Source organism: Equus caballus, chromosome 20 (genome assembly GCF_041296265.1).
Source record: "Equus caballus isolate H_3958 breed thoroughbred chromosome 20, TB-T2T, whole genome shotgun sequence".
NCBI classification, from domain to species: domain Eukaryota; kingdom Metazoa; phylum Chordata; class Mammalia; order Perissodactyla; family Equidae; genus Equus; species Equus caballus.
Window position 1 is genome coordinate 52,338,630 of NC_091703.1, and position 144,179 is coordinate 52,482,808.

The following is a 144,179-nucleotide window of genomic DNA, read 5'->3' on the forward strand; positions in this document are numbered from 1 at the left end:
AAAATGAAAGTGCCCTCTGAAATGTGCAAAACAGTGGCTGTGCAAAAATAAGCAATGATATTAATGTTAGTTATTATTATTAAGGTGAACATCAATTTAGCTATATTTTAAACCTCACTCTGGTCTTAGTCTTGCTTTTCTTCTCTTCTTGTTTCCTTTTTTCCTTTTGTCCGTCAATCTTCCTTAGAATCCTTTCCCAAGTGGTCTTCCAAGGGTCCATGTCTGGTGTATTCCTATTCTATGATATCCTTATTCATGTGTCACTCATTGTGCACATTGTCACCTTATTCCCTAATTATACCTCCATAGTGGCAATAGTCTTCTTCTTGGCAATATAAAGCAATGGTATTGTTGTTCTTATTGATTTTCCAGAATGGTATACGTGTGTATGTGTGATGAGTTAATTAGAACGAGGGCAAACTCCAAGCAATAAGGTACTTATGGGATTTGTCATTTGTGTTTTTCCAATTCCTTTTAGATTTATATTTTTCTTAAATGAGGACATAGCCAATCAAGCTGGCTGTTATATGAAAATTCTGATTAGCCAACTCAATTTCTCTTCTTACTTTGTACATGCATCCTCCCCAGATATATTTATAGACATATCTCTAGCCTCATCTTGGCACTGGCCAGGTGTCTGACTCCTTTAACAACCAAAAGTTATATCTCAAGTACCGTATTCCTCTATCAGAGAAGTAGCCTGGGGCCTGACTGTGGAGGCTTCATTTGTCATTTTGAGTTTTGTTGATTTTAGCGATTGAGAGAGTGATTCCTGAGGCATAAACCTGACTGTAGGTCAGAGCATATAACTTTCTCCAATTCTAGCATTGGCTCTGGTTCTTTAATGTGCAGGTCATCATTACGCACCTCCACATTGAAAATCTCAGGCAAGTAGTTGATCTTTTCCTGATCTCAAGGATGTCCCAGAATCATTGTCTCTTTGGCTCATGAGCTAACCCTTTTGGCTCATAATAGGCTATTGGCTTCTGTGCCCAAGAGAGCACCAATCGAATATGAAGTCTAGATGTTCTCCCTAACATGTATCATGATTTTATCAAGAAGGGTGCATTGCTTGAAAGGAAGAAATACTGGATGCCAAGCAGTGGCTGTATAGTTGGAAATGCATTTTTCTTTGTTGTAACATAAACATTGAAGATATTCAGAAAGAGATAGGTGGCTAATAGGCAGTTGTAATTAATGTATTTAAAATGGCTGCATTTGTGTAGTGCTGTGCGTTTGATTCACACATTATCTCAACTGACTTTTGCTACAACCATGAAATGAAGCATCAAGGATTGTTATTCCTATGGCATGTTTTATCTGGGTTCATGTAGCTGTCTTTTGACTCCTGGTTTAATGGTTTTATATTTCCCACATCTACACAAATAACATTGCTACCAACTCCTTTTCTACTACTCTAGCTTTTTGGGAAGAATATATTCCTGGTGTCACAATGTTTGGTCTAGACACCTCCATGCTCCATGAATAAAAGATAACTTTTTTCTCTGAAATAATTTAAAGAATGTTTAAATAATACTAACTAATCAAATTTATAAATTTTCTTCTGGAAGAAATGACAAATCAAGAAAAGAAGGATATCCTCAAGGGATACCAGGAAAGAAGAAATAGAGAGATGTGGCTTCAGTTAGAAGGAAAAAGCTTTGCTCTTCCCTGGGGTCTTCATTGACATCATCCGTCATATCCAAGCACCTAAAGGAGGTTGGAAAATATTACTGCGTTCTTGAGTCCCCCTCTCCCACCAGGCCCAAGTTTGCCTTGCATAAGACGTTTTTCTAGAAATGAATTCTGCCACATATTATCTCAAACTTGACCTTACGAGTTATTCTTCAAAGGAAGGAAGTTGTCTTCAGATTGAAGATCATAGATTTATTTTGGTAAAATAAAGCTTCAACGAAATACTATGATTCTTCAAACTAATATTCATTCTTCAAGAATTTGGATTTTTCTACATATTTCCAAAAATGTATCTTATGCATTTGAATGACTTTGGTTCACACTTTGCCTCCCAAACACACCTCTATTTATGAGTTTTAAAAATAAGCCAGTTTAAAAAATAGACAAAAGATCTGAACAGAGATTTCTCCAAAGAAGATATATGGATGGCCAACAGTCACATAAAAGATGCTCAACATCATTAGCTATCAGGGAAATGCAAATCAAAACTACAATGAGGTATCACCTCACTCCAGTCAGAATGGCTATAATTAACAAGACAGGAAACAACAAATGTTGGAAAGAATGTGGAGAGAAGGGAACCCTTATACATTGCTGGTGGGAGTGCAAACTGGTGCAGCCACTATGGAAAGCAGTATGGAGTATCCTCAGAAAATTAAGAATAGATCTACCATATGATGCAGCTATCCCACTGCTGGGTATTTATCCAAAGAACTTGAAAACGCAAAGACATAAAGATACATGCTCCCCTATGTTCATTGCAGCATATACGCAACAGCCAAGACTTAGAAGCAACCTGGGTGCCCATCGAGGGATGAATGGAAAAGGAAGATGTGGTATATATACACAATGGAATACTACTCAGCCATAAGAAATGATGAAATCTGGCCATTTGTGACAACATGGATGGACCTTGAGGGTATTATGCCGAGTGAAATTAGTCAGAGGGAGAAAGTCAAATACCGTATGATCTCACTCATAAGTAGAAGATAAAAACAACAACAAATAAACACATAGCAATGGGAGATTGGATTGGTGGTTACCATAGGGGAAGGGGGGGAAGGGCAAAGGGATGATTAGGTTCACATGTGAGGGGATGGACTATAATTAGTTTTTGGGTGGTAAACATGATGTAATCTACACAAAATTTAAAATATATTACGATGTACTTCCGAAAGCTATATAATGTTACAATCCAATCTCACTGCAATTAAAAAAATTAAAAATGAATAAAAAGCAAATACATATGATAAAAAAAATAAGCCAGAATTGGTGGGAGGACGACTGGTATTCAACACCAAATCACTTTAACGCATATCGTTTAGTGATTGCTGGTTATTGACTTGTGTATTACTTTACATAAAGTTTTCAGGTTTAAGATGATATGGGGAGGTATACATACTTGTGCATATGAAACATGAACTTTTGCAGAATTCCAAATTGGGGAAGAATACAAAACCTTGTGTCTCCTAATGAGGCTGGTGAAATTATGCTCTATTTTACCCTTCTCCTCAACCAAGTGAATCTTACTCTGATTTTTCTTATTGAAACACTTGGACATTCAAATGCACTATAATCCAACGTAAGAGCCATCCTTTGACAAGATTGTTACATACATCATCCCCAGATACACAGGACATTCAGAAGGGTGGATTTTTCTACAATGTAAATTTGGCTGTTGAAGTCAAACTGAATCAGCAAAAATTAAGTATAGAGTGGAAAAATTAATGGATGAGCAAAGAAATGGGAGATAGTTGCTATGTACTAGTTGCTAATACTAGTTGCTGTATATTTTCTTAGAGATTTTTTTAAGGCCTATCAATAAGTATTTTTGAGTATGCATTCAGAACCTGGGACTGTGCCAGGTATAGTTAGTGCTATGCAGAGGAAGTCCTCTCCTCTTACTCTTGGGGAGCTTCAAAACTGGCCGGAGTTAATATTTCTATCAGATCTAGTTTGATATCTTAGCTCATGCATCACTGTCCCATCTACAGCTGGTTCTACCCAATTCCCTATCCATATGCTCCTCCTTATCCTGTTCCTCAGAATACCTTCCCTAGAATACCTTTCTTTCTTTAAGGCAGGAAATTCTTAAGTGTGCCTAGCTCCACTTTCTACGGTTCAACACCTTTCATACTTGCTGGTAGACTTGGGCCTCATCTTATGCCCCAGTATTGATACACAGGTTTCTGCCTTAACTTCTATTCTCTAATTCCTGACCCAATAAGTTGAAGAATACCCCAGTCTTCTCCCAAAGAGAGAATCTAACTTCCCTTTTCTAGTTCTGCTTCTAGAGAATGGAGGCCTGATCTTGAATCCTACTTCTGTGACTGGGAAACTTGCTGTTTGGTCTCCATTTCTTTGCCTGACCATCCTCATCTCAGAGCTCTATTTCTAACTGCTGGCCTGGATGGAGACTATGGTTCCTGTAAACCTCGGGTACTGTGCTTTCTGCAATAGGCAGACCCTTCTTTATTCACAGACATCTTCCTTCTCAGCACCTTCTAGATCATTCTGAATCAGCTCCAAGGCCCTGCCTGCTTTAAATAACTAGGCCAGATTAGGCCAGGTTTCAGGTTGTGACATATTACAACAATTATAGGATAATACGTCATTGAATATTAGCCTGTGTATTGTGGTTCTGTTTGTGTATATATGGTTCTGAAGAGATAATTTGGATCAAAATTCTTCGATTCGATCATTCATTATTTATTGGAAAGTGCTTTGGAAGATACACAGAAAATAGAAAGCAGCATAGCGTAGTGGACAGGAATTGGGTTCTAGGGTTAAGCAAATTTGGGCTCAATCCTGGCATTGTCATTTAGTAGGCTATTTGCTTAACTTCTTTGTGCCTCTTTGTGCCTCAGTCTTCTTATCTGAAGAATTAAAATGATGAAGCACCTAGCTCTCAAAGTTGTTCTGAGAATTAAATGAATTAGTGCATGTAAAGAATTTAGTGTTGTGTCTAGCACAAACGAGTGTTCAAAAGGTATTGGCTGTGATTTTTTAAAGTTAACAAAACATATTACTTGCCCTCATTGAAATCATGATCTAATAGTAGAGAAGTAATTTCAGCTCAAAGCATTAGCATGAATCAGAGGTTGGCGAACCTGTGGGCCAAATCCTGTTATCTGCTTGTTTTTTAAAATAAAGTTTTATTGGAACAGAGCTAGACCCGTTTTTACATGTTGTCTATGACTGCTATTGCGCTAAAATGGCAGAGTCGAGTAGTTGCAACAGATACCCTATGACCTGGAAAATCTAAAATATTCACTATCTGACGCTTTATAGAAAAAGGTTGTCAAACCCTATTATAAATAATAAGAGATGGAAAAAGTACTATGTAAGAGTTCAAAGGGGGGAGATCATTTTTAACTGTGAGACCAGGATTTGGTTTCCATTAAGTAACTCTCAGAGATGAAATTTACGACTGAGCAGAGGGAGATAATTATTCCAAAGATGTCTTTCAGAAGGTAAATTGGAGACAAGAGGTCTGTTTTCGTAAATAATACAGAAAATAATATTTTAGGCTGAAAATTAATTTTGGTTCAGGAGGAAGCTACTTCAGAATGTTATAGTACGTGACTGTTCTGCAATGCGGAAGTAGAGATCACCTTAGTATATTCTTGGCTCTGTAGCGCTTACATTATATCATCTGGGTATAAATAGGATTTGTTTAAAGATGAGCTGCGAGTAGTCCATAAAAATCAAATTTTAAAAAGTGACAAATTATACTGCTTCAACTACTTTAATCATTGTTGTACTATTTTAGGATTTTTTTTATTTCTTAAGTCACTTTTGTTCAAATATATTTTCTAGGAATCTGTCTTTTGAGTTTAAATTTTCAGAATTATTGGCATAAAGTGTTTATACTATGCTTGTATTAAGTTTTTAAAGTCTGGGTTTTTACCATATCTCACTTTTAAATCTTGATGTTGATTATTTGTGACTTCTTTCTGTTTTTCTCATTGAGTCTTGCCAGAGGTGTGGGAATTTTTATTAATTAGACTTTTGAAAAACCAGTTTTTGGCTTTATTGTTAATCTCTGTTGAATGCTTTTCATTCCTATTTCCTTAATTTGTTTTTATCTTTTATTATTTCTTCTACTTTCTTTCTTGCCTGTTTTTTTCTTGTACCTAGCGGATATTATTAGCTCATTAATTTTCAGACTTTCTTCTTTTCTAATATGTGCATTAAATGCTGTAATTTTCTCTTTAATTTCACCTTAGCTGAATCTCACAAGTTCGGATATGTGGTAATTTCATTATCATTCATTTCAAAATATATTCTAATTTACATTATGATTTCTTCTTTGATCTATGAGTTATTTAGAAGTGTTTACTAATTTCCAAATATATGAGGATTTCTTAGTTATTATTCATTATTAATTTGTAATTTAATTGAACTTTGATTAAAGATCATGCACTGTATGATTTCAATCCTTTGAAATTTTCTGTTTTGCTTAATGGCCCAGGATAGTCCAATAATTGGAAATGTTTCGTATATACTAGAAAAGAGCATGTTTTCTCCAGTTTTGGTGGCAGCATTTTATGTATGTTCATAGTTCATATTTGTTCTTTGCAATGTTCTTATCTTCTAGATCTCTACCTACTTGTTTGTCACTTGGTCTATTGATTAATGAGAGTTATTTAAAAATCTTCCACATGAAAGTTTCCTATGTCAACTTATAATCATAATAATTTTTACTTTATGTATCTTGCGGTCATGTTATTATATGCAACCAAGTTAAAAATTGTTATACATTCCTAATGAATTGAACATTTTTTTGGTATGTTGTGATTGATCTTTCTCTCTCTAATAATGCAAGGTATATTTTGCTTATTACTAATATGGTTATAGTGGCTTTCTTATGGGTACTAGTTACATGGTTTACCTTTAAAAATTTCTGTATAGATATGTATTAGATGTGTGAATATACCTGTGTGTAAAGTGAGCCCTATGCTTTTTGTCTTTAACTAGAGCATTTAGTCTACTTTATTTAATGCTATTACTAATACATTTAATATAATTTGGGTTTATATCTATAATTTATCTGTGTTATCTCTCCTGCCTGTTCTATATTTTTCTTTTCTTCCTTTCTTTGTGTTAATTCCATTTACTCTTTCTGCTGGCTTATAGTTTATACTTCTGTTAGTGCTTATTGTGGAAATGACAACATACATTCTTAACTCGTCAAAGTCAAGAGTTAATCATTGCCTTTGCCTTCTATCCTGACAGCGTAAGGTCCTTAGAACATTTAACTTCATTTATGCCTCTCTGACTTAGGTGATTATTGTTATGTGTTTTACTTCTGTGTTTGCGTTTTTAAACTGACATTATTATTGTTTTATTTAGTAAGTATTTATTTAGAATTACCCCCACATGTTTTTCCATCTTTGCTATTTGTTTATTATCACATCTCATTCTTTCTAAGATTACTTTTCTTCTGTCATTTTCTTCTGTCCATTAGATTTTCCTTTAATTGGGGTTGCTGGTGCTGAACTCTGTCATTTTTTTGGAGTTAGGAGATGTCTGAAAATATGTTTAAGTCTCTTCCATTCTTAAAAGATACTTTTGGTAGGCACAGGATTCAGTGTTGTCAATTATTTCTTTAAGCGCATTAAAAGTGTCATTCCACTGGCTTATATAAGCTTTTGTTACTTTAAAGATAATTCTCAGTCTGGCACTCCTTTTTTTTTCATTGAGGTAACAATAGTTTATAACATTATATAAATTTGAGGTGTACATCATTATATTTTGATTTCTGTGTAGACTACATCATGTTCAATCCCCAAAGACTAATTACCATCAGTCACCGTACACGTGTATCCTGTCAAACCTTTCACCCTCCTCCCTCCACCCTTACCCTCTAGTAACCACCAACCTAATCTCTGTATCTATGTCTTTGTTTGTTGTTGTTGTTTTTATCTTTCACTTTTGAGTGAAATCGTACAGTATTTGACTTTCTCTGTCTGACTTATTTTGCTTAGCATAATACCTTCAAAGTCTATCCCTGTTGTTGCAAATGGCAAGATTTCATCCTTTTTATGGCTGAGTAGTATTCCATTGTGTATATATAAACATCTTCTTTGTCCATGTATACATTGATGGGCACTTAGCTTGTTTACAAATCTTGCCTATTGTGAATAATGCTGCAATGAACATGGGGTTCATATATCTTTAGACATTCATGTTTTCATATTTTTGGGATAAATGCCCAGCAGTGGAATAGCTGGATTGTATGGTATTTCTATTCTTAATTTTTTGAGGAATCTCCATACTGTTTTCCATAGTGGTTGAACCAGTTTACATTCCCACCAGCAGGGTATGAGAGTTCCCTTTTGTCCACATCCTCTCCAACACTTGTTATTTCTTATCTTGGTAATTATAGCTATTCTGATAGGCATGAGGTGATATTTCATTCTAATTTTGATTTGCATTTCCCTAATAATTAGTGATGTTGAACATCTTTTTAGTGTCTCTTGGCCATCTCTATGTCTTCTTTGGAAAAATGTCTGTTCAGATCTTTTTCCCATCTTTAAATTGGGTTGTTTTTTGTTGTTGTTGAGTTGTATGAGTTCTTTATATATTTTGGATATTAACCCCCTTATCATATATATGTTTTGTAAATATCTTCTCTCAATTGTTAGATTGTCTTTTAGTTTTGTTGATGGTCTCCTTTGCTGTGCAGAAGTTTTTAGTTTGATGCAGTCCCATTTGTTAATTTTTGTTTCCCTTGCCTGGTGAGACATGATATTCAAAAGGGATGCTGCTAAAACTGATGTTGAAGAGCATATTGCCTATGTTTTCTTCTAGAAGTTTTATGGTTTCAGGTCTTACATTCAAGTCTTTGGTCCATTTTGAGTTAATTGTTGTGTATGGTGTAAGATCGTGGTCTACTTTCATTCTTTTGTATGTGGCTGTCAAGTTTTCCCAACACCATGTATTGAAGAGACTTTCCTTTCTCCATTGTATGTTCTTGGCTCCCTTGTCGAATATTAGCTATCTATAGACGTGTGGACTTTTATTTCTGGGCTCTCCATTCTTGATCTGTGTGTCTATTTTTGTGTCACTCCTTTTAAGGCAACCTATCTATTTTTTTTGGTTGTCGTCAATTGATTTTAGTACTTTTTATCTTTTTTGTGTTTTTCAGTTTTACAAAGTGTCTAGGTGTGGATTTATTTAATTAATTTATTTATTTATTTTAGGAAGATTAGCCCTGAGCTAACTGCTGCCAAATCCTCCACTTTTTGCTGAGGAAGACTGACCCTGAGCTAACATCCATGCCCATCTTCCTCTACTTTATATGTGAGGTGCCTACTACAGCATGGCTTGCCAAGCAATGCCATGTCTGCACCTGGGATCCGAAACGGTGCACCCTGGGCCGCTGAAGCAGAACTTGCAAACTTAACTGCTGTGCCACTGGGCCAGCCCCGAGATTTATTTTATTTAGCCTGCTTCAGATACCCTGTGCTTCCTGAATCTGTGGATTAGTGTCTGTCATTATATCTGGGAAATTCTCTGGCATCGTTTCTTTGGACATTGCCTCTGCCATTTGTTCACTCTCATGTATTTCTGAGATTCCAATTAAATGTATGTCAGATCTTTTCATTCTTTATATTCTCCATATCTTTTCACTTCTTTTTCATTTTTTTCCCTCTCTCCCACATTCTGGATAATTGCTTTTGACCTATCCTCTAGTTCCTTAATTCTCTCTTCAGTTATGTCTAATCTGTGATTATACTCATTTTTCAGTTTTAAATTTTAGTTATTCTACTTTTCTTTTCTTGATTTCGTTCTTTTCCACATGTGCTGTATACTTTTAAAAATAGATATTTGTTCCCAGCAGATAATTTAAGCTTATCTTTTATTTCTTTAAACATAATAAACACAGTTGTTTATAATCTTTGTCTGATAATCCTAGTGTCTCATTTCAATAATTCCAATATCGAATGTTTTTATGGGCCTGTTTCTGTTTTCTCTCATTACTACTATTTCTTGCTTATGCCACTTATTGCTATGCTTTTTTATTTCTATTACATGTGTCATATTTTTCTTATAATATTATTCATGAGAATTTTTCCCACACTAAAATTAATAGTTATATTCAACCAGGGAGGGTTTCCATTATCATCTATCAGATACATAATAAATTAATTTAATTTAATGGCATAAGGCTTTCCTTTTTTAAAAAAAATTTTTTTGAGAGGGTGTGTGTGCATAAAATTTTTGTATGGCAACTCCTACTGATGGCAGGTTTGTGGTTACTCACAACCATGACTGCTCTCTTCCGAATAGAGCTAAGCTAACTTTAACAAGGGGTGGAGAATTGAGATAGCTTTATTTTTGGTTCATCTGTATCCTAAGGGTGTAGCTCTGTGAAGTCCTAGCTCCATGAGTGGGAGAGTTTCCTATTAGCCTATTAGATTGTGGCTTTTGACCATCTTGTGAACCAGACAGACTAGAAAGCCAGAGTTTGTCAAATCCTGCAAATGCCTTAAGGCAAGAGTGGCTTCCCTTAATTCTCTGAGAAAGAGGTTTGAGTTAGATTTTGGCTTGCTAATTTTCTATAACTCACCCATTCTTTGGAATTTTAAGATGACTAAAAAGAATATTATCCCTTTTTACCATTTTATTTAGGGGGGTGCAAAGGATGCTTTTAACAACTTAGCTCACCATATTCCGGAAACTGCTCTCTTCTGATTGTTTTATATTCATATTTTATTTATATATAACCTGCTTTATTCTAAAATGCATTTAAGATAGTTTTAGTTAGTTTTATTTTTGTGCAGAAAAAGCATTTCACAAAACCCAATATCCTTCCATGATAAAACTCTCAACAAAGTGGGTATAGAGAGATTGTACTTCAACATAATAAAGGCCGTATATGACGTTTCCACAACTAACATCATACTCAACAGTGAAAAGCTAAAACCTTTTCCTCTAACACCAGGAACAAGACAAGGAGACCCCCTCTCACCACTTTTATTCAATATGGTCCTAACCAGAGCATCTGGCAAGAAAAAAGAATGAGAAGGCACCCAGATCAGAAAGGAAGAAGTAAAACTGTTCTTATCTGCAGATGATATGATATTATATACAGAAAACTCTAAAGACCCCACCAAAACACTGTTAGAACAAATAAACGAATTCAGTAAAGTTGCAGGATACAAAATCAATATACAGAAATCAGTTGTGTTTCTATATACTAACAATGGACTGATAGAAAAAGAAATTGAGAAGATAATCCCATTACAATCGCATCAAAGAGAATAAAATACTTAAGGATAGGTTTTTGTGCATCTTCTCTGATTTATTTTATTAACAGGCTTGCATTTATTTTTAAATAGCTTTTAAAAATTCCCTAGTTTTTTAGCAGATTTTGTTTTCTGGTCTTTATTATTTGAAAATCCTAAGGGTTAAACCTGTACACCTTTGTTGTTTTTCTACCATAATGAGTTTCCTACCATAGGAAAAGCATCAAAAGGGAGGTTGTAACAGGTCCTTCCAGGGTTTGAGTTATCTCACAATCATGGGTGGAAATTTGATATCAAAGCAAATGAAAGGAAACTCATGGAAAAGTATTGAAGAACCTGGCTGAATAATCTCTATAGTGTCAGCCATGGGATAACAGCTCAGAGAGACTCAGGGGTCCTTGCACAGAGGGCGGGTGAAGACATCTTCCTAAACCCATTTCCCCAACCCTTTTAATGGCAGTATTCTCCCAGTTAGTGTTCATGGGTTCTGTTAAAAAAAAACCTTATATCTTTCTGTGGGTTTTAATGATCCAAGATGACATTTCGAAACTGCACAATCAAAGACAACAGTGGAAGTGTGAGAGTCTCTCTCTTCTGTAGCTTTAGAGGTAAGAACACGGGCTGTCAAATCAGAATGCCTGGGTTCACCTTAGCAGAGTCACCCATCCACTGTATAACTCAATTTCCTCATTTGTAAAATAGGAGTAATAAGGGTATTTGTCTCAGAGTTGATGTGAATATTAAATGAGTTCATACATGGAATGTGATTAGAACTACGTCTGACACTTATTGAGTGCTGTCTGAATGTTTAAAGGGAATGGAGCTTTTCATGCAAATGGAGACTGAGTGAAAATACAAATACCAGTTTTAGGGAATGAGGTGGAACAGGGATGGAGGGCATTGGATGCCTAAGGGATGGGAATGAGGAAAGAGTTTAGGGCAAATGTACTGAGGTGCTGTTCTTAGGCTAATTCACATTTAGCCCAGGGCTAGTACTTTTTTTTTTCCATTGCCGTATCCCTCAGTCACATAGGCCTGGTTCTCTTCTAGAAACCAATGAGTATACAGACTGATTTTTCTGTTAACCAAGGAATATATTAAGTAAGGTTGAACACGAATTGTTATTGTGCCACAAGGGGAAAAAAAAACCTGATTCAATTTGATTCTCAAGTGTATTCCTACACTGAATAATAATGACATTATCATTTAATTATTTAGACATTAGCTTCATTCACATGTGTAGTTTGGGACAATGTAGAAAAAAGCCTAGAAAGAACAATCTTCTGTTTTTATTGTAGAACCCCACTGTTAAATATCTCACAGGCTAATGTTTAATCGCATTCTTAGGCTTGCACAGTTCTTGATAATAATTAACCTGAAATAACTACTTCCATACGTGAGTTGGGAACACATTTGCTGTTATTGTTTCAATTTCCTTTCTCAGGAAGTTAAATGGTTAAAACTTGCAGATCTAAATTGTCTGTGAATAGCCATAAGAGGAAAAAAGCCCATGAAATAAGCAGATTGGGAAGTTTGTATGTATTTGCTAATGTAAACCCAAGCATTTATTAAACATTTAAAGATGATATTTAAATGAATGTTTCTTTTCAATATCATGTGACTAGAATATTAGTAGGTTTGAAAGTCTTAGACTCCACTATGGAGAGCTTTTCTCTTGTTTCTGGTGAAAGTCCAGAGAATCTAATTATTAAGCCTCTCATTAAAGGTAACTTAGGGGTTACAGGTCTGCAGGGGTTATATATATGCCTTGTTTTCCCTCTATTTCTTTTCCTTTATTCCCTCTACCATACTTCAGACACACAGTCTATTCACTTATCTAAGAGGTGATCTACTAATTTTCTAATTAGCTGTGACAAAAACATCAATAATAACATGTTTTAGAATTTAAAAAAATTGATGAATCAGCAAATACATGCATTTATTGTGGTAGACTATATCATTTTTCAAACTTTTTGATCCCTTCGCAAAGTCCCTCCCTGTTTCCATCATCTTCTTATAGGCAGAGTTTGCTTCCCTACCTCATTATCAGTTGGCCACATAATTTGCTGGACCAATGCAATGTGAGAAGAAGTGACAGAGTGCCAGACCCAAGCAGAAGTTTTAAGAGGCGTCGCATGTTTCTGCCATCTCTCAGACTCTTCCTGCTGCCACAAGAAGGCATCTCCCAAATAAGAGCTAGCTCTTCAACCAGAATGAGAAAACGGGTGACATAGAGCCACCGCAGGTAAACTTAAGCCTCTGCCTCATAACAAAAACCAGACATAAATGTGTTTGTTCTAAACCACTGAGATTTGGAGTTGTTTCTTACTGCAGCAAAGCTGACTAACACATATGTTAAAATGACCTCCGGTGTTCATAATGAACTAGAAACCTGCTGAAGCTACACTGAGTGACGTTGTATACATGGCAGTGGCTCTCAGTGAGTCATATAGTTTTATTATTTAATTACTGGTCTTTGAAAGCAGACCACTAAAAATGAAGTCATATTCTTATTAATAGTTAGATAAAAATGGGAGTTCATGGTCCTAGGTACTTCAAGGCTGCAGATTTTACCAACTCACTATTTTAAACCCAAATTCTATAGACTATGCACAGAATGCAAATGTTTTCTTTTGTATGTGATTTAATAATTACATTTCAATTCTTACATTTGGGGAGAATGTCCCTATTTTTCTTGTGTACATTCTTCTCCTGTTTTCAGTTTGCTTTTTGGAATTTTTTTAAAGCACTTACAGAACTATCTATTTTTAAATAAAGACTTAAGTTAAAGGATAGAAAAGAGTATGTTGCCATGAAAGTAAAATACGTAAAAGCATGCAAAACGTCCTTTGCACATGAGAGTTTCTATTGTCAACAGAATTAAGTATTTCTCTTGAGTAATGTGAAATTACTTTTCAATTTTAGTTGTTTTCCCACACTTTTGAACCTGTCATTGGTTACTCTTTTTAGATTAGTATCTCAGAGAAGGCACATAGTGATGTCTTTATAAACACCTGTCGCTCATAGCAATATAGTAGCTGATTATTGAGTCATGAATAGAACCTCACCAGATTCTGCCCCGAAATACATTCCTGGAAGACAATATAAATGTTCCCTGTACTTCAGGTGCTATTCTAAGTCAACTGCACCACATCTTTGAAGCTGCCCTGATCACACCTGCCAGCACCAGTTTCTCCCACTGTATTACTTGTCCATATTGTACTCTGGTGTCATTACATTGGGAGTGCCTTGAGGGTGGGGAATGGCGCCTCAAGCACTTACATGTTCACAGAATACCTGAGTCTGTCAGAGAAGGAGCGTGATGAATAAACTTGATCGTGTGAAGTTTAGTATGTGGGTATCAGCTGGCTTTTATTAGGCTCTTATTAACTCTTTTCCCCTCATAGTAAACTCTTTGATGGCTGTCCTCATGTCACACCATTGTTGTTTCCCACAGCACTAGACAAACAGTCATGACTCAGCCAGTACTCACTGAATGTAATTGAAGTGAATTCAATGGATAGGAAAGAACAAAGACATGTCTGAGTCAGGCTTCATTCATTTGGAATTGAAACACAAATCTTTGGCCACTAATCTTGTCCTCCTCACCTCACTGTTTGGGACAACTTGCACTACAGAAATCCACCGTGAGCTGCTGAAACTATTTTTATTTTGCACACAAATTTTAAGCAGTGGAGAAAGAGAGGGATTTAGGCATTTTTGTTATTCATTCACACTAACAGCATGCATGGCTGGAGTTGCCCTGAGAGATTCTCCCATTATTATTGGGTATTGTGGCCATTATCACCCCATTCTGTAGCACAGATGTTTTCTGACTCCTATAATGGTACCTGGGTATGCAGGTGTTTTGATGTGTATTTCTAGCACGGACCCAGAACTAGAGAAGGCTGTTAGGGTCAGTGGAACAGAGCAGGGTATCTTCTACCAGAGAGAGATGAGTTTGAATCTCAGTTGTAGTGGTTATTCTTGTTAGCTTAGTGTCTTAGATAAATCGTGTAAGCTCTCTGAATTTCAGTTGCCTTGTTTATCAAATGGGAATAGATGTCTACTTCACACTCTTCTGGGAATGTTAGAGATGAGGTGATGAGGTGCCTGCCACGGTGACTGACACAGAGCTGGACTGTAATACATGTTAGCCTCTGTTATTATTTACATCTTCAGTTCCTAACACAATGTCTGGTATATAAGAAATGCTAAATCAAATTAAGTTCAGTAAATGAAATCTGTTGGACCATTAACCAATTTCTGTTGTGATGACAGGAAAAGGAAGCTTGGTAAAACCATAGAGAGGTTCATTAAATGTGAGTTTTTATGAATTAGAAGAGGTGGAGAAGACTTTGTCCTCATAGCTATGTATGGAACATTGTAGTACAACTTGTGTGTCAATAGTTTATTAAGTATCTACCATGTGATTAGCACTTTTTCATGTGCTAATCCAACCACGGAGGATTTAAAAACAGGAAATATAGAGCTGGTGTTGAGCATTGGTGAAGAATTTGCCACCTCTGTTGTGGAATTAGAGAGATGATGGACAAGCATCTGAACCAGAAGTACCTGCTGTCACCATGCTTGAAATTCCATTCTTAGAAACCCATCCCTTTGTTCTTAATTACTGCTTACCATGACAATGCCATGTATTTGTGTAGCACTTTAGAGTTTATGAAGCACTTTAGCAGGAACTACCTTATTTTATTATTTTTGTACCAAACCAATGAAGTAAGAGGAAATTATTGTCCCTATTTTGTAGATGATCATATAATTGGAAATTTATGAAGCCAGGAAACCTCGCTCCTGGTCCAGAGCTCTTTCCTCTATGGGCTTCCTAAGTCCTCTGCTAAAAAGAGAAATCTAGAGACGAAGATGTAACTTCTTATGGTGATAGCTGAGAGCCAAGTCCCCGAAGAATGTTAGGACAGTGACTTCATAATGTCAGGGGTTCTGGGAGGGGAGAGAGTACACTAAGGCATGTTCTTCAACCTTAGCACACTGACATTCTGCCTGGATAAGTTTTTGTTGTAAGGGCTGTCCTGTGAAGTGTAGGATACTTAGCAGCATTTTTGGCCTTTACCCATTAGATGCCAATAAGACCCTCTCAGTTGAGACAACAGAAAATGTCTCCAGACATTACCAAATGTTCCTTGGGCGGAGGGGTGGTATCACCCCAGTTGGGACCCAGTGCTCCAGAAAAGAGAGAAAAAATAAACACCTGTTTTAGTTTTCATCACAGCCAAATCTAAGTAGAAGTCATAGTCTCTGAACCAAAGCAGTTAACTATTTTTCACGGATATAGGTACAATTCTGCTTCTTTGAAACAGTTTAGTTGGTGCTGAAAGCTGGGAATACAGTGGGGATGGTGAGACATTTGTGCCCCAGGAGAAGATATGGCTGTTCTCGTAGGGAGAAATTTTCTGCTAGTATTCCAGGGCATAAGCCAAGTAAGACTATTCATTGAAACATAAAGAGGGAGAGGAGGGGAATGGTCCAGCTGAAATATTTCCAGGGTGTAACTAACGACACATTTTTCTCTTTTGTAGTATGCTATATAATAACCACGGGTGGCACTGCTGTTTCTGATTCTAAAACACCTTGGAAACTTTCTTGACATCTGCAGCACTCTGCTACTCAAAAGGGTGCATTGGGGGAGCATACAAGGTGATGAGTCTGGAGACCTAAGATTTCACGCTTTTTCAGGCATTAGTCACTATGGTGTAACCTTAGGCAAGGTACTTCACGTCCCTGGATCTACGTTTCTATATCTGAAAATGAGATTAACCTCAATATCTCCAAGCTTTAAAATTGTATGGTTTCCCTACTCTTACAACCACAACTAAATCACTATTATTACTGCCAGCAAGTAGGAATGTATGATTATACTGCCATGCACATCACCAGAAGTAATATGGTCATATTGGTGGTATCATTCTTGTAAAGTTAAAAAAAATGTTCTAATGAAGCAGATTAAGGCTACTTACAATATATGCATCCTTGGGCTCAGGAGGACTAGGGAGGAAATGATCTACTTGGATATGAGAAATGAAGTAGCCAGGGCATTGAAATCCATAACTCACCATGGTTAATGAATCTTCCTCTCCCTAACCCAACACCCCAGGCAAAAGATAGGCATTGGTACCTATTAAATAAGAGCTAGGAGAAAAGGAATTACAGTCAAAACCCTCTTAAGACATTTTCAAAGGAGCAGCCATTAAAACTTCTAAACCAGGAAATCATCCTTGGAGAGAAATGGAAAATCACAGGTACGGTGCCATGCAAATGTGGCCATTTAATAAATACTATTGGATGAGGAGGATGATAAGAGTAAATGCATGCTGGAGGGAAAAGTGGGAAGCAGGAACCTTTTAAGAGGTAGTTAATTTTTTTTTTACTAACTGCAAGTTTGTACTAGTGGAAATGTCATGTGACCTGAAGATGGAGATTCTTAATGGACTGATTTCTCTCACCCCAGATTTGGGCTTCGGCGGTCATTGTAGACACAGAGACGTAAAGGGCACATTTTTTGTTTTGGTGAGGGTAGGGAGGTGAGGGGGGACAATCACTTTCTTAGTCGGATGCAGTCTTTGAAATGGAAAAGTCTGGGTTTCCCTTTCCTCATCTATCACTATTCCCCAATGGATACCAGCCCCTCTACTTCCCTCTGCAACAGCAACAATGAAGACATACAGACATGCAACAATTAAATTACTGATTTATTGATTAAGGAATCAATGATTGATGGTGCTACAAGAGAAAAGTTAGCTTTTAAAGTAATTATTGTAGTTACATCTAAGCCATCCCTCAGGAGAATCTGGAATGGGTGGAATTGGTTTGGGGACCCTTGTTACCCTCTCAGTAGAAGCATAGATATGGACAAACACTGGCATTCTCTGCCACATCTTACCCTTCCGTTCATGAGGTCTCCATTTGCTTCCTCCAGCCTAAAGCCCCATCAGTCACTGCATCCATCTTCACATCCAGGACCTCCAGGTGATGCTCAGACATCCAGTCAGGATATGGTGATCGAAGAACAATAAAGGCAAATTATCTACACCCCATCTCCACTTAATAGAACATGGAGGAGCAAGGACAAGTTAATTGGAATATACTTTCTGTCATAGTCTGGCTCCCCAGGAAGCAGACTTTGAGACAGAATTTACCATGCAGGAGGTTTGTCAGGAAGGGCCCTTCCTGTGGAAGTAAAGGGAAGAAAGCAGTCTCAACACAGTCCTCAGCCAACGCCATGATGAAGCTGGGGAGCCTTTCAGAATTGCCCCAAGGTAGGGCGAGGAGGCTGGACCTTTATACCTGAGGTTGACCCGTTATTGAATTTGGATACTCTGGAAAGGGGCATGACCTTGGACAAAGTGTGAAGCAACTCTCTTGGGCTGAGACAGTTATTAAAAAGTATTGTCTGAAGCATTCAGCATTCCCAAGAGCTGGGGAATTAAATTCTTCAGTCCTGTAGTGGAATTCAGAAGGTGCATCACAGTGACTGCTACAAATTGCTGTTTAGGAAAGGGTGTGACACCACAGTAATTGGTCTGTAACAGCACTGGGAATTCTGGAAGTTTCTTTTCCCTATAGGAGGAGAAGTTATTTGATGAGGTCTCTTGGAGGAACTTCTTTCCATTTTTCTCCATGGTTCTGCCCTTTGGGGAAGTTTTCCTTGTTTATTATCTTCTATGTGTGTATCTGAAGTGGGTGGTGTGGAGACTTCCCTCCTTGGGGCTGTGTACGTTTTGAAGACATCTTCCTGTTCCTAAAATGTTGGGGGGACCAGAGGGGTTATTTTAAATCTTGAGCGGTCAGGTACTTTTAAAATCTAGGCGAACAGTTTCTTTGACAATGCAGTTCCTTAAAAATTTAATAAACCTCTGATCTATTTGTTTCCAATCGGTTCCATATGGCAGAAATCATATCCAAATTTCTTTTCTGGACATTATCCCCAAATATACTTTATTTATTTGCTTCTTTACTCCCATGCATCTATTTTCTCTCAGTCTAATGCTGGTTATCGTAAAGATAACTGGCTTTAGTGGAAAGGCCAATCCTTTGCCCAAGGCTGGCTTTTAAGGGGCCTTTGTCAAAAGCTTTATCAATCTTACTTTTCTACTTGTTGGAGTGTAGAAAAAGTGGGTTATTCTAAAGCTTTAAAATATCGAATTTTGTTCTGTATTTTGTTTCATTGTTGCTTACCAACCAAATTTCTCATGAGCTCATCTTTCTTCAAATGCCTTGCAAACGGAGCCATCAGTTGCCACCACACACTCTCACTGCCTTTCCTTCAACCGCTTCCCATAGAGTTGCCAATTCAGTAGGCACATGGTCTCCTTCTTACATTTTTCAAGTGACAGTTTTACCAAACACTTCACCACTGCATAATACAGATCAACAATCTGCCGTATCTGTTTCTTTGACATATAGTTTATATATTTGAGACATTTGTTTTCGCAGCATCTCACTTCAAGCTACCAATTTCTATGTTTGTTATAGTATGTTAACCGCTATTATAAACAACCCTCCAATCCCAGTGGCTTAACACTATGAAAGAGTCTTTCTCATTCATATTGCATCCGATGTATGTCAGCTAGTTCTCCTTCAAGCGCTGATTCAGATCTTTAGAATCAGCCTTCCATCTTTTGCTACCACCGTCTTCAATATATGGTACCTGAGATTCTCTAGGAGGAGAAAGAAAACAGGATGGAGCATAGGGGTTTGGGAAGGGCTGTTAAGCTTGTAAATGTCAGACATCACTTCTGCCCACATTCCATGTGCGACTCAGTCAAATGCTTCATTAACTCCAAGGAGGCCTGGAAGTATAGTTTAGTGTATGTCCAGGATAAAGAGCAGAAAGTGTTGATAGGCAGCCATACTTTGCTCCAGATAGGTTCAAGCAAGAATTAAGAACCAAACTATGAAAGGCCTCATAGTCTCCTGCTATGGAGACTGGGTAATAACATTGAAAAATAATTTAAGAGAAGTGACTGGAAGAAAGGGGAAAATAAAGATGAGTAGTGATGCACAAGAGAAGAGGATCTAAAAACTGACAGAAAATAGTCAGAATGGTACTGAAGAGTTTTATGAGAGAATGATGTTCTAGAAGCCAAGGGAGGAGAGTTTTTTCAGAAGTCTAGAATGTCAGATGCTACAGAGTGATCAAAATGGTGGGACAGTGAAAGGGTAGACAATACCAAGTTAGAAAGGTTGGGGTACAGCTAGAATTTTGATACACACACTTTGGAAAACTGTGTCCACTTGCCGGAGTCCAGCTCCAGCAGAGTCCAGGTTTCCTGAGGGATGGACGGTGTCGAAGAATGAGAGGTGGTGAGACTGGAAGTGAGGTTTCCAAGTCTGATTTATTCGAAGCATTCAAGCACTTATATAGGGTCCAAGTCACGTGTTTATGATTTCATGGAATTATCCCAGTACATAATTTGGGCAAACAAAATGGGTACATAAGCATATCTTGTTATAATATTAGCACAGTATGTCTAGGAGAAGCAAGCAACCTTTATTAAATATAGATATTGACCTTTTCTATATGTCTACTAGGCGTCTAGATGTCTAAGACTGATTGCAAAACAGGGTGCAACGTCTAGACTCAGTTCCCCATGGGTTGAATGGCCCTAAGCCTCTATCTTTATTCCTGTAATAATGAAAGCAGAGGAATTGCAAAGTATAAGGGGACCAAGTACACACAGGCCCCTAGCTCCATCTGATCAAAAGCCATACAGGCACAGTGCTTGGGGTTTCTCTTTTACCATTAACTATTTTGTAGGGTTCCCAATCCTCATCATAATCGCAGTTCCTCTGTGTCAATATATTATGATATTTTTCTGCAACTTTATCAGGATCATGAGTTGTCTTAGGAAGGGGTAGTTTTTGCGTGCCTTTGCTCCTGGGTGGGTGCCACCATTTACCTCCTGTCCTAACAGGCCTAGGATAATATCTACCTCCTAGAAGGACCTGAGGAGAGAATGTTCTCTTTTGAGGCTGATTATTAGAAGGCTTCCTCCTTGAGGGCTGTCCAAGCTCCCTTTTCCGCCTCTCTAGGAGGGGGTCAGAACGTGTTTTCCCTTCAGGCTGTTGTTTCCCTGAACCCTCCCTAGAAGACCAGGTTACACCAGCTTCTTTCCCCTGTGTGGAGAGATTTTCCCCAAAATAACCCCATGTACAGAAAAAGAACAGCAAGAGCAATATTGCTAAGATTAGCAGCATGAGTAGGATCAGGAACGGCCGATCGCCATCTTCTGTGGGTCCGCCGTGCGTTCCCTCATCTCTCTCCTTGGGTAGAGGCTTAGAGGACTGGTGGGCGGCTCCTGGCATCTACTAAAGATGAAAGAGAAATGTATTTATATGTGATCCAAAAGACATGTTTGGATGTTAATAGCAACACTATTTGCAATAGCCAAGAACTGGAAATGACTCAAATGTTTGTCAATAGTAGAATGGTTAATAAGTTGTGGTATATTCATATATTGAAATACCATATTGCAGTAGAAATAAACATTATGAATAAATGTCACAAACAATTTTGACCAAAAGAAGCCAGACACAAAAAGTGTCTCTCACATCATTCCTCTTATTAAAATTTAAAACAGGCAAATCTAATCTATGGTGTTAGATAGATGGTGTTAGATAGGATAGTGGTTACCCATGGTGGGAGGTATAATCGGAAGGGGACCTGAGAGGTCTTTTAGGTTCTGGTAATGTTTGAGATTTGGGTAATGGTTACATGGTGTGCTAGACAGAATAACACCACCCCAGAAGTATCCATGTCCTGATCTGGAATCTGTGAATATGTTACCTTACATGGCAAAAAGGATTTTGCATATATGATTAAGTTAAGCATCTTGAGATCAGAACATTAGCCTGAATTGTATATTTGTATATATACACACACACATACACATACATATATGTAGAGAGTGTATATACATAGAGAGTGAAGATATATGTATATACATATATATATTTGTATACTATGCTTCAGTAAAAATTTATATTAAGAAAAGGATGGGACAGGAGAATTATCATTGGATTTGACAACTAGCAAGTCATTTATAACCATATTGAAAGTTTCAATAGAGTGGTGGAGGTAGGAGCCAGATCCCAGTTCCTTGGAAGGTAAAAGGAAGTTGAGGGAGTAGAAAAATGGATGTGGACTCTTCCTTTAAAAGCTTATCAGTTATGGAAAAGAAAAGGTTATGGTTGTAGTTGGGAAGGGGAGGTGGGGTGCATTGGGGTAGTATTTTAAGGGTAGAGTTCTGTTTTGGTTGAGAGAGCCTTGAGCAATGGCTGAGGGGAAGAAACTAGAGAATATTCTTTCCAAGCCATGGAGTTAGGGCCAAGGATAGCATTTGGGAGATATGTTGCCATGTTGATTTAGCTCTAGTTTTGTTGTTACTCTGACATCATCTCTTCAGGGTCTGCCTTCTAGTCCACAGAACAGACTGTTTGGGCCACTGGACAGTCACGATTTGGGGTGACTGGTGGCAGAGTATTTGATTGTCTGAGGTGGCCAGAAACTACTGACCCAGTGTTCCGTAAGATCATGCTTTTGTACCTCTCTCAGATTTGGAAGGAGGGAACTTTGCTCATTAGTAGCAGAGATAATGTAGTAAATACAATACTCAGGTTTAGATGTATCAGAAGATAATTCAAATTATCTCACTTAACAGATTCCGGATCTGTTTAAATTCACTGAAAATCTGGATCAAATATTAGCTTTTCTATTACAGGGATATCAAATTTCAGATATGCTTCATTATGACTCAATTTCTTGGCACATGCTTAAAAAGCACCCCAGTGATCTAGTGCAAATGAATGTGGAACATATCCCAGACCATGCTTTGGTCAAAATATCCCCACCTCCCCTCTACCTTCTCACTCTGTTTTTTTTTTTTTTTTTCTGAGTAAGATATGCTCCATATTGATATTCAATACAGATACCAAGAATGCAATTTATTATGTCAAACCGAAAAATGCCTGTGGTAATACAGGTTTTTATAGCTGTGGTTTTCTCCAGCTCGAATTGCTTTGAGTATCTGTGTGTCGGCAGAAAGTTCGAAGCAGGATGAATGCAGAAACCATGAGTGGACAAAAGACACCTTTAGAAACTACAAACCAGCAACCAGAAAGCCTTTTAGCTGTAAGTCAGCAGACTTTTATGTCAAGCTTGGCTGACTAATTATTGCTTATAATTTGCATTAGGATTAATTAACTAATTAGAGAGGAATGTCTGAAGGCAAAGTTATGGCTCTGCTTGTCAAGCTGAGGACTTTAATTATTCTGATATTTTTAATTATAATCAGCTGCTGAATGAGTATTACATTGTCAGCTACTATCGCTGAAACTACGCTGGGCAGGGGAGCCCGAGGAATTGTGGGTCGCTGCCGTTCCTCCCACCAGCAAGGGAAAGGAAGACCTAGGCACCCATAGGAAGAAAACTTTCCACCTGCCGCAGTCTTTAAAACTGCACATAGAGCTGGGCAGACCTCAACAGTTCAGGTTGGTTTGCACAGGAAAGACTCAAGGAGAAACTGCTCCTGAGCAGAATGAGGAAAGCAGGCTGTGCCCATGTCTGGATGTAGTTGGCAAGGAGCTTTGTGAAGTGATTCTATTCATGGACTGCGCTTGGCCAACTTGACGTTCTCTTATGACTCACGGTGTCAGCTTCCCTGACCTCTATGTAAATTGTTTGATGTAAAATTGAGTTTCTGTGACTTTCTTCTTTTCCTCTGAATGGCAAATTAGGAGACATAGCATGCACATCCTGGACACTTCTTTGACTGTTCCAAAGAAAGTTGTTAAATAGTGTGCCTAGCATACAGTACTTGCTCAAGTGTAAAAATTTATGAATGAATTGTAACAAATGGGTATGTAATACACAGGAACTGGCAAATACAGACATGCTGGAACAGCAGCTTATTTCACAAGATATCTGGTAATTTCTGCTAGAATATCAGAAATCAGAATTAAACCCTTTATCCTGGACATTACAGTTAAACAATGGTCAGAAACACAATGGGCAAAACTGCCTCCAAACGATTCGTCAAAAGATGAGACATGGTAAATTTTTCATGATGGTTGAAGGGCTTATCTCTTCTCCTCAGATAATTACAACAAAGAAACTCTAAGCTTAAGTGATATGAAGGTTCTGAATGACTTACAGACCGGCAAAGGCCTGCAGATTTAATGTCAAACTGCAACATAAATGTTGTGCCAATTTCTTTTTCTTTTAAAGATGCCCAGGAGTGAATTCACAGTTCTCAATCACACAGACACTCTCTGAGAATCAGCAGTGTTTGCTTTGAGACCGTGGTTTGGGAATGAGGGCAGTCTATAGCCCTTCATTATGTCATATTCTGTATTTGCCAGTCTCTGTTTTCCACCTTTGTGAAGAGGGGAGCAAAAAGGGGACATGGCCATTCCTAAAATCATAGCCCAACCAGACTGGGAAGAGATCTTTGAGATGGACAGCAGTCTGTGTAGTGTGTAAGAGCATGGGTGTCCCTTTTTATTTATTTAACAAACACCTGCACAGCCTTAACTTGTGCCAGGCACTGTTTGAAGCCTTCACAAATGACCTTATCAGAAGCCCCCATATTCCTGAGGCACAGAGGTTATGGAACTGTTCCAAGGGAACACAGCCACCAGGTGAGGGGGCTGGGAATTGAGCCCTGGCCCCAGAGGCCATGCTCCTCACAGCTCTGATGTGCTGCCTCACTTGTGTGGGTTGAATCCTGGCCTCTCTTTCTCCTCTGTGTCCTCATCTGTCAATGGGGAATAACAACAGACTTACATCATAGACTTCTCGGGAGGATCCAGCAGGTAAGGTCTGTGGAGTATTTCTCACAGATCTGAAATACAGTACATGCTTAAAAATACCTTGTTTATGTGGGTATTAGGTCCAGCTCCTCAATTTTCCACACAGGGGAACCAAGGATCAGAGGTTAAGTGACTTGCCCAAGTTCACTACATCAGCAGGTAAGAAAAGAATGTTTGGCGCCCAATTCTCAGTCCAGGCTCCTGCCAGGGACTGCACCGTGCTTCTCAGAGTGACTAACTTGTCTCCCGAGTTGTCCAGGTCTTTCCCGGGTTCACCACCAACATTCCTGTATCTCAAGAGACCCCCTCAGAGTCATGAGACATTGGTCACCCGACTTCTCATGTCATAGAACTCGGCAGTGGACAAGCTGTCCTGCCTCTCTCCCTGACATCGGATTTCTTGGGAAAAAGCTCCCTGTGCTCGAAAGGCACATGCCGCTTTTAATCCCTTTGCACCAAACCTGGGGGAGAAAAAAGTGCTGCATATTCTAATAGCAGGCAGACCTTTTTACTACCTTAAAGAAAATGGAATTGGCTGATTTTGTCACTGCTTTTATCGAGTGTTCTTGTGTTTTGTATAGATAAAATGTCATAGGAGGTCCAGCACCTTGATAATGCTTTAGTGCATACTGCTTTACATTTTCAAAACACTTCAGTGCCATTATCTCACTTGGGCTTCTTTAGTCTTTGCAATGTTCTATCCCCATTTTGCAGATGAGGAAATGGGGGCTTGGATAGTGATGACTTTTGGTTAAGTCACAAACCTGGGCCTCTTACTCAAAGCCTAATGCTCTTTCGTTACCCTGTCCTAGCACGTGGTAGGATTTTATAATAAGGGATAATTCTGCCCACTCAAGCGGAGATAGTACGAGTAAGGCACTGACGTTGGTGCAAAATCTAAGGAGTCACCAAAAAACTCAGTAATCACGATCAATAATATTCCAATGTAATATCTGAAGAAATCAAAGTGCATGGGAAAAATCCATGATGAACAAAATGGCAGCATTTTTTGAAAAGACGGGATCGGACATCCACATGGAAAAAAATGGGGGGAGTGGGTGAAATCGGTATGAGTGGAAGGGGATCCAAAGGTACAAACCTCCAGTTATAAAATAAACAGGTCCCGGGGATGTAATGTACGGCATGGTAACTACAGTTAATAATACTCTACTGTATATTTGAAAGTTGCTAAGAGAGTAGATCTTATAAGTCCTCATCACAAGAAAAAAAGACTTGTAACTATGTAGGATGATGGATGTTAACTAGGCTTATTGTGGTGATCATTTTGCAATATATACAAATATCGAATGATTATGTTATGCACCTGAAATTAATATAATGTATGTAAGTTATACCTCAATAAAAATAAATGAAAATTAAAAATATCCTTAAAAAATAAAAATAAAAAGAGAGGATTTGATATCCGCACGGAAAAAAAATGAATCCAGACGCAGACATTACACTCTTCACAAAAACTATCTCAAAATGGTTCATAGACTTAAATGGAAAACACAAAACTAAGAAACTCCTAGAAGATACCATAGGAGGAAACTTAGATGATCTTGGGTATGGTGATGTCTTTTTAGATGCAACAGCAAAGACAAGATCCATGAAAGAAATCATTGATAAGCTAGACCCCATTGAAACTAAAAACTTCTGCTCTGCAAAAGACATTATCAAGAGAATTAGAAGACAAGCCACAAACTGGGAAAAAATGTTTTCAGAAGACATATCTGGAAAAGGACTGTTATTCAAAGTATGCAAAGAACTCTTAAAACTCAATAATAAGAAAAGAATCCGATTAAAAAGTGGACCTAAGACCTTAACAGATACTTCACCAGAGAAGATATACAGATGGCAAATAAGCATATGAAAAAAAGCTTCACGTCATATGTCATCAGTGAAGCGCAAATTAAAACAACAATGAGATACCACTATATACCTATTATATACCTATATAACTGGCCAAAATCCAGAACACTGACAACCCCAAATACTGGTGGGGATGTGGAGCAACAGGAACTCTCATACATTGCTGGTGTGAATGCAAATGGTACAGCCACTTTGGAAGGCCGTTTGGCAGTTTCTTACAAAACTAAATATACAGTCATGCACTACATGAGGATGTTTCTGTCAACAGCGGACCGCATATATGACAATGGTTCCATAAGATTAGTACTATATAGCCTAAGTGTGTAGTAGCTATACCATCTAAGTTTCTGTAAGTATACTCTATGATGTTCACACAAGGACAAAATCAACTAACGACACATTTCTCAGAACATGTCCCCATCATTAAGTGATGTATAACTATACACTTAGCATACAATCCAGCAATCATGCTTCTTGGTATGTGTGCAAAGAAGTTAAAAGCTTATGTCTACACAAAAACTTTGCACAAGGATGTTTATAGCAGCTTTTTTCCTCATCGTCAAATCTTGGAAACAAACAAGATGTCCTTCAGTAGGCGAATGGATAAATAAACTGTGATACATCCAGACATTGGAATATTATCCAGTGCCAGAAGGAAATGAGCTATCAGGCCATGAAAAGACATGGAGAAGCCTTAAATTCATATTACTAAGTAAAAGAAGCCAATCTGAAAAGCCTACATACTGTATCACCACAACTATATGGCATTCTAGAAAAGGCAGAACTATGGAGACAATGAAAAGATTAGTGGTTGCTGGTAGGGTGGGGAAAGAGGAAGAGGCAGAGCACAAGGATTTTTAGGGCAGGGAAAATACTCCGTATGATACTATAATGATGGGTATGTGTCATTGTACATTTGTCCAAATTCATAGAATGTACATCACCCAGAGTGAACCTCAAGGTAAACTGTGGACTTCGGGTGATTATGATGTGTCCATGTAGATTCTTCCTTGGTTAAAAAAAAAAAAAGATGTACCATTTTGGTGAGTGATGCTAATAACGGAGACGGTGATACATGAGTAGGGCAGGGGGTATAGGGGGAATCTCTGTACCTCCCTATCAATTTTGTTGTAAACCTTAAATTGCTCTAAAAAAGGTCTTTAAAAACCCTATTAGGATCCAACCTTGTACTTGTACAACCTTGTGTCACTCTCATCACCCTAATCCTAGTTTTGCACACAAGTTCCTTTCCCTTGATGAAGGAGCGGCATCAATTCCCTTAGTGCATTGGAATAGAAATTCAATTAATTAACTTCATTTGTTCAGGGTTCAACAAATCTTCTTCATTTGTTTTAATTTTTGTTTATTTTCTAACTTAATTGCCTTCCTGGAGCATTTTTCTCTCTGTCAATACCTTTTTTAATAATACTTATAGAACCCATTTTATTTCTGAGTCATATATGAGTAATTCTCCAGAACCTGGACTTCCCAGGAAAATGTGTTGTCTGTCCTAACTTAGGCCCCTGTAAACACAGCTCACCCAGCATGGGCACGTCTGTGTTAAGGGTGCTGGGGTGAATACAGGTGAAAGAGATCATGTGCGAGAGTGGAGGCTGAGTCTTGGAGAAGTATGAACTGTGAGTACCACAGCGCTTATAGGGCCAGAAGGTTTGGGGGACTGGGAGGGTCATCATGAAGGTGGTGGCAGCAGCTCCTCTGGCTGCAGGTTCTTTCAGATGTTTATGATTTGGAGTCTGCCTTACAAAGAACCCTTCTGCTCCAAAAGGAAGTAGTGTACTCACCAGCAGGGGCTGGCCAACTGTTCTTGATTAGAGAACATCTGTGGCGAGTATTTGAAGTAAACTTCTCTGGAAAAAGTGTACACGTTTATGCTCTGGTATGCCATTTGCATCACACTGGCTCCTCGGCAAAGCACGTTTAAAAAAAATCTCAAGCTGGCTGCTTTATTTCTTCCTCACCAGTCAGCATTCTTTTGCTTGAAAGGGCTTTCATCTACAAGGCTGCCTGTACCCACCCACCTCCCCCACCCCTTAGGAATCAGAAGCCACTTTGTCAAGCTTGGGCATCAGAATGAACAAAACATAATGAGATTGTCAATGTTCATGACTGATGCAGATTTACAGCCCATGATGCAGATGTGGGAGACAAGTGTGGACATACCTGTATTTTTTCCTAATAACAGCCGGCTGATTAGCATTGTTTTTTTGATTACGTGATTAATGAAAATAGAGCAGAAATGAAAATAGGGCAGAAAAACAGCAATATTTTCACCTGAGAGGAAAACAAGTCCTTCATTCCTAGAACACCAAAAGAGAGGAAAATAACAGTGTGGCTTTTTTTTTTTTTAAGGGGGAAAATAAAACAGAAAAAGATATAAAAGGCAAACACACACACATGCATACACACAGATAACCCTGACACAAAAGGCACTGAACAAGGACAGTGATTCTCTTTACTTGAATAATGTACACAGGAAGGTCGTTTAGCCCCTCTGACTTCTTACTGTACTTGCAAGAGAAATGCTTATCAATCCAGGACGACTTTTGTTACCAAGCATGGCTGTGAAGGGAACTATCCCGCAAGAGTAAATATTTTAGGAAATGGGTATTTTTTTAAGGTCCTCAAACAATCCATTAATCCTTTGGTCATTAAGTGGACCAGCTCATGAGTCTCCTCACCGTCTACAGTGAGTTATCGTCCTGTGCTCTCACCCTGTGGTGCCTCCGGGGTCTATGTATGTGAACAGTTATTTGCCTCTATGCTAAGTGGCCCCAGACACCTTATGTTGATTTCAGTAGTTTTTAAATCTCCTCAGTTGACAGCTGTCACTGTTGTCAACATTTCATTGCCCTCAAATTGTATGTGTCTCTGCACGTCTTCTAAGCAATCACAAATATCTCTTCTGATTTATTCATTTCTTCTACCATGGGCTGCTACATCAGGCTGCCCAGCTTTTAGATTTCTGTCTAAAACGAGGCGCCAGGAAAGGTCTTTTCTATAGAAAATGTGCATAAGCTTTAAGTCATGAGGTTAAGTCCAAACTGCTTCCTCATTATGTTCTGGATAGCTGAGAATGCCAGAGAACTGAGTTTCAAGTAACTAGGATGTCTTGCATATGTCATCTCTCCAAGATCATCGTAAGCCCCAATGTGGCAGGGACCCATGACTTACAAGTTTCTGAATTTCTATGCTCCCCAGAATGGATTTTTACACATAGTTGGACTTTAATGAATGTGTGTTAAATGGACTTTCTAGGCCTCAGTTTCCTCACTTGTAAATGCAATGGACTTGGCCTTATGAGCAATTCCCTGGGAAACAGGGACTGATAAAAATAAGTCATTCTAGTGACAGTATAAGGATGGCGAGTCTTTTTTTTGTTCTTCATGAGGGTATATCAGTCCTAATTCTTGGTGCTAAAACAGTCTTTCTTTTATGAAATGATGATAGTAGGTGATTCTAAAAATGTCTTTACTGTGATAAAAGACTACATTGACAACCCAATGTTAGTATCTCAAATGAAATGAAACAAAACTGTTATTAGCTTATAAAAACCTGTTAAAAGCGTTGAACTAGAGCAAAAATCCAATCATAACGTTCTACACATTTATACATCTGGTTTTTTAAATAAATTGAACCATGTCAACCTCATCAATTTAGTATAGAATGAATATATAAATAGGCTTAAGAAGGATTAGTTAAATTCCCTAACGCATACTTACAGCCTGCAAATTTCTTGGGGGACAGAGTTTACTTATTGCAATCGATGTTGTGAAAGTCCCCTGAACTTTCCAGGCTTTTCCTTGAGTTCCTCAGAAAGTCAGAATACAGGCCAGGACAATCAGCTGTCTGACCCTGGAGGACAACTCTTAAGTTTCTGTAAACATTCTGTCTCCCCTCATCCCAATCCCTGCTCCCGCTGCTGGTTCAGGGGAAGGTGAAGAAAAAGATTGAAAAAAGACTGGAGGAAAGGTGCAAGGAAGGACGGAGAAAAGCATTATTTTAACCTTTTGGATGTCTGCAAGTACCCTTGCTTAAAACTCTAGTTCAGGCATTTTCCACACTTGCGAACTGTCCTTGGTTTGTAACTTGGCTCTGTTACTCATTGCTCAGTGACAGTTGACACGTGTCACATGGGAAGTACTTTGTGGGACAGCCATACTCCAAGGTGGGGCAGAACTGCTCAGCAAAGATGATTCATTTCTCTTCAGTTCTCTCTTCTGCCTCCTAGTGCGGAAGAACCACATTTGTCTCTGAGGATGCGTAAAGGGAAAACCCTCCGCCTGCCTTCTGTCTTCTCTGCTTTATACGCTGCGGCTTCCTTAGAATTGCTCACCTGAAAGCGGGGCCTTCTGCAACTGCTGGCAAAACACCTTTCTTTCCCTTCAGGAGATTGTGAGGGGCTGGAGCCGGAAAATGAGTGTCAGGGGCAGTTATGGAGCCCAGGTGGCCGCAGCCATAGACACCACTGTGGAGGGGGTTCCTGAGCGGTGCCTGGGACGTTACCCGCTCCATCGTAGTTTAGGGCTGCGTGCTCAGAAAGCATTTGAAATCCTTTGGAGGAAAGGCTGTGTCGTCATTAGGGAACATTTTACTGGGCTGATTTTCTTTCATGAACTCTTCCACTCTTCATTTAGAGAGCTACCCAGTCATGACATTGATTCGTTTATTCATTCAAACTGTATTTATTCAGTGTCGAATGTGTGCTTTGTACTATCTGGTAGGACCTAGAGAGAAATGAATACCCAATAACATGAGAATCGGCTAAAGGATAACCAGGACTCCCACACTGTGCTACAAGCATGGGCAGCTGTGAGCGTGTGTGTGAGTTTGTGTGTGTGTGGTAAGTAACTGCTGGGGATGAGGATAAGCAAGCATGGAAGGCTTCTTGGGAGGAAGTATGGAGTTAGGTATTATAAAAGTACAGGACTTTGTGCTGGACAAGGAAACGTGGGAGGGAAATTGAGGACTGAGGGAATCACATGCATGGAACCATAGAAGTATAGGAACATTTGCAACTAAATAGATGCATCTGGCTGGAATATTGGATGTGGGTTTACTTGAGCTGGTAGGAGATGATGCTGGAAAGGGGATATTTAAGGCCCCACATAGTTCCGCAGGTTCTCATCCACATGAATGAGAGATGATAGATTGAGCAGGCCCATTTCACCTCTGTTTTCTGCTCTTCATCTGAAGCATGAAGGAGCAGAAAAGAAAGGGGCTGGAGGGAGCTACCCTGGGTTACATATGTAAAGGTCAGTCACTGAGCTAGCCCCTTTATATGTTGTCTTAGTCAATCCTCACAAGTCAGACAATTATGAAATATCCACATTTGACAAATGTGGAAACTGGGTCTTGACCACAGCCACACAATCAGCATGATAGTCTTAGAATTCTACTCAGATTGTGTAGATTTAAAAGGCTTTCTCTATTGTTGCTTCTGATGGCTACTTTCAAAACAGATTCATGATCCTCTTACACATGAATATAAAAATTGGATTAATATTATGGACTTGGTGAAAAAATGTGGACTGTATCCCACAGACAACAAAATGGCACTCAACCCACAGGGACAAGGAAGCTGGGAGCTCCAGTGGGACTGCCGAGGACTGCCACCGGCTGTCTGACGGCGCCTGGCAGGAACAGAACTCCATCATGCAGGAGAGAAGAGAGCAGCAGATAGCCGGCTGCAAGCCCCGGAGAAGCATTCCAAAATCAGAGGATTTGCATAGTAAAATTGAAAGCATATTTGCATTCAGGAATCAAACGCATGCATTACCACTGTCCTGGAAATAGGCTGACTCAGACCATACGACTAAATAAAAGAATAATGTTTACTCAGAACTGATGTACTTGTTTAAAAAGTTAATGTTTTAAGCTTTCTGCCTTCTAGCAAAACCTCGCTAATCTAATTAGAGCTTTCCAACCCCACTTGGCCTGCAAACAGGCCTGCAGTGCATTGACTGCTCAGCAGACAGGATGGACCCCGGGCCCTTTCTCCTTACCCCCTCAGCTTAAAAAGTTCAGCTCTACCCTCCTTCCCATTGCCAAATGTTTTCTTCTCATTTCTAAGCCAGCCACTAGGCACATTCCGGCACTTTGCACTCGCTAGAAACCCAGGAAGTAAGTTTATTCGGGTGATAGGTCTTCTCTCAAAGACATTCTTCGAACACCATGTGATGAACAGCACATGTCTAATTGCAAAGGCAAGAGTTTAGCAGTAGAGGGGTTTTATAACGTTAAGACCACTTACAGGGGAACTCTTAAGACTCCCCCACCTCAGACTTCAGTAAGTTAGTTCATTGGAAATTTTTGCCTGTTCTCAAGTTGCTGGCTAGTTCTTATTGTCCGGGGGACTGGAGGGTATTGGGCTGGAGAGGTTATGGATGATAAAATTTAAGGTTGAGGTGGAATTAATTAGACATAATCCCATTCTAAACCTAGTTTGCTTTTAATCATTCAAGATCCAGGAAGGAGCGAGCCCAAGGGTGTTATAAAAAATCATGAAATACAGATATAAATGCAAGTCTGTGAAGTTTCCCTGTGATTTACACAGAACAGGAATTAGTCTGGCTGCAGTGGTGTCTGGGGATGCTGGTTGAGAACATGGGTGTGGGGAGCCCTGCGTTATTCCTTCCCAATTCCCATGGCTGCTGACTTTGGAGATGATGAAGGAATGGAGCAGGATTGGTATTAGGGGTAGTAATTATGAAAATTTGTCTTTTGGGCTCCTGCAGTTTCTGACCCCTCTCCTATCCACCTCTTACCTCATGTTTATGAGAGTAGTTAGTGAAGGCGTGATATTCTCGGTTCACAAAGGAGTCACGTGTGACACATAGTAGTTAAGGAGTTTGCTGTGTAGCATCACACAGATATTTCACACCAGAGGTGGGATTAAACAGTGAGCCCCGTTTTCAAAGCCCTGGATGTTTGGGCTACTCAATGTAAGGAGTCCCTAAGGGTCTTCCTCTTTCATGATGAGTTCATAGAGGTGACATGGAGGGGAGGCAAGATCATGACCATCTCTTCCTCATCTCAACGCCGCTCCCCACCTTTGAAAGGTTGAAGGGTGTGTATTTGGTGTCTCCAGGACAGGACACTGTGGGACCTGATGTTTTGCATATTTCCATCTTTCGATTTCAGAAGTTGGTGCACAACCCTTTGACCCTCTATTAGGGCTGAGTAGCCTTATCCTGTGTCCACATCCATGGGGGCACTTGACACCTGCGTTTATAGACACATAGGGTATCTTTCAGCCTGGTGATCTTATTTCTTCCAAATCTCGCCAAGGTCTGAACCTGACATCGAGTTTTGGGGGGTGAGGAAGGGTTACTCAACAGTGAAACTAGCAGTTTAAAAAGATTAAAATGAAGCAAACGAAACCAGTGTATTGTTCAAAACAAATAGAGTGGAGGGAACCAGCTTATTTCCTCAAGCTTTTGCTCAGACTTATCAATGTTGAGTAAATTTTTTGGACGTATTCTGATTTAGCTCATTTCTTCACGGTTTGCTTAAGTCAAATTTTGTTGTGTCTTCCCCTGAGAAAAAAGCTGTGATCCTGTTTCCTACCTGACTTCTTAATTACACTCGGCCTGAACGCAGCAGTTAACATTGCTATTATCTCATGGATCACATGCCGTGTTGCACAATACTTTCATTGTAACTGAGAAGTCAGCCATCACCCAGTTACAATATAGAGAGATTATATCAAAAGTAATGTTTACAGTGTACTAACAGCCTCATAAAGATAAACATCGGAAAGTCATTTGAAAACCTAAATCATTGTGTCAGTTCTTAACTTTCCATAAATGTCTTCCTTATGTATTTGTCAGTGCTTTGGTGTGCATATATTTACCAAGACCTTCAGCAGACCCTGCCTCTGACACATTCAGGTAAGGGTGTGGGCGTGGCCTGTGGACACAGGAGAACAGTTGGTTCCACAGGCCATTCCCTCTACTTTCCTTTGGATCCATGGCCAGACTCATAGGAAAAGAAGACTCTTCCAACTTAGAAGCTAAGCAGATTGTTCAAACATACTCCCCAATGATACGTCTGAAGAGTCTGGTTCTGTCTGTGCTTATTCTACCTGGGAAAGGAGCTTGTGAGGCAACTTTTTGACTCAGTATTTGTGCTCACATTTCTAAATCAAGAGGAAAAGAAAGTTGATTCAGGACATTGCAAGTGCCCACATTTCCCAGGGGAGCAGTTAAGAGTGCCGGCTTTGGGGTCAGAGAGACTTCAGATTCATTACCAATTCTATCACTTGCTAGCTCTATAACCTTGGATAAGTTACCTAACCTCTCTGAGATTCTGTTGCCTGGTATTTTAAATGGGAACTATGAGAATATCCCTTGTGTATTTGCTAGGATTGAATAAATGCACATAAAGCGCCTATCCCAGAGCTCAGTACCAAGCAAATGATCAATAAAGGTCAATTAGTATTATTATATTTGCCTCCCTGGAGGACCACCTACAGAGTTGTTGCAGAGAATAAATATGATAATACCAGCAAAAGCCCTTAACATAGCCTTTGGTCCACGTTGTTAGATTTTCTGGTATGGCAAGGGGAAAAAAATCTGTATTCATACTCAATTCATGGCTTTTAATTAGTGAGTAAAATAAACTCTCTCTCTAGTTTCTATCAGGATGCAGGTGTGAGATTCTCTTTTAAACGCCCTTCTCATTTCTGTTTGCCATTCCTTTGTTCTGACACATTCTGGGTAGATGGGCGCGTTTCCAAAGCTGAAATGTCTGGGTTTGGTCAAGAGTCAAAACTTTGTCTGTAGTTTATCTTCTGATGGCTCAGATTATCCCAGGAGACTAGAGACCACCCTGAGACTTGAGTTTTGGCGTACAAAGTAAACTAGCATCCTCTGTAGATGAGCACCCGAGTACCAGGAATATATGCCTATTGATGCGTAAATATATAAACAGGCAGAAATCCAGGACTCTTAGCTGGTGGTAAGTCAGACTGAGCCTCAAAGGCCAACAGGGCTGAGAGAAATTTCTTATGCAGAGCCCAGAGGCCCTTAGGTTGAACTTTGATAGGATTTCAGATCTAAGCACTCCTTTGCAGGTAATAATGCCACCTGAAATTTCCATAGCATTATGTTCTTTTCAAAGAGCTTTCACATAAAATATCTTATCACAACCATTCTGTGATGTGGGCAATGCAAAGGCTCTCATCCTTGCTTTGCCTTTGGAAGGAAATGTAGGTTCAGAGACATCAAGTGGTTCCAGGCACACAGTGAGTTAGCGACAGCCTGCAACATGAAAAGGAGCTGCTGTGGCTTTGGAGAAATAGTACTGTTGAAAGAAAGGAGCCTGGAGGAGAGATTTCCTGCTGGAATGGCTAACAGTCAAAGAGAAGTTGCTTCTCCTTTCTGGGTTGGGGCCTCCTGATAAAACCAGGGTTATCTCTGTGCTCTATTGGTTTCTACGAGCTGTGCTGATGTCTACTGATTCCAGCCATTCTTTCCTACCTCAGGGATCCTCAGTTCACTTGTGGTTCCCATTTCTGATGGGAAATCCTTCCTGTGACTTTACACCTACCAGCTGCTGCCAGTATTGCTACCTCTATGAAAAGGTTCTCACACTTTTGCATGTACTGGACTTATCAGTAGTGCTCCTTAAAAACGAACTATGGATCAAACTTGGAACCCTGATATAAAAGACTCTTGATAGGAGTTTGTGTGTATGTGTTATGGATTCAGTGGTATGTTGAAGCTGACTTGCAAGAACTTATTGAGTGCATCTTTTCCCATCTCTACCTTCTGTGGCATAGTATCTTGAAATTGACTATGGTGCGAGTTTTTGGCCCCTGGAAATCAGCAAGTGCTGCAAGTCAGCCCTGCTCCCCTCATCCCAAGAGCCGGTTGTTAAACATTTACCAGCACACCACTGACTGGTTCTGTTGAGTTCCAAGGATATACTTAGTCCTCAGATAATTCTAACTGGTGCCTGTAAGTCATAGGTGGGATACTTGGGCACAAAGACCATTACCGACAACTTTGATTGCTTCATCCTATTTTTCCTCCTGGAACAGAAAAAAATGCGATTTATGCTTTTCCTTTCCAAGGGCACTTAATTATGTAGGTTTTTTATATTTCTAGCATATGTTGCAGCTTTTTCAATAATGAGAATCATTGAGTATCTACTGTGTTCTCAGACCTATTCTAGTGAATAAAGTTAAAAACTGGCTCTTTGGGAACATGCACAAAATTCTAAAGTCTCTAATTCCTTGGAAATTTCACAGAATCGAAGGACATACCATGTAACTGGAGCAAAGTGAGGGAGAGGGAGAATGATCCAAGTTGAGGTTGGCCGTGTAGACAGAAGCAAGTAAAGAGTTTGTATTTTTTATTTTTTTAGAAAGATTAGCCCTGAGCTAACATACACCGCCAATCCTCCTCTTTTTGCTGAGGAAGATTGGCCCTGAGCTTACATCTGTACCCATCTTCCTCCACTTTATATGTCGGATGCCTGCCACAGCATGGCTTGATAAGCAGTGTGTAGATCCGTGCCCGGGATCCAAACTGGCGAACCCCAGGCCACCAAAGCAGAGCATGTGAACTTAACTGCTAAGCCACTGGGCCGGCCCCAAGAGTTCGTATTTCATTTGAAGTTTAATAGTAAGCTCTATTAATCCTCAAGCAGAGAAGGCATGTTCGGATTCACGTTTCAAGAGGATCACTCTGGTTGCTGTGTCAGAACTTGTTGTAGAGGGCAAAAGGGAAATCTGGGTGATGAAACACATTTTTTTTCCTTAAATTTCTTCAGAGAAGAACTTTCCCCTATTCCCTTTGACCTTTTTAAGCACTAATTTCTTCCTCACAACTACAGGAGTCTGCATCTTTAAGCCAAACACTGGGGGAGAATTGCATCACCGGAGAAGAGGTGAAATCACTTCAGAAGCACTCAGAAGTGGTCTAAAAGTTATGCTTGTATAGTACTTTCTATTTTTCAAGATACTTGGTCTCCTTTGACCATTAGGCCCAAGCCCTAGACTTTAGGCTAAGACATTAAACTACCCAAATAGAACCAGTCAATTCCACCATCCAATAGAACTTTCTGCAATGATGGAAATATTCTATATTTACATTCTCCAATATGGTAGCTATTGTCCACAAGTGGCTAATGAGCACTTGAAATATGGCTAGTGTGGCCGAGGGGTTGAATTTTTAATTTTATTTAATTTTCATTAGTTTAAATTTAAACAGCCGCATGTGGCTAGTGGGCTACCATATTGGATGGTGCAGCATTAGATCCTCTATGTTGCTGGCCATGCAAGTGACCTCTCTGGGCCCTAAATTTGGATAATAATACTTACCTGTTAGAGAAGTGAGGATTAAATGACTCATGTAAAAGCATAAAGCTTGGTGCCTAGCCGCTGGCAGGAACACAGGGGAAGCTGGATTTAGCGGTACACCAGAGCATGATTGAACTGGCTTGTAGGAGCCAGTTGTGTGCATTTCTTCCCAACTCTGAGTTCATTGACATCACACTCAGTCATGGTGGCAATATCTACATCATGGAAATCAGCAAAACCACTACCAATCAGGGCTCCCAACCCCTACACTCATGCCAAGAGCCGGCTGTTAAAAATTGACCAACATACTACTGGTTGGATGCATTTACAAGTTATGTTGATTTATAGCCATTTCTACTACCAGAACTTTAATTCTTTCATGAATCTTTCTCCTTTTAATTATTTTTATAACCTTGTTTTAGTATTCTATTCCTTTCCTTACCTGGCTTTCAGAGCCTTCTTTGCTTCTTTGTTTCTGCTGCCTCAGAGAAGCTTCTGCTTAAGGAAGTCTGTGCATCTTTGTTCTTTTCATTTTTCCTTTAACTCAACCTGTAAACTTTTAGTCATTCCACTTTGCCTACTCGTTCTTTCCTGTGGAGAAAGCAACCAGCTGGCTATACAATTTAGTCACGATGACACGTTCCGAAAAAAACCCAGGTGCTCTGTGTGTGTCTCCCTCTCTCCACACCCTTATCTTGGGCAGGTGCGCTCCCTTCAGTCCCAAGCTTTTGCATTCACCAGCAAAATGTTTTGTAAAGTGTTGCAGATTACATCTCTGCTTTGCTCCTGTCTTCCCATGACCAGTCATTTTAACTGGTGTTTCATCTGCAAACAAGGTTAGGAAGATTACATGTTCACATTATTGGTGACTTTCTTCTGTCAGCAATACGGTTTTAAGATAATAGCCCTAAAATTTAAAGTAGCTAAGCCTCATCTCAGCCTGGGACTTAGTAAAACTTCTGCAGATAGTTTACTAGTTAAAAGCTTGAAGATGATCCCGAACGAAGACCTTTTGCCTTTAAAACTGCCCAGAGCCTGTTTTGACTTGTGAATACTGATCTCTACCAACAGGTTAACCCTGATTGACTTCCCAGGTGTGATCCCATCTGGGTGAACTCTAAGAAATTTTTCCTCATTGATTTTCAAAACATTTTTATTTTTTATAGCAGTAGATCCTTTCTTTAAAGATAATTTCCTTGGAAATCCAGTATATAAAACAAGCTGAGTTTTTCTGGTTTTGTTGTGGGCAGCAAATGTAGCCAGAAGGAAAGGCTTCAAATAAAACTATTTGGAAAGCATTGATGAGCCTCATTATTTTGTTAAAAGCAGTTCTTCGCCAATATTATACATCCATTCTGTTGGTGGGTAGTCTTTCTAGACTGTACTAGATTTGCCCTTGTAAAAAACCATAAGTCTTGGGGTCAGCCTGGTGGCGCAGCAGTTAAGTCCGCATGTTCCACTTTGGCAACTGAGGGTTCACTGGTTCGGATCCTGGGTGCAGACCTGTGCACTGCTTGGCAAACCATGCTGTGGCAGGCATCCCACATAGAAAGTAGAGGAAGATGGGCACGGATGTTAGCTCAGGCCAGTCTTCCTCAGCAAAAAGAGGAGGATTGGCAGCAGATGTTTACTCAGGGCTAATCTTCCTTAAAAAAAGGAAAACTATAAGTCTTGGTTTCCATGGCTGATGCTTATGTAATGATCAAGAGGTCAAACAGACTCTAGGAATGTCTTTTCTGTCATGGGTGACTTTTAAACTCTGCAATTTCATGGTGAAATCCATCAAAATTAACATAATTTTATTTGCCCTTTCATGTCTCCTTGCACCATGGTTTCTTAGGCAGAGATGAGTTATGGGCTAAGCTGTGTGACTTCAATATTATTGATACAAATGCAAAACCCATATTTTAACACAACTTCAACTCCTACGGTTTTCAGAATAATCCCCTGGAAAGAAAAAATCACCAATTTCAAATGGACTGAGATTTAAGTCTTAAAGGTTTCAACATATTTTGGAAGGTCTGAGTGCACACCTCTTTGTCTTTCTTTTCCTTCCATATGTTGATGTTATGTGAATGAGGAGTGGCCTCAATAGATAATTGGTGCTACTATCCAGTTATCATCAGAAGAATGGATTAATATCAACAATGCTAAAGTCAAAAGTATTCCTACGTTTTCCCAAATTTAATTGTTATTTACCTAATAAGACCATAGTTCGGGTTGATTCCTGTGGTCACTTAGCCAGAGCTGTTGTATCCATTGGCTTCTTTGAACTCGGAACCTAGGAACTATGAGCTTTGCAAGGTCTTGCTAAAATGTTTGAGTCCAGAAAAGAAAACAGGTGGACCTCAAAATATAAAAAGAAACCTGCTAAACAGAAATGGGTAACTGTTGAATCATACATCTCTCAAATCTAACATTATGTTAACTAATTTAACACCACCCTCCTACAGTTATATGCCATTATAATAACCTTTAAAAGAAAAGAACAAAAATGAATTATATGTTCTTCATAAAACTCAAGATTTAAAAATGTACCAAATCTAATCTTTAAGACAATTTACCTGATAATAATATATCTAAAGCAGAATATTTAATTTAATAAATAGCATAATATGTTTCTTAGGAATCATATAAGACCTAAATAAAAAAGGCCTAGAAAGATCTTTTTAAAAGTCTTGTACACTTAGCAACTAATTTGCCTCGACAGCTTCCTTAGTCAACAATATTGCTGAAAATAATCTACTTTGAATACTATCAGGGTCAAATTTAAGCTGGAAATACTCAAGAGTAAAGAATATTGGGTGTTTCGTAAATTATTTAGTCATATGCTAGGGTAGACTCCGAACTGTTTCTGGAGAATAATCTCATGTTGCCAAGCGGCATGTGTATGACCCACCGTGTGGAAGTAGGAATATCATCCATGAAGGGAAAGTTTTGTTTGGGCTTCTTGCTAGATTTCTACAATAAGTCAACTGCTCATGCGTTTTATAAAATTACTATTTAGTTTGTTTCTCAGTGCATATCAGAAGCTCTGATGATAGAAACAATGTGAATGGAGTGTGGCAGGAAAGAGTCCATTATTCTATCCTGGAGTCTCAGGATCTGCAGTCAGCAGCTGATGGATGCGATTTAGAAGATTTATCAGCTCACTAAGACTCTACAAAAAATGTTTGTATATGTGCATATGTGTGATTGTTCTAAGGAATGACTATAACTTTCACAATCTTCTTAAAGGGAGCCATGTACCAGAAAAAAAAAAAAGAAGATAAACCCTTCTCTAGAGTCTCTCCTTGGATCAAGCCAGACTATCAAGAGATTATATTCTTGATCATACTATCTTGAGCTTTCCCTTCCCCCATGTCTTACTCATTTATCACTTTCTTGCCTAGGAATAAACCAAACTGAACTGTGCTTCAATTTTGAACCCAAAGTTTTGTAGAGATTTTCAGAAACAGACTTGTTAAATCTTTAACTACATCCATTTGGAAAGTTGTTAAGGATGTCATTTATCACACTATTTAGAACCTTCCCGAAGAGGACCTATTTGAGAAAATTCTTTTAGAGATAGTCTTTTGACAAGACTTCGCTTCACCCAAGAAATTGACAATATTTTTTCCTGATAAAAAGTCTAGGGGCCGGCCCTGTGGCTGAGTGGTTAAGTTCATGCACTCTGCTTCAGTGGCCCGGGGTTCACGGGTTTGGATCCTGGGCGTGGACCTATGCACTGCTCATCAAGCATGCTGTGGCAGTGTCCCATATACAACACAGAGGAGGATTGCCACAGATGTTAGCTCAGCGACAATCTTCCTCAAGCAAAAAGAGGAAGATTGGCAACAGATGTTAGTTCAGAGCGAGTCTTCCTCACTAGAAAAAAAAAGTCTAGAATCACCTCTGAGTGTCAGAAGCCATGTGAGGGCTGCATAGGTACATACTTGCATAGTTGTGTCTACTCCGGCTCCATTTGGTCCTGGTTTTGACTTTTTCCACTTATTGGTATTTTTCTTTTTATCGTTATTTATATTTTCTATTTTTGTTTGCATCAGTGGTGTAAGCCTACTCAAAGGAGAGTTAAGGGGAAAATTAAAGGAACATCCAATTTGCAAGTGGGGCCTTTGATCATCCTGAAATAACAGAGCCTATACCAGGTAAGCACACCTACCCAGGCCTCTCACTTACCAGACTTGTTCTTTTGATGGTTTCCATACGGATGCCCAAAAGACTGGTTATCAAGAAGCAATGCAGCTTGAATGTAGGTCAACAGGAAACTCCTCTCCTCTTTATCCCTGCCCAAGTTATACAACATCTTGTTTGGTTCTCTGGGAATATTACCCTCTTCCTATAGGCAACATGGTGACTATGAAATTTGTCTTTTCCATTTACAATAGTATTTTAGGAAACTGTGAGGGTGGCAGCAGAGTGTGAGACAGAAGTAGGGGCAAGAAAGATTTGGTTGCATGTCTTTCTGCTCTTTCTGCCCACATCCCCTTGTGCAGAGAGAGAGAGAATGTGGTTAAGAACAGGACTCAGTGGAGTCAAACAGATTTCTGAAATCCAGCTCTGCACTTGCTACCTGTGTGAGTTAGGGAAAGTTACTTAGCCCATCTGTGCAAAATGAGGATAATTATCATTTATCCTCTAAGGTTGTTGTGAAAATTAAGGAGTTATGTGGAAAGCACTTAGAACGGGGCCTAACACATAATATGATGACAGTAAGTGTTATATATTATAATTACTGCCAGAATTATGACTAGGTGCTGTAGAAATCTTCTCACCTTCTGGAAAGAGATCCCTTGTAGAATATAGGAAAGTCAATCTTTCTCCTACATGTGAAAAGGATTAGACTCAGTCTCTGTAAGACACCATATACAGTGGGCATAGTATGGGTTTAAAAAAAAATACAGATGTCATCTTGCATATGAATCAAGACCAGGGACAGAATTCAAACCATTACTCTGGTAGCTGCCCAAATCCATTTTGGGTGAGAGCAGAAGTGATGGAGGGGGCTGTGGGAAGAAGTAGTCGAAATTGCGTGCACAGGGTTGTTGTTCCAATTTTGGAGATTGGAGGGAAGCCACCTGGAAGATTTGGCCTTGTATGTTTGTGATCCTAGGAAATTTCCCCAGCATTAAATTTCTGCTTCAGGGAACAGAAAGAAGTAATGATTTTTGTATCTGTAAATAAGGCCGTTGCTATGTGTGAGTGGCAACGTTCCATAACATTAGCTATTTTCACTTTCTTGTGGTCCACCCATGAATTACAAAGCGCGAAAGGGTGTTCCCTTTCCAGCTGAAAATAGCTTTTGGCAGCATTTTCTGACACAGTTCTTCAATGCGCCACGGGACCTGTCACCTCAATCATTTTGCTTTCTCTTTCATCCTCCCACAAAAGTGATTTTAAGGAGGGAGGGTAACTGATCAGATGAAGCTGAGGGATATGTGAGCATGTTAATAACAACCTGTCAAAATCTGGGATAGCCAGATGCAAACACATTAGATTAGGGGTGAGGTGGGCTCCTAAAATGTTCCTACCCTCGTTTACCTTAAACTGTGCGCATATCCCGCTTCCTTCTCTCATCCTGAGAACAATACAGTTCTCTCATCCTCATCACCAATATCATGAAAATAAGTATAAAATCTTTCTTTTTTCAAGGATGTCCAAGGCTCACAACTCATGAAAATTCACTCCCGGCCTCCTTGATTCCCAAAAGAATTAATGAGGTTACTCCCAGAATCTTCCTTACTGGGAGAAATGTAATCACACAATCATCGAGTATTTCATAGGAATTTCAAAATAATGAAGTTCAAGTCTTCATGTAAGCCTTGCTGTAGGAACTGGAAATAAATAGAAGTCTTAAGAGATACACTTAAACAGCATTGTTCCAAAGGCTTTACTTTTATTAATTAATTTAGACCTCTATAACAACCTCATGAGGTAGGTACTGTGATTATCACCATTTTACTGATAAAGAAACCGAGGCACAGAAGAATTAAGGCTCTTGCTTATGTTTGTACAGCTAAGTAAGTGTTAGAGGGAGGATTCAAGCCCAGGCAGTTTTTTTCCAGGATGCCCTTTCCCATCATACTTGCCGCCTCTTGTGATAAACACCACATACTGGATGGTGGTGAATTCTCCTGAGAGGTAGTGATAAGTGAGAATTCACTAAGTCTTGTCCCCATCTCGTAGATCAACTGGAGGAGAACTGGTAGAAAGCTACAGTTGCAAAGTACAGTGGCTATCACTTATCTCAGACATGTTTCAGCCAGTTGGTGAGAGACCAGGGCTCAAAATCTGGTTTTCTTTCTCCTTGTCCAATACCTCATGTCTCATACTAGGGATGACTAATTAAAGTAGGCTTCACTGGGAAATAGTTCCATAAAATTCTCTTAACTTCCTCTTCTGCTGCTCCACTGTCTGTGTGCTGCTGCATTCCCAGCGCCCCCTCCTTGAGGAGACGGTGTATTGGAAGGAGGTTGGGCAGGTGGTCAAGACTCTAGAGTTGGGGTCCTGACCCTGATATTTTCTAGCTGTGTGAAACTAGGCAACACTCTTTACCTTTGGGACCCTATATTTCCTCATCTATACAATGGTAATAAGCACCTGCCTTTTTTCATGTTACTGGGTTTTCTTATTAATCAACATTTCTAGGTGTCTAGATCTTTGCTACTTAAGTGTGGTCCATACACCAGCAGCACAGCCACCACTGGGAGAAGCTTAGAAATAAAGGATTTCTGGCCAACTTCAAATCTACTGAATGGGAATCTGCATTTTGACAGGATCGTCAAGGGATTTGTGTACACACAACAGTCTGAGAAGCACTGGGAAGCCTCATAGCTCCAAAGCACAGCGTAGACGGGAGGGCTTGGTGTGAGCTCCCACCTCTGTGCCCTCTCCCTCTGTAGCTTGAAAAGGGGAATTCAGGTCACCAGTCCCTTACTCTTGGGACCGGTTTTGGAATTCAGAGATTTTTGTATTTTAAAAAGGTATTATACCATATATACTGTGTATTATTTAACACCCCCAGTGGGGTCTAAGGTGGTGCCCTTAAATAAAACACAGTAACTATTACACTGAATGGGATAAAGATAAAAATCTATCTTTCTTATTATCTTCAGTGTGTTTGCTACAAACTTGTACTATAACTTTTGAGTCTCAGAGCTCTTTGGGTTTTGAACGGTTGGTGAAGGCTGGCAGGGTAGACTTCTCAGGGGTGTGCTGACTTTGGTCTGGTAGAGTTCTGAAGTGTGAGTACATCAGGAGCAGCTCTTCCCTGAGCACAGCCTGCGTGGACCAGGGCTGGAGCAGGCGTGGGAAGGTGAGAGCCCAGGAGGATGCCACCCCAGGATTCTTTGGGGTACCATCTGAGGCCTCCCGCCCCAGGATCCTGCAAGATCCTATCTACTGTCCTAAACCCCAGGAGATGCATGGTTTCAGGGAGATAGGCAGCTCATTTTCTCCTTCGTTCTGAAATATTAAGCCTGAGCAGAGCGGAGTGGACAGGAGTCCCACATCACGCAAAAGAACGCATGTTCTCTCAAAAAAAAGAGACTTAACTTGTTGGCTTTTTTTTTTAATCCTCAAGAAATCAAATAAATAACTCAATAAAATGAAAATGTCCCTTCTTACGGGTGTTGATGATGAAGGTGTTTCAATCACAGAAACAAATGTTCTTGCCATAAAACTTCCCTAAAAAGATGAAGGAACTGCACCCCCAATCCGATCCTTTCCAATTTCCTTTCTTAGACTACCTGAAACTTACTCAGATGATGTCTTGAGGACTCTAGCAGGCAGAACATTTGGACAGCTTCTCTAACATGGATGCCTTTGTGGTAGACCTGGTGGAAGAAAAGGAAGGGGGAAAACAAATCCATTAGCATACATCCATCTTGAAATCCATTTCAAAAAAAGATCTACCTGAAAGGAAAAACTCTTTGAAGAGCCTGTAAGGTTTAAGAGATGGGAGAGAGTAGAGTCTCTGGCTCAGAAGAGATGGCGTCTGATCCCAGCTCTTCCCCAAGCTGCCGGGAGGAACTGGGACACTCTCCTTTATCTGTCTGGGGCCCAAGACATTTGGCGAGTAGGTGGTGATGGGGAATATGGGCCAAGAGGGGTATGACTTTCCTACCAGAAATATCTACCAGCTTTCCCCAGAGCCCTTCCAGAGACGGTGAGACTGAAATGACCAGCTCCAAGTTGAGCCAGCTCTGGGGCATGGACATAAACTCAGGTCTGAAGACATTCACAGCTGCTGATTATCAGGGCATGATCCTCATTGTATTATTTAATCTTCATAAAGATTAAATAGTCTTGGGAGATTATTGCCCTCAGGCTACAGAGCAGAAACTGAGGCTCAGGGAGGTTCAGTGAATTGCGAAAGGTCACACAGCTAGAACCTGGGTCTGGCTAATTCCAAACACTGTGCTTTTAACCACTATGTGGTTTCCACTTTTATTCTGAGCCTTTGATTCGCTTTAGGAGGCCTGGCGTTCAGGGTATAGGTGGAGGTGCTCTGTGTAACAAGGCTGGGCAGGAAGCACAGGACTGCCTGTGGAAAAGGTGTAGGGTAAAGAGGGTGGGAGGCGGCAGGGCCGGGCTTCATGAGCCCACAGAAGATGATTTATGGCTCCTTTTCAACCTGCCTTCTATCTTCCTTCCAGGGATAGAAGTGAGATAATCATAGGATTATAGTGATGAAATGAAACTCCTAAAGCCAATCTATCCCCCTGCCTTCAGGCAGTGGTACATTTAAACTAGACAATTTTCTCCCTTTGTTTAAAGATCTTAAGAGGAGGAATTTCCAAATCACTCAGAGAGACCTATGACAGGGGCTCACAGGTCTTGTAGTGATTAATCTTTTTGTGATAATAAACCCAAATTAATCTCCAAGCATTTATTGAGTTCCTACATTGTGCTCTGTGCTAAGGTAGGTGGTGTAAACTTGTGTGTGTGTGCGTGTGTGTTTGTGTATGTGTCTTATGTTGCAGATGTTATAGGAAGGCATAGATAACTTGCCCTTCGATTTCTTACAATTTTCTTGGATCAACAAGAATAATACAATTGCAATCATTAAAACCCAGTAAAAATATATTCAAAAATTACATGCTTAGTACCAGTAATCTGCTTCTAGTTCTGCCAGAAATGAGCCATGTGACTCTGTGCAAGTCACTAGACCTCTCTGATATTCAAATTGCTCTTCTGTAAAGAGAGAGGACAGGCTATCTTGTCCTCATGGCTGCTTAGCAGCCTGAGGAATGCAGGTTCTAAGATGCGTGATGGAGACTGTGAGGGTGCCGAGAGCTCAGGGGGGCAGTGACCTAGGGGAACTGGTCGGTTAAGGTCTTGGGAAGGAGGAGGGACAGTAACTGGTTCTTATTAACAACAGCAACAATGACAAAAGAGAAAGGGGAAAAGGAGAGAGGCAGGAATTACATGAATAGAGCATCTGCAATATGCCAGGCCCTAGGCTAGGTGCTTGAAATATATAACCCTCACAACCATCCAGAAAGTAGGGATTAGTTCCCCCATCCTAAGATGATGGAACCAGGTTTAGGAAGATTATGTAATTTACCTCTGGTCACCCTGTGAGTAAATGGATTTACTTCTATTTCACTCAAAGTCTGAGATTTCTGGATAGACCAGGATGTGAAGTAACATGTGCTGTGGAAATTTTATGAAAAAGTAGAGTGAGAATCACCTTGGGTTAAGGAAGCCAGAGGAGTGCTGAGGTAATGCAGGCTTAAGGGTAGAAGGACGAGAGAGGAAGCAGGCATTATAAAGGAATATTCTGGAAGACTTGGGAAAGTGGATTGGTTATAGGGTTATAATGCTATTAGTGGATAAATAAAAGATGACTACAATGTTAGGAATATGAAAAACTTGGAAATCCTCGACTCCACTGATAACAAGTAGGAAGAGAAGCTGGTTTGGGGATGAAAGTGATTTCAATCTTCGGTTTATGGAGTCTGAGGTGAAAGCGATTTCCTCAACTGGCCATGTTCAGAAGGCTGCTGATGCAATGGATCCAGGAACCTTGACTTAAAGGCAGGGCTAACAAGAAAGCTCTGGAAAGTATTAGTGAAGAGAGATTGCTGAAATCTTGAAAAAGAGAAAACTCTGTGATGAAGATAAGAGAGAGAAAAAAACTCCCAGGAGGAATATGGGAAAAGCAAGAGAAGTCTGCACCGGAGACAGAGTGAGTCTTTACGGAGAACAGAAGAAAACCAGGAGAGCAGAATATCCAGAAGCTGAGGGAATGTGACTTGCAGGAAAGTGAGGTAGAGTGAGGAGGGTGTCTGTACCCATTAATCTTCAGAAATTAGGATTACCACAGAGTTTATTAGAATGAAGATAGAAAAATCCAGATCAATTTTTTTTCTGCATCCTTTCAAAGATCTTTTCTCTTTTGTTATTTCTTCAGGCAAATAGTATAACCATGATCCTCAGATTTTCTGCAAGAGAAAAGCATTTTGCAGAACTTGCTCTGATATAACTTTCTACTTGAAAACAATACACTTTCCGAGGTTTCCATGGGTGTGAATTGCTGAAATTGTCACTCAGTTCTTTGGAGCACTCACAGGCTCCCCTGACAACCATTGAAGTTCCTCTTGTGAGCCCGGCCCTGTGCTAGGCATGGCCCTGCAGACAGACAGGTAGAGTCTCCCCTCTCCTCACCCACAGCCATCTTACCCCTTAGCTCAGCTAGACAAAGAGAGCAGCAGAGGGAAGTGGGTTCCCCCAGAGACGGAACAGGCTTGTGGCTGAACCAGCTTCAGTCTCATGCTCTGCCTCCATAATCAGCTGAGGCTGGGGATAAATTGCAGTTTGCTTCCAAACAGTGTGTCCCTTGATTGCATAAACAAGCCCAAACTGAATGTCAGCTCCAGCCCAGGAAGCCATTTTCCCCAAGGCAGATTGGCAGGGAGCTCCCGGGCTTTGCCCCTTTCCCCTGCAGAGATCATCTGTTGGGATCAGGTGGGTGTCACCCCAGCAATCAATACCCTGGGAGAGCTGCCGGGGTGGGAAGGGCACCACATGGGCTGGGCGGTTCCTGACTCTGGTGCTCGCCCTCCTGCTTTGAAAAGGTAAATCCAGTCTGTTTGGAATTAGCACAGATTTAATTATAAACAATGTGTGTCTCTTCTTCCATTGATACTCATTTCCCATACAAACAGTTCTGGAAAATCACAGTAGCTTCTTTGCAGAGCTCTCCATTGCCTGCCCCCGTCCCCGCTACACCACTTGCACACACACAAGCTTGTATGTTCTATATGTTTTCATACATGCAGCCAAATGTGGAGGAAGAAAAAAACCTGTAAAAATATTAATCATCTTCTGTTTTTCTTAGTCGGATGAAAATTTCCTGCACTTTTGTTCATGTGAACGCAAAATTACCCTCCTGCAAGTTGAGGTGGTGGCAGTTCCTGAACACAGTTATATTTTGCAGATAACAGGATTAGCTTGGATGTGGGTAATAAGTTGGTGAATCTCCCCCCGGCCATTTCTCAACACTGTGAGAGCACTAATCCTTTATGCTTTGATGTCTTCTAGTTTTCCATCAGGTGCGCCACGGACTATTTGTCCTGGGGCATTCAGCTCTCTTATAAGATCTCATAGTGTCCTCATTAGCTGCGCCTATTTACCCAGCCAGCCTGTTGAACCCAATTTATAGTTTATGTGATTAATTCCCAAAGTACAGTAAACCCTAGCTCTAAGGCTCTCTATTATATGACTGCATCTCCTTTAAGGGCGAACACAAGCTTCAGCTCTTTCGCTGTATGGCTGCATCATATATAATACGCTAATAATTTTACTCTCGACGACACATTAAACATCTTTCTATACACTTTCTTTATAGCACGCAACTCATAAAGAAAAGAATGTTCCATATTGGACTGTAAAGTGCTAACTATATGAGGGAGTCATTTGGTTTTTTGCTTTAAAAAATTTATTTTGGCTGGAATTATGGCACAGCAGTACTATCAGGTTTGAAGAGTGAATTGGCAGACCACGTTACTGTACAACTCTTTATCTACTGAATTATAAGTTTGAAAAGGCTTAAGAGGTACTGTGGCAGCACAAACCCATGGGCTCCTTTTCATCTTTAGCATGCAGGCTTGGAAGATAAAAGGTTTAAGTGCGTGTGTGCATGTGCACGTGTGTGTGTGAGTGGAGAGAGAGAGACAAAGACAGAAAGCAAAATAAAGAGAGGAGCATTCAAGGCAGCCTCTGCCAACTTGGCTGGGATTTTTCTTACAGCAGAAGGAATTATGGAGAAGTCACCTACAATTGGTACAAGGGGAAGAAATCACCACTACACCAGTGCTTCTCAACGGGGGGTATGTCCCCCTGGACATTTGACATCGTCTACAGATATTTTTGGTTGTCGCAACTCAGGGGCATGCTACTGGCATCTAGTGGGTAGAGGCCAGGGGTACTGCTAAACATCCTACAGACAGCTCCTACAACAAAAATTATTTGGCCCAAAATGCAAACAGCGTCACGTTGAGAAATCCTGCCCTATACTGTTGGATGATGCAATTGAAAACAGGAAACTTGATCATTTCTGCTCTTAAATCTGAACAGACCTCAAAATTGAGACAGGATGAAGAGACAGTTGTTATTTGGCATCTATCTATCTTGGATTTTGCAGAGAAAGATCAGGGGCTGGTTATTTTTACTGTTAATAGTTTAAGCCTCTCACTTCTTGTTACTATCTGCCATCTAATTTGATGCGTAACAAATCTAATGAGTGGGTGGGCAAAGAAAAGTGTGAGGTATGATTCAATCTTCTTCATTTTGCTACTGGTGGGTAGCTCAGGGAAAATCTTTGATGGGCTAAGATGTGAAAATGAATGTCTTTAAAACTCTTTATGGATTTCTGTTATTCATATCAACTCTATTCTATTTCTAGTCTGCCTCTATTTACATTACCACTTTTCTCCATTGCCAGGAAAATGGACGACCATAGACATTTGCTGATGTGTTACTTGTCTATTAATAATCCCACAATTCTTCTTTGGGCAATTTCCTCATGGTTATTATCTTCACTTACAGATGGATAAACTGAAGTGGTGAAGGGATAAAAGTAGCAGAGGAGACAATGGAGAATTATTGCAGTACTGTGAGGGCAAGGTCTTAGAGTAACAACCATCCTTGCCGCACAGACTCAATGCCTTTGTCCCTGATTCCAGAAAAACTGCAAAAATTTTATCACTGTACAAGTCACTAGACAGATGCCCAAATACTTTCTGGATTAGTTTTCTTTTTAACGTAGGTTTATGGAGCAAGTAGCTTCTTTAGAGAATACAACTTCTTAGAGAAATATTTTCATTCCCAGGTTCTTGTCCTATGCACCTGCCCACCAAGTTTCCATCATTTGGGGTCCCAAGAAGAGGACCTTGAGTTTATTGTTAACTATATACTCTCACTAGGTATATAGCTAAGGAGAGCTCTAGGTTCCTCCAACCCCTATCTTCACATTTCTTTAGGAATTGGGGATCTCTGATCATGTGAGATTCTCAGTGACCCAACCGGGCCATGGGGCTCTAGCATGGAGCACTTAGCCCAGTTCACCAGGAAGGAGATGACACAGAAACTTGGTGACCTTTCCCTTAAAGTGATGGAGTGTCTACACTTCTGGGATTGAGCCATATATAGTGTGTCTTCTCCAGGAACGTGAGGTAGCAGTTTCCTTATGCAGGAAACCCAATAAATCTCTCATCAGAGACAGTGCTTACTTGGCTTTGTGTCATTCTGACCCTCAGTTTGGTATCCTTTGAAATATGGTAGTAATGCTAGACTCCCTCATGGGGATGTAGGAGGAATCATTCATAAAACATACTGTAAAGTTTTTATGAAACTCCAAAGTACTGTAATAAATTTGACGTTGATACCTTCCAGTTCTAAAATTCTCTGACTTTATGATACTAAACAGGGAATTATCACAATCTGTAAAAATTCAGTTGGTAGTAGAATGTCCTAAGGCAGAATGTGACTCTAAGTGATGTTGCATATTTTTTTGTTTTGTTTTTCAAAATATAGTCAGCTCTTGATTTTCATAATAAATAGAAAATGGAGATAATCTCAAGAAGATGAAATTAAAAAAAATTCTTGCAACTGAGGGACATAAATTAGATGTTTTTAATATTAAAGTAAACTTACAATTTCAAAGCCTATAATAATGACAGATAATATTGATGACGTGCTCCCTATGTCTTAGGAACTGTGCTAAGCATTCTAAACAGATTATATCCTTTAAACTCTGAAATAGTCCTATGAGATAAATTGCTATTATTATCCCAATTTACTGAGAAGTAAACTGAGGCCTATAGTGGTTATGTGACTGACTTAAACACATGTAGTAAGAGGCAGTGATGGGATTCAAACTGGAATCTTCCTGACTCCAGAAATTGAGCCCTTAACCACTCCATTACACAGAATATTGATTGGATTTTAATTGCAGAGAAATTTCATTTGGACTAACGTGCACGGTTTTCCCATTATCTGTTAATGGAGCACATTGGAAATCTCTTGATTTAACAACTCAAATACATTTTTAGTTCATAGTTGGTAAGAGTAGTTCCTGAGAAATGGATAGAAAATAGAGCATTCTTTTCTATTCTCTTTAGTTGCCTGAGAAAAGTTAGGGAGCAGGAATGCCTTCTAACTATTTAGCATTGTGGGACCTCATCAATTCTTTGCAGAGCAAAGCTTTTCCTCTTCTGCCTAGGGGGTTTAGGATGCTAAGTAGATGAACTCTGGGCTCAGGGAGCAACAGCCCTGACTGGACATTGGGAAATCTGGAATAAAGAGTGCGATAGCAACAATGACAACAAGGGAAGGTTTGCCTTTCTTCTCTGACCATCATCACCAACCCCTCCCGTCAGAAAAACCCTCAATATTAGAAGCCATGTGATTGACATAATTTCTCTGAAATTTTCACATGCTCTACAGAGTAGCCTAGGTGTATAGAGGTTGGGGAGGCATAGAGTACTCTGGGTCTAGGAGATGGAGAAAGAGAGGAAAAAAACCATGTGAAACAAAGACAGGGTTATGAGGCATCTGCTGTAGGCCATCGAAACGGTAGGTGAGGGAAAACCAGCTGCTGAGGTCAGCTGAACTCTCATAATGTTGAACTCCAAAGGGACTTCGATTCCCCAGACATCTGCTGGGTTAAAGACCCATGAAGGATCAAAGGAGTTACTGAATTGGAGAACTGTGACTTTCTGTTACCAACCGTAGCTAATGTAATTGAAGGAGAGACTGTGTTAGTCTCCTGCTTATGGACAGGTGAGATTTTATTGAAAGTAGGAAAACAAGAGATAGGTTTAATACTATCGCCCATGTGATGATGTGTACATAGTAGAGTAAAAATGAGAAAACTGAATACAACAGTACCAGAGAATTAAATTCTGAGGAAGCATATTAAGGAATCGAGTAAGTACAAGAGACGATATTAAAACTCAAGAAGGTGGTAGAGGGCCAAAGCAGTCTTCAGGACAATCATAATTGCAACTTTTCAGGCTGCCGTTCCTCAGAAAGAGAAAGCGGAGAAACAAACTAATAAACCCTCGCTGCGGCTTCGTGTAAGCTTGGTGTGGGCTACGACAAAGCAGTCCAGGAAGTACTACAATGCCACATCAGTTAAAGCTGTCAGGGCAGTGGAGATAAGGACAGCAAGACATCTAGAATCAATTAATGATAACAAGGGGGTTAAAGTGAAAAGGGGATTTTTTTAGAGATATGCTAGGCAAATGGAAGGGATCAGAGAGAAAGTTGTCTGGAGTATCTTACTGAAGCAAGACCGAGAGTTCAGAAGTCATGAATTCAGATTTTAATCCCAGTTCTTTGTGAGATATGAAGGTGATGACTTGACTTATTGGCATCTGAAGTTTCCCCTTCAGTGAGAGTGAAAGGAACCAGCTTTCAAGTAACTAGGTAGAAAGATATTGATTGTTGAAATTTCAAGGGGCTCTGAAAAGCTTCCGAGCTTTCCCTCACAGTCATTGAAGCCATTAATGTTTGACTTTATTCGATAGTGAAGTTAAAATATGCCTGGCAAGGATAACACATTACATCTCTTCAAAGGTACACAGGTGCTTTCCTTAGAATAGGCTTTAAATTGGACCTTGAGATTGGTTTGGCCATTCGTAGACGGAGGGCACCAATGAGATGGAAGAAGTGGCCTGAACTGGGTGATGCGGAAGCTGGAATACAGGCTTCACTAACCTGTTAAGCTTGTCTCAAGACTGTTACAAAAGGGTAATTATTCTCACCATATCATAGCCTACCATAGGTGACACTTCTCTAGATCAGCCCCCAAAAGGGGAATAATATACTGGGTGATGATCTTTCTTATCTTTTCCTTATATATATAGTGATTGTTGTGGGCAATAATTACTGGTTGTAAGAGAGAGAGAGAGGTGATTGATCAATCTAAATTCTCTTTCTGCCTTGGGGATACATTCTTAGTTGAAAGAGCAGAAAGGAGCTTCCCTTCCCCAACTGTGAAGGAAAAGTACTATACCCTTATAGAACTATAAAACAGCCCATCTGGAAGGGGGCTGAAAGTAAACAAAGTCCTTCCTCCTCTTTTTACAGATGAGAAAATTGAGGCTCAATGAAGATGTTTGGCCCACTCAACTCATTATTAGTGTTAGATCCTGGTGACTCTTGACATCAAAGAGACACTATTGGCAGTAAAGGGATATATGGAATAACCAGAAAACTCTTTCCTCCCCCAAGGACTTCTAGTATACTAGGATACTGTTACTTTAACTTCTTAACTGCTGTCTCCCCTTCTCTCCTCTTTCTTCTCACTTCCCTCTTTTACTCTTATATTTTTGGAAAGTAAGAAAATAATATTCACCCATATTCCCCCACCCAGAAAAAAAAAGCACTCCTAATATTTTCAAAGCATTCTGTTTCTCAAGAAATTATAAAAAATAAAACTAATGTTTTCTCTTATCTTCCCTTTACCACATTATGATTCTCTATTGCAATTCCTAGAGACAATGACACATGTTGGATAAACTTTACTCTTTTTACATACCTATATTTGAATCCATTGAAAATGTATAGCACTGATGTGTGTATGTGTGTGTGTATTTAAAACTATAAATGATTTCATACTGCACATATAGTTCTCAGCTTGCTTTTGCTACTCAACCATGTTTTTGGTATCAATGGTGATATAATATTGATCTAGTTCATTCTTTTTTACTGTTGTATAGCAGTTACTATATAAATAGATCCCATTTTATTACTCTATTCGTTTATTGATATTGTTTTGATTTTTTTCTCTTATAAGCAATGATGACTGAAAATTCTGATATCTGTCTCTTAGGTACGTGCGCCAATGATTCTTAAGGTTGTATACCAAGAAATCGAATCTCTGGGTCATGTGAAATGTGTACTTTTAGGATGTCTTAACACTTTAACCAAAGGAGCGATACTAATCTGTACTACCATCAGAAGAATATCAAACTACTATTTATTTTACGTCTGCAACACTTCACACTGCAAAACGTCTTAATTTTGCCACTCTGCTGGATGAAAAACAGTATCTTATAATTTCAGTTGATAATACTAAAATTGAGAATTTTTCATATGGTAATCAGCTATTTGTACTTCCTCTTCTGTGAATTGCCTGTTCATAAACTTTGCCCATATTTATAATAGAGTATTTTTTTCTCTCTTGATCTTTAGAGATTCTCTATACATTGTAGATACTATTACTTTGCTATATAAGTTGAAAAAAATATTTTCTCCTCTCACTTTCTTTTAAAAAATTTGTTCATGGTATCTTATGCTGTAGAAAAGCTTTTAATGTTGATTTGTTCAAATTGAATAATTATTTTTTATATATGAATCTTGCTTTTCAGCTTTGATAAGAAAAGATTCCCTACTCTAAAGTTACAAATATTTTTCTATCTTTTCTTCTGATAACTTTATTTTATATTTTGGATTTAAGTCTTTAACCTGGGTTTTTGTGTGTGTGTGTGTGTGTGTGTGTGTATGATATGAGGTAATTATCTATTTTTTTCATATGGACAGCCAAGTCTTTTTATTCCATTTCAAAATTTTCTGATATCAATCCATCCCCATGGTCAGCCATTATTTAGATTTCTATCACCAGAGATCGATTTGTCTGTTCCTAGACTTCATATGAATGTATACAGCATGTGCTTTTCTGTATCTGGCTTCCTTTGTTCCACATAATGAGATTCTTGTGTTGACCTTGATTTCCACAACTTTGCTAAGTTCTCCTATTAGTGCTAATGGTTTTCAGTTAATTTTTGTGATCTAGTTAAATGTCACATAATTAACAAAAAATAGCCAAATTTAGAGGCCAGCCCAGTGGCACAGTGGTTAAGTTTGTATGCTCTGCTTTGACAACCCAGGGTTTGCAGGTTCAGATCTCAGGTGCAGACCTATCCACTGCTTGTCAAGCCATGCTGTGGCAGCATCCCACATACAAAATAGAGAAAGATTGGCACAGATGTTAGCTCAGGGACCATCTTCCTCAAGCAAAAAAAGGATTGACAGCAGATGTTAGCTCAGGGCCAATCTTCCTCACACACACACAAAACAAAAAAAACAAATTTAATCCTTTCCTCTATAGGTGCGCACACACACACGTATCCTTACATTGTTCTTGATTTTAACGGGGCCATTTCTAATATATCACTGTTAAGTATGATATTAGATGCATGATTTTAATTGATTATCTTTTTCAAGTTAGAGAAATCCTATTTTATTAATTTCTTTTGTTTATTTGAAGTTGTTTTGTACTTTTTGAACTTCTTGATTTAAAACTTAGTCCTCTGGTTTTTCAAGCTTTCCAGTTTCCCAATAAATGTATTTAATGCTGTAAGTTTGCTTCTGAGGATTTCTTCAGCTGCATCGCATACATCTCGATCTATACTATATGTTGCCTTTTCATAGTGATTCACCTCTAGAAATTTCTTTTCAATTTCATGGCCCATGAATTATTTGGAAGTCTGGTTTTTTCATTGTCAGATGTCTAGAACCTAGGCTTCAGGTTATGTAAGAGTTTGCTAATGTGGTTTTATTGTTTTTGATTTTTTTTTGCATTATAATCAGTGAGCATGGACTAATTTATACTTTTTTCGCTGTAATTTCTCTGTATTCAAGTATGCAGTCCATTTTTAATTGAATTTTTCATGTGTGTAAGAAAATGATGTGTATTCTACATCTATTTAATAATTGAGCAATTTCTTTCTTCTAACTCATTGACGTAGAAATAAGAAAACATTACTTTAAAATATTTTCACTTCACACCCACTAGGATGGCTATAATTTAGAAAATATACAATAATGAGTATTGGCAAAGATGTGGAGAAATGGGAACCCTCATACATTAACTAGTGCAAATATAAAATGGTGTAGCCACTTTGGAAAACAGGCAGTTTCTCAAAATGTTAAACATGGAGTTACCATATGACCCAGCGATTCCAATCCTAGGTATGTGCCCAAAAGAAGTGAAAACATAGGCTCATACAAAAACTTATTTAAGAATGTTCATAGCAGCATTACTTAAAATATCCACAAACTGGAAGCAACCCAAATGTTCATCAACTGATGAATAGATAAAAATATGGTATATCCATATGATAGAGTACTATTCAGCCATAAAAAGGACTGAAGTACTGATTCATGCATATGGATGAACCTTGAAAACATTATTCTGAATGGAAGAAGTCAGCCACAAAAGCCTACAAATTGTATTGTCTCATTTATGTAAAATGCCAAGAATAGGCAAATTCCTAGAGACAGAAAGGAGATGAGTGTTTACCAGGGGTAGTACAGACATGGATTGGAGAATAACCGCTAACGAATGTGGGCTTTCTTTTTGGTGTGTTGAAAATAATCTGGAATTGGATAGTGATGATAGTTGCACAACCTTGAGAATATACTAAAACCCACTGAATTGTACATTTTAAAGTGGTGAGTTTTACAACGTGACTACTACAGTTAACACTGCTGTATGATATATGGGAAGTTGTTAAGAGAATAAATTCTAAGAGTTCTCATCACAAGGAGAAATTTTTTTTCTTTTTTCTTTTCTTCTTTCCTTTTATTGTATCCATATGAGATGGTGAATGTTAGCTGAATCTATGGTGGTAATCATTTCATAATGTATGTAAATCAAACCATCATGTTGTATGCCTTAAACGTATACAGTGATGAATGTCAATTATTTCTCAATGAAACTTGAAAAAAATCTCTGAAAGAATGGTGAGTTCAATGATATATAAACTCTATCTGGATAAAAACAACTTAAATACAAGTTAGGAAAATTTCTCTAGGTTGCTAACTGACTATGCAGAATCTAATCACCTAGAAAGAACTTACTCTTTCCTGTTTATTCTAGCTCCATTAATAAACTCAAAGAATATATGAGGGAATTCTGGCTCAAGATGTCAATTATTTGTGTGTGTGTGAGAAGTTGAAAGATTAGAACATTGCCTTATATTTAATTAGAATTAACTAAAATAAATAAATGAATAAATAAATACAATTAATTAATTAAAAACTGTTCCCTGATAGTTTCTTGCTTCTGTTCACAAAAATTCAAGCAGCTAATAAAAGCTAGTGAATTCTCAAATTATGCATAGAAATGCAACTTTACAACCTAAAACAGCAAGCACTATTCTAGCTGGTCATAAAAGGAAGGACATTCTCCAGCACCGTGAGAGTTCAAATACTCATGTTGGAAATAAATGCTGGTAATAATAAATAATGAATTCCTTTCTTATTCTTCCTCTAAATCCGTACTGATAATTGATGTAAATCATTCCCATAAGTAAAATCATAGAGAAGATCTTGGCAAATACAAAAAAAAAATGGTTCCTAATATTTATGACACTCCCCTTTTGGAGATAGTTAAAAAGAGGATAAATATTCATCTCTAAAATAGTTTAGGTGTGGCCTTTTCCTGAAGGCAAAGAGATGAACTTTTGTGAGGGCCATTCTAACCCTAGTCTGTGAAATGTCAGTTTTCTAAATCAATGCGAGATCTTTCCCATATTAATTGTCATAATAGTGAAGTAGGAGGTTAATTGGCTGAGCATCAGATTTTGTTGCCTATATTTTGTGTTCATTTTTTCCTTCTACCTCAAGTATTTTCAATCAAACCCTCTTCTGTGGTTTATTACAAATCCTACATGCTAATTTGAGCCTTGAAGTAATTTAAAAAACAAACCCCAAGTTAGTAATTTATTCATTCACTTTTCTGTCACTTAATCATTCATTTAGCAAATGCTGACTGCCCACTGTGTGCCTGACCCTATGTTAAGAGCTAGCGTTATAAAGATGACCTGTCTTAGGCCTTGGGGACCTCATGATTTAGAGAAGGAAAACAAATGTATAAGTAAGGAAAACCGTATGTTTTAGTAGGTGTTATAACAAAGGTACAGGCAAGGTGTTCTTCAAGGATAGAGACAGAGGGATTAAACTGAAGACAGAGAAGGAAGAGTTGGAGCATTGTCAGAGAAAACTTGAATCGAGAAGGAGTAGACATGCTCTAAACGGACAGTAGGTGAGAGTATGTTCTACTCTCTTTGTTTTTATTGTACTTATTTGATGGTTTCTATGATTATGAAGGCTATCAAAATATATTAGTTTACTTTATCAAAGCGATAACCTCCTTTTTTTTTTTTTTGATTTAAAGTACTGATTTAGCTCCAAAGAGAAGTTTGTTGAGAACATAGCGATTTATCTTTTGGTGGTCAGAGAAGGGAGGAGATTATTTAAGCAGTCTTTTGATACATAGAATTTCATAGTGAGAGTTAAATAAACAGTAAGGTGGCGTAGAGATGAGAGTATGTTCTAGAAGTAGTAAAATTTGTGGCATAGAATAAAAGTTGCACAGCTCAACTTTTGAGTTGTTTTATTGAGTACCTACTATGTGCACACATTAATAAATAGAGTCCTCGCTATGGGGTGTTCATAAAACTATTGAGGGTTCACATGGTTAGTATTGGAGTGAGGATTCAACTCCATTTCTAGCTGACTTCATGGCATGTGCTCTTAGCCACCATGTTCCCCAGCCTCTGGTAACACATCTAATCTCTATGCCACCTTACTGCTTATTTAACTCTCATTATGAAATTCTATGTATCAAAAGACTGCTTAAATAATCTCCTCCCTTCTCTGATCACCTAAAGATAAATCATTATGTTCTCAACAAACTTTATCTCTTTGGAGCTAAGTCAGTGCTTTAAATTTAAAAGAAAAGGAGATTGTCGCTTTGATAAAGTAAACTAATATGTTTTGATAGCCTTCACAATCATAGAAACCATCAAATAAGTATAATAAAAACAAAGCATTTAATTACAAGTGGTAAATCCAATAAAAGCATCTTTTAAAAATTTGCTGTTAAAGGACATTAGCTGGTTAACAGATGATTTATATCCCAATATTTGTCTTCTCCCTATAAAACACATTCAAATGTGGTGAAACAAATCACATAAAATCTCTCTTCTGTTGTTTTCAAAAAAATGTTTCCTCTTAGTTCTCTAACATTCTGTCTATCCCAGGTCCTTTGTATTGTAAAACAGCCCTGTGTTATCACAGTAGTCTGGTATTCTCTCTGCTTCTTTCAGATCAAACACCTGTGAGGCAGGATGAGATATGGAATTGTTTTGAGCATTCAGCAGTTCAAAATATTTCCCAAACTTTCTTGGCTTCGGGAAACGCCAGATGTGAAGAAAAAAAAATAGATAAGCTTAGATGTATTTCCAGGTAAATTTAATCCATATGTTATTCAATGATTGATATTATCAAAAATATTTCACTGAAGCTACATGAATAAAGAACTCTTTATTAACTCTTTGCAGGTATGTTTCTTTGTTTTTAGGTATGAGTAAGAATTTGGGGGCATAAGAATTTTATTTTTCTCATGTATAAAGTTCAGTGTTGAAAATCTTGATGATTCTTTGGAACTTGGAGATTTCAGAGGGGAGATTAGTTGCCACGTGGGAGTGTTGATGGTTATCACACAGGCAGCACAGTTCCGTGCTTGAGTGTGTGGATACCAGAGTCAGACTGTATCAGTATGAGTCCTGCATCTACCAACTACAAGCTGTGCAGTTTTATGCAAATCTTTTAACTTTCTATGACTCTGCTTTTCATTGCTACCATGAAGATGATAACAAGATTACCTTGAAGATTAAATAAGTTAATGCATGTGAAGCACTTAGAACAGACACGTGATAAAAGCTCATACATCTTGGCCATCATGATGTATTACACTACAAGGATATTATCAACTCCTGGCAATAAATTGGTTCCTGAATAATTATTTCACATTCTTAGAACCAATTCTCAGCAAATCTGAGTCAGCAACATGTTTTACAATCCACTTTAGGTGGCTGTGCTGTAGGTGGCTATCAGATGTCAATGTGAGAAACATTGTCCTGGGATCTGATTTCGGACAAAAACAATTATATTTCATTTAAATATCAAGTCTATAGAAGATTGTGCAAATTATTTCCTTTGGAAGATCTTCTGTTGACTAGTGTAAGGTTTAACAAGTTTGGTCAGTGTTGAAGATGACCTCCAGGGCTCTTATCTGGCAAATGACAGGGTTTAGGGGAGCCCTGATGTCTATGAACACACAAAGTACCATCTTAAACTATTAGATACATTCAATTCAAGGCAATCTCTGACCTCAAAAATAGATTTTGGTCACATTTCCACACTCCTAATACTATGCTGTCCCACCGTTCCTTTCAGCTCCCTCAACAGCACAAGGGGGTGTGTATTTATCTGGGACATGGATACAATTAAACTTATTTGATGAGTTATAACACATGATTAATATCTGGGGCATAAAGGGTTGTTCATGTTCAAATAAAACTGGCATTAAGCAAACAGCACAGTGACTGGTTGAGGAAGTACTTTCCTTTGGCCTGTATTATATAGTATCAAATTAAAGAGAGTCAAGCCAGAAATTTTCTTGGTCACTCATTCACTCTAACATAGTAGGCTTTTGTCTACTAGTAACATTTACAGGCAAATGAAGTACATACAAATTAAGTCTCAGACAGCAATACTAAATATCAAAGGGATTATCTCACTGTCTGCAGTGACAGGCATGGTTGATAGTCGGAATATTTAACAGCCATTATAGCTTTGACACTGACTAATCAGAACAGATGTTGGATGAAATCAACTAGTACAGCTATACTGCCAAGTACCAGCTGACTGTTATCCCTCCTATGTTCTCGTAGCCATTTGGGAATTACTGAAGGCAACTATTCACTGAACACTTATTCATGGAGATGTTGTGGTCAGGAAAACAGAAACAGATATGTCAACAGAGAGAATTTACTATAGGAAATTGTTAAACAAGGGTTGGAGGACTGAACAAACAAAATAAAAACACTGAAGTAACAGAGATATAAGAACTGCAGGAAGCAGCTACCATTCCTAGAGCCGGGGGAACAGAGCGAAGATGCTAGAATTACTAGAAGCAATAAACTCAGAGGAGAGGCAACACAGATTGAGTTTCAGATTTCTTCTGAAAAGGGTATTCCTCCTACTCAGGAGCTCCAAAGAGGCCCCACGGAGCTAGTACTCAAACTTCTAAGGAGGGGACACTGCCTGATGATGTAATGCTTCTGAAATAAAGTGATGGGCTGCTTCTGGGAGCACCCAAGGAAGCTGGAACACCAGGCTCTGCTATCGAGCTAAGTGCCTGTTCTGGGACAACACTGATAAGAATGGCTAGAAGGTTTTGTTTCCTTCTTCCTGCCTTCTAGACTTCCCTGGAGTGTCCCCTATTGGTAAAATATGACAGGAAGCCAAACTGGTAAAGGAGAAATGTATTTAACAGAGTCATGGCCATGGTATTATAAACACTATATTTACAGAATATAGAAGGGTTAATTAGGAGCTAAGAAACAATAGCTTCAAAATAAGCATAGCTGACTAGCTGTTTCTGTAGGTACTGGTAAACTCATAAGGAGTCATCATTTGTGGCAAATATATATATATATATATATTTACACATACGTACATGTATATGTGTCCCATGAACATATACATATATTTATATATATATATATATGTATATGGTTATATAAAGTTCTAAAGCCACAGAAACTTTAGTGAATTAAATAACATTATTAATTTATTATAAATGTGTTTGTAAGATTCATTTACTGGCAAATATAGTAGGCCAGAATCTTGAAACCTTTCCACCATTAAATACCTAAAATTGCCAGATAAAATAGTTTTAGGCCCTTTTTTAAATGGATGTCTCAAGAAGCAGGATCAGGAGTCCAGGGGAGTTAATGAGCACTGAAGTCAGTGAGTGCCGGAAGCATCTACTTATCAGAGATATCTACTGATAATGGGGAGCCTGGAGCTTAGGTTTCAATGGCTGCCCGGGAGTGGGGGTGGCAAAGATAAAGCTCTGAGACATCCAAGAAGTGAGAAAGTAGAACAAAAAGCTATCATTCCTTCTCCTGTCTGAAGTTTTCTATGATCCAGAAAAATCTACACCTTCAGGAAAGTGAACTGGAAAACAATGTACTCTCCAGCTACAGAGTTCAAAGAAATTGATTGCCTCAGTTTTGACTCCAGGTAGAGAAGGAAAAATCCTTTGGGAGAATTTGTGTCTAAACCCCAGCATGTATAGGAGTTTGGAGCCTGAATTCATATCATTTGCTTGAAACAAAAACTGTCAGTTGAGAATTCTTTTTTAAAGTGTATGTAGGTAGGCAATGCTCAAGTGCCTTTAGAAACAAACAATATCGTCTCTGGAGGAAAACGCCTTGAATCCAGTTCTAAAAGACTTGCCTGAGATAGAGCACCAGTAATTATGCTCTCACAATAGAAAAGTAACAAAGCCATGAGGAAAAAAACACCATGGGTGAGAGTCAGCAGAAACAACAAGCAGTAGAACCAGACCCAAAAGTCTTCAGATATTGGAATTTTAGGATGTATGACATTTAAAGAAATTTATTAAAGTCATGTTAAAGGTGAACCAACAGTATGAATTAGAGGAAATAGTTAAAGGAAATGATAGTCAATTTAAAAAGGAACCAAATAGAAAGATGTAAGTGAAATTAAATATTCTGTGGAAAGTTTCAATGGCAGATTAGATCAGGGGTCAGCAAACTTCTGTAAAGGGCCAGACTTTTCTCTTCCCTTTGTCTCCTAGTTTTCTTTCTTGTTGTTATTGTTCTTTATCTCACAATCTTCTTTTAGTTTGTTTTTTAAATTTTCATAATCTGTTAAAAATGTCAAAACCATTCTTAGCCTTCAGCTATACAAATATAGGTTGTTGGCTGCATTGATCTGAATTAGACAATGCTACAAAGAAAATTAGTTATCCAGAGGTATTGCTGAAGAAATTAGAGGGAATGCAGAACAGAAAGATAAAATGATACAATATACTAATGGGGGATTAAAAGAGCAGAGAATAAGGTAAAAAGTTGAACTGACACCCAGGAGATATAAGAGAATGGTAGAGAGGCAATATTTTAAGAGATAATTGCTGAAATTTTTCAAGAATTAATGAAGGACAATCCTCAGATTCAAAAAGTCCAATGAATTGTAAAGTGAAGTCCACCCTTTAAACATGCTTACAATGCTGTATTCTAATTCTTTGTTTTCATGTTTGTTACTCTCAACAGTCTCTTTGAGGAGTACCATACATTTTGCAAACTAAAGCGCTAAGCACAATGCTCAGAACACATACCCATCTCAAAAAAAATGTGAAAGATCAGTGATTGTTTGACCTATAGACTGAATGAATTAATGAATGAATGAGGAAAGGGGAAGAGAATAGCTGTCAGCCTTCAGAGACCAGGGGACGGCATACTGAGTAAGGTAATTTCTAAATGACCTCCTATTTTTCCCTCTTGTCTAGATATACTCTAGCTCCTGAACATATTCCCAGACATGTCCTTGGGATGACACTAATACATCGCAAGGCACTACAGTTTGGTTTACTCTGCCCCCTCTCTACCGAAAGGCTCTTGTATTCAACCAGGTTGACAAGTCCTCCTTATTGAAAGCCTTTCCATCTTGGCTCTCTTCTGGGCTCCCTCTCCTTCTCTCTCACCACTCTCATTCTCTTTCTAGACTTTCTCTTCCTCTTTTCCTGTTAGACTTTAGTGTACCTCTGTTCTCTCAGTGTCTCTCCTCTCTTTTCATTCCCTGGGAAATTTCATCCACCTACATGTTTTGACAGCGACTGATGAATGTGAAGTCTTCACCAGCCCAGATCACTCCTTTGAGCCCTTCCAACTTCTGGCTATATATGCTTATATTTTCCATAGGTATCTAAAACATAACTCATCTATAACTAAACTAATTATCGTTCCTGGAGTTCATAGAATGAGAATTTCTGTAAATTCTCCACGCTGGGTGGACATGTAAGTAGCAGACAGATCCTGCAGAGCCTTACGTGTCACAGCAAGCCCACCTCTCAGGTCCTTCCATGCCATACCTGGACTACTGGAAACTTTGGTGTGGTGGGAGCCTTACATCTGGGATATTTACCTCAAGAGTGCACTTCCCTACCTCTGGGATGCTGAGGGCTGCAGATCTCCACTGCTTGGGGGACTCCTAGCATATCTCTGTATCCTTCTTTCCAGAATCCCCAAGAAGATATTTTAATTTCAGGAGAAGTTCCTTTCTTTTCAAAACCTATTTTCCTAAGTGAGCTGAGGATTTTGGAAACAAAAGCCAGGAGGCCATGCCATGAATTTCCCTTGAGATAGGAATGAGCAAACCATTTTACCTGCTTAATGAATATAAGACAAAAGATTTGGAAAAGTTTCTGATGACAGAGGGGAATGTTTCCCACATTCAAGACTAGAGAAAATCCTTTGGTAGGGGAAAATTCAGAGGGGAAGTGAAGAGAGTTGATATAGTAATAGCTTCCTGAGAGAGTCCTTTCCCGTACCATCCAGGGCAAATCTTGGTGGAGGATAATAATAAAACACACAGATAGATTTGAGAATCTGAGAAAAATTGCACCCAATCTCAAAGTAGGATCTGCGCAGATGGAAAAACACTACACCCTTTCCCATTCCCAGCATGATGGGAGAGCAGAAGAAATATGTGTATGGTTGTCTCTGTAGGCAGATGATCAGAGAAAGCCTCTCAAAGTTTCCTGTGGCGTACAAAACACTAGAGCATCAGAATGGTTCTAGATTCCTGGGAGCATCAAGAAGAAGGGTTTCTCACATTCCAAGATTTTCCAAGTGCCCGAGAGTAGCACCTGAAGAGGCCATGGGCTCTAGAACAAGGAAGGATGTCAGGGGACCTGTGTGGATGGACAGCTTCCAGTGAATAGTCATGTGTCTCTGTTAGAAGATGCCCATGTGGATGGAGGATGCACCAGCCACCAGAGGCCCCTTTGAACCCTTCTGAACTTCTGTATGACTCTAGGACAAGGAGAGAGTAGAATACCTAATTAACTGAAATTCAGTTCCCATCTGTGTAAGCTTGAAGTAGAGGTAAATGTCAAATATAGAAATAAATTTGCTTTTTTGTACATCCAATTGTGCATCCTTTGGGCATTTTGATAATCTGTAAAAAAGTCAAGTGACTACAAAACATGTTGCTGAGACATGAAAAACTGAAACAAGGGAGAATGTAAAGCGTAAAGGACTTCAAATTTCAAGTCCTTAGGTGCTGGATGGAAAAATTTTAAAAAAGGTATAGTTTTCAGGAGAGAATCTGTTCTTCAGGAATTCTTGAATTACATAAGAAAGCAATTTATGAAAAGAGTTATCGGACAATTTTGGATTTTTTGTATACATTTATTTTAAAGAAGCTGTTTTCTTTTTAAAATACATACACATGCATTCAATGTTAACCTTAATGTTTTACTCCTAACCCCCTATTTTTTTAATGAGCTCTGATCTTGCCAACTGTGGTTTTTCTAACCATGGCACACTTAAGGAATATTGCTCTTAATTGGCAAGAAATTTAATTTCACTTATTAAGAAGGAGGATGGATGGGTGTACTGTTTAAAAGATTTTCCAAATAGATTGAAACAAACAGAGCTTAATTCCCTATTTAACAAAATTAAGTACCCAAAATGCTCAGCTGCTAGGCCATGCCAGGTAATTATGATATATTTTCATTAAACTTATAATTTTTGCTTTTTAGTGGCTCCTTTTACACAGTCAACTCTGGATAATGGGAGATCTTAATTTGGAGAAAAACTATGAGTTGATATATAAAGAATAATAGTAAAAGTAAATTCTCAACTCCAATTTACAATATTATTCCATCATTAGAATTCAGCATTTATGATATTTAATGAAACAATAAGCAATATTTTTAAGGTTGGAAAAGCAGAAGAAAGAAAATCAAATTTGAATTATTATGATATGCTAGTCATTGAATCTATTAAATCCACTTGCCCTTAAGACTTCTTGCTGTTGTGGAAGGCATTTCACAAGCTTATAATTACATTTTAGTTTTTTTCCCCTTTGCATTTAGGCTGTAGCTTTATTAAATTATTCATTATAATATAGCAACTTTAAACCCAAATAGTGTATAAATATAAGATCATGTAACTTCAACAGAGTATTAGAGCCTTAGGAACTAAACAACAGTGTGTATTCTACTGTATTATTTTCTGTTTTCACTTGCATTCTCCATTGCTTTAGGTGCCCCTACTGCCATAAATTAAGTACTCTGCGGCCTTACCAATGCAACATTATACCTTCTCCAGACATAACAACCTAAGAACCTAAGAACCCAGGATGAAGTGTTGGATGACACTTAGACTTACATATTTTACTTTTCTTCAAACGACAACAAGCAACATAATGCAGACAGTGAGCATCTATGTGTATTTTTAAGTGGGGAAACTGAGTTATGGGAAGACCAAAAAAACACGTTTCAGTGAAGAAAATAATAAAATCTTATTACTTGTGGACAAGGTTTTGTCACAACCAGAAGAAGGCATGGCCTTGTTTCCCAGCTCTTCTGACTTGTGATCATTTGAATAAAAGAACAAAGAAATATCAAAATTGAGGGTTTCACCACTGCACCTTTGTGTGCGTACACACATTTGTGAGTGTGTTTGTTGTAAGAGAGGTTATTATTTATTTGTTTGTTCATTTGTTTATTGATTTTGTGAGGAAGGTTCACCCTGAGCTAACATCTATTGCCAATCTTCCTCTTTTGGCTTGGGGAAGATTGTCTCTGAGCTAACATCTGTGCCACTCTTCCTCTATTTTATGTGGGATGCCGCCACAGTGTGGCTTGATGAGCCGTGTGTAGGTCCGTGCCCAGGATCTGAACCTGGGAACCCCAGGCCTCTGAAGGGGAGCATGAGAACTTAACCACTACACCACTAGGCCGGCCCTCAGGAGAAGTTATTTTTAGCTCAAAATTTGCATTGGGATAATGCCTCCACCAACTTTACCTATAAGCTTATAATCTCACTCCTGTATTTCATCTATGACTGGCTCCAGCATGAGTTTCCATCAACCCCCATCCTAATAAACTTGTTTGAATGCAAATAGAATGTAAATTTCTCTTTCATTGGAGGGCAGGAACGGACTCAATTTTGTACTCCTTATGTATCAGAGTCTGAAAATCACAGATGCTCAGTAAATGTTTGCTGAATGAATAAGAAAAAGTTGTAGATGTCTTCAACCATAGTTCTACATAATATATCCCTGTGTAATTGCAGAAGTTCATGCAGGAATACATAGTTGTCAGAAAAGATTCAAATAATGTGAAGTATAGAGTTAAAAGTAGAGGTCTTCTGTTTTCCTATCGCTATCCCATCCACGCTATCCTCCTTCCTTCAGAAGGAACTATTGTTACAAGTTAGCGTTTCCGTATCGTCCTTTTTCTATTTATTTATGTAGACACAGACACGGATTTTTTTTCTTCTTCTTGACGTAAATGGGATGATACTACTTTCTAAAATTTGACTTTTGGTTTAACAGGTATTTTTGGAGATTCATATCATGTCACTACATAGAGATGTCCAACTTTTTTTGTGGTTCTTTTTATGATTTCATAGTATAGATATACTATAATTTATTTAGTAGCTCCCTACTTGATGAGCATTTATGTCTTTTACTATTTTTCTTTTGCAAAACTTTTATACGTTAACAATTTGATGGGTCTGAATCATATCCCATTTTTAATCTTGCTCAATCCCGATTACAGGTGAGGTTGATCATCTTCACTTATGAGTACTTTCAGGCATGCTGTTTACATACTTCACCCATTTTCTATTGGTTGGTTTCTCTTTTCCTTTCTGATTAGCACGTTCTCAGAATAATAAGCCTTTCTCTTTATATGTGCTGTAGATAGTTTGCCTTATTCATGTGTGTTCTAATTTTTTTTGAGGGAGGGAGAAGATTAGCCCTGAGCTAACATCTGCAGCCAATCCTCCTCTTTTTGCTGAGGAAGACTGGCCTTGAGCTAACATCTATGTCCAACTTCCTCTGTTTTATGTGGGATGCCTGCCACAGTATGGCTTGACAAGTGATGTGTAGGTCTACACCCAGAATCTGAACTGGTGAACCACGGGCTGTCAAAGCAGTATGTGCAAACTTAACTGCTGTGCCACCGGCCAGCCCCACATGTGTTCTAATTTTGAGTTAATTTTCATCCCATTATATTTGAAGTTTTTATTATCAGTTTGTTTTTTGTGTACTTTCTGTAAGCCATATATAGTGGCTGTTTTTGCTACCCAGTCTGAGTTTCTCTTTTAACAGAAGACTTTAATAAGCACATACATATGTGATTATCACTGTACCTGGACTTGACCTTTCCATCCATGTTGTGGAAGTGTTGATTTGCCATGTGCTCTTCTTTCCCCATCTCTTCCTCCCTCCTTTCCTGACTCTGTCTTTCATGGAATTGATTGAATTATTTTTATTTATTTCATTTACTTCTATTTCTAGAATTCTGACTAAATTTTTAGAATACATATTTAAACTTTCTTTTTGTCATTGTTTAGAATTCATCAATGTGTTTTGTTCCTCCGAAGATGACAAAAAACTTAGCATGGAGTGAAATAAGTCAGAGGGAGAAAGTCAAATACTGTATGATCTCACTCTTAAGTAGAAGATAAAAACGACAACAAACAAACACATAGCAACAGAGACTGGACTGCTCGTTACCAGAGGGGAGGAGGGGAGGAGCGAGGGTAAAAGGGGAGATTAGGAACATGTGTGTGGTGATGGATTGTAACTAGTCTTTGGGTGGTGAACATGATGTAATCTACACAGAACTCAAAATATATTACAAGGTACACTTGAAAAAAACTCAACGTGTTTTCATTTCTCTCCTTCTCACCATCTCCTATGTTGAGATCATTTGAGATTTTAATTCCAGATTATTTCTTTACATTATGTATATATAATTATTCAGACTTAACTATAAATGTACTATACCTAAAATATTCTCCTTATGTATACTTTTTGTTTTAATGGAATGTAACTTTCTGCAACCTATTTTTTTAAAGTAAGTCTCTGTAAGCAGTAAATTTCTTTTGCTCTTGCACTTGAATACTAGTTTGGCAGGGATAAGATTCTGGGTCAAATAATGTTATTTCTTAACTTTGAGGATGTTGCTTCATTGTCTTCTAGGACCCTGTGTTGTCAATGGGAAGTTTGATGCCAATGCAATTCCTTTGGCTTTGTGGGCAGTATTCTTCTCTGCAAAACATTTTGTGATTTCTAACTATCTTTCTGAAATTTTACCAAAGTGTGCTTGGAGTAACTATTCTCTTGTTTCCTTGGAGAATGACTCTACTCAGTATGGACTCTTTCAGTATGCAATCTTATTTATTTGTAGCTCTGGAAAATTTTCTTCCATTACATACTAGTTTATACCCATTCACCCTTTCCATTCTTTCTGGTGTCTTTTGAACTCTATTAAGTAAATTTTGGCCTTATGGACATAGTCTCAATGTGTCTTTATTTTTATTTAATGATTCTCATCTGTTTGTCTTTCAGTGATTATTCTGGGAGAATTCTTTGACTCTTTCCATTTATTATCCAACTGCAACTTTGTTGTGTCCATTCTGCTGTTTACTCCATAGATTTCAGTGTGTTTAAAATTTTGAGAATCAGTTGTTTATTCCAAGATAACTAGCTGTGTTTTTTTTAGTGGATGTGGTATAGCTTTTTTGATCTTTATGAAAATCAATAAGAGATTAAAACATTTTTTCAGTTTGCACTATTAACTCTCTTTTCTCAAGTGTTAGTTCTTTGGTTAATTTAGTTTGGTGGTTCCCTTTCATGGTGTTGGTTGAACTTAAATATTTGGTGATTCTTCCTTGTCTGCTCTCATCTTTGTGTTTGTGTTGTGTTTGTAAATCTCTGTTTGTCTTTTCATGGATGCTAATTCTTATCCAAGATCTTACTTTTGGATGATTCTCAGGGAGGGGTAGGATATAGGATTGGGACAAATGTACCAGTAGCTTATTATCTTCTGGGTAAAGTGTTTCCTTCTTCCTTCTAGATGTCATTAGCTCCCTATGGTGCCTCTCTTCTTCCCTGCCCTAAGTACCTAGACTTACTGCTTTACCCTGGGGGTAAATGCCATGCTGCAACCTACTTATGACAGTCTCTGGAGGGATAAAAGCCAGGCTGCCCAGGTGCTCTGAATGGATTTTCTCAAATAATGGATGTCATGATTGCCCTGGGGGGTCTTCTTTCACTCCTTGTCTCTATTGCTTTTAGAGTGAAGCATTCCCAGAACCATTTCCACTTTAGCAGACATGTTCTCGAGGATATTTGGTTGCTTTTTTCTTCTAATAGTTCTCACTGCCATCTTCTGTTCTTCTCTCTATCTCTATCCTCATATCCGTGACATCTATACCCATAACCACTTCCATAAAGAAATCCATATTATTCTCAGTAGTTCTGTGTCTTTTTGGCCATATCTTGGGGTCTGGGGTAGGCAAGGATGTTCATTTCTGACAGCTGAGTTCATTTCGGGCAGCTTATTTTAATTTCCAGAATCATCTTTAAGTGGACCTTTATTCTGTGATTTCTGTAACAATGGAAGGCATGGCATTACAACTTAGGTTAGTGAAATCTTTTCTACAAACACATAAAATGATAGATCTGAATAGCTTTGTTTCTGAAGATTTAACTAATGTAGGTAGGGCACTTGGATATCCTAAGGGAAGAAGAATGTTAACATGTTGCTTACACTGTCTTTCCTAAATATTGGAGATCTCCAGACAAGGTTGTAGCAAGTATAGGATCAAAGGCGATGAAAGACTGAATTTCCTGAAAATTGCCTGAAGTGTCTATATTCTGGGTCGTTGATTAAACAGAGATCCATATGCTTAAGATACCATATGTGCAGGCAGGAGTTGACACTCTGTTATGAAAATTTAAGAGCATAACTCTTATCCTTGCCCAGATGGGAGGCTGTCCTCTATCTGTGTGAAGGTTCACCTGCAGCTTCTTTTTTCTAAAATAATGGGCTTAAACTGATCTAGAAAGTAGGCAACTATTCACTAAGAAAAGCCACAGTTTTTGACCAAGAAGTATAGAAGGCATAACAAGCCAAAATATAAGTTAGGGTTTTCTGGCCCCTTCCCTGTTACTGTAATGTAATCATCTCAACATGATTCCTAACATCACTTCTAAAAGACAGGTAAAGAATGTTGTAAAATATTTAGATCACAGAAGAATCAGTATGAACTTTACTGTAAATTAATTTTTGTATTTTCATAATCCTACTACTTACATAAAAGATCAAGCACAGATATTTTGAGACTAGTTTTATGATGAAGTGATCACTTTCAATGTAGTGTAAATGTCTTTATCAAGAAAGGAGAAAAGGCAAAAAGAGTAATTCTACCTCCGGATTAGAGGCATAAGTGAAATTATCCCCTCTTTCATAGGATGATCTTTCCTTATTAGATTCTCCTGTGAAAGAGATCACCAAGTTGTTGTCCTGGTTGAATCATGCAGAGATCCTTGGGAGGCAATAATCCCAATCCAGATTTTCTATGCAAGTAGCTCCACCGTAATTACTCCTGATCCTGACTCTTAGGTATTTTATAAAAACTGTTAGCTCGTGAATGCCTAGTGTTGACAAATTAGTTTTAACATCTAAGGGATCCAGAGACTGAAAGCTGGAACAGAGTAAGAAAAAAAATATGAATTTGTATAGGTGACGGGTGGCTCAGAAACTGCCCTATTGGTGTTAACTGAATTTAGTGGGGCTAGTTTGCCCTTCAAATTTGTTTTGCCAGGGGGTTGGCTAGGAGAAGGACCTAAAATTAGGACAAAGTGGGATATCTTGAAAACAGATACTCATAAAGGTGAGAATACTAGGGGCGCTCCTTTTTGCCCTATTATATTCTAAAGGGAGGGTCTTATGGTGAGGGAGAGGTCGTTGTTTTTGTCATTTGGAAATGTTCAAAAAATCTTTATGATCATAAAACAATGCAGTAACTTGCCTTTCTAGAACTATTCTGTGGTTAATCTATTCCAGGAATACATAGCTATATCTAGATAAGTCAGACTCCAAAATGGATTTACCTGTTTACACCAATGAAACTAAAAACTCTTAAGTGCTGTATATCTCCTGCACTGAATATCAGCATTTCAAAAAATAATTTTTGACTAAACCGTAGCTTAAATTCACTCTAAGCCCAGAGATATAGAAACACACACATGTGCATACACATGCACATTCCTGTGTGCCCACTTGATAGTTTTAGCTTCATCATAGAAAGATAGCTGTTCATGTGTGCAAAGATCTGAATGCCAAGTTAGCCTGCAATTAAGGCCAGCAAATAAAAACAGAATGGGGCAATGGAAATTAAATCACATGAATTACTTCTTAGAAGTTGTTTTCTCCTTGCAATTAACAGCACACACTTCATGACTTCTTGAGGGGTCATTGTAGGCCTGAAGAGTAAATATTTCTTGGCAGTCACTTTATATTTTCCCCCAGATGAGTTGTTTTTAATGGTTAAGGCAGTAGAGTGCAGCTGATATATAGAAAAAGTGACAGGTGCCAGTTTTGTTATTAAATCCTAGCCTTGGAGACTCTGAATTTCAAATGAGTCTCCTTATTGGCTGTGTGTGTGTGTGGGGTCAGGGGATGGGAACGCGTGACCGGAGCAGAATGGGTTTCACTTCGCTGAGCCACTCCAAAGTCCTCATTAAACATGAACATAACATTTGCACTTGTTTTGTTTGTTCTAGACAGTTTGGATAATTACCCTCTGAAATGGTGTGCACCCATGTAGATGTGTGTGTTTATCAAGGGGAGGGGTGTGGGGGCACTAGGAAGAGGACGAAGGTTCTTTGCGCTATTTATTTTAATCCTTCCGTGATGATTGCATTTCTCAACCACCAAACAGAACCTCATCATTTGCTCCTTAAAACTGCTAGTTCAGGTCATTCAATTGAAATTTTATTTGATTTTAAGGGGAGCTTTTTGCAGTGCTCATTCCTCTTCTCCTCCCACTCTGGGCGGGTCTGAGGACCCCCATTGACTTGGGAAGGAATTCTGCCCTCTTTGAGGAAAAAGTGAAGAGAAGAACTCAACCCTAAAGGAAAAAGACAACCAGCCTACCAACCCTCTCCCCTTAAATAAAAGAGATCAGACGGAGATGGGAGGCAGGGCACAGACACCACTGTCATTACCTTGTCGTTCTCCTTAAAAGAACGGATTTAGAGGGCCGGCCCATGGCCAGGTGCTTGGATTCGCATGCTCTGCTTCAGCAGCCCAGGATTTCACCAGTTAGGATCCTGGGCACTGATGTGGCGCTGCTCATCAGGCCATGCTGAGGCAGCGTCCCACACGCCACAGCTAGAAGGATCCACAACTAGAATATACAACTATGTACTGGGGGGCTTTGGGGAGAAGAGGAGAAAAAAAAAGAGGGGATTTGGAAGGTCAGCAATTCTGAGAAAGCCATTGTCTAATAGTCTGAAAACAGGATTCAAGATCAAGCACTTCTGGGTACCATGTCTCAGCATTTCTTCATGATTTTTGCAGGGAATTTAGCTTATTGTTGGTAGTAGTTGGTTAGCTGTATTTATTCACATGACTCTCAGATCATTAGCTCCCTCCCTACCTGAAAAGGTGGATAATCTCAACATTTCTTTGTCTTGAAGGGAGAAAACTGAGACAGCTAGTTCTATAGTGCCACTTAACAAACTTTCCTAGTCACCAGGACAATTACCCTGAGTATGGGAGAAGTTATTTCTGCAGACAGGTTTTCTTCGTTAGAACTATGGCCCAAGAAAGGACCCAATCATAACATCCCACATTGCAGAGTACTTTTAATTCTCTCATGTACATTATCAAAGGTAGCTATAGCTAATGTTATTAAGAGTTTATTAGGTGGCAGACACTAAGTGCTTGACGTCTATTAACTCATTTAATTCTCATAACAACTTCATGAGAAAAGTATTATTATTGTTGTTATCATTGTAATTATTTTTTAAATAATGATTCAGAAGCATTGAGAAATTGAGTAACTTACATAAGTCACAAAGCTAGTAAGCACCTGAGCTGGGATTTGGGCCCATTTGGCACCAGAGTGCATGATCTTAGCCACTGTGCCTCTCTTGAGAGGTAGGTAGAGGAGGGGCAAGATACAGGGAGAGACCAAAGGCTTAGAGACATGTCTTTATGTCAAAGTATTAAAAATGGAGGAAGAGCCTAGTGACCTGACATCTTGCTCTGAATGTCCCCCAGTGGTGCCATCTAAGGATTGCATATCTCTGGAAATGGCACTCGATGAGCCAGTTCTCCCAGGTGACTGGGCACAGAAAGGAATTCTCTTTCATGGAGCTGCTATACTCGGGATGTGAAGGGTGGCACGCACCAAGGGCCTATGTGTACATCATGCTCGATTAGGTACCGTGTGCAATTAAACCAAGAAACAGTTTTGAACTTAGGAATCTCACAGTCTACTAGGAAGCCAAGACACGGAACAAATGAGACACAGAAGTTAATGGAGTTTTCTTTATTTCAGGATGTGCCTACCCAGCGACTGAAAAAAAAATCAACCAACTGATTATTTTCTCTAACAACTTGATGTGACTTTTGATCCTTACAAAAGGAATTAACTAACCTTATTGTTGGGTTCAGAAAATTTTCAAGTGAAAGGGAGTCCATATGGATCAACAGTACTCTCTGAGGACATGCTTGCCGCCCAGCACTGTGACGACACTTTAAGCTATGAAGGGTATTGAAGGCAGAGTAGTTAGCAGGTAGTGAGCATGCACTGCTTGTCAGTGTGGATTGATCCTGTGCCCTCCAGCATTCGGTTGCTCGAGACTGTTGTTCAAAGGAGGTGACAAACTCCATCCACGAATAAATATGGGCACAACTAGAAGTATAAAGTACTGTAAAGGAAAGTTTCATAGATATCTGAAGAGGGGGACAAAGTTACTATTTACAAAGAGCTTATACTTGCCTTGGAAATGATATGATGTACATTTATGAAAAAGCTGGAGAAAAATATAAGACCATCAACCCAGGTACCATGGGTGCATAATTGTGTAGGAGTTAAACTCATAAGGAGAAAAGCTAAATAGTTTTAATATCTGTTTATGTCAGCATTTGGGTTGTCTTCCCGTAAGGTTTTTTTAAGCCTGTTTAGACTGAGAGTGAGAAATGTATAATTGGTAGTTTATGGTTTCAATTGTCATCTTCTCTATAATAAGCTTGTCTGATGTACCCAGTTTTAGGGGACCTATCAAAAGTGGGTTAGCAGTGGACGTGTCTGCTTCCCCAGTGTGTCCAAGAAACCCCAGCTATTCTGCCTACCTTTCTGCTTGGGCCTTGCTTTTTCTCTGTATGCTGACAACTTGGGGCTGTTTGCTGCCTGGTGCTTCATACGGTGCCATAGAATATGCGATCAGGAACTGTGGCTGACCACCGGCGGCATGGAGGGTACTTGCTCTTCAGGGAGCTTTGGGTGGTCAGCCCTGTGCAGAAAGAGACCTGGTGGGGGAGACTACCCAGGTGACTTTTGCATATACTGTATGCTGCTGGAAAAGAGCTTACATGTCTGATTTCCATGCAAGGAGACATTCTGGGTTTAGAATTATAAGAACTGTAGAAGACATCAGATTCTGCATCCCTTCCAGTACAGGGATTCCTTCCAACAATACTCTGATCCTGTTTCTGCTTAACCTTGCAGTGATGAGAAATTTATCAACTTTTGAGGGACCACATTCTTTATATTAAGTTGAAATATATCTTTCTGTATCTTTTGCCTGGCTCTTTATAAAGCAAAATAATAGTTCTTTCTGAATCTTCCATAAACACAAGTGAGCTCAGACTACTGACCAGACCTTATCTGGGCAACTTCAAATGTTTCGTCTTCTGAGTTCCTCTAGTTTTGAAGCTTTCTGTTTTGTTTGCATGTCTTAAAATGTGAGACTCAAAATTCAAGTCAGTGCTACAGATATTCTCTGACAGGACCTCAGGCGATAAGACATGTGCCCAACTTGAGCAGGACACTATGTCTTTTTTTAATACAACCCAAGATGATGTTACTTGTTAGAAGCTCTCTATCCCCTAGACTAGTGGTTCTCAGCTGGATGTTTCTGCCCCCAGGGGACATTTGGCAATGTCTGGCAACCTTTTTGGTTGTCACACCTGGTAGGGGACTAGAGGCATCAAGTGGGCAAAGGCCTGGGATGCTGCTAAACATCCTCCAGTGCACGAGACAGCGCCTACAACAAGGAATTATCTGGTCCTGACTGTCAATAGAGCCAAAGTTGAGAAACCCTGATCTTGACCACAAATATCCTGAAGACGAGCTTCACCTAAACACCAGAGCTAGTACTGAAAGGAATAAGGATGACAGAAAAGCGTTTCCTCTACAGGAAGGAGGAGGTCTGAGTGCAAAGAAGGGCCTGAGCCTCGGGATGCTATGGTTCCTGCAGCATAATGGCTTTGGCCATTATGAGGAAAATGGGACTGGCAGAAAACTCAGTGTATCACAAGGGCATCAGATAGGTAAGGGAAGTCTCCCCAAAAGGCAAGCCAGAATTCAAAAATGGTTCTATACCAGAAAGGAAGCAAGGGTAATCATATTTGCAAATTAAATATTTGGCAGAAAAAAAGGTCTTGTCCAGTCAGCAGTGTAAACATTCATTGGTGGAAATGTAATCACTGGTAAATAGTGATCCAAGACTGAAAATTCTCTAGGACTGAGGAGAATGAGGTGACAGCAGAAGAGGCACCTTGTTATGAATCATTTAGTAAGCAATGATAGAGTTAAAAACGTGAGATGTGTTGATCCTCTTAAATAATTCAGAAAATATAACTTAAAATGACCTAACACTGGCAAAAATGAAGATAATACCTAACTTTGCTAGAGTGTAGATAAATATGCATTTACATAGTGGACATGGGAGTACAAATTGATATATTTTTATAAAAACTAAGTTAAAGCCCTAAGAATGCACAGCCTGGTGACCCACTTCTCTGAGATTGTCTTAAAGGATATTAGAGTTAAGGCAAAATACTTAGCAATAATACTTATTATTATACAGTTTTCATAAAATATGTGGGGACCAACCTCAATGTTGAACAACGGGGCTGGGTTAAGTAAATTATGACATATCCACATATAGAATATTATGCCATGATTACAATTATATGGGAATATATTTATTGATATAAAAATATGGCATGCCCACAAAATTGTATTAAATGAAAAAAAGGAATGCACATGTTTTTGGATGTGGACATTAAATGGGCACTGGCTGGGAGGAACCTGGATTAAAAAAAATTATTTTCCTACTTGTACTTTCTAGTTTTTGATACTATGTACTGCTTTTTTAACAAAAAGAAAGAAGTTATTATTTTTGTGTGTGTGTGAGGAAGATTCGCCCTGAGCTAACTCCTATGCCAGTCTTCCTCTACTTTGTAAGTGGGACACCTCCACAGCATGGCTGACGAGTGGAGAAGGTCCACACCCGAGATCCCAACCCAGGAGCCCAGGCCGCCGAAGCACAGCACATGGAACTTTAACCATTCAGCCAAGGCCCAGAAGTTATTTTTAAATATGAGTAATCTTAGACAAAAAGAAAGTCCATAAGGCAATGAGAATTTTATAAATTTTAATAAATAATTAACGAGAGGTATGTATAGCAGACTGATGAATCTAAGAAAAAAGTATTTTAAAAGTCTGGGGAAGAAGTAAAATTTAGCCAGGAAATAATAGTGAATGTCTTTAATTACCCAAACTTAGATGGACAGAACATTATAAGAGTTGGAGGTGACATTTTCATAAAGGGTCAAGGACTGTCTCCTAGAATAGGTAAAAGCAAAAGACGTGCGCTCTGGACTGTCGCATTACAGAGCTCATTCAGGAGGTAATGGTAAATGAGTCTGAAGCCGATTTGAAAGAATCTGTACTAAAAGAGGAAACGTCAAACTGATTGTTGTCAGGACTTCTGAGTGTTTAAATACTGTTGAGAAGAGGAGTAAAATCAGGGGTTAAAAAACCAACAACACTGTATGAGCCGCTGAAGAATCCTTTTCCTAGAATCCTGCAGGGACTTGCACGGGGTAATCTCTGGGTGTGTGAGCTTCCCTCCGTATCCAAGAGGCTACCTGAGGGTTTCACAGCAACCAGCTAGAGCGCGCGTGGATCTGTGCACACGGGTGAGACATGGCGAGATGGCGTTAAGGCTGGACAGTGCATAAATTGATGATTCTGTGCTCTTAGTTACAACTCAGGGAAAAATCTAGATCTTACTGTACAAGTCTTTCCATAGCAAAGAGGATCATCCAAAGGTTGGCAACCAAAAGGGGCAGTTCAAGCAAAACAGGAAACATTGTCTTCTCTTTGCCTGACTGCGTGAGGTCTGTGCATTCGACACTCCTTTTGCTGCTCAGGTGTTGGCCCCTCCAGAGACGCGTGCTGAAGTTAGAGAAAATCCAAAGAAAGGCTGCTAAGTGGACTGGAGGCACAGCCACAAGGAGTAAGAAAGGAGGTGGAAAAGGAAAAAGAAAGGGAGGCAAGAATGGATGTTAAAAAATGTTAGTTTTCCTTCCAGGTAGCAGAAAGTATGCTGAGCCTTTTCACAGGATACCTGATTTAATCCTCATAGCTCGCTTATCTGGCAAGATAAACTTCATCTCTTAATCCACTTTTTACTATTCTCAATTGATTGCGAGAATGTAGCATCCCTCAGCCCATCACTTTCTAGCTGTGTGACTCAGGTGAGTGGGTAACTTCCCTATGTCAACCTTCCTCATCTGTATAAGGGGCCTGATAAACAGCATACAAGGAGACGTGGAAATCTGTGGCCCTGTTCGCTAAAATCTGGGTACTCTAGAATGAAGTGGTCACTTGAAATTTGAGTTTTGGCCAAGTCTTCCTCCTTCACTCCAAAAAGACCGCAGGTTGGGTCTCATGATTGCTCTGGAAATGGCATGAACAGGCCTGACTTAGTTATGTTTCCCATATTCCTGTGTTTCCACATGTGACACAATCTGCTAGACTCATGGAGCAAAAAGTGTTCCTCTCTCTGAGCCCTGAGCTGACACAAAGGCAAGAGCTAAGCTAAATTGCTCCCATCAGCGTTTGTTTTTAAATTAAAGGAACCTGGCTTTGCAGGGAGCGGCTACCCCAGAGAACCCATGGCTGAGGCACTCTTAGAGGCTTATCGTTGGAGGCTCAAAAATGTAATTTTATTAGCAAAGAATACGAACCTAATGTCTCCAAATGTTTTAATTATTTTTCCACCACTGTTTCAACTTGTCCTCTGCTGTTGGCTGTGAGTCAGAGGCAGATTTCGGCAATGCTTTAGCAATTATGATGCCAGCATTCGATTTTCTTCCATATTAGAAGTCAAATCAAAAGATTTTTTTTTCCTTGCTTTTACTTTATTTTTGTTTTATGACAAGGATGGGAAAATGAGGGAAAATAAAAGCCTAAGACAGCTCAGACATGTCGTTAGCTTCCCTGTCAACTGAGTTCCAGAAAAATATATATATATTTGCACCCAGAAATGTAGGCTTCAGGGAAAAAACCTATTTTGGGAGGAAGCAAGCCTCCATGGGCCAAAGGGGTTGAATTCCTGCCTCGAAGAATGACCCTAGTTAAGTCATCAAGCCGCTCTGTGCCTCAGTTTCCCTATTAGAAAGGGTATACAAAATCTTGTTGCACTTTATGTAATCTATTTAATTTGACTTAAATAACATGTTTTGACGCTTCAAAGTATGGTGGACACTTTGATGGAACTGTAGTAATCCAGAATAATGTTTTAATGTACCAGAAGAAAATCACCCGCCAAATAGAGGCAAATGAAATCTTTTGCCTTCCTGTGTATGAACTAAGAATTAAGTATGGACACATCTTCTTCCGTCTCTAACTCCATACCTCTTGTGAGGAAGCACATTTAGAAGCGGTGGCGTTATCTGATGTGTGGAATAGGAGAAACTACCTTTGTTACCAGAGAATTGTAGACTTTGAAGTTTGGAAGAGGCCTGAAAGTCAGACAGTGCACCCCAGGGGCCTTCCATTTGAATAAACTGAAACCAATCCACGGTTCTAGGGAAGAAGGCCAAGCTGGCCTGACCCACATCTTTCACAGCTTTTAGATTAAATAGTTCTTTAAAAATTGTTTTAAAAAGAGCCCTTGTTTAAATGATTGCCTACTGATGCATAAATTATAGCATTTTAACCATAAACTCATCTATTAGCTAAATTAGGTAAATAGTAACCAAAACCATGGGGAAAATATTTATTGTACTTTTAAATTTCAGTTAAGCTAGATATAGGCAAATATCCTAAGAAATAAATCAGTAATTCAAGATAGAAAGTGATGAAAGACACTGATCCTGGTTCAAAATCAATAAAATGTATATTAAATGCCTGCTGGATCAAGGCACGGTACTGGGCACTTCAGAGAAATGGATGAAGTACGATGTATGCTATGTCCCCAGGAAGACTGTCCCAGTCATTTTCAGACGGGTTTTCAGAGACCACGGCCTTTTTGCAGAAAGTGGAGGAGTCACTTCTGGGGCCAAGGAAAGTTCAAGAAGGCACCACAGACCAGGACCCTCGTTACCTGCGTCAATCCAAGCACCTTTGTTGGTGGGAGAAGGTCCTTCTACTATTTCATCTGAGAAAGATTCCACTGCTTTAAATAAAAGTTTGAAGATCAGCTAATGCCTTTATTTCATAGATGATAAAATTTATAATCAAATATTATCATCCTATGTACATATTTTCTTATTTCCTTTCACTGTACCCCTTTTATGGAAGGTCATCATAAACTCCTCAGAAGGAAAAAATTTGTTTGCTTAACAGAATTTTAAATAGCCACAAGTTATGACCATTGGTTTCCTGTTGGTTGCTTGACGAAGAAACCATATAGGTTTCTGTTACTGTCTCTATTTTTTGGATTTATTCTGGCTTGCAAGTCCAGTAAATTTACATTTCTCTTTGTGAATTAAAATTAGATTTCTTTCGGGGCCAGCCGAGTGGCGCAGCAGTTAAGTGTGCACGGTCCACTTCTTGGAGGCCTGAGGTTCACTGGTTCAGATCCCACGTGCGGACATGGCACCGCTTGGCAAAAGCCATGCTGTGGCAGGTGTCCCACGTATAAAGCAGAGGAAGATGGGCACGGATGTTAGCTCAGGGCCTGTCTTCCTCAGCAAAAGGAGGAGGGTTGACAGTGGTTAGCTCGGGGCTAATCTTCCTCAAAAAAAAAAAAAAGATTTCTTTCAACTGACAAGAATTTACTAAATTCTTAGTAGGGATTCAGAATAGAAGTTCATGTCAACGGCAGATAGGAGAAGGTGTGCATATAAAATAAGTTTAAAACATGGCCCTGCCTATTGAAGAGTTTACAGTCAAGTTGGGCAGACAAGATGCAAACCCAAGAAGTCACAACGCATAAGAGGGAGTTTCTTTGTGGAAAAAGTTCCCTTCTCCAGCTAACTTTCATGAAGTAAGGATTAAATAGAAAGAGTGTGGATTGGGTAAGCAATGGGAGGAAATAAGTCATGTGAAAGAGAAATAAAAGTGCCAGCTCTTAAGGGTTTTCCTGACATCAGAAAATGTTAACTAAGGAGAAAAACCAGTACCTTCGAAAGACTTTGCTGCCAAGGGGCTTGGCATTTCCATAATGGTGGGGAAGGAGAGACATCTCTGATTTCCATAGTATTTTGTAATTAATTTGGTGCTCTTATGGAAAATTAATTGGTTTTTGGATAATGAAATAGAAAGAAATATTCAGTCTCTGGCATATTAAAAGAAATTCTCTTTAATAGACACAATGTCAGCCTGATAATGTGCTCTTGCTCCCTCAGGTGCTCAGATGCAGTTCCAGGATAGCCTGAGAAAGCCTCTGTGGCTTAGCAGTTAAGCAAGCTTCTCCCTTGCAACTAAAGCTAAGCAGATTAATTAAAACTTAAAAGCATTATGATTTAGTTATGAATAACAGTTTGCGGTGACAGAGCTCCCCGTCTATAATTCACCATAACAAAATGACACTTGGGCTTGCTGCTGCTATAATTAGCTTTTGATATACTATTTCTTGGAAATTTCTCGCCAGCCACAGCCTGTGTGTTTCCAGATGTCCTGCACATACTTAAAAACGGTAAACATTAATTTATAGAGATGGCAGCTGTGGGTCAAGTTTGAGGTTGATTGATAATTCCTTATTCAAATGTGTGCCTATGTGGCTTCATTTGTCATCTCCTCGTGAAACAGAAAGCCGTTCTACCACATTCCTAGTTAATATTTCATTTTTTTTTTCATAAATTATCTGTAAAAGCAAAGCAATAGAATTTAGACCTTTCCCCACCATATGGCATGGAATATTAATGGAGCCAAGGGTTTTTAAAAATTATTTTGCAGCCAGAAGGGTTGTGATTTGTTAACCTGACACCTTGTATTTGCACAGTGCTAAGCACACAGTGGGCGCTCAATAAATGCTGCCTACTGACTGTGAGGGAGCTCAAAACGCTTTCTGGATGACAGGCCATAATTCCTCCAAGCAGCCTTTTCATTTTATAAATTAAGAAATACCGGACCTGAGAAGTTTTCCTAAGAGGTGATAAAGTAATTCATCTCTAGGTCACACAACTCGAGAGTACAGAAAATAACCCATGCTGACCCAAAATGCGTTCGCTCAGATTTATTTATTGGCTTAGGCTCAAAGCACGTGTCTCGCCAAGCCTCCTTTCTCTCGGACTCCTTGTTTGGAGCCAAAATAGATGCCTGAAACATAGAGAAAAAATTCAGTCCTTTGGCAAATTGTGTTATCTATAAAGCATCAAGCTGGTTGACAGAACTTTCCACCAAACTGGCTGAGTTTTTCAGTTTTGCAATGATAGTTTGTGCAGGATTTGGGTACCCGGCTGTGTGCAGAATGCCTGAATCCTTGCTATGATGTATGGGCTGCAATTTCATGATAACCAAAGGTCTCATCAGTGCAATCAAATATGCAGTGCAGCTAGTTACTGCGTCTCACACAGACCAAAGATCTGGAAAATGACCAATTTTGACCAAATCTAGGTGTTTTAGCACTGTGTAACCAGCTACTTAGCCTATGTTACTTTAACCTAATTCATCCGAACCAGGGACTAGATCCTCTTACTGTGCTACCAGAAACAAATGGAGATTTAAAAAGATATGGCTTCCTGGAAACAAGGAATTTACATTTCATAGTCACTCATCATGAATGTGTTATTCTACAGGGCATCACAAAGGGTTATTTCAATGGATCCATATGCAAAATGAGAAAATTAAGACACAAAAAATTGTGGTCACTTGCCTAAGATCAAACGTAAATTTGCAAGGGAACAAAGAATACAATTTAGTGAGTTTTTTTTTTTTAAGTTGAATTCCATGTTCTGCAACAAAAGTCTTGACATCATTAAATTTTTATCTTTCTATCTGAGCTAAATGCTCATGGAACTCTGAGTCTTTGACCGTGTCACATAATCACATAATAGGCATTCGTTCCATCCTGGGTGGACCAGCGAGCAGAACAGGTTGTAGTAAATTCACAAGATAAAGTTGTGTGTTTTGTTTTTGTCATAGTTTGGGCAGTTTCTAATCTTTGCTCAGATGGTTGGTGAAATTGACGTGTTTGGTTGAGACAGAGTTAGAGCTGATAATGGGAGCAACTGAACAGATCTCAGTGTGTGTGCTGATTGCAACACTGGGACAAAAGGACAAGAACAACATTGTAATATTTATAGTATAATACAGAAATATTTGTAATAATCATGGTATGATATTTTTAAAATATTAAAGATTCATAAAAGAATCAGTGATGCTAAATTCTCAAGGCAAATCAAAATTTTAAAATGTATAAACCTATTATAGAATGTCAAGTAAAAGCAGAAATTTGTAAAAATTTGAATGCTAAACCTATAATCATTTTGATAAAATATTAGTTACTAAAACTAATAAAATAAACCATTATGTAACAATAAATTCAAAATAAAAAACATTTATCTTGAAAATGGAAAATAAAATAACACTTGATCTTTTTAATGAAATATTGCAGTCCTAAAAAACAATATTACTGATCTTATCATTAAGTTACGAGTATTTTTGGGAAAAATTTTCCATCTGTAGAAGCAGTTTTTCAGACTCTACACAAGTTATAATACATTAGTAATAAACTAAATGCAAATACTCAAACTTCAAATAATCTTGTGTCTTATTCTTCCATGAGAATTTTCTGAACAAGTTGTTTTTGAGAAGGAAGAGTAAAGGCAGTAGTCTTCGTTGGGCTGGGCCTGTGGCGCAGTGGTTAACTGCGCACGTTCCACTTTGGCAGCCTGGGGTTCGCCGGTTCGGATCCTGGGTGCGGACATGGCACCGCTTGGCAAGCCATGCTGTGGCAGGTGTCCCACATATAAAATAGAGGAAGGTGGGCACAGATGTTAGCTCAGGGCCAGTCTTCCTCAGTAAAAAGAGGAGGATTGGCAACAGATGTTAGCTCAGGGCTAATCTTCCTCAAAAAAAAAAAAAAAAAGGATTGACCCTGAGTTAACATCTTTGCCCATCTTCCTCTATTTTTTATGTGGGATGCCACCATAGCATGGCTTGATAAGCAGTGCATACATCCACACCCAAGAGGTGTCACTGAAGCGGAGCACACGAATTTAACCACTGTGCCACTGAGCCAGACTCCCTTTTTTTTTTTTGATAGTGTGCTTTAATTTTATTTTCAACTGAAGCCTTCAGTTGTCTTCTTGAGTCTATCTTGAGCTTTGTCTTCAGCTTTAGTGTTTATCTTCTTCTAAGGCTCTGTTACTTATATCAATTTCCGTAGACATGTTCATTATTTTGGGGGAAGTCTGAGCTGGAGTAAGAGTTGCTCATACAGTAGAAGCTGTTCTTTGTTGATTCTCTTTTTCTTCTTCCTCTTAAGAATTATGGAGTTAGGGACTGACCTCTCGGCTGAGTGGTTAAGTTCATGGGCTCCCCTTTGGCAGTCCAGGGTTTCGCTGGTTCGGATCCTTGGCGTGGACCTAGCACCGCTCATCAAGCCATGCTGAGGTGGCGTCCCACATAACAGAACTAGAAGGACCTACCACTAGAATATACAACTATGGCTGGAGGGGGTTGGGGAGAAGAAAAAAGGAAAAGAATTATGGAGTTAGAGAACACTTTCTAAATCAGTGCAATATTATCTCATTCAAAATGTTAGTTTTACATATATATTTGAGTGGGTGTACACACACAGACACACACACGTGCATACAGAGCGGGAGAGAGAAATCTCATGATGTATATGATTTAAGTTTCAGAGTTTTTCTATCCCTCTATAACCATATTACCCCAACGAAATCTGGCATTTCATACTAAAAAACTGCACTCTGCCAGGTAGTTGGATGTTGTAGAGAATGCTGTCTGTTACTCCATACAATGTCCCCTTCTTGTGGACTCAAAAAGAATGTTCTCTCCAACTTAACACTGGGAGAAATTGTTCTGCTTCTTAGCAGCGGCTGAAATGCTGCCAATGTTTTGGAAACTTTGAATTATGCCTCATTTGTCTTTGGCCACCAGGGAACTCGGAGCCCATTTGCCATCCTTCCTTATACATAAGTTTCTAGTGTTCACTTTGTTGTATAATTTTATCACATTTCAATTTACTTGTCTATCCTCAATTTCCCTTTGCCTTTTGGCATATTTTTCCTATGATATTATGTGCATTTTTTTAGAGACCTCAGTTTTTTTGGCAAAACAAAGCAAAACAGAGAAAAAAATATGAAAGAAATAAGGGAACTACAGAAGGAGGAATATTAGGAGAAGAAGAGAGAGAAGAGAAAAGAAAATCTAAAACGAGCTGAACAATTGTGCAGTTAATTTGGACTGCGTAAATAGCTAAGCGAGTGCTTTACACACCACCGCCGCTTTCTCAGCAAATCAAATCTTGGAATGCTTTTGCAATGTTCTTTTTTGCTTAATCTCTTATGAACTTGCTCTGATATGAGTTCCTGGCAGGCAAGCACCGTGTCTCGTTCATCTTTGAATCTCCTCAGCCCACCCCAGTGTCTAGCACTTTGTCTAGAACATAATAGAAGCTTAGTAAGTAGGCACTGATGGAAATATATTATGCAGTACTCAGATTTTTAGGATGGTATGAAATATTTTGGTACTTATTTAATATTGGTTCTTCTAATTATTTCACTGAGAACACAATAATCAGTTGAAAAAGAAACATCTTGTGCTTACTGTGGGAGTGGAAGAGGGTTATGTGGATGATTTTTCCTCTGCCTGAAAAGGACACAGCTCTTACAAATTCAGCAGCTGAGTGGATCCATATGCCTTCCAGGCAGAATGTAGCCCGGGTAAAGCTACAGATAATGTAATTAATTAACCCTTTTGTAGTCTTAGGATTTCAAATTTCTAGGTAATGGCATTTGTATAGTAATTTCCCCCGGTTCTATATAAGATCTTTCATAGAATCACAAAATAAGATTTGCCTTTAAAAGTAAATGGTGGCAGTAAGGCAATGAAAGTCATTAAAAAGAACACGATAAATTTGGGTAAAAGTGGCTTAGTACAATAAACTATATCTTACGTGATCATTTGTATTCTGGAAATCATTGGTGAACGTCCACGGTTGTTTAATGTTTGCTTTTTAACTTCTGTTCTGGTTTGTCTTGATAATCAGCATTTCTTTTTAAATGAATGATGATTTCAAATTCTTGGAGAGAAATAATGTTATTTCATAGAAACCAGTAAGTTTAAAATGATTTAATCATTTAGAATGTGCTCAAAGTAAATCTGTAACAAGATAAGGCCAGTGAATGAGTGCCTTATTGAAATGAAGGCCATTGAGTCAGCCGGTCCTCCTAAAGACACTCGAGATTGGACCGTCTCCTCATAGGGCTCAGCAGAACAGAATGCTGAATGCATAAAGGAAATAGCCCTCCTAATGGAGGGGCCAGACAGAGAAAATCGTAAAAGAACAATCTATGTAAATTTATTAATTTATAGATATTCTTAAAATGTGTTAGTCCTGAAAATTGACCACTAAGTTTGATATTTATCATTGAGAAGTGTCACATAAAAGTCACTCATATTTGAAAAGAACAAAATCTTTCTTTTTTTAAAAAAATTATTTGCTTTTATTTTTTTTCTGCTTTTTCTCCCCAAACCCCCCAGTACATAGATGTATATTTTAGTTGTGGGTCCTTCTAGTTGTGGCATGTGGGATGCCGCCTCAACATGGCCTGACGAGCAGTGCCATGTCTGCACCCAGGATCTGAACCAGCAAAACCCTGGGCCACCGCAGCAGAGCTCAAGAACTTAACCACTCGGCCCCGGGGCTGGCCCCAAAACCTTTCTTCATATGCTCAGTCTTTCCTATCTTTCCCTTCCTCTCTCCCTCTGCTTTCTCCTCCCTGCTCCTCCTTCTTTTCCATTCATTCTTATCTCTAAAGTTGAACAGAACATATATCTAAATAATTCTTTTGCTGTTACATTGCAATTCTACACGTTCTGAGAAAGTTTTCTTTTTTTTCCCTTACAAAAAATTTCTATGCCTATTCTTCTCTGAATTGTGGAAATTAGTGGTATTAGTGTGTCCAATATTCATTTATATTGATGTTGTTAATAGTAGCTATTTAATTGTGAGCCTTTAAACAGTTATATTTTAAAAATTTGCAATATAAACTTGCCCAAATGTCATTTCAATGCCAATAAAAACCGCTGACTAGACTGAAGACCATAGAAAATAAAACCCTGTTATTTCACTTCTGGGACTGTACTCTTTGCCCAGCCTGAGGTCTTTTGTGGAAAATGAGAATGGTTGCCCCAGTTTAGTTTTAGAAGATAATTTATAACAAAAATAGTTCATGATAGTCACATTAGTAAACAGGGACAGAGAGGATGTAATGAGTGGGGGTTATTGTGAAAAACGCTGAAATGACACAATGGCAAAAGGTGTGTAGGCAAAAGAGGGATGTTCTGTCAAAAGATACAGTAGATGTTTCACTCTAGAGGAATTTAATGCATGAAGCAAGTAGACTTCGTTTTAGACTAGATCAAATATATTCTCAGATGTAAGGTAATTTTTCTACGTCAATGAGGGTTTCAAATTTGGCCATAGAACAGGATTGTGAGTTTCTGAATTGACAGAAACAATTGTCAGGCAATTGACAGTTGAAGGCACCGTTGTCAAGATAACCAGAACTGGGAAACTTAGAGCTTTAAAAAATATGGTCCAAGTACAGACTAATTGTCTAGTTGAGCTAGCGTTTGTAATCACTTCTGATTGTGTGACATCCTGTAAGTCAAGGGTTTTGGATAGCTAGGGGTAAGCTGTTTATAAATAGAAAAGAAAATAGTTTTATAACAAATTTTCACATGGATCTATTTGATTCAGTCATACTCTGTCACTTCTGATACAATACATATACCATCTCTATTGTGACCATATCTTCAAAGCTATAGCTATCTCTCCAGATATGGATAGAAATGAAACATTTCCATTCCTTTTGTTTTGCTCTTTCCTTTGGGCATCCTGTTGTACATGGGCTGTGTCAGATCGGAAGCTCTGAGAGCATGTGGTCTCAGTAGGAGGTATCTCTCCACTCCCCTCCCCAGGTGTCTGGTATCAAGCCACAAGCCCAGGGGACTTCCAATAAATAGAAATTTACTGCTACAACTGCAACTACCAGATATAAAGATCAATAGAATAAAAAATCGAGTCCTACCCCAGGCTCCATGGTAATTTTGTTTTGACGAAACCCTGGGGCCAGTAAGGAGGGATGTATGAGAGGGCACGACTGGAGGAGAAGGAAAATTTACTTGGTTTCTTCTAACAGCAAAACAAACTTGTTGAACATGGAAAATCTCTCCTAAGCATGTTTTGTGGACTAAGTGGGAAGGAATGAGAAAGATTGCATTTCCCTTCGAATACACAGGTTCTTTCAAACTCCTTTCTCCCACAGTATCCAAGAAAATGGATGCAGTATATTGCCTAGCCCCGAACATGGTCCATTAGACCAACCCTGGTCACCAAATCTGAGTTAGTAGAAATGCATTTCTACTCAGAGGATGATTTAAATAAAAGGTTCACAACTTGTGATCCAAGCTCCTTGGCCTCTACTTCTTATTTTCTTTTACTTTGCCTTTTCTTTGTTTTCTTTTTGAACTATGTAGTTCAAATTTGTGTTTAGAAGAGCCGTCTTTTATCAAAGGGAACATAAGTATGGTGGTTGGCTATTGTCATTCACATTCTCCTAAATGTATCTTCAATGCTTTTTTGTTTTGTATTTTAACAAATGTAGATATTTGTATAGGGGAATCTAGCTAATTTATGTCACTACTGGAAAAAATACAATTTGGCATTTTTAAACTACTAGTTCTGTAAGAAAATCTTGTTAGTGGTTTTAGGGTAGAATTATACAAAAGGAAAAGAAAGTGGGGACATCAATGAAATGTCTCTCCTGCACTTCTGGAAGACTTCAGGGCCATGCCTGATGTTCAGATCTAGAATGTTAGAAACATCTAACATTCTCTATAGCCTCCTTGAATGTACAGAATTCCAGCATCTGAGTTACTGATGTGATGGCTTACACATCTGTCCTAAGGAGTTTTTTCTTAATATGTAGAAACTCTGCGGGACATTAGTCTTTCTCTAGTCAGCACTTTTTTTATTATAAATTTGTCAACCTATAGGGGCTTTGAAAATGAAGTTTCCATGGTGGGTTTTCTAGTTCCTTTCTCCTTCTTTATACTTTATCATAACAATATCGTGTTTTTCTTTGACTTTCTTTCATTGCTGCTGGGGAAATTGACCCTTTTTTCTATTTCTTTCTCCAAACTCCCCAACTCAATGTATCTCTTGGCAGAGGGCTACACATAAACAGTTTTAGAAAATAGAACTAAACAAAAATAGTCAGAAATGTGGCTAATGATATAACATTTATAATAGGAAAATTAAACAAGTTAATTGAAGAAATTGTTTTATACCCCTCAAAATGATATTATGCTACTATTGAAATAAGGATTATAAAGAATTTATAATTGATGAGGGAAATGTTAATTATATGATAACACAGCAACTACGAAACAATAGATAATATAATCTCAACTACATATAAAAGTGTATACATAGAAAGAAGGCTGGAAAATAGCACACCAAAATATTCAAAAATTATCTCTGACTATTGAGATTAGTTTACAAATATTCTGTCATGAGCATACTTTTCTAGCTGACAGCCAATTTACTCAGACATAAATTACTAACTGATCATCAGTTTACTCAGAACCTACTGGGACCTCCGTACTGAGCTAGGTGCGTGTAGCTATGATTACATTTACTCCTTGGCACACCCTATAAAGCAGTTGTTAATTTCATTTTACATAGAAGAAACCCAAATCTCTCAGAAATATTGAGTAAATTATATTAGGTCACACAGCTAGCAATAATAATTATTTTCCTCATTTTACAGGTGAAAATGGTGAGGCTCACAGACATTAATTCATTTGCTCCAAGTCATCTCGCTGATAAGCAGCAGAACAGATTTGAACCCAGACCTTTCTGATTTCAGATGCCCTGGTCTTTCCACCATATCACACTGCCTCTCTAAAAACAAATGACAATGACAACAGTAAAGTCCATTAAAAGGAGTGACAAAGAAAGAAAACGTTATCCAAGAAGAAAGAGAAAGAGGAGGATTTTGTCTCTGCATGGATATCTCAGCTAGTTAGTTGTCCTGGCTGAGCCCTCTGGTCCTTGTCAGTAGAACTGTGCAATATGTGTGAAAACACATCATAACGTCTGCATAGTATCTATCTTTGGAGCATTGCGAAATTCACACAGTAACTGTTTTCTGGTACCTTATTTGGTTCATAGTTTTTGTTGTTCTACCTGGTTATAATTCTTGTTTGACGCAAGTTACACTTCCAGCAGAGAGTCGAAAAGTTTGTATCCATTCTCAATCTGCAGATAATGCAGGCTCTGGGATGATATTCATATATAATGTTTTTTCTTGACTAATGTTTTCCTGTCTGAATTTGGGCTCAGATAAAAAAGTGCAAACATTATTGGCATAAATATGGTATGTCACTAAAAACTGCTGTGGAAACTCAAAGATAGGTAAGAAATAATGAGGTTTATAGATTCATTAGCATTTGAATGATGAAACATGTATATGTGTTACTCCTTTGATCAATACTGCCCTGGAGGGAAAGTACTGTATTTAATTGTCTTTCCCATTGTGGACATCTGGTTGCTATGCAGTCCCAGAGCAGGACATTTCACTGCCTCAGTGCTGTCGATTTCAAGTTCCTATTTTATGACTGGCGATGGCATATGTTGTGAGGAAACGTATGAAAAAGCGCGGTCAGAATACTAGAAACATGTTCAGGAGAGCAACTCCTCGATTCTCTCTGCATCGCCTGGACTTGACTAGCAGGTCTGCCAGAAGTGAACATGGCACTTCATTCTAGGTGGTTGTTAAATCTGAGTGATTTTATTATGTACTTTGTATTGCTGTATATACATCTGCGAGCTGTTTCATTAGATGAGTTCCACTGCACTGTGAATGTTTCCTTTTTGTAGATGCCTTTCATTTTGCAATTACCCAAACCATTTGCAAACTTTGCATATGCATACAAGGCCAGGGCAACGTTTTATTGTGGAAAAAACCAAGCGTGTTAGTGTGAAAGAGATCTGGCATCAAGTACTGGCATCAAATCCTTTGTTTTCTAGCCATGTAATAGTCAGGAAATTCTTCAATCCATGTATGTCTTCGTTTCTTCATCTGTGAAATGGGTACATTAATACCTATCTCATGGAAACTTCAAGAGAGTTATGTGAGTAACACAAATAAAAAAGCCTGACTCATTATGTTAATTATTTTCTTTCTCTCTTTCACGTCTTAATTATCTGTACTGACAAAATGGTCAGAGTGAACTAGTATGTGTAGCAATAGTCTAAAATAAGATTTGCTACAAAAAGATTATTTTTTTTTTAACTAGAAATGTATTATATGACTTTTATGGGTTGGGGCAGAGTTTGCCTGCTTTAGGCTTGTGTTAAAATTATTTGCCAAAGTGCTGGCCAGTTGATAGAGAGGCGTATGCTGCAGGAGCAAACACACAGCTGTTGGTAGCCAGTGGCCAGGAGCCAGTGTAAGGATATCAAATACGCCCTGGATAAAATATAAAGTGTGTATTAGATAAGTGGATAATTGAGAATTTCTTACATTCACTTTCAATGCTTATGACCTGGTGGCACACATGAGGGATGGGGTAATCCAGGAGTTAATGGAGGGCAAGTTCTAAAATGCCCCGGAACTTATCTTGCTGTAGAGAACGATGCCAGTGTCTACCAGGTTTCTGCTTGTTAATTTCTATAGTTGCTGCTACGGGGGAAATTGTCCTCATTTGCATTGTCTTTCAGTGCCCTACCTGGAGGCAAACACCTGCAGACACTTTATGTTCACAGAAGCATCACTTGGGACAGAGACCCACATCCCTTCAGTGCAACCAGCTATGTTAAAATAACATTATGGGCAAATATTTCAAAGCTTAAAATTTCAAATGATCGCTTCACATACTATCTTAGCCCCTCTTATTGCTCATGAGTAATATTTATCGCTGCCAACATAACTTCTTGGCCTCTCCTTTGCCCTGTATGTTTTTAACTTTTCAGAGGAAATTCTTACAGAGTTTTAATTGTAGGAATTCAATGACTGCATTCACGTTTTTTTAAGAGAGAGGAAAATGTCCCTGGTGAAAGAAAGATTTTATTTCAGTTGAAAATAAAGAGTGAATAAAAAATAATAAAAAGAAAATGTATTTGGAAATGTGAATAGGTATATGTTACTTATAAATTATGCATGTGTGCCTGATTACATATTAAAGAGAATCTGTTAGTCATAAAAAGTTATCATTTGCATATCATTCCATGTATGTGTGTGTATTCTAAATACAAATGTATATGCATATATTATGAAAAATATATATTGTCCACATAATTGTAATTTATAAATTTTACATTTTAAGAAAAATGGTGTGGAAAGGAAATTCTGAACGTGTCCTAGTGGTTTTTGAAACGTGTAAGTTCCTTTCAAAATTGTTTCTTTGGGCTGCATACAGCATTCTCCAAAATAATGGCTTGGAATCAAAATGTTTCCTTTCATGAATTAGTGTCCAAAGTCTCTTTTTATTTTATTTCTTTCTTTCTATTTGTATGTATGTGTGTGTAAGTGCTTAATAGCTACAGCAAAATTTAGCAGGTTTTGAGTTACAAGAGATTTTTTTAAAAAGCACTGCCTCCCTCTTTATTGTCAAGATACTATTTGCATTGAAGCTGTAGACTTGATGTTTGGCTTAGTTACAGAGCCCACTGAAGGAGGAAAATTAAGCCATATCTATAGTAAATAGGTTAAGAATTTTCAAAGTGGTCATGACTTAAAATAACATCGTTAGCACAAATGCAGTAGAAATGTAGTTGGTTATTATTGTTATTTCTTTGGAATGTCAGAAACAATTAAAAAGTCTGCCTTAAAGTCTTTTTTCCTTTAGGCAGCTGTACTTAAAGGTTCTTGTGTTTAGGTTGTGGCTTTTCATTTGGAGCTTTCTCAACCGTGGAAATAAAGAATAAAATTTTGGGTAATTTGTATCGTGTGATGTTCACCAATTAATCTATTTGTGGTATTGAGAAGTATCAGGAAAATCCTCTAACAACTACTGGTGGTAGTAGATTGGGTTCATGTGTATGTTGATGTGGAAACTGAGACACAGAAAGGAAATATTTTGCTACATGTATGTGCAGAGATGGGCTGTGGTTATAAATATATTCTACTTAAAGACCCTGGGAGTCACATTACAATAGCAACCAACAGATGACCTCCCATCTCTAGTAAGTGTACAAAGCCCCTGGACAAGACACCTTCATTCATCATGGGAACCTATTTTTTGCCACAGAATAGTTATTCTCCTGCTTATGCACATGTCTTTTCTCCTTAACTAAATTGCAACTTCATGAGGATTTATATTTTCCTATTACCTTCCGAGTCCACTCTGCCCAACATTATACTTTCGATAAGGATCAAGGTTTATTAGATATTTAGTTGAAAAAAATTCCTGTGAGTATTGTAGTATAAATAGAATGATTTACTTTATAGAGTTAAAATATTTAAGGAAATGAAAGGAATGCAGTAGACGTTGAAGTAAGTGAGACTTTTGAAACATAATTTTTGATTTCTATTGATGTGAATCATACATCTCAGGACTAAGTTAAGCATCACTTATTATGGCTTTTAATTATGGTCACTTTCTATTTTCTTCTAGAAGCCGTCAGATGTCTCCTGGGCCCACATAACAGACCTGCCTTCTCTTCATGAGCAGAATTCAGGATTCACTAATCTCACAGGCTATAGCCTATAACCTGATGGTGGGGAAATCGAGCCATTTCTTACTCCTCAGATTAGGTAAAATAAATCATAGCTTTAAGAAATGTGTAATTTGATTTTGTTTGGATCTGAATTATCCTTAATGGAGAGCTGTAATAATCACATCTTGAATATATTTGCTCCAGTTTTCATTTCGCTTGTATAGAATAATCCAGCAAGAGGGAGGTTGGAGTAAGAAATTGGAAATGTATGGAACTGCCAGGAAAAGATTCCCCCATCTCCCCATGAGAATTTGAGACCAGTTCAACTGATTAGTGGATAGATGTGATCCCTCCCTCTGATGGAATTAATGTTAATTCTGAAAATCTAAAGCCAAAGACTCATCAACCCCTGATAGGGCGTATTCTAAGTAAGGGGCAGAGAGGGAGGTAAATGTACTTGACAGCCCATCCCTCCCACAGCCTATTGGCGTCTGTAGTGGAATTAGAAGTTGCAAGGATAGATAAATTACTCCGCAAGCAGCCTCTCTTCCTAGTTTTTCCACAAAGAAACCTCAAACTTGAAAATATTAATAGACTAATTACCAGTGCCTTAATTTGCACGTCCTATTCGTTTTTCCTTCTCACCCTTCCGGCCCACCTCCTCTACCCCTTCGTGTATTTCAGCAAGGGAAGAGAGAATCGGGAAGGGGGGACAGTGAACTTAGCCACAAAATAAGTCAAGGGAGAAATGAAGTACTAATTAAGAAAGCCGAGGTGTTATGCAAATGGCTCCTGCACCGACGGCAGCCTAATGAATGTGCCCGGAGTGGATGGGGCGTCTTCGCCGCGCCGACAGCTGGCTCCCAGGAAGGTCAGGCGCAGGCGGGCGTGCGGGAGCATAATCCTTCAGATTGGCAGCTCTGCCCCCTGGTCACCGTTTGATTATCTCCCAAATTGCTGTATTTCACAGAGATAATGATTTTTTATGGTCACAGATTTGAAGACAACTGCTGTATCCTCAGGGTTGTCGTTCTGCAAGGAGACGCTGCTGCTTCCTTCAGAAGAGAGAGGGGGAGAGAGAGTCTCTTTTCCTTTTCTCTCCCTCGCAACTTCCTTCCTGGAATGTTTTATTATCACAATGAAAGCAATATATATTATTAACGGAACCACCCCAGTTCCCATTAATCCCAATCCTTTTCCTGTTCCTTAGTCGGGGCTTGGGTCTGGAAGTCTCTCATTCTGGTCTTCCAAGCGTTCCAGTACTTTCTCATACTCATGGGAAGGCTGTGATCCTCTCTGCAAAAACCTAAAATAGTCTTTACTTCAAAGGAGCAGAGAAAGGTTCGTCGGGTGGCTTTCGAGAATTGCCTGTGTGTGCGTGTGCGTATGTGGGAGCCTGTGCGGTATTGACCATGCAGCGTTACTTAGGGTCCATCCTCTGACAGCTGAGGGCAGTGCAGGTGGGGACCCTGCAGGTCTCCTCCTCTGACCCCAGCAGGAGCTTGTCCATGGTGGGGAATGCGACTATGACTCAAGGTCTCTTTTGAGTTCTTTTAAAAAGCCTTCACGGTGGAAAGTTTTGGCTGGAGCTCCCAAGCAGGATTTTCATTCAATTCTAAGGTATAAGCTATCAGGAAAAAAAGAAAAGCTTACCCATATAATTACTCCCCTTGAAGACTTGTGTTTAGTATCAGTTATATGATTACTTGCAAGCTCAGAGCTTACAGGAGCAGGCATATCTTTAAGAGGGTGACCACTGATGGTCGGGTATGAACTTGATTCTCTGTTAACACTGCAGCTATTACTGTAGTAATTTGAACCCAGTTTCTGCAAGGATGCTCATCCGACCTGGAAAGGGAACATCAGGATTTTGCAAGTGGAGGGACTGCAACGTGAAAACCATTTGTGTTTCAGTTCAGCCTTAATTATTTCAACATTGCTGGCATTTTAATATTTATGAGGAAAAGGATTGCCAGGATTCGTATTTTAGATCACTTCTCTCATCTTAATTGAAGAAAAAGGTAAATAGTGTAAACGAAGCCCACCGCTTGAGGTCTTCCTGGTGCTTCTCTGGAAAATATGAAACCAAAGGTGGCTTGATCATATCCTGTTTCCTATCAAATAATTTCCTCATTATTTTTCATTGTTTCTACTGCATTTAGTTAATATGCATTTATTTTATTTTAAAATATATGAGTTATTTATATGTGGGACTCTGTGTGTTTATCTACAGAGCCATCTTTCAGGATAAAAAAAGGAAGGCTCTATCATTTATCTTCCCATGTCTGTAGCTAAAAAAAGATGCAGAACTCAGTGCTTCTGCAGGCCAATTACCACTTGTCAGTAGGTCCTAGCCATTTTTTTTCAGACGTGGTAGGCCTGTCTCTATTCCCAGGTGAGTTTACATTGAGAAACAAGTTACCAGCCTCACTACCAGAGATAAGATGCTACCCTGGCATTTTATGCATGTCCATATTATGAATAGAAAACGCTGATTTTTTTTAAATAAATTATGTAAGTCTTTCAACGGTTTCAATGAGTCTTACCAGGTATTGCTCTAGGATTAAAGAAAAAAAATCTAGCAAGATAAGGGGGCAGAGTGAAGGTGTTGGGATTGCTGTTTTAGATGGGGCGGCCAGGCTTCTTGAGCAGCTGATACTGAGCTGTCATGGAAAGCCGTGTGCATGTCAAGGGGAAGAGTGTCCAGGCAGAAGAAACAGCAAGTTCAGAGGCTTTGAGGTGAGATCATGCATGGCTTGTTTAAGAAATAGCAAGGAAAACTGTGTTAGGAATGGAATACATGAGAGGGAAATGGGTGGGAGATGAGAACTGAGCATGGCCTTCAGGTCAGATCATACAAGTTTTATAGATGATGGGAAAGAGTGTGGCTTCTATTCTAAGTGGAATGGACAGCTTTAAACAATCTTCCTCAGGTGGACATTGAGGATTTCCTTGGAGGACAATTATAAAAACACTGAAGTGAACATCCTTGTGTATAAACCTTTGCATACTTGTTCATTCACTCATTCATTCACTAAATAAATATTATTGAGTGCCTACTCTGTACCAGCTGCTGTGCTAGATGCTGGAGATGCAATCACGGAGAGATCAGACATAGTCTTTCCCCACATGGAGCTTACAGGATGTGGGGTATATGATCACCCATATTTATCCTCAGGATGTATTTTCATTAGTTTTAAGGAAATTGTCTTAGAAATGGAATTACTCCATCAAAAAGAATGCATATTTCAAATCATACACACATGAATTATATATTTAAAAATAAGCACCCATACTGCCCTCTTGAAAAATTGTACCAGTGCAAATACCAACCACCAGTGGATGAAAGTGACTATTTCTTCTCCACAGAGGATGCCCCCAAAAGGAAGCACTGGTGAGACAAAGATGTATTTCATTTACTTTTCAATTTGTATTCCTCTAATTATTGATTTAGCTGAATATTTTTTCATTTAAAACTTTCATTGTCTTACTAAATTCAAAGTACTTCTATTTGTTGCTAATTCTCAACACAAAGGCCAGTTATTACTTATGTTTTATCCATAATAATAACTAACTACACCCACAAAGCTAACATTTATGAAGCACATACTAAGTGCCAGCACAGCTAAGCTTTTAAACACACCATTTCATCTAATCCTCACTAAACCCAGGGAGAAAGCTCTATTTTTTCATTTCAGTCCCTTAGACTGTAAGCTCTTTGAGGCAAGGATCATATTTATTTTGTTCTCCACTATTTGCCTCTGAGTCTGGCACAGGAACTGGCCTAGATAAGAGGTCATTTACATTGGCGCACATTAGGTTTATAAATGAAAAATGAGGCGTATCGATTTTGAATAGTAAATCCCCATAGCTCATAAGTGGTGGAGCTGAGATTTGATCCTGACCAGTCTTACTTCAGAGGCTGTGCTCTTAGCCCAGGTGATTTTAGTTATTCATTAACAAAATTCTCTGTAACCAAAAGTTGTGCGTGTCCCCACTTCCGGCCTCCAGATGCTTACTGTCTGATTGGTTGAGCTGCAATGTACCTTCTTAGATCTCCCAAGGGACATGCTGATTTTATGTATCTTTATTCCTTCACTAGAGGCAATGCAATCAACATATAAGCCAAAATTTACCTCCCGAGCCCTCGCTGCCCCTAAGCTCCAGAGTTTTCTGTTTGACTGCCTGTTTAATTACTCTACCTTCAGGTTTAGTCAGCATCTCAACCTTCACATAGCCAACATGGAACTCTATTCCAGCTCCGCTCTCCTGGCCTGCTCCCCACCTAAACTCCCCAGTCTCAGTACAGGGTATGACTATTCATTCTGGTGCTCCGGTCAAAAACCTAGCAGTCACTTTTGATTCCCAGTCTTCCCTCACACCTCATCACACAGTCCTGAGCAAGTCTGCCTTTGAGATATATCCCAGATCTCAGTGTTGACGTCAACGTCTGCTCTCGCCTCGGTCCAGGCCATCATCCTTTCTTGTCTCAGCTACTGGAATAAGCCTCCTAATAGATCTTCTGCTTCCTGCTTTGCCAGCTTGTAGCCTCTTATCAGAACGATTTTCAGAAATAAAAGTAAATTTGCTGCTCAAAACCTTCAGTGACTTCTTATCATACTGGAATGTTTGGCATCGCAAGTCCTTCAAAATCTGCTCCCTGCCTTCCTCTCCTAACTCATCTTGGCCTCCACACTGCACCTATATGCCTTCTTGCTGGCACTTGAGCCCATCAAACTGATTCCCACTTCAGGGCCCTTGTACGTGCTGTTCCCTTTGCCTGGAACGCCTCCCTCCTCCCCTTCACTCAGGCATCTCCTCGAATGTCTTCCGTCAGGGAGGCTTTCTCTGACCACTCAGCCCAAAATAGTGTCCCCCCACCCCCACTCCCCTTCCTGACTACCTAATCCCACTGCTTTATTTTTCTTCATGGCATTTATACTTACCTGACGTTTATTCCTTACTTATTAGTCAGTTTATTATCTTCTCTATTGAAATAGAGATAAGTAAAAGGCAAACTGTCTCTTTTAAGTTGTATTATTTTCTCAACATGTTTCAAAATTCAAATGGCATGAAAGGATATTCAGCGAAAAGTCTGCCCCTCACTCCTGTCCTCTAAATGCCTAGTTTCCCTCCCCAGGTAATCAGTAATATCAGTTTCTCATGCATCTTCCGGAAATAGTTTGTACATAAGATGATATGTACATGAGATATGTATGATGTATGTGCACATATAGTGTCATTTCCATGCATTTAAAATATATAAATGGTAGAAGATTATATTATTCTACATCTTGCTTTTCTTTTTGCTAGAAAGGCAGTATAGTATATTTCTTTTAAATCAGACTGGAGGGGCTGGCCAGTGGCACAGTGGTTAAGTGGGCACTTTCCACTTCGGCGGCCCTGGATTTGCTGGTTCGGATCCCGGGTGCGGACATGGCACCACTTGGCACAGCATGCTGTGGAAGGCATCCCATGTATAAAGTAGAGGAAGATGGGCACAGATGTTAGCTCAGGGCCAGTCTTCCTCAGCAAAAAGAGGAGGATTGGCAGCAGATGTTAGCTCAGGGCTAATCTTCCCCCCCAAAAAAAGCAGACTGGAGCTAGACTGCCTGAGTTCAAACTTTGGGCTATGGCAAATATTAGCTAAGTTATCTCAGACAACTTTGTTAACCTCTCTGTGCCTCAGTTTCTTCTCCTGTAAAGTGGGAAATGTAATCGTATTTACCTCATGGGGTTGTTGTGGTTAAGTCAATGTGCATAGAGCGCTCAGTGCAGTTTCCGTCACAACGGAATCATCCAATGTTGCTAGCTACTGTTACTGTTATTGCTGTTATTATTTTTTGATCTTGTAGATCTTTTGCATTTTAGCACATAAAGAGGTCCCTCATTTTTTATACCTATATAACATTGCACTGTATGGCTGTTCCTTAATATATTTAGCCATATTGTGTTTAGGATTTTCCCCTAGTATTTTGCTGTTGCAAGGAATGCTACAATGAGTAACTTTTCATGTTGATTATTCTAGACATATGAAGTGTATCTGCCGCATATATTCCCCAGAGTGAAATTGCTGGGTCTCATGGCAAGTTCATTTGTAATTTTTTTAGATATTGCCAAACTTCCCTCCAAAGAAGTTGTACTAAGTTATGCTCTTACCAACAGTGTGCAAAAGTGTTGTTTCACAGAAACTCATCACCTCCTTGATAGATGAAACATGGTATCTGTGTGGTTTGAATTTGCATTTCTCTGGTTAGGAATGGATTTGAGCATAGTTTCATATGTTTAAGAGCCATTTGCATTTCTTTCTTTCTTTCTTTCTTTTTTTTTTTTTTGGTGAATTCTCCGTTAATGCATTTGCCCATTTTTTTCTATTGCATGGTTGGTATTTTATTATTTATTTATATAAGCCTGTTATGTTTTAGAGTAGTATGTGTTACAAGTATTTCCCCCAGTTAGAAATTTTTTTCTTTTGGCTTTCCTTGTGGAAGTTTTGCCATGCAAAATTTTATTTATTTTTGATAGTTGAATTATTTTATCTTTGCTTTTATGAATTTGATGTTTTGTCTTCTAAGGAAAAGTTTAAATCAATTGTAACTTAGGGTCTATAGATTCATAAGATTCTGGTTTGAGTTTATAATTATGTCTGGCTTTCTCTCCTCTCTATTTGAATTTAAGTTGCGTTCAGAATTTGTGTGAGTATACGCACACAAGTTGCTTTATATGAATTAATCCATTTAATCTCCATGATGTCCCAAAGAAGTTGGCACAACTACTATTCTCGTTTTACCAAGGGGTGCCCTGAGCTCAGAGAGGTTGTGTCATTTGCTTAGTATTACACAGCTACCAAGTTAAGGGGTCAGGATTCCAGCTCATGTGCTAGTCTGCGTAGTTGTAGTCAATGAAAGTGAACGTATTTTTCTATAGAACAGACTCAATTGTCACAACCTGTGACCAACAGACATCAAGCCTCACCATAATCACCCTCTCTCAGACCTCAACTCCACCCCAACATGGATGAATCATCCTGGGATAGCTTTGCAAAGTGTGTAGTTTTTCAAAATCACATGTAAAGAAGTCTACAGCTGAGCTTATTGAACAATGTTTCTTTTTCTCATACAGTGATGTAAGAGAAGGAAATGTCTTCCCTTCCCTTCCCTATACCAAGAGAAGTTTGCATGCCCAGCTTTCTAGACTTATCTGTGGAATTGAGCTTATGCCATAAATTACCAGAAACCTAATGATGACCTAGAACTGGACGTCACTGGGTTTAGACATGAGACACCATGAATCTCCAGTTCTGACGAGCATCCCCATTTGGAATTACACAAGAACGCCTGGCTGCTGTATATGATTGGCAGCGACATCCGTACAGACAGAGAAACCAAAAGGAATCTTCGAAGAGACAGCATGTTGGCACTGCCCTCTTAAACTGAGCTTCTGGTTAACAAATTGATCAGTTGGGCAATGTCAATCCAACTGAATGTTCATACTAAACAAACCTAAAAATGCTACCTTTGTACATTTTTACAGGATAAATGTATCTTGGAAGTTCATCTTTGTGGCAACTTCTGTGTTCCTATTTGAAAGAACATCATTAATCATTTCATTCAATGTGGGCTATGTTTATCATTTTTTCACCCCAGAAGCATTTTTCATTATTTTTAAGTGAATAATTCTAACTATAAGCATTAAAATAAAATCATTCTGCCTCCTTTTGACTCCAGACTTGATTTTTCCGTGTGTAAGCGTTCACTCTCCTATGCACAGCACCTCTAATAAAAATATAGGAAATTAACCTAGATTTTTTTCAACATATATTTAGTGTGAAACTGCCACTCACCAAGAAATCTGAACCCTTGGGCTCTAGCACTGAGAGAGCTTTAGCAGGAAGACTTTTATAGATCACACACGACTTTTATAGATCATCATCATTGTAAGATGTTAGGGAAAGCTAGAAGAGGGTCCAAAGAGTATCAGATTAGAATTGGAAATGTGTTTTATATAATCAGGCTACAGACTTAAAATGTGGAGTTAGATCGAAGATGGATCTTTCACATAGAAATACATTTCTATTATTTTAAGGGTTTTTGATGAATCAACTTGTGATGTACTTTTAAAAACAGCTTTATTGAGAAATAGTTCATATACGTACAATTCACTCATTGAAAGTGTACAATTCAGTGGTTTTTAGTGTATTCGCAGATATGTGCAACCATCACCACAGTCAATTTTAATCGCTGTCAAAAGAAAGCCCATACGCTTTAGCTATCACCCCTGTACTCCCAACCTCCTCTTCCCAGCCCTAGGCAAACACTAACTTACTTTCTGTCTGCATAGCTTTCCCTGTTCTGGACATTTCCTATGATGGAATCATATAAAATGTGATCTTTTATGACTAGCTTCTTTCACTTAACACAATGTTTGCAATAATGTTTCACAATGTTCATCTGTGTTGTAGCGTGTATCAGGACTTTATTTTTTATGGCCAAATAATATTCCACTGTATGGGTATGCCATAGTTGTTTATCCTTTCATCAGTTGATGGACATTTGGGTTGTTTCTGCCTGTGGACTGTTATGGATAATGCTACTATACAAATTTGCGTGTAAGTTTCTATGTGGACACATGTCATACTTTCTCTTTAGATATATATCCAGGAGTAGAATTGCTGGGTCATATGGTAACTCTATGTTTAATCTTTTGAGGAACTGCCAGACTGCTTTCCAAAGTGGCTTCACCATTTTCCATTCCTACCAGCAGTGTGTGAGGGTTCTGGCTTCTCCACATCCTCCCCAACAGTTGTTGTTATCCGGCTTTTTGATTCTACTCAACCTAGTGGCTATGAAGTGGTATGTCATTGTAGTTTTGATTTGCTTTTGCCTGAAGGCTGATGATTTCAAGCATCATTTCATGTGCTTATCAGCCATACGTATATCTTCCTTGGAGAAATGTCAATTTATATCCTCTGTCTATTTTGTAAATGGGTTGTCTTTTTATTATTGAGTTTTAAAAGTTCTTTACATATTCTGGATACAAGCCCCTTATCAGATTTGTAAATGTTTTCTCCCATTCTGTGAATTTTCTTTTTCACTTTCTTGAGGGTGCTTTTTGAAACAGGAAAGTTTTCAGTTTTGATGATGTCCAATTTACCTATTTTTTCTTTTGCTGCTCATGCCTTTGATGTCATATCTAAGAATCTTTTGCCAAATCAAAGGTCATGAAGGTTTACCTTTATATTTTCTTCTAAGATTTTATAGTTTTAACTCTCATTTTAAGTCTTTGATCCATTTTGAGTTAGTTTTTGTATATTGTGTGAAGTAAGAGTCCAAGCGAATTCTGCACGTGGCTGTTCAGGTGTCCCAGCACCATTTGCTGAAAAGGCTGTTGTGTCCCCATTACACGATCCTGGAATCTTTGTTGAAAAACAGTTAACCATGGATATATGGATTTATTTCTGGACTTTCAATTCAATTCCATTGATTCCTATGTCTATCCTCATGCCAGTAGTATACTGGTTTGATTATTGTTGCTTTGTAGTAAGTTCTGAAATCAGAAAGTATGAGTCCTCCTATTTCGTTTTTCACAATTGTTTTAACTACTCTGGGCCACTTGGAATTTCAAATGAATTTTAAAATCAGCTTGTTAATTTCTACAAAGAAAGCGGATGAGATTCTGATGGAGATTGTGTTGAATCTACAGATCAGTTTGAGGAATGTTACCATTTTAACAATGTTAAGTCTTCTGATTCATGAACATGGGCTGTTTTTTTGTGATGTGCTTTTTAAAGAAAAATTATTTGTTCATTCAAAAAATATTTATTGAGCAACTACAGTGTGCTGGGCATGGGATATACCACGTCAGGCCTGCTGCCATGCAGCATCTTTGAAGCCTTTCCTCTCGGTGCTTGGCCCTCAACACTCCCTGGCCTCCTTCAGATTTGTCTTCCAATGCTCTTCTCTGTGAGGCTTTCCCTGGCCACACTCCTTAGTCCTCACATACACCTCCTTTCTCCCTTTCCTACGTTATTTTACCTCTTAACAATTATCATTATTTATTATATTTTTTATTTTTCTAAGTCCTAAGAATAATCAATAAACAAAAATGTTTGCTTTCATGGAGCCTACATTCTAGCAGGAAATATAAATATAGATAATTAGAAACAAAGAAAAATACTTAAAATGTATAGAATGATAGTAAGAAATACTATGTGAAAACAGAAGTTGGGAGAAAGGACTGTGTGAGGATTGCAGTGATGATTGCAGTCTAGAGAAGATGGCCGAAGGCCAAGGGCAGGCCAGGGAATCAGGTGCATATCTAGGGAAAGAGCATGGGAGGTAGAGGGAACTGTATGTGCAAAGGCCCTGCGGTGGGAGCTGACTTGGACTCTTGGAGGAGCAGGTGGGAAAGCTGAGTGGCTGTAGCACCCTGAGATTGAACCTGAGAGGTAGTAAGAGACAAGGGGTGGGGCAGGCCATTTAGGGCCTTGAAGGTGATTTTTAGTGGACTTCAGCATTCCAGGAGATTAAGGATTGTGTCTAAAGGGACATAATCTGCATGACAGTTTGCATTCCCAAGTGTTCCTGATAAGGATAAAGGAATGGAAAGGAAAGGTGAGGTGATAGTTTTGTCAGATCTCTGTCAACTCTCTGGATATTTTAATTAACTGCGTGATTGCCTCAGTTATCAACTGGGCATAAATAGACCCTAGTCGTCTAAGTTAGCGGTATAGATGTAATAGCTCAGCATGCTGGCTTCCTCCCTCCTTCTTTTGGCCTGGAAGAACTTCCAGTTAGTTTACATCTCAGGCCTGCTGTAAGACCCGCTGTTGCTGTGTTTGCTGGGAACACTTCAGATATCTTTGGGCTATCATAATATAATTTAATGCTAGCAATTTACATCACTGTGCTGTGCCTGGGGACCTCAGTAAAAGAGGCACCTTTTGAATTTAATAAATAAATAAAATAGTTAACTGAACCAAATGCATTTTTGATTGGTTAGAATCTCTAATTAGCCTGAAGTTCCTCTGATCTGGTGATAAAATGGGTTGTTTTGAGCAATTCTGTGGCCTTTTCACAGGTTCAAATGTCCTCAGGACAAGGACAATTCAAATTGTGTACAGACAATAGATACTTACAGGGCCTGTGGCTAAACTAGAGAATATGGACCTCACCTACAGGCAGTCAAATTCAAAGTTTTAAAAATTGCTGCACTAAACTAAATGTTTGGCTAAACAAAAGATGTCTGTCAGCTCTTGAATGTTACATAAGCCTGGCACTCTGCTAAAATCATAATGCAAATTATCTCATTAACTGCTCATAATAAATTATATGAAGTAGGTGTTTCTATCATCCTCATTTTCCTGCTGAGAAAACTAAGTCTTAGCAAAGAAGTAAGTTGCTGTTAAGAAGCAGAGTCAAAATGTGGAGACAGGCGCTTAATTTCATAATCTGTGATCTTAATCAAAATAGCATGCAAACCAAATATGGCAGATAGACAACCAGCTATTTTCCCCTATGGATTACAAAGCATGTAACATTTGGAAACAAGTAGAGGAGTATTATCCTATAAATATAATTGCAAGCCACATATGTAATTTTAAATTTTCTTGCACCCCCATTTAAAAGAGCAAAAAGAAACAGATGAAATTAATTTCAGTAACATGTATTATTTAATCCAGTATATCCAAAATATTATTACAACACATACTCAGCGTAAAAAAGTAGTAATGAAATATTTTGCATCCTATCTCTTGGAAGTGGTGTATCTATTTTACACTTAAATCACATCTCAATTAAGAGTAGCCACATTTCAAGTGTTCAATAGCCACATTTAGATTACGGCTACCATATTGGATAGTAAAGATTCAGACGACTGGCTAAACTTTTCACATTTAACTTTTTCTTGGTATCACATAGAGCTGTAGTTTGATTAAACTTCATTTTCGCATAGGTAAAGCAGGAACTCCTCCAGCATAATAATTACAAGGGCGGACTTGCCAGCAGGTGCTTCTGTTCTGATCTCATTAAGAAGTTCGTGTGAACTTCTCAGCACAAAGAGTTTGAGATGCTGTGAATTTATGGCCTAAATTATATGGGGTTTACACATATGTACTGATGTTACCTAAAATATCCCTTCCCATAATGTTCTCTTTATGAACCAGTTTGGTGGGTGGAATATTTATATGCTTTTGCTGTGAACATAAGCATTATAAAGCAGCTATGCTTTGTGCTGCTAACTTAAATGGATTTGGAAAGCAAAGTGGAAAAACTATAACTTTATGATAAACGTTACCACCTCCCTTTAGTGCATTATTATATTTTATAGTTAAAATAGAATGGAACATTGAGGGACTTGGGCAGAATATATAAAAGCACAGAGGCAGTGAAGGAGACCAAAAATTACATTTGAGCTTATTAATTTATGAAAAAAACAAAATATTCTCAGCTGCAACATCCAGTCAAGTGAAAAATATGCTAACATGTCAGCAACCTCCGCCCCATAATCCTACCAGGATAAAATTAAACAAAACAATCTCCCCAAATAATTAAAGTCTAAGTCTTTAGGGGAATGCCCTACATTATACTTTAAATTACTAAACTGTAGGCATAACGGTGCAGCCACATGTCTCTTTACCTCTGTACTGTGTAATTGTATACAGATGTACCCAGTGTTGTGCAATAGACTTCTCCTTCAAAAGTCGAGTGCAAATTCAGTATTAAAAATCCTTTAAATGCACTAGGGGAGCTGGCTATTTAAAAGGTTCTTTTATAATAAGATTAATCACCCCTTAATTCCTCTCTTTGGCAAGGTAAAGTTTTAATATAGGATTTTTGTAGTTTTTAAAAATAGTGTTTCAGAAAGTATGGAGAAGAAAGAGAAAGAAAACTATTACTATAGGTACACAGTACCACCCCTGCTGGGTCCTATTCCATCTCACTTCCGGAAAGATGTCGCTCATGCTATTCCCTTGTTTTCCTTGTCTACTGGATATCCTTATCAGCAGACAAGGGTACTCTTAGTTTTCCCAATCAAGTAAAAAGTTGTCTCATGACTCCATTTTAACTTGCGTCTACCGCCCTTTTTCTCCCCTTGACAGCAAAATGCCTTGAAAGCCTTATCTACTTGGTGTCTCAAATTGCTCAGAGCTGGTGAGTTCTATGCTTTATGACTTTGTCAAAAAGCTTCTAAGATTATTGTCATTAGTTTTCTATTAGAAAAAAAGAAACAAAATGATCAAAAGTCTTTTTCCTACTAAGGAAATAGGCACACGTATGTTCAGACATTCCTTTCCCCTACCAGAAATATCTTGTTTACGACTGTATTAGTTTGCGGAGTACCACAAGTTGGATTGTTTAGAGGCAGAAATGAATTGTCTCACAGTTCTGGAGGCTCGAAGTCCAAAATCCAGGTGTTCACAGAGCCATGTTCCCTCTGAAGGTGTTGCGGAAGGACCTGTCCCAGGCCTCTCTCCTAACTTCTGGTAGCCTCAGATGTTTCTTGTCTGGTAGATGGCTGCTTTCTCCCTGTGTCTTTTCATATGCCTGCATCCAAATTTCCCTTTTTTATAAGAACACCAATCATATTGAATTAGAGCTCACCCTCATGACCCCATGTTAACTTGATTATCTCTGTAAAGATCCTATTTCCAAATAAGGTCGCGTTCTGAGGTACTAGGGGCTAGGACTGCAACATATCTTTTTGGGGGGACACAATTCAACTAAGAACAACCACAATCCACAATCTGTTTTCCATTTGACCCACCTTTAGGGATGTGGATTTCAAATGTGTTGGAGAAGTTTGATCTGTTCTTCATAACAGGGTCTGCAAATTCATGTGGACTCTAACTACATGAAATGATCGTTCCTAATTGTCTTTCAAATTGACCCTACTGTCCCTTATAAAGAAATGCAGGGGTTCTATGGACTATATTTATCTGTCTATTCATCCACTCATCCTTCTGCCTATCCATCCAGCTCCATCTATCTATCCATCTAGCCAAACATCCATCTATCATTTTCACAAAAATTATTGGGCCCCCACTATAGATTTGGTATTTTGTGAGGTACTGGGAGATGGAGGCATACGCTGGCAAGATTCAGTAGTTTTCGCTTTCAGGGAAGTATTGGGTAGATGGTAAAACAAGGCATAAAGTGAGAAAACCGAAGTAAAGTGAACTTAAAGAGATGCCCTATGTCATTTTGTAGTTTAAGTCATTACTCACCAAGTATTCTGAGTGGAAATATTTAATCAAGATGGTAGCAAAAGTCTTCACAAAGTTATGGCCTGGATTGGCTCAATAGCAGCTTTTTAAAGTTCTTGAATTCTACTTATGATGATCTTTTTGAAATTGACACCCTAACTTTGAAACCCTTGCTCTAGCTTGATCAGGTCCCAAAACATTCTCAAACTCCACATTTCCTCTCTCCCTTTGTGGGAGAAGGTGAGGCAATCACAGTGCTACCTGCAGGCTTAGCCCAGCCTGAGTTCTGGAGGCAGTTCTCATGCAAACAGTGTCAAGTCACTCAAGGTCTAGACTGCTCTGACTGACCATGATACTTTTATCCACTGGCCTGTTCCTTCCTACATCAAGCAACTCTTTCAGAAAGTAGAGAAAACCCAAGTGTAGCACCAGCCTCTTCATGTAATTACTGGGGGTCCAGTGGTCTCTGGGCATATGGGAAGCTCTCCTGTTGTATCATTCTCCATTTCCATGAGAGCTACTCACCATCCTTTTAGTGCAGTTATTTTCCACTTAAATTATCAGAATTGGTTTCTGGTACTTCTAACAAAACACTCTTATTAATATACTCCCACCTCCAAATCTCAGGCTTGAGAAAGTTTCAAGCCCCTCAGAATTCCTGATGGGCTAACTATGATATGGTTTGTTGCCTCCCCTATATCCTTAGGAGGACTACCCAAAGAACTTCCCAATGCCCTGAAAACTGCTGACTTTTTCCTCTTGATGCCTAGCAGCATCTCCGATACTCTACATTCCCATCCTTGTCTACCTTAGAATAACATCCTGGCCTCTCTTCCTAGGTTTCTCCCATTCTAATTCTCTCAGCTATGCCCAGCACCTCCCATTTCCTCTGTCTTTATGTCATCAATTATTTTGTGTCCATTAATGCTACATTTCATATCTCGTCTTTCACTCTTGTGACCCTGGTGTGCTTCCAGATCGCATTTGCTAATTGCATTACCCTTGCCTGGTATCCTCATCCTCTCAACCTTAACCCAAAATTAGACCTCAGATCATCTGGAAGAAATTCAGCCCACATCTGCTTCATCTGAATCTTTGGCAGTGAGGCCCAGTGGAGGGACCATGTATTTTTATACGCTCTCCAAATCATTTTGTTCATAACCATTTAGAATATACTACCTCAAATCATGGCATCTTTCTCAATAGCCTCTCCCTCTGTTTTCATTTAGAGTTCTAAATACTCAGCCTTGATCGCCAACATCCAGGGTCACTTCAGAGCCAAGGGATTTGGACCTTCATTCCCTCCAAAGAGGAAATGGATTCCAATCTGTTTTATGACACACTGACTAGTTCAGATCCCCTTGTAATGGGGCCATATAGAGCAACCAGAGTTGTATGGGCTTTTGTTAGGCTCCAGAATGACCTCTGTCTCCTTATTAGACACCTGTCCTCAATTCTAGACCCACAAACCTTTAATAACTTTCCATATCACCATCCTTCGTAGCATTTATTGACAAGTAATAGTATGCCTATTTTATAATTATTTACTATTCATTTGTCGTCTTCATTATAGGTTTGAGGAAAACAGGGATTTTGTTTTGAATAACGCATTGAACAGTGTCTGGCACATAGTAGACATTCAATAACTATATGCTTAACAAGTGAACAAATACATCTCTCCACCTAGATGTTTCATAGACACCTCAAATATAACATGTCTAAAAACGAACTATTATCTTTTCCCCAAACTAATCCTTTCCTTCTTTATGGGTTGTCTTTTGTCTATAAACTTTTTTATTTAAGAATAGTCTTGGATTTATAGAGCCGTTGATCTGTTTATCATCTCTGTAGTTTTGCCTCTTCCAGAACGTCGTATAAATAGAATCATACAGAATGTTGTTTTCTCAGACTGGCTTCTTTCACTTAGTGATATGAATCCATGTTTTTGCCTGGCTTGTTAGCTCGTTCTTTTTATCAGTGAATGCTGCATTGTGTGACTGTACCACCATTTGCTTACCATTCACCTGCTGGAGGACATCTCAGTTGCTTCCAGAGTTTGGCAATTATGAATAAACTGTTATAAACATTCACGTGTAGGTTTCGTGTAGACCTACGTTTTGAAACAAGTTGCCATAAATATCTAGGAGCTCAGTTGCCGGATAAGACTAGTTAGCTCCTTAAGAAACTGCCAAACTATTGTCCAAAATGACTGTACTGTTTTGCATTCCTACCAGCAATGAATGAGAATCTCTGTTGCTCCACACCCTCACCCGCAAGTGGTATTGTCATTTAAAAAAAAATTTAGCCATTCTAATATATATGCAATGGTATCTCTGTTGCTGCCGTCCTTCTTCCCCTAATAACAAATGATTCTGAGAGTTGGTCTGTCTTTTTGAGTGTTCGACATATGTGTTGTACACTCCACCATTTATCACCTTCTGTCCCCCACTGTCTCACGCACAAACTGTCTTTAAGGGCACAGACTTGCAATGTTTTATCCAGCTCTGTATTTTCAGTTCCCAAACAGTGCCTGGCACAGAGCTGTATTCATTAAATGTGTTGGCTGGCTGATCGATTGCCTTGGGATTGAAGGTGAGGATTGGCAGTTGTGTTTAGAATGGTTCAAAATGGAACTAGCAGCATATTTTGCCCATTTAAGACTTCATTAGTATCCTGATGATATGCTTGAAGATATCAACCATGATAAGGCATAAAACAAATAACCTCATTCACTCATTTGTTCCCTACCATTTGCCAAACTGTATACGCTCAACACTCCCACCTTGCATCTCCCATGCTAGAGGCTAAAATTAGAGCTGCAAAATATTTGCTTGTTTATTTGGCCTAGCATGAGACTATCTATATTTTAAGAATGATATGAGAATAAAACTCATTTCTTTCTTCATTAATCGGCTCCACAGAGGGTCTCAGTGGAATAATGTTTATTGCTATCTCAAACATTAATGATACTCTCCATGAGGACTGTATTCTGTTCTAGAACAGGAGTCCACAAGAGCTTGAGAATGAGTTTTCAGGAAGAAACAAAGGCCAGAAAAAAATTTCATCCAAAAAGCACGCACTTAAGAAACTATGCCAGGCAACCATGTACATGCTCACAAATCCAGTGATTTGCTTTTCTAAAAGTCTGTTGACTCACACGCCTCCCACACAGCTTGTTTGACTACAACAATGTTGCACAGGAGGACACATGCACACACGCATGTGCAGATACCTTCAAAGCTCTTCCAGTTGAAAATCCTCAGAAGGCCACAAGCTCTGAGATTGTGACTGTTGAGTAAACTTGAGGGAGGGGCTAGGTAGAGCCATGTGAACGCATATTAACTGCCAAGCAAGTTGCACGTATGAAGCACTGACACCCTGCTGGACGCCACCAGGGCGGTTCAGGATCCTGATCTTAGAGGACACTCTGTGAGCCAAACTTAGTGCCCTAATGGAATGAAGCTTTGGTTCCTGGTTTATGTTCAGAATTACCTCAATTATAGTTTTACTTATGTTTTACGATTTTATCTCTTTAAAAGAAAATTACCACGAGGCCTTTGTCTTTTACTGGATGAGATGCTCCTAAGAGAAGATTTTGAAGGACTGAAAGGTGTTCATGAGTTTGTCAGATGACTAAAGTAGGAGGGAAGTACAGGGACAGGAGAAAGAGGAAAAAGATTCGATTTATGGGGGTAGCTTTATTTTGCCATGAGCAAATATTATATATCACCTCACGACATTCAAGATGGTTTCTTGTGAATAACTTTAATATTTCGTTTATTCTTTGGTAATTATGATAATGCAAACTCCAATCATCTATTCTTTTTGTTTAAACTCATACTAGACGCAGAAACTTCTCCATCTACTAGTTGACCTAATTCTTGTAAATCATCTTGAGTTGGCATAAGTTTATTAAGGTCTCAGGAAACAAGTCTAATATGAATGTAATGAATTCTTTTTCTGTTCGCCTACCTTTGCAGTTCTCATTTTGATCCTGTGAGTTTCTTGTGCTATTCTCCTGTCACGTTGTACCATAAGCTCTCCCCTGTTCATCTCCTCACAGACTTAACACTTTCCTTCTTCTGCTCATTGTTTATCTGTTCCTCTACCTGGAGTGCTCGCCCTCCCTGACTTTGAATGTTCTGATTTACCTTTGGGTTCTTGCTGAACAAACGTTCTTTATCCTCTAGGCAAGCTTAGTATTTAGGGTCCTTGCCACGGCACGTTTCTCTTTTAAGGTCCTTAATAGTTTCTGTGTTATTTTGTACTTAATTGTATTTTTTGCTTCTCCTTGCTCCCATTAGATGTATACGTGTATGATTCATCTTTGCATCTGCCAGAGCTCCTAGCCTATATTTTGTGCTCTCTGAATGTCTGTTGGATAAATGTAGGAATGAGTGAAAGCACAAGCAAATACATGCATGAATGTTTACGCTATACCTTCTCTGGATCCTATTCTCCCTTTCTAATCTTTACAAGTGACCACAGAAGAGAAGAGAAAATCCTACCTGCACCCGTTACCCAGTTTGTCCAAGGTGGCTTGTCTACCACTGAGAAACCACCCAGCCACTTTTGAAGCTAGGCTCTTAAGTTTGTTTTCACTTGTGGAAAATCAGTTTTTTCCTCTTCTTTCCCACAGATAACTCCAGAAAACTGCTCAAGATCTTAATGAAGTAAGTGTCCTTGTTGGAGAAGACGACAGAGCAAGGAATTTCAGATGGCCTCTAGAAACTGTGGGCAACCTATAAAACCTGAGGGTGGTCTCCAGTCAACAGCCAGAAAAAAATTGATCATACAACTCAGTAAGACAACTGCAAGCAAATGAATTCTGCCAACAGCCTGAATGAGCTTGGAAATGGGTTCTTCCCCGGTTGAGCCTCCAGATGAAAATGCATCCTGACTGACATCTTAATTACAGTCTTGTGACACCCTAAGCAGAAGATGCAGCTAAGCCATCCCTATAATCCTGACCCATGGAGACCGATAATAAATGTGTGTTGTTTTAAGCTGCTAAGTTTGAAGGAATTTGTTATATAGCAATAGAAAACTGATATAACATGTTTTGATTATTCACATGATATAGGAATTGATATCTTCAAACTTGTGTTTTATGGTTAACAACATCCTAAACTGTACCCTTCCCCAAGGAATATAGTGTCCCATGGCAGGAAGAAGAGGATGCACTGGATCTTCTCTTGTGTTTCTTCTTCAAGAACAGAGTTTTCCAGAGTTTCCTCTCTCTAGCTAGTAATAGCTAATAATCTCTCATCTCATAGGCCAGAGTATCTCATATTCATTCCTGACCTGGCCATTGGTAAAGGGAATGCTGATATCATGATTACCTTGCACTACTGCAGATTTATGCCTTGGGCCTAGAGAAAGCCGAGCCTCTTCTGTTATGTGAGCCCACCTACAAGTGAACAAAACTGAGGTTTTGGTGGCAATAAAAAAGAGGCAGGTACAGATGTTGGGTGGGCAATATCTGCCTCACCAAGAACAATGGGCTTCAGTTTTCCCATTTGTAAAATAGGGATCTGGACTAGTTCACGGTCTGTAGAAAGATCTTAACACTGATGTTGCTTCCTAGAGCATTGTGTCAAGAAGCATTCTGTGGCCAATCCTGGGCTCAACAGAAAGGACTACAGATAGATTAGCAGTGTCTGTTGTGAGCACAGGAAAGAGAAATTATGCACAACTGTGATTCCAATGTTTAGAGGGAACTACAGTGAAAGAATAAAATTTATTATTTAAGAGTGCAGATTACAGAGCTAAACTGTATTCAGATCTGGGCTTTGCCATCTAATTTTACTTAATTTCTCTGTGCTTCAGTTTTCTCAACGGTAAAATAAGGATAAAAATAAGCAGTGAGGATCAAATGAGATAATGAATGTAAAAATTCTTAGCCCAGTGTTAAAATGTATGTGTGCTAAGAACACAGAGTAAATACTAAATAAATATTATCCATTATTATTTAGAGGCATAGTGATCACTATGTTTATGATTTAAAAGAAAGATTTCTTGTGCCAGTGTAATATCCAGGGCAAATTGGTAAGAACGGTTCCACTCAGGGCAAAGTTTCACTGTTGATAATACAAGCATTATTGATAGGGCTGGTTTGCCTAGGGCACTTCTGATTTTGCCTGATGTTCTGGCATAATTGTAAATATTCCCTCTTTTACTCTCAAAAGTGTTGTGGTCTGGATAACAAACTATATGGCAATTCTAACTATTGTTCTTGTTAAGGTTTTGAGTCAGAAGAACTTTCCTAGGAATACTTCCATTTTTAAAAGACATTTCTGGTTCTGGACAACATCCATGTGAACCAAATGGTCAGTCATCAGTTCTGGACTGCTCCATAGAATTTAGCATTTTGTTTTATTATTATTTTTTAGGTGGAATGTTCTGGCCATGTAGAAAATTTTATTGATGCCTGCTATAATCTTTATTAATACCTGTAATCCCACACTTAGACATTCATTTTTTGGCTTTTTCCCCCACATTAAAATGCACATACTCCTTCCCCAGGACAAGCAATTCATTAGAAACAAGACTGAGTTGGATGGGAACTTCAAGTCAGTTAGACCTATTGAATCAATAATGGTTTCCTATTCTGAGATATTAGTCATCCTTTCTCAATTATGCAATGATTTATATGGGATATACACCATTCATGAGAGTGAAGTCTTTCATGAAATCCAGGAAAATCTTGTATCATTGATGCAATTCAAATGAAAGTAAATCAGAATGAATTTAAAGTATTATTGCAGGTGTAAATGCAAAGAAAGTGATCTGTCATCTTCCCACAAATAAATTGGGCTGAAACTGGCCATCCATTAACCTAGATAGGATCTTACATTTTCTGAGAGCTGACATTGACTAAGATTTTTTTGATCAGTGCATATAAGAAAGGAAGTAGAAAAACCATATTTAGATAAAACAAAATTCTATATGGACATTGTTTATTTCCCAGTAGAATACAGCATAACTGCCAAAGCGTCAAAGCAGGTAGCTAGTAGTTGTATCAGTTCTTCTTTAGGTAACTGCCTTATACATAATGTATCAACATAAATTTCTGTCTTTCTCTCATCAATTACATTTATCATAATTGTATCCTGATGGGTATAAACTTGGAAAATTATTGTCTTCCCAAAATGATTAAATGGCACATTTCACGTTGCTCATAAGCACAGATTCTTAATCATCTCAAAAAGAGAGATGTTAAATTCTACCCTTGTTCTGAATTCCTTAATCTCTCTCATAGAAGACTGCCTTCTCTTTGTCTCCAACTTTCCATGCACTTCAAAATCCATTCAGGGAAGAGTGGGTGAATATTTGGGGGAAATCATGGGATGGATCGTTTCCTATCAATTTTCCTTAATCCTTAGTAGACTTTACTTTCTCAATTCCAATTTTAAGATGTAAAAATATATCATCTTCTGCTATTAAAGTACTAAAATTAGAGTTTTTCCTTAAAAACTGTCTCAAACACAGAGTGACGCAATATTTTGCAAAATATTAGGCCTTCCTTTTTGTACAAATGACATAGGCAGCATGGGACTCTGCACCTGCTATGACCTCTATGCATTTCCTGGGTAAACATCTCTACTCTTATATTCTATCATCAGCGTATAGCTCATCACCTTAAAGGCATAACTACCCCCGAATCATAAAAACCATTGATACAAAATACAGGCATATAAGCACAACAAAGGGAAATTTTCTGTCAAAGCAGTGCCAAATTAATTTGCCCTCTGCACTTAATCATGCATGATAGGTTTTATTACCGCTTCTATAATCTTACTTTTATTAAGACTGCTATCAAACTCAGAATCCAAGGATTTTATTAGCACAGGTGCCTAACAAAAAACAAAGCATATTTATACACAGGAATTTAAAGTCATAGTTAATGAGTTAATTTTTATTTTTGCTGTTAAAGTTAGTCTATATATGTAAGAAATTCTTATGGTGACTATCTCAATTTCCCTACAATGGAAATATTGTTAATATTGGTATGTGTGTTCCTACTCCTTCTCTGCCGGACAATAACTCTTTAAAGAAAAATCCCCAAAGCCCCATTTGGGATAATTACCTGAGAAACACGTGTGAAAACACAAAGGCCACCCAGGGTACATGCACTTGAAATGACAATCATTAGAAAGTTAAAATGACTATGATCAAAGTCAAGCAGAGCAGATACTCAAGACAGAGAACACTGCTTGATTTTCCCTTTTGTGCTAGAAACCCAAAATCTTGGGAGAGACTAAAGTAAATGAAGTGCCAAGGGCTGCCTTGGAAGAATTTATCCCCACCTATATGATCGCCATCAGCACTCCCCCTAAGTTACTCCAACTAGTATATGTAAGAACGGGGTATGCTCCTTGAGCAAAAGCAACTTCAAGACAAGATCTCAGAGATCAAACCATGAAACACTTAAGGATAACCTAAGTAAGAAAAGCTCAGAATTGTGCAAATGAAAGTGTAAAATCCCACTGAAGGATGAGATTGGACAAATGGAAAAATATACCTATAGTCTTGAATGAGAAGCCAGTATCATAGAAAAATTCTAAAGTGTGTGCATTTAATGTAATTACAATTAGAACCCAGGCTTTGGGAGAAAGTTGTATAAAATAATCTAAATGAAGAGTAAATGCTTGACAATAGTCAAGAATGGTATGAAGAGCAGAATAGTGAGGGAAGACTTGCCTTAGCCAACATCACAGTGTAGTTTTTGGTCAGAGAAATCAGACAGATATGGTAACAGCATAACACTAGCCAAATAGGTCAGTCGAAAAGAATAGAAATAATGAAGATATTATTATCATATGAACAGTTAATCCATTAAAAGACCTATAATCTCTTCAGAGAAAAAAGATAAGTTACTTAATAATTAGTGATGGAACAAAAGGCTACCAATCTGGGTATTTGAAATTAACATTCACATAAATTAAAAGCTTTAAATATTTTTCTAAGTGAAATAAGTATTTTAGAAGAAAATTATAGAGGACTTCATCTCCAATCAGGAGGAAGGGGAAAATTTTCAAACGAGGCTAGATTAGTTTTAAATAGGACTATGGCAAACTAAATTATGCTACATCTGTTCTGTGCAATTTTAAATCCTTGGAAGGATTTTTATGAGTAATTGGTAAATAATAAAGCAAATGATAGTGCATATAATATTATGCCATATAGACAAAACATAAACACACACATACATATACATAAAAACATGTAAGTATATATGTCTATAAGTAATAATAAGGCCTTGGTGAAAAATGTGGGAAGAAACAAATTGTGATTTTTTTTTTCGTTTTAAAGATTGACACCTGAGCTAACTTCTGTTGCCAATCTTCCTTTTTTTTTCTTATTCTCCCAAAGCCCCACAGTACATAGTTGTATATTCTAGTTGTGAGTACCTCTGGTTGTGCCATGTGGGACTCTGCTTACGCTGCTTTGGCATGGCCTGACAAGCGGTGCCCAGGATCTGAACCAGCGAAACCCTGGGCTGCCAAAGCGGAGCGCGCCAACTTAACCACTTGGGCATGGGGCTGGCCCCAACAAATTGTGATTTTAACACAGGCGCAGGTACCTGGCTGGGACTTTAGTGCAGAGATGGGAATAATGTGGATGGAAGAAGTGAGGAGAAGGACCAGAGAAAGGGGCAAAGCATAAGAAAGAAATAAGCAAGCCTGAAAAAAAAAAAGCAACCATCAGGTGTTATATGATGCCATTTAAGAATATAAATAAAACTATATTATATTGACATTGGAACAAAGAAAATTGCTTTTCATTTAGAAAATATAGCTTTCTGATCTCTATTTCCAATCATATTTCTTTCCCTAGGTCAGTCCTATACTGACTTTCTGGAACCCCTACTCCTTACTGCACCAGCATTCTTTGGTGCATGCAGGTCCAGCCAGACCATGGATTGTACATTTGTCCCAATCTTAGCAGGCTCCCATAATGCCTCTGAAGGATGTTTCATGCCCTGAGAACTTAACTTGCAGTGACAAGATTCTACCCAAAGTTATGTTAACCCACCTTCCAATGTGCTAGTTAAAAAGTTGAACGTCATTTTTTTCAACAAGTACATATTTAAGTCTGTCTTTTGCACAGCACAGCTTTGTTCCAAATGCTCTGGGGACTACTAAGAAATATCATTTGGAGCAACTATTCCAATTCCCACCTTTTGTCCTTACGCACGCCCATCTCCCTCTCAACTCTGCTTCCTCACCTCTGCTGGTGATTACTTACACTCTTACTTGGAAATAAAAACACATGAACCATTATAAGCTACATTGGAGTCAAAGAACCGGTGTTGGACAATCTTAGGTTAAACCTCTATCTTCTCTCCTAACCACTGCAATACCTCCTAAACTGTCTTCCAGCTTCCAAGATTGCCAATGTCCTTTGACTTCAGTCTTTTCTTCACACAACAGCCGGAGTGATGCTTCAGAAATGTATATTACATCATTGCCCTTCCTTGCTTTCAACCCTCCGCCAGGTTACCTTCGCTTCTAGAGTAAAATCCAATAGTCTTACCTGCTTTTACCTAAGCCTATTTTTATAACTTTATTTCCTACCCATCTTTCCAGTGGCTTCAGCCACACTGGCTTCCTTGATGTTTCTTGAGCACACTGTGCATGTAAACATGTTTCTGCTTTGAACACTCTTCACCCAGATATTCACACAACTTAACTTTATTTAGGTCTTGGCTCAAAAGGTACTCTGGTACAGAGGCCTTCCTGATCACCCTACTAAAATGATGCTTTCTTTCCATAAGTCTTTGTCCCTTTACCCTGTTTTCTTTTTCTCCGGATATTTATAAATATTCATAAATGTGTCTGCTTTTTCCATTTGAGTGTAAGTTCCAGGAAGGTAGGAATTTTGTCTTACTTATTGACGTATCCTCAGCATCTGGAACACTGTCTGGCATAGAGTAAGTGTTCAATAAATATTGATTGAATGAAGAACATCAAAAGCCACCCTGTAACTAAGCATGGAGCGAGCAGTGCTAGCCCACAGGTAGGCACCTTGCACTTGGAATTGCCAGAGAAGACCTCAAGGAAGGAGTTATACTTGAAGTTGGATGGGAAGGATGGCTAGGTAAACTTTTACCTATCAATTGACCCCCAACAACTGGTCATTATCAGAATGGTAAATCCTTGGGCCTGTCATAGACTATCCTTTGGAAGAGTTTTACATCTTGCATCTATTTTGACCAATTCAGACCAAAGCACCTAGTAAACAAAGCAACATAAAATGAATACTCAGGAACACATGATGCCTTAAATACATAAATTATTCACTAGCTGGAACCACTGATGGTAAAGCTTGCATGTGAGGTTGTTGGCAGCACAGTAGGCCTTACTTGAAACATTTCGGGGTACAGGCCCTGAGAAAACAAAGCCTGTGGCAGGGGCATGTATTGTTTCTTTGAATAACAAGTTTAGAGGGAACTGGATTCCTTTATAAAACAGTTCTAATACCAATCACACTGGAAAGGGCCCAGGATGCCCCTTGGCTTCTTTATGGGATGGCTGACAAGCTGGCCTGGCATCAATGGACAGTATCCCCAGGGAGACGTCAGGGTGGGTCCCTTGCAAGTCATTCTACAGTGGAGTATGTTTGTGTTCTACCGTTAGACTCACTCTCATCGTAGAAATGAAGGTTCCAGTTCTGCTAAAGTCATAGCAGGGATATGTGCCTTCCTTATGTTTAAATACTCCCAGTGAGAGCATATACTTTTGGAGAAATGTACATTGAATTTGGGAGATAGCATGATATAATGGAATGTACACAGATGCCAGCATCAGACTGTCTTGTCTTTAGGCCTCAACTTAAAAGTAATAGCAGCGTGATCTTGGGAAAATTACTTAACTTTTGGTAGCCTTGCATTTTTTTTCTTTAAAAAAGGTGCTATTTTAAGGATCAAATGTGTAGCATAGTACTTAGCCCATGGTAAGAAGTCATTAAATGTAGTAATGAAAGTAATACTAGCTATTATTTATTAAGCATTAACTATGAACCAGAAGCCAAAAAGTATTTTACATTTATTATCTCAATTGAACCTCACAAAAATACTGTGAAATGATCATAATTATTATGTTTACTTAACAGACTTAACAGGTCTGGAAACTGAGATTTCCAAAACATTAAATAACTTTTCCAAGCTCACAAAATAAGAAATTGGTAAAGCCTGGGATTAAATCTAAGAAGCATGACAGAGCCGGAGTCCGAGCTTTCAATCACTCTGTCAAACTCCCTCTCCAAATCCTAAGAAACTTGTACTAGTAACAATAGTTAATGTGGTATATTATTATTCTTCAAGCACATTGGTTTGACCATATAGCAAAACGGAAGGAGAGTAATTAACTAAACAGCCAGAACTTGTTGAGTTACTTCTATGCTCCAGGTGCTATACTTTATATATATTTTCTCAATTAATCTTCACAACAACTCTGAGGTGGATATGATTATTCTGCATTTTATAAATGATGAAACTGAAGCTTAGAAAGGTAAAGTGCTTGCTTAAAGTCGGTATACAACTAAGAGCCGGGATTGGAACCTAATGCTCGTGTGAAGCGCTGGCCAAGAGGGAACCGAAGAGTTAAACCGTGAAGAGGGGAGGGGGACGGCTAAGAGTGGCCAGAGAAGTAGTCAGGGCCAGTGGTCAAGGGCCTTGGGTGCCTTGCTATGGATCTTAGTCTTTATCCTGAGTAATGGTTTGAAAACAGAGAATTAATACGATCAATTAAGATATATTTTTAAAAGATCTCTCTGACGTCAAGGTAGCAGATCGACTTGGGTAGCTCGGCGTGGCACGGAAATCTACTAAGCTGTCTGGATTCCCACTAAGCCCATTTCCTCCTCCTGGGCACAAAGAAGGATGACATTCTCCAACTTTCCATGCAGTTATGTTGGGTCCATGTGATTGAGCTCCAGTAAAAGTGATGTACGCTCCTTCCAGATCTGACTATAAATCACTCTGGACAATCCTCCACACTCTTGTTTTCTTTTCCACAATGACAGTGGTGATCATGCACAGAGGGTGAATTCCTGATTTACCATTTAAGAGACTCCCAGAAGAACCACTGACCTTCATTGCATTATGCAATATTAATTAAAAGAAGAAAAACTTTTATCATATTAAATCATTAAAATCTGGAGTTTTATTTGTTACAGTCAATCTCTCTCCTTTTTAGCCTATTTTAACTAATTAATGTTCTGCATTCTCCTTACAGAAGGGAAAGCACTCCCTATAGAGGGCATGAGCAATAGAACCGGGGAATGGGAAAGGACTGTTGCCCTTGGAAACTTAAGGTTCACAAGGCACATAATTTTGATCATTCTGCTTTTGCAGAGTAGGCAGTATTGTTGCTTCTAGGACTTGTTAAAATGTTTCCTAAGAGCCAAGTGCTCTGATTCTGTTAATGTGATAACCAGCCTCTAAGAAAGCCCCCAAAATCCTTGCTTCCTGGTACTCATTATGTGTGTAGTCTTCTTCCACACTGAATCAGGGCTGACATATGTGGCCAATGGAATATTGGGGAAAAGATGGTAGGTGACTTCAGGTGATAAAATATACTGCAACTTCTACGTTGGTCTCTTAGGTTGTTTACTTTAGAAGAAGCCAGATGCCATCCCATGAAGACACTGAGGAATCTCGTGGAGAGGCCCATGTAGAAAGAAACTGAGGCTTCTTCCAATATCCAAAGCTGACTTGCTGGCGACATGAGTGAACCACACTGGAAGTGTATCCTCCAGTCCCAGTCAAGCCTTCAGATGACTGCAGTTCCCAATCTCTTGAGTTGTCCAGCTGAGGCCCCAGATGCTGTAGAGCAGAGACAAGCAGTCCCCACTGTGTGCTTTCTGAATGCATGACCTACAGAAACCATGAGAAATGCTAACTGAATATTGTTGTTTTAGAACACTAAGTTTTAGGGAGATATTTTATGCTGCCATAGACTAATACAGCCACCAAAGAAGCCCAAGATAGAATCAAAGAAGACCCAAGTAGGATTCCTGTCCAGGAAGTGACTGTGGAGGCCTGATTCAAAAGAGCTGTTTGCCTCTGGTGTTTGACTTTTGGCTTCTATGGTTTTTCTTCAGCAGAGCTATGGCTGCTTTTCCCCTATGTACACAGCCTGACTCTAGGAGCGACCACCGTAGATAACACTTATGCTCTCTACGACTGGAGAAAGAACCTGGGGCACCTTCTCCCTTTGAGTGATGAGATTTCTAAGTAGAATGGCAAGACGTTTCTTTTAAGGTGTGATCTTGTCATTTTCTTCCTAATTTGAATTATCTTCAAAGTCAAATGAAATTAGAAAGAGGGTGTTTTAGAGACCAGCTCCTTGTAAAAGAGTGAGCTAAAACTCTTCTAGAGGGGCAGGTTGAAGATTCTATTGGTGAATCCATTTTCTTCTTTTAGAAATAGCCATTGGGCATTTATGCAGTCATGTAGTGCAAAGGTCACTGGATTGAAGTCAAATGACTTTGTCTCAAACCTTAACCATAACTCTAAACAGATCATCTTGAAGAAATCGCTAAATATTTCCCTATCGATAAAATTCAAGAGATGCTGATGATGCTTAAATAAAAGGAACAAGATTGTTGGGAAAGTGGGTGTAGATAATATACCAGGACTGTTTTGGTAAAATAGAAAAGGATTCATTCAAAGGATATGCATTGTGTGTATTATGGATCAAGCACTGTTCTAGGCTTTGGAAACAAGCATCACACAGATCAAAGGTCATACCATCACAGAGATTACATCATACTGCAGGTAAAATGTATAGTTTTCTATTGCTGCTGTAACAAATTGCCAACTTTATTGCTTAAAACAATACAAATTTATTGTCTTGCAGTTCTGTATGTTAGAGTCCAACATATGTCTCACTTGGCTAAAATCAAGACGGAAGCAGAGCTGCTTTGCTTTCTGGAGCTCTGCGGGAGAGTCACTTCCCTTGCTTTTTCCAGCTTCCAAGAGGCTGCCTACATTCCTTGGCTCATGGCCCCACTTGTCCGTCTTCAAAGGTAGCATCTCTCTGAGCAGTCTTCCGTAGTTCCATCTCTCTTTGATTCTTCTGCCTCCCTCCTCCCCTTTTTTAATTTTGTTGAGCCCACCTAAATAATTCAGGATAATCTTCCTGTCTCAAGGTCCTTAAATTAATTATCTCTGCAAATTCACAGCTTCTGGAGATTAAGCCGTGGACATCTTTGGGGGCCGTTAATTCTGCCTACAACATAAAGTACAGTTTATTTTGAGTAGAAATGCTCCAAACGACTACTTGCTTTTCAGTTTATATTGATATAACCAAAACCAAATGACACAGCTCATGATTTTATTGTTGTTTTGTTTACACCTTAAGTTTATTCCTGACTTCTAAAAGGAATTCGATTTTGATTAAGAAATTATCTTTTCCCAGTTCTGTCTAGAATTTTGCAGTTGTTTTTTCCTAAAGTATTGGGAGGTGGAGGTGAAAAAGAACCCGACAACCAGAGAAGCAAACCCCAATCCATTTATTATTTCCATGTAAAGACTGGGTGCGTGATATCTTATTCAGTGACCTGGATCAGAACCAGGAGTGAAATCTCATTTCTGAGATGTGATGCCATAACCCTGAGGAGTGAATTTAGTTTGGAACAGACAGGACCATCAGTGACAGTCACTGTCTCTTTCTGGCATATTAAATCAAAATTTTTATGCTATCAGAATCTGTTATAACTTGGATTGAAATATGACAACCTGTCAAAAAATTTCCACAACTGATAACATCCCCTTGAGGTTAATAGACGAAATTCAATGATGGCATAATTTGTGTAATATAATTCATAAATTCCTTGTCGTAAAGTCTCAGGGGTGGGATTTTATAAATATGTAGTCAGTTTTACTGCACCGTTGTAATACTTGATCACTTATGCTTGAAACATATTTACAAAATATAGTGAGACGCATTTCAAATCAATTCAATTGCTGACGGTTTGTAGATAATCAGCAATACAGGACACACACTGCTGGGTGCTGTGTGGGTGCATTAGAGGAATACAAGGTGGCTCCTGCTCTCAAAGAGCTTAAAATCTTTTTGCTGTAATGATGTAAACACAGAAAATAACTGAAGAACGTTACAAGTCGATACACTCAAGCCTGCTATGCACCAATGAACTATGAAAGCTCAGTGGGTTCTGAGTAGTGTTGTGAAGGCGGGGTGGATGTTTAGGGACTTGAGACAGGATTTGGAAAACGGAAAGGAGGACATTCTAGGTGGAAGGAACTTTCTGAGCAAAGTGCCCATGATCAGAATAAACATTTGATATACAAAGCACATGAAGGTTATCAAGCTGGAAAAAAGGAGAGGAAGCCATAAAATACAAGACTGGATAGTGTTTGGGCATAGTTGTTTGTACCTATGTTCATGTGTGTCTGTGTGACATGTACACAGAGCTCAGTGCTGTGGCAAAAGCAAAGAAAGGGTACGATGCTAAGGAAGACAGTACTAACAGGTACTTTGATTAAGTGTGTCCTAGGCATTCACTTGCGATATCTCATTTAATCTTCACAGCAACCATATGAAGTAAGACTTGTTACTATCTTAGTTTTACAGATAAAAAATTAGGCTCAGAGAAATTAAATTATGAGCTCATGGCCACACAACTAGCAAGTGACAAAGCTGGGCTTCTAATTCACTTCACTGGACCCAGGGGAACATACTTCCTCGAAATAGTGCTAATTATTAGCCATACACTCTGCTCTGCTGCAATGCATCTTTTTGTTTTAGTTCACACGCTATTGGTAAAAGGGAATAATATCAATATACTGAGGAAATCATGTCGGTTCTTACGTGATTTTCCCCACTATGTTCATAGTTTGTAGCAATTAGGGGCACACTTTCTCATAATTAAAGAGAATGCATTAGCCATATATGATGTGAGAAAAAACAATGAAAATCCTGCAGAGGTGCCGTCCCTGAGTGCAGAGGTGTCTGGCTTAGGGAGTTCAAAGACGACTTCAATTTTACTAAGTTAAACTATCTCAAAAGATAGCATGGTATATGGGGCTGGTGCAGGGTTCGCTGGTTCAGATCCCGGGTGCAGTCATGGCACTGCTTAGCAAGCCATGCTGTGTTAGGCGTCCCACGTATAAAGCAGAGGAAGATGGGCACGGATGTTAGTTCAGGGCCAGTCTTCCTCAGCAAAAAGAGGAGGATTGGCAGCAGTTAGCACAGGGCTAATCTTCCTCAAAAAAAAAAAAGGTCACTCCAGTTGTTCAGGCTACTTTTATGACTTTCAGGAATAGTTTAATGTTTTCATCATATAGGTTTTATGCACTTGTTAAGTATAGTCCTAAGTAATCCAAAATGTGTTTTTCTCTGCCAACGTGTCCTCTTTCTTATTGTACATGCAGGCTGTTAATTTCTGTATGTTAACTTTATATTTTGCTGCCTTCTTGAATTATTTCACTGTCTGAGTAGTTTTTACCATTTGATACTCCAGGCTTTTCCAGTTACCACCATATCATCCTCAAAAAGTGACATTCTCCCCAACTCCAATTTGTATGTCTCTAGTTGAGTTTTCTTGTTTCAACCCATTGACAAATGCTGCCTGTACGTTAAACAGTAGTGTAGATGGTGGGCATCCTTGCCTTGTTCCTAATCTGGGGAAATGCCTCTACTATTTCCCCATTAAAATGCTGGCTTTAGGACTGGGGTGTGTGGTGTATGCATATGTAAGCATAATTTTTTCCTCTTGTGTTTTTTATTGAGAATGAAGGATGAATTTTGTCAAAAGCTTTTTCAAGATCTACGGATTATTACTGTATGTTATGTATTTTTCCTTGTGCTTTTTTCCCTTGTGTATTGTTATTCAGATTCTTATTTTGTTGTTGTTGTTTGGGCTGTATTACAAAATTCTGTAGATTTGGCTAGTCTGTCCCAATCTCAAGTCTTTCTTATAAACTTTGTATTTTTAATGCATGGTTTTGCAGAGTGCTATATTTTTCTACAGGACTGTAGTTGATTCAGGGAAATTTAACGGAGTAGAGAGGTAGAGTCAATCTGAACTTTCAAATCTTACATAAATATGAGAACACAAGTTTTGTTTTGCTTCTTGCCAAGGAATTCATTTTCCCAGATTGGTAGCAATCAGAGTTTGGTTTTTGAACTCTTCCTCAAAAAAAGGTAATTTCTATTTATATTCATTAAGTTAACCCAGGGCTCAACTTATTACGTAAAATGGTAATGCTTTGCCATATAACATTCCATAGGAGAGAAACAAAGATGTTTAACATATAATGTAACATAAAAAGTTTCTGACTACTGATCTTGTAGTGGACTGGGACCAATGTGCTATGTTTTATTTATTTATTTATTTTTGGTGAGGAAGATTGGCCCTGAGCAACATCTGTTGGCAATCTTCCTCTACTTTCTGTATTGGACTCTGCCATAGCATGGCTTGATGAGTGGTGTGTAGGTCTGTGCCCAGGATCTGAACTCATGAACACCGGGCCAGTCCCCAGTGTACCACTTTTGATGTGAATTGTTTCCCTATGTGACGTATACAAATACTTCTAGGTATTTGTTACAAACTTTGTTTATGTGCTGGGGGACACTCAATGCCCTGATGTTTCACTCATTTTTGTCTAAGATAAGATTACTTCTCCTTACCCTTGGCCATGAGCAAACACTGTGAGACATCATCTCTCAACTTCAGCAGAGTAGGAAGCACAAACATCCCTGAACACGGCAGCCCATTGTCATCTCACTTTTCTCAGGTCCCGGAAACCAGCCCTGTTCCTTTGCTCTGGGAGAGTGACAGTTGTGTCCATCAAAATATGGGGAGGTCCCCTCTCTCCTGCTTTTCCTAGTGCCATTTCCTCTTCTCACAATGCAAAGAATGGAAAATGCATCAGAGGACCTAGAAATTAGAATAATTTCTATGCTTGTTTTACAGGTTACAAATACATTATCTCATTAAGCAGATTGCTTCAACAATTCTGTGAGGCAGGCGGAACAGGTAGCTTCATCTACATTTCAGAAAATAAGTAGCTGAATGTTAGAGAAGTGAGGGAGAGAGGCAGGATTAGAAACCAGGTCAAATGCTTAAGCTTCTTTTTTCTTTTCCGTAACCCTTTCTGTCTCTTTGAGACTTTTGCAAGACACTTCACTTCGTTTTTCAATCTATAAAGCTGATGAGGGGAGGGAGGGAAAGATGAGATGATTTATAATGTAGTTTCCAGCTCTAAAACTCTGTTTCCCACTACAACATAAATACACAATGCACATGGCGCGCACGCGCACACACACACACTTCTCATCAGCACACCATCCTCCTTATTTGCACTCTTACCCCTGAGTTCAAACCATAATCCCTCTCTTGCAATGCATTAATAGTCTCCCAGTTAACCCCCTCACCTCCGCTTTGGTCCCCTATTCTGTCTTCCATGCTTACAGCCAAAGTCGTTGTAAAGCCTGGTCCTGACCATGCCTTTCTGCAGCCCCAGATTTGAGTGATTCTTCTCTGTCTTCAGAGCAGCTCAAGCCCTTTAGCTTGGTCAGGACTGTCTTTACTCCTTCCACTCTAAGCTCTCATTCCAGACACCCCTGAGGGTTTCCCTAACAGGACCGCCTCCTGTAGAGCATCCACGCCACCGTTGCACTGCTCACTGTTCCTGGCACATAATTGACCATCACAAAACATTTTTGGAATAAATTCAGCTTTTGTTAACTGGTCCTCCTCTATATCAAAGATAGGCATTTCTGAATGGATTTTCCAGAACAAGGAATGAAATCTGTAGTTCTGGAATGAGAAAGATAGTTGAGCCCATGATGACTCTGGCCTCCTTACACACTCAATAATATCTTCTGGTTGGCTCATGGGTACTACAATATCCATGAGTATGTTAAATCATAGGTTTAACTCTATAATCAAGAGTATTATTTGAGTTGACAGCAGAAATAATAATGGCAAACAGTAATATAGTGATTAATAAATACCAGGCAGTTTTCTTAGCACTTTGCATATTTTCACTCATTTAATCCTTGTAACAACCCCATGATGTAGGGCTTATTACACTCATTTTGTGTATGAGGAAAATGAAGCACAGAGAAGTCAAGTGCCCTGCCTAAGGCACATACACATAAGTACACATACAGTACAATATCATCCCTTGAGCAAATACCGTGTCCAGACACATATTTTATCCAGTGCTCACAAAATTCTTAGGAAGTACATATTATAAGGTCTCCTTTCCCATTTGAATGCACACTCTCACCATTCACATGCACCCTATGGATGAAGGAACTGAGGATTAGTAAGGTTAAATAACTTGCCCAAAATTGCATAGATAATAAATTGAATAGGCAAAATTTATTCTCAAAATTTTCAGTTTAGACTTAATCTCAAGCCTAGGATTCCTTTGAGCAGTTTAAATGCCACCCCGACTATATTGAGGTTTGGCTTTACATCCACCATTCATATCACAGCTTCAACTGAGTACTAATTGACTTAGTCAAACACTCCACTGAATTCATGATTTGTCAGGTCAATCGAAATAAATAAGCTGATTTTGCCTCAAGATACACCCTCAACCTTTGTTTTGAATTATTTACTCACTTGAAATCCATTGTTGTTCAGCAAAAAATGGAGCGAGGGTAAATGTGTAATGACACTAGGAAGAAGTTTAAGGGCAGCAAAACCCCAATAGCAGAGGAACAAACAGTGGCAAACGTAGCTGCAGCCCGTCATCATCCAAAGCAACAGGAGGGAGGAACCAGGGGAGGAAATGGCCCAGTGTTAACCGAGCAATTTCATGGATCGCCCTCACTAGGTCTTTCCATCACAAATGGATGTCATTACAATCAGGGAGCCAATCCAGTTGGCATATGGCAGAATAACAATTGTTTGCTTATATTCAGAAATTTCTGGACCATATAGAATCTCCTTGGTTTTATCTGAAATCACTGTCTTTTGGAAATTCAGAAGAAAAAGAGAGAAAATTCTTGCTTATCTATTCTGCCATTGAAATAAGAGATAAAGGAAGGGAAAAAATCAGGGAGGTTTTCTTTCTTCACTCCAGGTGCAGGTTTACTGAAAAATTTATCTCTGACCATGAGCCAGCACTACAGATTCCCATGTGGGAGATGCCCTCAACTCATGTAAATTTGTCAGGCTGAAGAATCTTGGCGCTTTTATGGCTGGGGAGGAAAAACAATGGATCATTATTTTTCTGCTACTCTAAGTAGGGTTATATATGGCAGGAAATAGATTTGGGAAAAAATTCAAAGAGCATGACTTTTACTTATTTAGTTATTTAGAACAGAGTATATGCTTTAAGATAAAATAGAATATCAACTTTAAAAAGTGTGTGTGTGTGTGTGTGTAAACATTAACTTTGTGGATGAAAAGTAGGATTTTCATCTTTCAAAAAAGGCTGTTAGAAATTACTCGCAGGTGCTCTGCTTACCACATTTTTTCGCAAAATCAAAGTAGGAGAAACATTAGGATTACATTTCTTGAAATCAAGATGCTTAAAAATAGGAGAGACTTCATTTCATCATTTTTTCACATTCTTGCCTCTCTGAGGTTGTCCTCTTCTTTGCTTCGTCCTTGGTAGTTTTGGGTCTAGTTTTAAGCACTCGTGGCTTTTTCCTACTATTTTCCATTAGAACCAATTCCACAGCCCAATAGAGTGTTAAGAAAGTTTGAGGGATTTTTTATATACTCGTTCTTTCCCTGAAATTCTTTTTTTTTTAACTTAGCATTTCTCCATCCAGTTATATCTCCTTTTAGTTATGCTTTAGTTATGCCTAAATAATTCTTTCTCCACTTTAGCTTTCATACCCTTAGGATATTTTAAGCAATCCTCATGTCTCTCATCGGCTATGCTTTTAAGCTTGAAATGGGAGCCTTATTTACCAAGGATGCCATTTGAAATCCAGTGTTTGTAAATAGAAGTTTGTGATTGTAGGACTGAAAGCATTGGGGGTAAAATATTTTAATTATTTATTTATTTTCAGTTCCCTCTTTGTGCTGCCAAAGGAAAGAGGACAGAACAACGTATTTGCTCTGAAACTACAGGAGAAAGTGTTTGGCTCAGTTCATTCTTTCTCTAATTCTATGGAAATTTTCTCAGAGGGGAAGAACCTAGCTCCATATATATAGCTCCAATTTTTCTTTATGAAAAATTACCCTATATGTTTTCTATAAGAACTAAAAAAGACTCTCAGAAAAAGATAGAACTAATTTATAAACAGATCTTGGTGCATCTGAGAGGTGTAAGAATTAAGACAAAGAAAAGAATAACAATATATATTTTTCTGGGAAGTTTCAAATTATGTTTAGTGTATTAATTACTTATTAATACAACAATATTTGAGTTCCTTATATGTGTCTAGCACTTAAGTAAGAAAAAATAAGAAAGTCAGACATCCTGCCCTTCAGAAGGGCATGGCATGGTAAGGAAGGAAAGCAGGTAAACAGATAATAAAAATGCAAATGTAATAAGTGCCCAAATAAATGAGCAAGGACAATTTGGAATTTAAAAAATCCATTATCCTGTAGGTAAAGTGAGCAATTCCAAAGAAAGAGAATCATGATGAGTCCCCTATCTACTTTCTAAATTTGGATATTTACATATTTGATTTTCTTAAAGGGGGAGGGCAATTAAATAGGTTAGAAGGTATTCAGTTCTGTGTACTTATTAGAACTGGAGTTTTCACATGTCAGAGTTAATGTGAAGTTATATAAAACGGGAAGGACCATCTTAAATAGACCACTTAAAAATTTGGTTCACAATTTAAAGAAAGATTAAAAATGCTATTTAAAATGCATCATAGCATCATATTACAGAGAACTAGTCTCATTTACAATCTTATATTGCATTAAATTAGGAGTTTGTTGTCATGACAACCAACTAATCTATACGTAAGAGACAACCCATGGGGAACATGGGGCAATATTTAGGATTACGTTCACTGTATTCCATTTAGATAATCCCATTTTTACAGCTAGATATTTAAGACAGCTATTCCCATTCCAATTACTTTTTGCAATGTTCTGACCAAAATCAGGTTGTTTTGCCTCTGGCTGGAGCTGACCAGTTGTAGGTAAATTATTAATTGATTGACTGGATTATCACAAGATGAATAGGACTGGGCATCAAGTTCATTAAAACTAATAGGAAGGAAAAACAATTGGTCTAGTTACTTTGACATTGAAGCATCTAAATCAAAATAATATTTTAATGAACAATGCTCAGTCATTTGTTGGTCACTAAATTGAAAAGTTGCATTTTGTTTCATAAAATAAAACTGTAATTTCTGGCCAGTCCAGGCCAAAATAATAGCAAACTAAGTGCCAAAACAGCTTTCAATACATTTCTTAAGATATGATAAGTGATATTTTCACAGGTTCAGAAGACTATTTAAGCAGTAAGACCTCTATGGAAAAGTTAAATTTCCTTTAGTCTACTTTGCCAAAATAAGGTAAATTTCTGGTGAAATTGTTTAATTAGAGACCTTTGTGATTAAGAGCATTTGGAGTAATTAGAGGTAAAAAAGTCAACTTAAAGTTTTGGAAGACAATGCTTAAGATGAGATGAGGAATACAGTTTTGTTATATTTGGACTGGTTAATATTGTTATCAATATATTCTTTGCTGTATGGTAAGCAAATGTTCTAGGAGTTTTGTGAGTAGTTTAAAGAGCAGTTTAAATAAATTTTAGCATCTAAGTTTTCTCATCTTAAAACATCAGAATAATAATTTGTGCCTTGCAAGGTTGCTCCAAGGATATAATGTATAATATGTAGTACACAGAGCCCAGCACATAATAAACTCTCAATAAACGGTAGCAGGAGTTATAAGAAATATCTTTCTCAGGTGCACATCTTCGCCTTTTTCTGAGGCCCAGCTTCTTGCCCCAAGTCGTAAAAGTCATCATTACATAAAAGCACTTTCCATCCACATTAGAGGGCGGAGCCTGTAGGAAAGCTGCAGAGAGGGAATCTCTCCTGCTCTGAAAGTCAGCGGTCACACTAATCCTCCTCAAAACCCAGAAACAAGCACCAAGGATGGGCAGAAATGGAGGGAGGGGCAGACACCAGCCAGCCTGTGGCGCTGCTCCCCTCAGGGCGCACTTGCCTGTCTCCATGTAGAACTTTCCGCGGCCTCACACTCATTTCTCTTGCCATCGCCTGAAGCTCCCAGGTGGACAAAAGTGTCCCATGATAGCTAGACCATCACTCAACTACTGCCATAATTATTCACCCACAGTAGATTCCAGAATTCTCCTCGCCTGGATTCAGGGGATATGTTGTAGGACTCTTTGAGCCTGGAGTCAATTAGCAGGGGACCAGAAAACATGAAGATGACGGCAATCAAGTTGTAAAAGCTGAAACCAGCTAGAAATGTGAGGATAGACTTGATACAGTTTGGAAGAGGGGAGCATCTGTCACTTGGCTCTGTTTTCTTAAAACAAATATGAATGGTGTACAATAAAAAGTCTTAGTTTTCACTTAGCTATTTAGTCCGATTACAAACTGTAGACCCGTAGCACAATTGTTGAGGTTTCCGTTATTGGGTTTAAATTAAAATTTGAATTTTTGAACAAAAGGGGTTGGTAACCAACTAGTCGTCAAGTTAGATCTCTAGAAAAATAATAGTAACTTTTTCTTGGTTTTGATAGTTTAAACTTTACTTCCTTTAATTTCCTCAATGAAATGAGTATGCAATAAGAGAAAAAGATTAGAGTTGAAGACAAAATATTTTATCTTTGAATTAAAATGTATGATTTTTACTTATAATCGTATACCAATCCTCCTCCACACCCAATCTCACTTAACTATTTTGCTCTCTAGCAAAAAGGGAGTTATAAATAAATACAACTGGAAGATATGCGAATTATTTCCCGTGGAGATGACTGACAGTAAACTTGTGCACACAGTAACACATAAAAATACACACATGAACACAGAAACCGTTACTATGCCTGATTCTTTTGAAAAACTACCAGTCTAAGAAAGAATAACTAGCGTAGGGCAGGCTTTGCCCTTTGTGGCTGTGATTAGAGTCCTAATGCTGTGTTGCCTTAAACCGTGCCAATTTCATTTCTACAGTGAAATACGCCTCAGAGGACGGGAAGAGAACTGATTATTTAATCAAAGGAAGGGAAAAAGTCAAAATAATCCACTGTATCTCATGAAGGAATAGGGGTTGGGGGAAGGAAGACCTCAGAAAGCATTATAATAACAGCACTTCTTTATTTTAAGTAACAAATAAAATAGCAAAACATTTTTTTCCCATCATAAAAACTGACTTTGATCCCCAGTACAGCCATTGAGTGGAAAATTGAACCACAATATAATTGCTTTCCCTGTGACCGATAAAGTGGTGTAACAAATTTTGTGTTTGAATGATAAAATCAGCAATTGGCCCCTAGCATTTCCCTCTGCCATTCCTCCAAGGACACTCAAGTCCCATCAGGCTCCAGGGCGGGAGAGAGAGTGGAAGAGCTAACTGGAAATCTACTCCAAGTTGTGGTTGGATTTCTCTTGCTTGCTTGCTTAAAGAAATAGAAAAAAAAATAATAAAAATGTCCTTGTTTGTCTTTAAATGCCTAATATAAATCACTTCTGAACGTGGAAAAAAATCCACTTTTCATTGAAAACTGATTATAGATGTTAAAAAAAAGTCTAGAGCTATACTGAGAAAAATTATTTTACTCAAGAAGAAAATCTTGTTAGAATGGGGAAATTGTCTTAAGAGTCTCAGCGACAAGGGCCAGCGCTGTCTGAGGCAGAGGCAGCAGCCGGAAAGACTTGCCACAGGAAGGAGACCAGGATGCCTTCGTGAGCTCATGGTGACGGGCTTTCACTGAGGGAAGAGATGGCACTTGCCGCATGAAAGTTTGCAGAGCTCGCCCATCACTGCAGCTGACTTTCCCAACCCATTTGGGATAAGAATTCTAAACGGCAGTGACTGTCATGAGGTTCTGTGTACCCCTCTCAATGTATTATTTGGTTCATATATTCTCCAGAAAAGGGTAAACTCCAAGTCAGTAGAAGAGACGCTTAATTATGGTATTAGAGTGTCCCTAGAGGTGTAGGGGGCCGAGGGAAGAAGAGCTCAGTGAAGCAAGGGCCCTACAATGAACGCCCTAACGCTTCCATCTGGGTGTTCGTGTGGAAGCTCGTCTCGCACTGAAACATTTGGTTTGCAAACCTAGACCCAGATTTGCGCTCTGCAGCTGCTCACTGAAGTTCACTTACACACGAGGGGAAGGTGTTTCTTGCATAGTGCTTCTGTTTTGACCTGGAGATATGGGAACATGCAAAGACCTAAGGAAAAATGTTTTCAAACATCAGCTCCTTCCAACTTCACAGAAGCTCTTCGTTCTACATTAGAACACGGTCCCGAAAGGCAGGCAGCCAGCCTCTGGAGCACTTGATGCTCGATCTGACAGGGAATCCTAATGGGGCAGCATTATGACCAATTTTGTAAAATTATTTTAATACTTCAGATTTTTACAGTGAGCAGGTGTCGCATTTGTTTTATATTTTGTATATATTTCGTACATCCTAAGTTGTTTTTCTAACTTTAACGTTGGAAATTTTCCACATGCATAAAATTAGAACAGCATCATTGTCCTGATATAGCCATTATTCACGTCCTCAGTTATCAAATGGAAAGCAGTGGAATCCACGGGAATGTGTGCGTCATCTCTGAGCTTTCAGCCTTGTGGCTGCCAGACTATGCTACATGGCAGACAGAGGGATCCTTTAAAACATAGCAGGTCAAGTAGAATCCCTGTGTGAATCGTCTGCTGGCCCCCCATGTGGGTTGAATGGTCATTCCCTCTTCAAAGATATGTCCATGTCCTGACTCCTGGAACCCCTGAATACGACTATTTAGAAAAAGGGTCTTTGTGGATGTAATTAAATTAAGGACCTGAAGATGAGATCACCTTGGATTTAGGGTGAGCCCAAAGTCCTATCACGGGGTCCTTGTAAGAGAAAGGTGAAGGGGAATTTGGGACCTACAGATGTAGAGTAGAAGATGATGTGAAGACAAGGGCAGAGATCTGCATTGTGTCTACAAGCCAAGGAACGCCAAGGATTGCCAGCAGAACGAGGAGAGAGGCATGAAACGTTCTCCCCCAGAGCTTACAGAGGGAACCAATCACGATGACACCTAGGTTTCAGATTTCCGGCCTCCAGAACTGTAAGAGAAAATTATTCTGTTGTTTCCAGCCACCTAGTTTGTGATAATTTATTAAGACAGCCACAAGAAACTAATGTATACGCCTGCGAAGTTCTTTCCACAGGGTCTACTTGATCCAGCCTCCGTCCACGTCTCGGACCTGGTTTCTCTCGTTCTCTGCTCCAGGTGCACTGACTTTCTTGCTGTTCTTTGGCCGTGATAGATTGATTGCTATCTCAGGCCTCTGAACTTCACCTCTAGAAGGCATTTCGTCCAGATCTCCACCTAACTGGCTTCCTCTTTTCATTGAGATCCCTGTTAAATGCTGCCCCTCAGAGAGGCCTTCCTTTGTCATCCTACCTAAAATAGCCACTTTATTCCCTCACACATCACTCTCTATTCCTCACATTGCTTTCTTTTTCTTAATGTAGCACTTAGCACTACCTGACACCATTCCAGCATTTCCTTCTTGATCAGTTTATCTTGTCCCACTTTAATTTTAGGCTTCATGGAAGCAGGAAATTTTCCTCTTGTTCAGCACTCAATCTTCAACACCCAGGATATGTGTGGGCCTGGAATGAATACTTGCTGAATGAATGATCTAATCTGAAATGCAGAAAAGTAGATGTGCATTTACACGGCAGTGTTCTATTTCGCAGGAAATGCATTAATGGTCCACATCTCAAGGCTTGCATCGTCAAAGATCTCGGAACTTCATCGCAATAATTGTCATCTTAAAATAAACTGCCTCTCTGATGCTGGATTGGGAGAAACCAGTTTTCAAAACCAAAAGGGGGATCTCTGAGAAGTGTGCATCCAGGACAAGAGAGGCTCCATGGAGAGGCTCTTTGTGATGCGCACCTCAGATGGGTCTCAATGATTCTCTGAAGAAAGATTAGACAAGATTTGGATTTGGAGTTTGACAGCAAGGTGGAAGAAAGGGGATGGTATTAGAAATAGAGTTAAATTTTTCCTACAAGCCAAACAGTCACTTTCTCTGATGGCAGATGAATCAAACAGGATGCATGACAATTTAATTATCTCTGAATTAAGTTTTTAAAAAATATGGTATTTCAAGATTCACCCTAGAGACCACTTGAAACTTATTTTGAGTGCTGGAGGAGAGAATATTGCATGGTTTGAGCGACTGCTGAGGTTTTGGCCACCAAGAAAAGAAAATAGAAGTGTCTAGAAATATAGTTAATTTTAAAGAGGATGACCACCACTTAGAGAAACTACATTACCTTCTAAGTAATTAAGGACATCAGCCAAGAAACTGGAGGCAAAGTCAAGATAAATGACAGTGTACTCAGTTGGGCAATGGGTCTGGTGGAGAGCCACAGGGGAAAGGTGGAGCTGGGTTCAGTGCTGTTTAACATTTTTATTTATGATCCGGTTAACGGAACTAGGGATACAGTCATGAAATGTACAGATGCTACCAAATTCAGAGGAATTGCAAATATAAGGGAGAACAGAGAAATGAAACCAATGGGCGGGCAAAGAGAAGATGAATTTCCACTTGGAAGATCTACAAGAGGAAACACAGATGAAACACTGGAAGCAGTAAGGCTGAAAAGAAAGTCCAGGAGGTTATTCAAAAAAAGAGAACTTAAACTTAAATTTAATGTGACACTCTAAAAAGCTACTATGGGCTCCCAGAAGCTCAAAGTTCCCCAGGTACCACAGAACGTGGAGTCTTAGAATGCAAGAGAGTGGAGAGAAATGGAAAACTGCCTGAATCTCCCTCCAGCCCCTTTATTCCTCCCCAGAGTGAGGGTAAGGAGAGGTCAGCTGGCTTTTTACAGGTTCTTCATTCTAAATATTAGGCTTTGAGAAGATACAAACTTGTCCAATCTCTTTGATGTCAGGCCAGCCAAACTCCAAAGGGTCTGACAAACTCACATTTATAAAATTGTCCCGCTGATCAACTCAGAATTGGCTAACATTTTTATGAAGGTAAAAAAGACAGATCCCTTCATTGCGACAGGTGCGTGGAACTTTACACTCTCAAGATTGAATAAAAATAAGAATAATTTAATTTTGATACTTACAGATGGAAAGAAGTGAGGAGCAGGAAAAAGTGACAAAATAAAGGAAAGAAGTGCAGAGGATTATGAATGTCTGAGTCCTAGATCATGATTTTAGGATAGTGAATGAAATGATCTGAGGGGCTTTTTTCCATATCTGATAGCCAGAGTACCATAAATTTAATTAGCCAGAATTTTTCAACCTCAACACTATTATCATTTTGAGGCGTAGGATTCTTTGTTTTGGAAGGGGGCATGTGTGACCCGAGCATTGTAGGATGTTTGGCAGCATTTCTGGCTTCTACCCACTCGATGCCAGTAGCAAACCCCACCCGACTTGTGACAACCAAAAATACCTCCAGGCATTGTCGAATGTCCCCCTCCAATTGAGAACCACTGAACTAGGTAAGTGGAATTGGAGAAACATCTTCCAAATTGGCAAATGTTTCTATGGATTTCTAATAAAAAGATACGTTTTCCCTGTGTCTCTACAGAGACTCTATATAGCCTGTTGGTCATATACGAGCCTATGTAGACTCTATATGGCCTTTGAAGTTTCAGACAGGATGTTAAGATATTTGGCAAGTCACTGGGTTTGACACGCTCTTTTCGTTTGATCCAAAACAGGCATTGAAATCTGGACAACTCTCACATTTTCACTGAAGACTTAAGGATACACTCATGGCTTTAAGGCTTCCAACTTCTGGCCTTGGGCTGCCCATCTTAGGGGATTGACCTACAGAGATGACACATGGTGGCTTCTATTGCTCCATCCTGAGCAGAATGTTGCCCTGACCACTGAGACTTACTTCCACTCAGCTAGTGCCTGATTTTGCAAAGAAGGGTGACTGAGCTGTAGCCTGACCCACTTTCTGCAAACCCAGCAGATCCCTGAGGCAGGGAGTATATCGCCAGTACCACATTCCCGCGGTCCAAGCTGGGTGTCCCTGACCTGTGTTGTTTGCAGACACAATCAGGTGGAATCAGATTCGCTGCAGGTCCTAAATTTAGGCAGTAGCCTTGCAAAAGCACATTGGAGGGTTTTATATATTGATTAAGCACGGTAATATTAATACGATTTTTGCCTCTAGTCAACTTCTTTCTTCAGAACACTCCCAGTTGGGACTGAGAAAGTTTCTCTGATTCCAGCTGAATACTAATGTGGTAAACTTCATGGTGACCATTTGACCTGTGTCTTTTCTTCCTTTCTCTCATCTGCACCTCCCCCTTCTCCTCCGTTCCTCTGGAGAAAATAGCTTTCCAGGTTTCACGTGTCTCCTCGGCTCACCGCTGACGCAGTGACTGATGGTTCACAGTGCTGCCTCCCTTGACCTCGTCAACATCAGAAACTGCTCTCAAATCTCAGTCATCTCTGACAGCCTTTGAGCAGAGAAAGGAGACAGTCTCCCTGACACAAAGGCTTCTGGCCTGGGGTAAAAAATTCCTTTTGAAAAAAATTCGAACACTCTACAGACCACACTGCTTCCCATTCATCTTGCAGTCAGGCCCATCCATCCCCGACTCCATATTAGCTTTCAGACATTATAGCCTTTTCTATTTCTTGGAGGCTAGGCACGGTAGCTCAGATGTTTTCACATTGTAATGGCTTAGTCTTGGTATAGCCTTCAGAGCAAAGAAGAAAACTGGGCAGTTTATACAGCAGCAGGTAATTTTGACTTTTGAATAGCAAAATAAGAGTTCGTCGTATTTTTTAGTATCACACCCAGCAGTCAATCCAAATTATATGGAAGGAAAAAGGAAGTTAGCATACTAGAACTAACATAGAGAGCAACCAGTTTCATTGAATCAGAATGACATTCTAGAGTCTTTTGAATGAGAATATAGTATGTAAATAGAGGCAATACGTGTGATTTAACATTTAATTTGATTTAATTAAAGGAAATGAAAAAGAAGAAGACCTGAATATTGATCCTGATTTTTTTCTCCATTTGAGAAGTAAACCGTCTTGATATAGTAAAGCTCCATTTTCTTGACTTCAGAATGGGCTAAAATGCCTATTTCCCTCAATTCCAGTCTCAGCCCATTCATATTTAAGGACAAGTCTTTGAAATCATTAGAAAAAAGTACCTTGAAATGCTATTTATTTTCCCTCTGAGTCAACCAGGTTGATAGTAATACTGTGCAGTGGCACAGATGGCTAGCTGCCCTCTAGAACAACATAAAACAGTAGGTGTGGAACTTTTGCTGGGAAGCAGCTGCCCAGCTGGGACTACACTTCCCAGCATCCCTTGCATCTAGGTGCAATCATGTGACTGAGCTCTGATGAATGGAAGGTTAGTGGCAATGAGGAGCACCACTTTAAGGCTTGACTCATCAAAATTCCCAGCAGAGTTGCCAGATTTAGCAAAAGAAAACATGGGACGCCCAAGAAATTTGAATTCTCAGATAATTACATGCCACATACCTATACTAAAAACGATTCATTATTTTATCTGAAAATCAAATATAACTGGATATCCCGTATTTTATCTGGCAACCTTATTTCCATGCCAGACCCTCTCTCTCCTCTCCTGATGTCTGTGCTGAGGGAGCAACCTTGAGTCTGAAAGAGACCCCACCTGTCTGGGCCCCTGATTGGCTGTGTGGAGAAGAGCCGAGCTCCTGCCACAGATTAGGCTGCAAGCCAACAACAAGTTTACTCACGTTGTGATAGGTCATTGAGATAGCACAATTTACCTCTCTTTGATATCACGTGTCAAAGTATACTTTGATAATCACACAATCCTAAAGCAGAGAAATAGTTTCTCTTCCTGTCGCATCCTTACCAGCAGACCTCAGCCTACGGCTCAAAGGGACTCAGAGGCCTCTTGCTCAAGCCAAGGTTTTTATAGAAAAGGAAACTGAGTTCTCAACGCAAGAAATGACTCGGCCACAGTCCATCAACTATGACAGAGCCAGGATTATCTATCTGGCTTTCTGTCTTTCCACCTGATCCTCTTCCTACCTCACCACAGTGGCTTTTCTCACGTACTCTCTGTTCATTACCAAATAATGGACTTGTAGCAACCTCACAACCCCCGGTGATACTGAAAAATCTCAGATGGCTCTCTGTTCCTCACACGGCTTGTAGTTTATGCAGGAAGAAGGATGTCTATGACAACAATGACATGTGACACATACACTCAGCATTCTCTCTGACGTTCAGGGAAACCAGCGCCAATACTGTGATATGGATTCTCCCACTTGTTAATGGGAAGTTAAAACACCATGAATCTCAGCGGGCTGGGGAAGTGATGGGAAGTGAGGGAGCACTTTTCCTCTTTAGATTGTGGGAAGCTATCGTTATTTTCTGCTGAACCGGAGTGTGGGGAGGATCAGACTCCCTCCTATCATCCTCAATAATAATATTGACTCATGTGAGTATGGGCCTTACTTCTGACCCCAGGACCATTTAATATGGTTGGCTGGTTTGCACTGTGGTGCTTGGTACTGCAGTGGACGGCAGGTTAAGGATTCCAGGATATATTTTTTTTAAAAAGGGGAAAAGATTCCTGCTGAATTTTATTCTAGAAGAAAGACCACTAACTATCTGAGAAAAGTCAGATAATTGGGTTTAGACACTGGACTGACCTTGGCACACTAATATATGAATCCTTTTGTCCATCTGGAGGGGGTTTATTGTGGAGAGTTCATGCATTTGATCACTGTTTAATTTCTAGAAGCAGAGTTATTACCTATGAGGCGTTATAAGAGAACAGCTGCAATAAATAATTCTTTTTGCTTGATTTGTGGAAAGTACACATTTAAATGATTTGCAATTTCAATAACTGTATGTTTACAAAAATCAATAAAAATAGTTGTTATTAACAGTAATCATTATTAATTGGAGTTCCTTTCCATCCATTCAGTGGATGTATATTCATTCAACTACTCTTAGGAAGCAGAAACACCTGGTGATTAAGAGCATGAAGGCTGGAGCTACATGCCTGGGAATCCTGGCTTCTCAATCTGTGAGTCTTAAGGCCTTACAACTAAAACTCTCTTTGCTGTCTGTTTCAGTTACTATTGCTGTGTAACAAAGTACCCCAAAATGGAGTGGCTTAAACCAACCGCTTTATTCTGCTCATGGATTCTGAGGATCAGGAATTCAGACAAGGCACAGCAGGGATGGCTGTCTCTGTTCCACGGTGGCTGTGGCCTCAGAGGGGAAGACTTTAAGCCTGAGGGTGGCTTGGTGGCTGGAGACTTTCAGAATCCTCTGAAAGCTGGAACTGCCTGGCCTGGGCTGAGCTGACCAGAAGACTGGAACTGTTGACCAGAGCACCTACATGTGGCCTCTCCATGTGGCTTGGCCTTGTCTCATCATGGCGGCTTCAGGCTGGTCATACTCCTTCTATTGCTGCTCAGGCTCTATGCATGAACGGTCCAGAAGACAGGCTAGAAGTTGCATTGCTTTCTATAACCCATCCTCAGGGTCATCACCCTGACTTCTGCTGTATTCTGTGGGTTGAAGCAGTCACAGCTGCTTCTAGATCCCAGAGCAGGGACCTAGATCCATCTCTTGCAGCTGTGTTAAAAAACTTACACAGTTTCCTTATGTGAAGATAATAATTATACCTTCCTCATATGACTTTTTCAGGTTTATATGACCTAGTGTTCATAAAGTGCTAAGAACAAAGCATGGGACACAATACAGAATTCAAGCAAGGACAGCTCTTATTATTCCAACCACCAGGCTAATGCTGAGGTTTCAGAGACGAAGGGGACTTAGTCTCGGCCTCTTTGAGAGCTTCACAGTCAGGAGCCTGAGAGTTTGTCGGGGTCCTCTGTACGCACCCTCGCCATTCCCTGGAAATCTAGGAGCGAGGTATTATCTAAGCCCATTGCCCAGCTCACCTCATGCTCAAAGTCCTGTGAGGGGAGCAGGGCTGAGCATTGTTCTTATCCTTATTTAACCAAAGAGAAAATTGAGACCCAGA

At 38.9% G+C, this 144,179-nt stretch overlaps 1 long non-coding RNA gene across 1 annotated transcript; it reads left to right on the forward strand.

Moving 5' to 3' along the window:
- Positions 1-12,972: 12,972 nt before the first annotated feature.
- LOC138919557 (uncharacterized) lies at positions 12,973-115,034 on the forward strand. Its single transcript, XR_011429803.1, has 3 exons — positions 12,973-13,197; positions 95,775-95,914; positions 114,660-115,034. It is a non-coding gene; the product is annotated as an uncharacterized lncRNA (long non-coding RNA).
- The last annotated feature ends 29,145 nt before the right edge of the window (positions 115,035-144,179 follow it).